This window comes from Phyllobates terribilis, unplaced genomic scaffold (assembly GCF_046119375.1).
Source record: "Phyllobates terribilis strain yellow unplaced genomic scaffold, ASM4611937v1 Scaffold_7__3_contigs__length_470593459, whole genome shotgun sequence".
NCBI classification, from domain to species: Eukaryota; Metazoa; Chordata; class Amphibia; order Anura; family Dendrobatidae; genus Phyllobates; species Phyllobates terribilis.
The window spans coordinates 384,678,871-384,823,049 of NW_027362767.1; the positions used below are offsets into that span (position 1 = coordinate 384,678,871).

At 45.5% G+C, this 144,179-nt stretch overlaps 1 protein-coding gene across 5 annotated transcripts; it reads right to left on the reverse strand.

Moving 5' to 3' along the window:
• Nucleotides 1–9,545: 9,545 nt before the first annotated feature.
• On the reverse strand, nucleotides 9,546–112,113 carry SIPA1L3 (signal induced proliferation associated 1 like 3). Of its 5 annotated transcripts, none has more exons than XM_073641462.1 (23): nucleotides 111,995–112,113; nucleotides 92,435–92,562; nucleotides 52,457–52,549; nucleotides 46,847–48,458; nucleotides 40,741–40,871; nucleotides 39,627–39,815; nucleotides 38,368–38,542; nucleotides 38,115–38,218; nucleotides 35,977–36,134; nucleotides 35,316–35,892; nucleotides 30,787–31,061; nucleotides 29,006–29,251; nucleotides 26,583–26,729; nucleotides 26,109–26,206; nucleotides 22,001–22,107; nucleotides 21,550–21,917; nucleotides 17,515–17,703; nucleotides 15,511–15,676; nucleotides 14,341–14,530; nucleotides 13,980–14,123; nucleotides 13,634–13,754; nucleotides 12,707–12,788; nucleotides 9,546–11,747 (listed from the first exon to the last, which is right to left on the reverse strand). In XM_073641462.1, the coding sequence occupies exons 4-23, from the start codon at nucleotides 48,279–48,281 to the stop codon at nucleotides 11,601–11,603; spliced, it is 5,049 nt and encodes a 1,682-aa protein (XP_073497563.1). In that variant the 5' UTR covers nucleotides 48,282–48,458; nucleotides 52,457–52,549; nucleotides 92,435–92,562; nucleotides 111,995–112,113; the 3' UTR covers nucleotides 9,546–11,600. The 5 variants fall into 5 exon arrangements, with proteins under 5 accessions (XP_073497563.1, XP_073497565.1, XP_073497564.1 ...); XM_073641464.1 differs by lacking the exon at nucleotides 111,995–112,113 and adding an exon at nucleotides 99,519–99,619; XM_073641463.1 differs by lacking the exon at nucleotides 111,995–112,113 and adding an exon at nucleotides 94,329–94,477.
• Between the last annotated feature and the right edge of the window lie 32,066 nt (nucleotides 112,114–144,179).

Sequence of the window (144,179 nt, forward strand, 5' to 3'; positions counted from 1 at the left end):
CAAGAGTTATGAGAACCATTTTGAAGAATTTGGCCCCAAATGAAGACATCAAAAAATTAAAAAAAACAACAACCCACAAACAAATGCGGGCCCCTTTTGCTATACACAGATGTGCACCAGGGTGACAAATGTTCTGTGTCAAAATAGATGAGGGTCCTCAATTATAGACCCCCTTCCTGCTACTGACTCCGAATTCCAATTGTATATTTAATCACATTTTTACTTTTTTTTAACCCAGACAACCCTTTTAAAATAGGAATATGGAGCGTCAGAACCGCTGCGGTCAGGATTAACGGGTCACATCATAATGTTTTGGGACCAGATTTCGCTGCATACTCAGAACCAAAGTGATGAAATCCATAATCAAAGTCAGAAACAGATTGATCAGGACTAAAGGGGGCCGACTTCTGTGCAACCACAGCGCCGGGGCGAGCGGAGGAACTAGAGCTAATTATGAATGTGCTTCTAGAAATAGATGAGAAGCAGCGATTGCTGGGAACAATGGAAATAGCATTCATTATTCTTCAAGATGTTGGCTTTTTTTTTCCTTAGGGAAATCTGCTCGCAGTGGACAGTGGAGGTGGAGGGGGGAGACACTTGGGCCTCTGTCCAGTCCAATTATAAACCTTAAAGACCCCCAGAATGCGGATAGTGTCAGGATTATCCACACCCATGGACAGGAGGGGGTTACCTATTATCCGGAGGTTGTACATTTCAATAATAAGGGCGCAGCTGAGACTATAGAAGTGTGAGCCATTCATCATAGGAACAGAGAAATACATTATGTATGTGGATAATAATGACCGCTTCGCCTCCCGCCATTACACAGCAAAAATAAATGGCATCAACGTTTTTTTTTTCTTTTTTTTTTTTTCCCATTGTTAGATTGTAAAATCTGGATTCTGAAATAGGAGATCATGCCTGTGTCTAATCCGCACCTTATCCACATTACAGGACTGGATACAAGTACATTATGCCCAGGAGACGTGCGGTCAAGAATTTTATTTCGCCAAGTCGTGGTTAGACGGCAACGTTTATTTCCTACATAATCCCCATTTGTGTATAGATTGCAGGCCGGGGATGTCCTATAGATAAAGATCGGAATATTAGTGCAGGCCAGGGTCACAAATAGAGAGGAATTTAAAGCTTCTACTCCACAACAATGGCCTCACTCCTAGCAGCCCAGGAGTTAAGGTCCTGCTGTTCAGATAAGACACAGATCCCTATAGGCAGAGAATGAATTGCAGGAGTCATTTAAGGTGAGGATTCCTAATGGAAAGCCTGCAAAGTCTGCCACCCTGTGGCTAACAGTATGAACTGCAGCTATTTAAATATAAGAAGTTGGGTTTCTGGAAAGGATGGATAGAGAAACCAATACAAATGTGTTAATTGTTGTCTATTGCATTAAATTATGAATTTGAAACCTAAAAAGAGGAATGTGATCTTATGAAGGTGTTTTTTTGGGTTCTGCCACGCAATATATATAGGACTCCAAAAAGTCAGCCCTGGATCTTTTACTGTACAATCGCTTACTAGGAAAGGCAGTCGGCTGTCCATTTTGGCTTTATATTTTTTGCATAAAAAAGTGCTTTTTTCATCTATTTCTGCCGCCTGGGTCCATTTTTATCATTATTACTTTCACTTTTCTCGTTTGTTGGAAAAAGAAAATTATTACATTTCCAAGCCATTTACAAAATGGTAAAAAAAAAGTCAGCATTCGCATAAAACATGGATAGCATCCCTATGACGTCTGTTTTTTTCTTCAGAGTTGTATCCATGCCTTGGATGAGAAAGACCTCTCTGGGTCGTTGTTTTTTTTTTGGGGGGTGAGGGGAGGTAGAGGGATGGACATGATCCGCAAAAAAACATGTGAACAGCCCCAAAGACGATAATAGGTACGAGTTCTATTTGTGGAAAAACAGAACTCGTACGTGAAAACCGGATGTGACTATTGTACATGTAAGATGTATCTAGATGCAACACAGTGTAAGGCTACATTCAGACAAGTGTGTTTTCGGGTCAGAGTGCTGTCTGCGACTGTACAGACGCGTGGATGAGCGCAGGGAGCTGCTCACGGACTCATGAGCACAATTGTGCAACTCCTTCACAACTGTTCTTATCATAGTGTTGACGTTGCTTTCTCATACACAGGAGCACTCCGCCAAACGAGGTCCATCTCAAGATTTTTTTTCTCTTTCGCCAGGAAATGAAAAATAATATCTAAAACTGATTTATTTTGATGTTTTATATCACATAGGCCTTGAATATGGGAGTTGCGAAAAGAACGTACAGAGATGGTGGGAAGAGGTTCATGGCAGCAGAGGTATCCACCAAGGGCCGGTGCATACGACCTTATGTTCTGCATCTGAGAAAAACGGTCCAATTCTGCGAATCACACCCTGATCAGGGCGAGATCCGATTTTCTCGGTTTTGGAGAGTAAAAAAAAAAAAAAGTTTCTCCATCTTTTCCATTCTGTCCGTGAATATCGGACCACACTTCGATGTCATCCAAGTGCGCTCCAATGTTTTCCACAAACCCATAGACCTGAAAGGGCAAGTGCCATCCGATTATTGGAGGCAAATAGCTGATGCTGTGATTTTTCTCCTTGGACCACTCGATCCGAGGAAAAGATCAGACATGTGCACGGCCCCCTAGAATAAAAGTGGTCAAAGTGCGACCCGATGTTTTGACGGATTGCACTCAGACCGAAACTACAGTCATCGGCACGATCCCTGACGGGAAGTATTTATGGGACACCCTGTGTTTAAAGGCCATGAACAATTTTGAAATGGAAAAATGTATTTTTTACATATGTTAATGCTTTCCTATAATAATTAATTTGCACCCAAGTTTCTGTCTACAATGTTTATAACTTCATACAGTTTCAGATCCCTGATCTGCAGTTTGGAGCCTAATCCATGATTCAAATTTTTCTCTTGTATGAGTGTCCCTCCCAGTAATATAGGCTGGATGTGACCTTTGTGTGTCTCCCAGCAATATACAAAAGAAAAAGCACGCTGTGTGAAGGACTGGGTGGACCAATTCAAATTGAGGACGGCCAAAAGGCCACTCACCTACTGGAGTTGTGCACCCCTGCACAACTCCGGTGACTGCCAAGTGGAGGTACGGTGGTTCTCACCGCAGGATGCGGGCCGGTATGCTCACCACGCGCTGCATGCTGCGGACCGCTGTCTGCGACTTATATTAATCTTCTGCTCAAATATCTTGGTTATTCATTATCTCCTTGTTAATTGTTGTACCGTTATTGTATAGAGCATCGGGGCCCATGGGACTAGTTAACCATTGATATCTCAACTTCACTTTATTAATGTCTATGGTCTGAATCTACATTGTATTTTCCGCAGTCTCGATTAATATGGAATTTTTTAATACAAATAGGGAATATCATAGGGACCTCCTTATATCAGAAATTTTGGGCCTCCCAAATAATAGCACATCATTGAACACTGACACCAATTCTCAGGCTATGTGCCCACGATGCAGAAATGCTCCAAATTTTTCCTGAGTGTTTCTTCATCTCCCTGGCAGAAAAAACGCACGCGGATTGTACATGCGGATTATACATGCGTTTTTCCTGCCAGGGACATGCGGATGTGAAGCGTTCTTCACATGCATTTCCGCATGCGGGTTGTCAAGTGAATGTAGCATCACTTGGAAAGTGCTTGACAACTTGGTCACACTATATAAATCCATGCAAAAGGCATGGACTTATATAGTGTGACTGAAAGAATGGTAAAAAATAAAATATATACTTACCTTCTGATGGCCCCCTGTGTCCTTGTCTCGGCTTGCCGGCAGCTCGCGGTAGATTTAAGGACCTGCCGACGTCAGCAGTCGCGTGACCCGTCACATGACTAAATGACGTCAGCGCAGGTCCTTCAGTCCATCACGAGTTGCCGGCTAGCAGAGACAAGGACTCTGGGGGCCATCAGAAGGTAAGTATAATATTTATTTTATTCTTTTTTTTACAGGTTCTATGGTACCCAGGTCCGGAGGAGAGTCTCCTGTCCTCCAGACCCGGGTATCATCCGCACATTGAAACGTTTGGATTCCGCATGTACAGATCCAGTGATGCGGATTCCATGCGTTCCAATGCAAGTCAATGGCGACGAAAACGCCGCGTTTACGCAAAATTAATGATAGTGCTGCGGATTTTTCTGCAATGATAATCCGCAGCGGAAATTTGCGCAGCATGTGCACAGCACATGCGGATTATCATTGGGGGACATGACAGGCCTTCTACCATTCGTGTTTTAAGCGTTTCTGCAGCGGAATTGCCACTGCGGAAATGCTTAAAAACCGCAAAGTGGGCACAGCCTCAACCTTTAAATGAAGTAGATAAGCAACAAATGTCCAGACTCTTTTTAGAGTATGAAAATAAGAGTAAGATACAGATTATAAGTCATGTTGATATCATGTTCCTAAGACGTTACATAGCTGAAAAGCTTGTACCGAAGAGTCTTAGATTACCACAAAAATCCTCCTTTCCACAAGACCCTTCATTCACCAGTGAATGGGATGACTATTCCCTCAATTGTTCTCTTGGTATGATGAATCTTATCACCAAAAGGAATTCCTTAGTACAACAAGCTTTGGAAGAACTGAAATTTCTTAGAAGGAATCTGGACTCATTTGTCTCCTCATTAGAATTCAGGGAATATGACCTCAATCTCAAATTTAAACTCATTAAGTTTGAAGAGGATATCATAAGAAAAAAAAGCAGCAAAACTATTACGTGATAGGAAGGGAATAATTGTGGTTGACGAAACCACTGGTTTCTGTTGTACCACGACAAGAACCAACTAGCATTATTAATAGATCCAATTTGGACTCCACTATGATTCCACTTACTACAATCGATTCACAAGATAAAGAAAAAAAAATTTGTCTCTTAAATTTCTCATATCTACTAAACAAAAAATTTTCTATGAACAACATAAAAAACCATTGTCAATTACCCCTATAAAACAAGATAATGCGAGATTTGTGAAAGTTCAAAATACGTCAGAGAACATCAAGAAGGATTTAAACAGCAGAGAAAATCCACATATTATACAAATAGTAAAGTCTAATTTAGATCAAAACCCTACACCCTCGGATACAGTCACGGTAGTCCAGTCAATCGACAAAGATCCAGTCCATCCTTCATTAGATATTGGAGTGAACTGCTCACCCAGGGTCACTTGCACACAAATAGAGGATTATATTGACCCCATGAATTCATCCTTCTTGACAGTATATAATCATACATCTTCACAGATTGAATGTATTGAATCTTCAACAATACTCACAATTGTCAATACAAATACATTTGTTCCGCCAAACCTTGTTAGGGAACAATTTCGACCCAATGATCACCATCCACTCAATGGGGATTCTTCCACTGAAATTGTTGCTTCGAATGGGGTTTTCAGTCCCCTGTCAATGAATCTGTCACTACCAATGTCATCCACTCATTGACTCCCTCACTTCCCCTTAAAAATGTTTCATCAATAATAAATTTGACTCCATCAGTACAGGAATCGATAAATAAGGTTCAATTCTCTATTCCCTTGAATGAGAAAAATGTTATAACAAATCAGAACCCTAATTTAAGGGATTCCAAAATTACACAGTTTTTTTGGGTGGCCCCAGGGCGTCACCCAAAGAGAAACCAGGGCTGCAGAGGAAGTGGCCGAATCTTCTATAGACCCGATATTAGCTTCACCAGATGCATCTCAGAAAAGGACAAAAGCCGATTAAATTAGGATAATACGAATAGCAATTTAGGAATTTTTAATTTGTCAGACGACAAATTAACCAATGATGAGGCCCTACTACTTGAATGGGGTCTGTCCTTTTGTCCTAATTCTCCAACCAATGTGTTTTCCTTTTATCTTGATCTTAATGATTTTTTTTTTTTAAATGCCTTCTCTTTTTCCCCCCAGATTGTTATCTGCTATTCTCCTTTTTCATTTTTAGAATTGTAATGCGTCACAATATATAACATTGTATTTTTATATCAATATTGTACCATTCAATACTTTTTATCAATATATATTCCACGACTTATCTAATGCGTTTCTGAATTTTGAAATCATGTGAGTGTTGTTCATGTGCGCACATCAGACGTACATGCACACTGGCACATGAAGGGTCCCTTGAACCCATGATTAACTAATTAGTATGTCAACCAATCATTGTGAAAGTAATTAGTATGTCAACCAATCATTGTGAAAGTAATTAGTATGTCAACCAATCATTGTGAAACTTTGCTTATAAAGGTCTACTTTTGCTTATACCCTTGTACCACCTGATGAAGATAGTTTAGCTATCGAAACGCGTTGTGGAAAAGGGCTCATTAAATGTTTTAGCCCTAATTCTGATCTCCAGTGATCAATTCAGCGCTCCATAGACCGCTTTTGTTCTCCTCATATATTCCCAGCAATATAGGCTGGATGTGAGCTTTGTGTATCCAGGGTGCAACTATCTCCACTCTTTTTCATGCATCAGTACGGTAACACTGTACTTTACTCTCGTCTATAACCTGCTTTTTCTTGTCTCTTGAGATACTCTCTCCGCGCGCCACTGAAGATCTGTGTACAAACCCTCCAATCTCTTAGACCAGATTCAGACTGCCATATTTCACAGTCCGTGTATGGATTGCAAGGCCCAAATGGTTGTCATTAAGAGTTAAAAAGAGAAAACGCAGTAGTTTGACAATAAATGGCTTCACCCAACCAATGACCATGAGTGGAGAAAAAGTTTTTTTGTTATCATTCATTTTCTCTGAAACAAGGCCAAGAAAAGAAAAATTCTGCCGCGGTGTGTAAACTTTTGAGCACAAGTGTACCTGTGATATAGGGATAATGTGTAGGTAAATGGAGTTTACTAGGAGAAAATCGGTGCGGAGAGAGCAGTCAAAGTGGCTGTGTGTGCCTACAGCCGGCGCCCACAGTATAGCGCGCACGCCCCCATGACTGACAGCCGGCACCTCCCAGGAGGATATAAGTTCATCATCTGTAGGTAAATAGCATTTTCCAAGCTGACAAGTTCACTTGAAATCAGGTATAACTTCAAGAAGACCACATTTGTAGCTTCATCATATACAATTGACTACTAGCCATCTACTCTGAGAGGACCAACCCTGCAATTTTGGGTAGTCATCTCAAGGAAGCCATAATGCAAATAGTTTAATGTCCCGTAGCATTAGTATGACAGCTTTGTCTTCAGTTCTACCTCCTCCCATTTAGACTCTGATGGGAAGAGCTATATATTAAGGCCATCTTCCCATGTGAGATTTGTGGTGAGGATTCAGCACTGCAAAAATTTACAGTACCATACAAGAGAATGGGAATTTCAAAACACCATCCATAGCAGCAGTGTGGAGTGCGCCAATGGCACTGGTAGCCTTAAAAAAAAAAATAGGATCTTAAAGAAGCCAAGTGAAGCTATAAGTCGGAGTGGCAATGTGATTGGCTAGATCAGAAAGCTCCCAGGTATGGGCACTGGTAAGAATTCCATGGCGAAGTGCTTAGATTAGGTAGAGACTACTATAAAGGTGAAGGTTGTGAGGGCTGGACATCAGTCACAGAGTAAAAAGACGCAGCATCCATGAGGTTAAAGGATTCAATGATCCATATTGAGAGGGGAAGTTCACTAGAGAGCAGGGTACAAGATATCCAAACATTGGGCTTCTTGAAGAGTCTGTGCCGTTCTTGTCGTTCTCTGGTCTGAACTACAACAAAACTCGGAAGAAGAGTCCGATTCACTCTCTTGAAGAAGACACCATCTAAAGATTAGAAGAGTCAGCGTCCTTCATCTACAAGATAACATGAATGACTTGAGTCAAGCGGTTGACCAATGAGTCTCATATATGGAAGAATGGTCCATGTCAAGATCAGAGTCCGAATCGTAGTTCTCCTTGGTCAGAATCTCAGGGGAGTAGAAGTGTGAGCTGGAGCAAGACTACCTGGTTCTCTTGGAGATTCACCAGGCTGAGGAGTCCCTATTGGAGGTTCAGAGACAACCTGGGAACTGGTAAAAAAAATATCACTTGGTTCACACATGCGGGATTTCTCCATGCTGAAGGGACTCTGGTGGGAAGTTTCACTCAGTCTGAGAAGAGGTCAAAGAACAACCAGATTAGATTGTGGGGTTCACCATGGTCAGAGGTCTTTTTTGGTGGGTCTTTCTCACCCTGGTAAGTGGTCAGCGTACCAGAGGTGGTAGTGGTAAGGGGCAAGCTCTCCACATCTGTATATCTGTAACCAAGAATTGAGGAATCCTTGTTATTCTAACAGTGACAGAAAAAGGAAAGTGCCCATTGGGCACCATTCAGAGAGGAGGGGAAGTGTTAAGCAGGCAGCAGCTGGCAAACGAGTAATAGCCGCTAAGGCTAGCTCCTTCGGTAAAGGTGTGCCTAACAAATTGGAGTTGCCTGTCACAGGTCCCAGATATGTGTTCCTTGATAGGGCATAGTGATGAACTGCGCCTGGATGGGCTCAGGCCAAGATGGCAGCATGATAGACTCATGTAGTGTTGGTTCCACAGTCAAAGAGAGGGTGGGGGCCTAAATAGTTCCAGGATAGACTGCATGCAGGGAACGCTGCAAAGGAGAAAAAATACTAACGTGTCTTGTAGTCTGATCCAACATCTTACTCATCTTCATTTGCTGCTATGTGCCACAGTCTGGCGGGCAGGAGTATAGCAAGAAACAACTGCCAGTGGAGCTGATGGCCTGTAGATACAGCTGACCTGGTCCTGCTTTCAGGGACAGAGGGGAACAGAGTGACTGGTTCAGAGTGGCCTTGGTTAAGCACATTCTACATAAAAATGAAGAAACGGGTGTGGAGAACCCAGACCAGTGTCTGCCTCCTACATGACACTAAACTAGTATAGCCCAGTGTAAGTGGATGTAGCCTCCAAATAAAGAACCGACTTTTGTTCTTAGCATCAGCCCCCTTCTAACAGCAGACAACACCCGTGGTTCCTGTGTCTCCCAATTAAGCAACCGAGAAAACCTAATAGCCCAACTTGACTGGAAACAAGCTGCCCTTTCCATTTTCTGCAGTCAGCAGTGTCAAACAAGCAACTCGTCTGCCGTAAAGGGGTTGTTCCCTTTCAGTAAATGAATGTCCATAGCTGCAAGCTATTAAAAAGAAACAAACCGTGCTGTACTCACCTTCCCCAGGTCCACCCAGCAGGTCTATACTGCTGCGGCGCTGACTTAAAGGAAAGAACCATTTTAAATTGCCGGGGTCTTCAGCTAAATATTAACCTGACCTTACAGAAGATCAAGACTCGAATGTGGGCTGCAAGGATATCATGCGGTCATCCATGCATTTACTATACGTGAACCCGGTTTTTATCTTCCTACATTCATGGCCATTCCTCATCACACGTGTGCTACCATGAGCCTTTAGCGGAGCTACCTGACATTATGTCCCAATGATGGAGTCCAATGTGACAATATTGTAACTGACAGTTACTCTTCAGAAAATTTCCCTCAACCACCCATACAGAAGTCAATGAAGACACCATAGAAAGTGTAGATCAGTTTATACAAATAAAACCGTATACAACTCTGTCTGGCAGCCCTCATTTAGAAAATTATTTGAGTCCGTTAAGTTGTTTCCAAACCATCATGCGTTTTACACGACATTACAGCATATCGTACAGTGTGCATGGCAAGAAGGCATGGAGGTCGGTGAGGTCCAGCAGCGAATGTCGTCCATCTTCTCTGTAGACAGTTAAGGTTCAAAGTGGCAGCTTCAAAAAAGGTTAAAAATGGCTGCTCGAGCTTGATGAAGAGTTCTTGCAAGACCTGATTGTTGGAGGATGGCTGGTGAGTGAGAAGACTATCTACAAGGTTTGGGTCTGTGATGAAGTCAAACACTTAAGGGAAGTCCAAGAAAGTGGAAGGAGAAAGTGCATCGTACTCCAGACTGATAGCTCAGATGTATGTGTGTAGTGTGTGTATATAATGCACGTGTGTATACATATGGCTCCAGGTGTGTAGAAGCATTGAATCCGTGGGACCACGTTACAACATATGAAGAAAAATGGAGGATCCAGCTTCATAAAGTTGCGTAGATCTTTATTAGAAAAATCTGTTAAATTCCATAGAATTTTTCCATTCGCGAGCTACGCGTTTCGAATGCCAACTGCGTTTTTTGTTAAAGCTTCTCAAAGAACACAGCTGGCGTTCAAAACGCGTAGCTCACAGGAATATGGAATTTAACAGATGATTTTTCTAATAAAGATCTATGCAATTTTATGAAGTTGGAACCGCTTTTTCTTTGTATACATATGGTGTGTGTATATCTGTAGTTCTCTATATACACGTGTCATATATATATATATATATATATATATATATATATATATATATATATATATATATATATATATATATATATATATATATATATATATATATATATACATATATACATATATACACATATATACATATATACACATATATACATATATATACATATATACACACACATACATACACATGTATATAGTCACTGCATAAAAATAGGATGTGTTTAGGCTTCCTGTGATCTCACGCATAGAAAAATCAATGGCTAAAGCAAATCCTAAAGTTCAAGTATATATATTCTCCTCTCCGCTTGCATTAAGCGTGTATATCATATAGAAGGTATCTGCATGTAAACTTGCAAATCTGCAGATTTCTGCAATTCTGGTGTACCAGTCATAAGCCAGGAGCACTGTCAATGTGGGCCATATTATCATGCCCAGAAAGAGCACCCACTATATAGCCACCTTCTAGTTTTAGGATACAGTGTGCTATACACTACTGTGCCAGCAGGGCGGCACTGTGCGAGGATACGCTTCTTTAGCTGGAACAGTCAAGATGCCCAACAAAGGATGGAGCTCCCTGAACACCTTGAATTGTACAGAGGCCCCCATTTTCGGTGCACCTCTACCAGGACAGGCTCGCTTTCAGATATTACTAGTAAATTATAATGATGTAACTCGGAATAGTCACTTGTTCCCGTTAACAAAAGAGATGATTTATATATACATCATATTAACAAAATATACATGGAAATATCCAGTCGGACTGGCGTCATATTAAAATAAATTTGTATGAAACTTTAACATTACTTAAGGGTTCATCCAAAGACCTATTCCCCATATAGAACTTTTTCTTCCTATACAATTTAAATATATTTATATATATATAACATTACTTTCCCGTATTTTGCGCTACGCTTGCCTGCGAGACTGTCCATTTTGCATAATTCCTGACGGAAATTTGTGCAGACAATATGGCCAAAAATACGTCCCCCCTCCTCAACTTTTTTTTTTTTTTTTTTTTAAATTTATACAAATCTACAAAAAAAAAAAAAGAGGAAAATGTTTCTGTACATTAAGAAAAAAAAATAATAATGCAGAAATAATAATAAAAAAAAAAAAAAAAAAAAAAGGAAACAAAACTCCAGTCCTGTACTGCAGGGTACCGAGGAGAGACCACCATGTGTGGCAAGATGTACCATATTGTGAGCTCTGTGTAACCCCCACCCACCCTCTCGAAGGTTCAGCTACCCCCTTTTTTAGGGTCTCAATGATCCTTTTTTTCCACAGTGTGAATAATCTCTGCGAATTTCCTCAGCTGCTCGCTGGCCGAGTGCGATTCTGCCTGAAGTCGCTGATTGTTGTGTCGGAGATTCGCCACTTCTACCTGCAGCGCCTCTTTGTCCAGTTTTTCCTGCGACAACACAAGATGGAAGGAGACCATATGAGGTGATCAAACAAAGACTGGATGAATGGGTACTGTTACTTAAAGGGGCTGTCCAGTGAAACAAGTTATCAACCATCGATGATTACTTACTGATCAGTGGGAGTCCGACCGCTGGGATCTGCACCAATCAGCATACATGGGGAGTTTTTTTTGCCCCCGAAGGGGAACTTTTATCCCCATTAGAAAACGGCCTGACCACCCCTCCATTCATCTTCTATGGGAGCACAGTAGCCCCATAAACAATTAATGGAGCGGTGGTTGGGCATGTGCACTGCTGCTCCTTCCTAACTGGGATAAAAGGTCCCCATTCTGCCGATCGGTGCAGGTCCCTGCGGTCGGACCCCCACTGATCAACAGGTTATCACTTATCCAGTGGTAAACCTGATGGGTCACAAGCTGCTCCTCTCTCTAACTCAATGTTTGAGGTAGAGGAAAGTGGGTAAAAACGTCACATTTTGGAACAAGTAGAGACTGAAAAAATATGCAACTTTTTTTTTTTTTACACCGGAAATCTGGAGCAGGATCCATGATAAACATCCCCCTAAAAAGTCTGCCTTGTGTGAAAACAGACATTCTGGGGTCCCCCAACCATTATATTAGGACAGGCTTGCTTCTGTTGCATCTTCTGCGCCCTCTGCTGGTTACTTTACAGACTCGCAAGGTAAGGAATGGTGGTTTTAGCTGTCGAAGAGAACTGGGCACCACAGACCTCAATTCTAAGTTAGGGTCTTAAGCACCTATTTGTTAGGGGCAGAGTCTTGTATTACTTCAGAGGAGTTACTAACGTAAAGTGTGACATGACTCCACCTAGGAGGAGCTGAAAAGTGAGGCTTTACAGCAGGAAATTACCAAACTAAAAACCATGACAGACATTAGTGCACGTCATCATTAAGGAAAGCAGCCGAGGGGTCCTGGCTCGTCGTTACCTTCTGAAGATCGGTGTGCAGCTGTTTCAACATGACCTCGAGCTGCAGAACCTTCCCGGTGAGGTCGGGAGACACTTCATCACTAGAAAAAACATCGAACAACATAGAATTAACTCAAACGCCGGACTGATCAGTGACCTACATATGGTGTACGGCAGAAATGGGTCAAGTTGTAAAATATCTCAGACTGGCTCATTAGTGACTGCTCTACGCTAAAGGGTTTATCAGCAATGAAGAAAAGTCCCTGACATGAACGTCCGCTCTATAAACCAGAACATAATCGCTACGATCGGATCCCATTCTGCGGGTCTCAATCTGTTCTCCTATTACAAGGACAGTCATCTAAATGGCCACCATGTAACACTACATTTCCTCCAATGATCGCTCCAGTGGTCGCATCTTGACGGCAGAGGTCTCTGATGAGACGATCCCGCTAATGGCTGATAAGACAGTTAGCTTATACTGGGCTAAAAAACAACAGTCCTCGAGCGGACCTATTCTGGGGGCATTCAAAACATATTCTGCCTATCCTTTGTTATATCAATTTTTTGGAAAAATAGGTGACAACCAATATGGCAGGTTTTTTTTGGGAAAGGCTCTATAAAATTGTAGACAACCCACATGGGTGTGACAAAAGAGGGTCCCCCCCATTTGGAGCCATAGTGGAAACCCACTCACAAAACAGCAGCATTGGCTCTGGGGGTCCCAGCTGTGTATCCATGAATTGGCTCATTTACAGCCGGGCACTCCTCCCCCTTGTACATCTGATTGTTCCGCCATTTCCTTCTTATCCGTGATTTGCGGACTTTTGATAATAACACATGAAAAGCGCCATGGAATAAATGGCACTATAATAATTAATAATAAGATTTCAGCCTATAGGTCTGAACAGGTCGCTGTACTGCGGTTTTTCTTTTATCGCCGTACCTTGAGGTGGGGGTGGTGCGTGGCGTGTGCTGCCTTTCCAGGCTGAGGTGTGCTGTGCCACCACTTTGCACAGGAGTCAAAGCGACTTCATTCAGAGAGAAGAGTGAGGCGGCTCTTTGCACTGCAAGAAACAACAACAACAAAATCGGGTTTATTTTACAAGATGACAGAAATTTACATGTGGAGCAAAAATATTAAAAATTCCCCAAAACTTGTAACAGACAAGGTCACCGTTACGATTCTGTATTTGGGGGGGGGGGGGGGAACGAAGATGAAAGTTTCCTACGAGTTCATGACTAATTGTAACTTCACAGTAGTCTTCCATGCAGAGCATCGCACACGTTACCTTCAAAGGCTTTGGCTGCACTGACCAGGCTGGACCACTCCAGGCCGGACGCGGTGTCCGGCAGAGGCATCATCCCCGGGTCTACGTGTCTGGAATTGGAATCCCGAATCTCCGTAAGTGACAGCTCAGAAGACGAGATGCCGGCTGCAGGGAGAAAAGAATAATAGTTACATGGGATGGATCAACATTTCATCGATCAATGTGAGACGACGACCAACGGAGCACCAAAGAGTTTACTGACCAGTACGCATTGTAATACCTCTGCTACATGTGACTGCTCCGCGCAGTAGAAGAGATCTGTCCCATCACTGACTCCATGTGTCAGTGTAAATATATAACACTTTCCCATTGTGCGTCTTACCGGATTTCTCGGGCATCCCAGGCTGGTGCTGGCGGCGAACAGGTAGAGTGCTGGAAGGGTACGGGTTGGCGTAGAAGATATCAGTGCCCCGAGAGGAGTCGATGGATGGGGAGCAGGCGAATCCTGCATCTCGGCGTCCGCTGCACAGGCTCTCATCGGAAAGCGTTCTTTGTAAGGTTTTCTGAGGTGACTGAGGGAGCGATATAAGAAAATGGGTAAAGGATTTGCGTATTCGGGGGGGGTGCTCACTTCCTAGTATTATCCTCTGCTCGCTCCGTGCATCCACACTTTGCCGACGTCCATTCCCCCCTATATCGACAATGACTGACAGATTTTGCAGTGACTTTCGGACTATCAGATTTTAGTTCCCTTTCTCCCCATTAATATATTAGCAGCTTTGCTTCCTCCATACTTGTTATGTTTAATGCTCATCACAGACCACCCACTTTTAGTTTGACCATTGCGTCTGGAGACCCTCGAGAAGGTAGCAAATTTTGCATTTCAACCTTGCTACTACCATCCATGGAGGGTTCTGACTCGCCAGGTCGGGGGGATTTTGCTGGTTAGCAGCTCTGCTTCATGAAAGGGGGACCCAAGCAGAGACGTAATATACCTGAAAAGTGTTTTGGAGCCGAGACCACTTCTGAAGTGACTTACTTTATTTTTGCAATAGTTACCAGGTCCAATCATTGGGTGTCCGTAATCCATACCTAGTGCATATCCTACATCAGCGGGTCAGTAACCTGTGGCTGTTGTGAAACTATGACTCCCAGCATGCCATGACAGCTTAGGCACTTGCTGGGAGTAGTAGTTTCAGCACAGCTGGATGGTCGCAGGTTGCTGACTGAGCTCCTACACAGAGGACAGGTTGGATATTATGGATCACTTATGTCTTAGGTCTGACTGGAGCAAAAAAGGCAAGAATATTGTTAAAAAAAAAAAAAAAAAAAAAAAGAAAGAAAAAGGCAATTACTAAAATATGTGACCCCAAGACATGGCACTAAAAGGTGGCGGAAGTGAAAAAGAGAAAACTTGTAATAAGGGTTTAGTAAAAAGTACAACTACAAAGGATCCAACAGACAGAAGCACATGGATAAAGGGCACTATAAATAGGGTCGAGCCGGCGGTGTCAGTGCCCCGATATTCAGTACAAGGACGTGGTTGTCTCACCATGCAGTCCTGCTCCTGCTCCGGTCCCAGGTTGTCCATAATAATCAGCCGCTTCAGATCATCCTCAATGGTGGACTTGTAATTCTTGCGAGGTGATCGGAGGTCTCGCAGGGAGGCCCGGAGCCGGGGCTGACCAAAGACGTTCTTTGTGTTCAGATCTACTTGTCTAAAGAAAGAAAGACAAGGAGTTATAAGCCGCAGACACCGGGTCACATACACGGCACAGACCCCTATATACTATATACTCCGGCCGCCTCTGCATACACACAACAGATGTTCACATAATCCTCTGTCTCCAGCAATTTTGTCTCTCACCGCTGACCTAAATACTTCAGACAATAGGGAGACCCCCGGGCTGCGGAGTGTCTCCTCACGTGACGGTGCGAGGGCTGCTGCACCAGCGCCAGGCAATATAACGTGACGACACCAGCCTTCTTCATTCATTGTAGCAGCGCAAATCATGACACTAATTGTATTTCTGATTTATTTGCCACCTTTTTTTGTTGTCCGCCTCCTTCATTCAGGTGGATCAGTTACAGGGGAAAAAAAAAATGTTGTTATAAATTGGAAACAGTCAGCAAGTGTGAAAGCCATCGTACTGTTCAGATCACTAAGCATCGTTGCTCTAGTTTTTCATTACTGGATCTAAATCAGTTTGCTTATGATTACAGTAAAGCTGACGTCCGTACACTCAGGACCTGACCCCAAAGCAGATAGACCACGCATTGCTCTAGGCAGGAAAAAAATAATGTTGGGGCCTGTGGCTCGTAAGGCTGAACATTTGTAAGGAAGTTGAGAATTTTTTAGCCTCCAAATTAAAAGGTTACAATTAAAAACATGATCACATTAATGAAAAAAATAAAAAAAACACTTCCCACTAGACTGTGGACTGATCGGTGGCAGCGTTAACCCTAGTCTGCGGACCGTCTGCGGATGGTGGTGTTTACCCTAAACTGTGGATTCACCGACAGCATTTACCCTAGACTGCGGACTGTTTGCCGACGGTGGTGTTTTCCCTATACTGTGTACTGACCAGCGGCGGCGTTTATGATACACCGCGGACTTACCAGCGGTGGCGTTTACCTCACACCGTGAAATGATTGGCAGCGGAGTTTACCTTACACCGCCGAATGACCGGCAGCAGCGTTTACCCTAGATTGTTGACTGAACAGTGACTGCGCTTACACGATTTACAAAACAGCCATCGTGGATCATGGGCTGATCGGCGGCAGTGTTTACACTAGACTATGGATTTACCGGTGACAGCGTTTTCACTGACCAGCAGCAGCGTTTACACTCGACTCAAGGTCTATTTAAAGAGGGTGCTCATGTTCCAGTTCTGCCAGTGATGCGGCCGCCCCAGGGCAGCGCTTGCAGGATGTGCACTAAGCCTGGCAATGAGCTGTAAACTATAGAATGAAAAATGCCATCAAGTCTTGAGAACGGAGAGGACGTGTGATGAGACGTAAATTGCACAGCTGCTCGTTTTTACAAGCACTTTGCAATTTCACGCACATCAATAATCCCCAAGGAACTTACTTGGGGTTATACATACAGGTAAAAAGGAGAAGACAGCGTCCATGCAGGGTGTTCTTTTGCAAATAGGGTGTTTATTCCGCCATTCCAAACAACGTTTCGACCCCTTATGGGTTGAAAACTTATACTTGACAATGACCCATAAGGGGTCGAAAAGTTGTTTGGAATGGCGGAATAAACACCCTATTTGCAAAAGAACACCCTGCATGGACGCTGTCTTCTCCTTTTTACCCGCCCCTTTAAGTTGTCCATCCTTTAGATGTGAAAAACAGCAATGCCTGCAAGGCAGCGCTCCCATCAAAAACAACAGATTCTGGAGGAGTCCTGCTCTGATGGGGGGATGGGGTAGGGACTATTAATAATAATAATTTTATTGGGAATGGAAGTGAAGGGTATGATGAATATTTGAAAACGGGGAGCCCCAAACGCGGGGAGCCCCAAAAGCAGCGAACGTTGGGGTGCACTTACTTTTTGGGGTCTGTAAATGTGGTTGGCCTTGGTGGAGTGTCCTCTGGCTTTTTCCAGCCAGCTGGGATCTTATTCCTCACGTTCTGACGAGAGAAAAAAGATTTGGGCACGGAGCTGGACAGCTGGAAGGAGCTGGACTGTGACATCTGCTGGTTCCTGGAACCCTCGGGGTTTTTATAGGCGTTGGATCTGCTTGCGCAAAGAACACATAGATTCCATTATTATTATTATTATTATTATCTTGGAGTCTAAGCTTCCTACATTCTGTGCTACCATTTTTGTCATTTTATTTTTTGCAAATTGATCAATTGAAAGTTAAATGCCCCCGACCTGGACGTACAGAGTGTGAAAGATTGGGCACATAATAATGATGGGACATGAGCACGATCGCTGCCATACACAGAGGTCCAATCTGCGACATCGCTCCCCGCACCGCGCAACCAGCGGGGTTATCTAATCCACAGGCGGCAATGGTAATGTACATGCAACCCATAACAATGGCCCAACATCAACACTGCTCCAACAAATAGTGAGAAATGTGCATTCAACCTCAGACACACACAAAGGGGAGCCGCTCTCCCCCCCCCCACACCGCACGATGAGGGAGCCGCTCTCCCCCCCACACCGCACGATGAGGGAGCCGCTCTCCCCCCAACACCGTACGATGCGGGATCCGATCTCCCCTCACACCGTACGATGCGGGATCCGATCTCCCCTCACACCGTACGATGCGGGATCCGCTCTCCCCTCACACCGTACGATGCGGGATCCGCTCTCCCCCCACACCGTACGATGCGGGATCCGCTCTCCCCCCACACCGTACGATGCGGGATCCGCTCTCCCCCCACACCGTACGATGCGGGATCCGATCTCCCCTCACACCGTACCATGCGGGATCCGATCTCCCCTCACACCGTACCATGCGGGATCCGATCTCCCCTCACACCGTACCATGCGGGATCCGATCTCCCCTCACACCGTACCATGCGGGATCCGATCTCCCCTCACACCGTACCATAGGGGATCCGATCTCCCCTCACACCGTACCATAGGGGATCCGATCTCCCCTCACACCGTACCATAGGGGATCCGATCTCCCCTCACACCGTACCATAGGGGATCCGATCTCCCCTCACACCGTACCATAGGGGATCCGATCTCCCCTCACACCGTACCATAGGGGATCCGATCTCCCCTCACACCGTACCATAGGGGATCCGATCTCCCCTCACACCGTACCATAGGGGATCCGATCTCCCCTCACACCGTACCATAGGGGATCCGATCTCCCCTCACACCGTACCATAGGGGATCCGATCTCCCCTCACACCGTACCATAGGGGATCCGATCTCCCCTCACACCGTACCATAGGGGATCCGATCTCCCCTCACACCGTACCATAGGGGATCCGATCTCCCCTCACACCGTACCATAGGGGATCCGATCTCCCCTCACACCGTACCATAGGGGATCCGATCTCCCCTCACACCGTACCATAGGGGATCCGATCTCCCCTCACACCGTACCATAGGGGATCCGATCTCCCCTCACACCGTACCATAGGGGATCCGATCTCCCCTCACACCGTACCATAGGGGATCCGATCTCCCCTCACACCGTACCATAGGGGATCCGATCTCCCCTCACACCGTACCATAGGGGATCCGATCTCCCCTCACACCGTACCATAGGGGATCCGATCTCCCCTCACACCGTACCATAGGGGATCCGATCTCCCCTCACACCGTACCATAGGGGATCCGATCTCCCCTCACACCGTACCATAGGGGATCCGATCTCCCCTCACACCGTACCATAGGGGATCCGATCTCCCCTCACACCGTACCATAGGGGATCCGATCTCCCCTCACACCGTACCATAGGGGATCCGATCTCCCCTCACACCGTACCATAGGGGATCCGATCTCCCCTCACACCGTACCATAGGGGATCCGATCTCCCCTCACACCGTACCATAGGGGATCCGATCTCCCCTCACACCGTACCATAGGGGATCCGATCTCCCCTCACACCGTACCATACGGGATCCGATCTCCCCTCACACCGTACCATACGGGATCCGATCTCCCCTCACACCGTACCATACGGGATCCGATCTCCCCTCACACCGTACCATACGGGATCCGATCTCCCCTCACACCGTACCATACGGGATCCGATCTCCCCTCACACCGTACCATACGGGATCCGATCTCCCCTCACACCGTACCATACGGGATCCGATCTCCCCTCACACCGTACCATACGGGATCCGATCTCCCCTCACACCGTACCATACGGGATCCGATCTCCCCTCACACCGTACCATACGGGATCCGATCTCCCCTCACACCGTACCATACGGGATCCGATCTCCCCTCACACCGTACCATACGGGATCCGATCTCCCCTCACACCGTACCATACGGGATCCGATCTCCCCTCACACCGTACCATACGGGATCCGATCTCCCCTCACACCGTACCATACGGGATCCGATCTCCCCTCACACCGTACCATACGGGATCCGATCTCCCCTCACACCGTACCATACGGGATCCGATCTCCCCTCACACCGTACCATACGGGATCCGATCTCCCCTCACACCGTACCATACGGGATCCGATCTCCCCTCACACCGTACCATACGGGATCCGATCTCCCCTCACACCGTACCATACGGGATCCGATCTCCCCTCACACCGTACCATACGGGATCCGATCTCCCCTCACACCGTACCATACGGGATCCGATCTCCCCTCACACCGTACCATACGGGATCCGATCTCCCCTCACACCGTACCATACGGGATCCGATCTCCCCTCACACCGTACCATACGGGATCCGATCTCCCCTCACACCGTACCATACGGGATCCGATCTCCCCTCACACCGTACCATACGGGATCCGATCTCCCCTCACACCGTACCATACGGGATCCGATCTCCCCTCACACCGTACCATACGGGATCCGATCTCCCCTCACACCGTACCATACGGGATCCGATCTCCCCTCACACCGTACCATACGGGATCCGATCTCCCCTCACACCGTACCATACGGGATCCGATCTCCCCTCACACCGTACCATACGGGATCCGATCTCCCCTCACACCGTACCATACGGGATCCGATCTCCCCTCACACCGTACCATACGGGATCCGATCTCCCCTCACACCGTACCATACGGGATCCGATCTCCCCTCACACCGTACCATACGGGATCCGATCTCCCCTCACACCGTACCATACGGGATCCGATGTCCCCTCACACCGTACCATACGGGATCCGATCTCCCCTCACACCGTACCATACGGGATCCGATCTCCCCTCACACCGTACCATACGGGATCCGATCTCCCCTCACACCGTACCATACGGGATCCGATCTCCCCTCACACCGTACCATACGGGATCCGATCTCCCCTCACACCGTACCATACGGGATCCGATCTCCCCTCACACCGTACCATACGGGATCCGATCTCCCCTCACACCGTACCATACGGGATCCGATCTCCCCTCACACCGTACCATACGGGATCCGATCTCCCCTCACACCGTACCATACGGGATCCGATCTCCCCTCACACCGTACCATACGGGATCCGATCTCCCCTCACACCGTACCATACGGGATCCGATCTCCCCTCACACGGTACAATACGGGATCCGATCTCCCCTCACACTGTACAATACGGGATCCGATCTCCCCTCACACCGTACAATACGGGATCCGATCTCCCCTCACACCGTACAATACGGGATCCGATCTCCCCTCACACCGTACAATACGGGATCCGATCTCCCCTCACACTGTACAATACGGGATCCGATCTCCCCTCACACTGTACAATACGGGATCCGATCTCCCCTCACATGGTACAATACGGGATCTGCTTTCCCCCACAGTTTGATGAGTAACTGGCACCTCTATTTTTGCTCTGCACCCACAGCTCAGCTGGTGATCACACAGAACTTGCTATGGAGCGTTATTCATGGTTATACTGCCACCCAGCTCTGTACCTGGAGTCACTGAAGGCTTCGGCGGTGCCGTTGCCCGGTGGGTACACTTTGGGTCTGTAGCCTTTTCCAGAGGACATCTGATCTTTCCTCTTATCCCGGGATCCGCTTTCGTGCATGCCAGGGTAGGTGGAGCACGCCATGGGTTTCTGCGCTTTCTCACGGCGAGGCGTTGGTCTGGCTGGATTCGAGTGTGCAAAATTGGGTAAGGAGGTGTCGATGCCGCTGTCGTTAGACGTCCCCTTAGAAATGGGCTCCAGGTCTACATCCGGCTGCTCTTGGGGATCAAACCAGCGCTCGTCACTCTGGTTACTGGATGCCGTACTGGACAACGTGTTACTGCTGGAGTGACTGGAGTACTGCGCCTCTCCCTGCAAACACATCGATAAGGTGACTGCCGCTCTGCCCGCGTGGCCTGTGTGTGTGAACAGCGATCACGTGGCTGGGCACTTACCCTGGAATGACGGTGAGGAGAGCTCTTGCCGGCCAGCTCCTGACGGTTAGGTCTCTTGTTCACACTGACTCCTACTCGGGGCTGCGATGGGATGTGCCACAGCGGTTCTGCAAAAGACAAATCACGTCGTCACAGGCACCTTGCAGGAATAACGTCAGCGAATAATTAGGAGCCGAGTGTTAATTAAAGAGGCTGGTGGTGGGGGCTGGGAGCGGGATCTCAGACTGTGATTTACACAGAGGTTCTGCGCTCGGGTAGCTCTGACATTCGCCTCCTCTATAGCGGAGTACAGCACAGCAAGCAGAGATCTTGAAAACAGTGAGAAACTGAAGCACAACGTATATAAACTTTTCATTTACAATGATAACAAGGGTAATACCACCAGGACAAGTGGCAGGATAGAGCTACAGATTAGTCCATCTGCTCACATGTCCATCCATCAGTATTCTTGTGATGGGTGGGTGCCCTGCGGTTAGACCCCCTAGCAATCAGGCACATCCTACCGAAATGCTAGGGCTTGACGTGACTGGATTGTCTCTTTAAAGAAGGATCTGTCACCAGATTTCACAATACTAATAGCATACATTAATAAACAGATCTCTTAGACTTGAGGCGCTAGTGTAATTACTTTGAAAATTTATTTCAGCATGGCTTTCGATTTTATATTAAAATGAGCATTTTAGGAGTTCAGCAATAGAATGGGAGAAGCTCTAGTCCACTGCATTCAGTCTCCGCCTGCACAGCCTGACTGACATCTGCAGCTTGTACTAAGTAGTGGGAGATCTCCACAGCAGCAACAGGGAGAAAGGAAGGACACAGAAGTTAATCTGGCTAGGTTGGCAGAGATGCAGCAGGGAAGAGAGGCACTGAGGAGCACACAATCAGGATAGGAGGGCAGAGATTCAGCATCAGCAGAGAGGAGGGGCACTGAGGAGCAAAGAATCAGGATAGGGGGGTGGAGATTCAGCAGCAGCAGGGAGGAGGGGCACTGAGGAGCAGGCAATGAGGATAGGAGGGCGGAGATTCAGCGAAAGCAGGGAGGAGAGGCACTGAGGAGGTATTAATCAGGATAGGAGGGCGGAGATTCAGCAGCAGCAGGGAGGTGGGGCACTGAGGAGGTATCAATCAGGCTAGGAGGGCGGAGAATCCGCAGCAGGGAGGTGGAGCACTGAGGAGGTATCAATCAGGCTAGGAGGGTGCAGACTGAGTTGAAATGTATTTGGTTTGGTATTATTATACAATCATTCTGACAGAATTTCACAGTCTATATCTCAGACTCACTAGGACTAAGCTCTAGTTATTAATGTATACTGTTTGTATTCACAGTGTCTATATTCAAGGGCTATGCCCGGATCAGAAAACTGACCCCGACGACTGGTACTTCTAATATGAGCTCACTGCCTCATTTCTACTGTATATGTCTATGAGGCAGTCAGGTCAGTTTAGGAGACCAGGCGGTCGGTCTGGGTATTACGATACGAGCCCATATGTGTGGAATTGGCCTTAAAAGAGTACTCCAATCCTATAAAGTGGTGGCGTATGTTAAGGATTTAACTTCATGATTGTTGGGGGACTGACCTTTAGGACCTCAACTATTCAGATTTTCCTTCCAACTCCCTGACACTTCTGACTACCTGACTGTGGAGGAAACTAGCTGCAGGTCAGACCCCTACCTATGACAAAGTGATGACATATCCCAGTGATTTTTAAATGGGGAATAGTCCTTTAAAGACATATACCGGCCAAGATGAGGTCTGGCATATTACTAGGATAAGCCATCACTTTACCTATGCAGCATCAAAACACACACAGATATACAAGCAGTCCCATAAATAGTCACAAAACACAGACACGACCAGGTACATGACAGGTGTATGTGCAGGACACGTAAAGATCACGTTCCTCCTTCCAGAAGTTCTGTTGTGGAATGACTGCATACATGATAGTCCAAAAATTTATCAAAAAACTCAGATCGCTACCTGCCTTATCACTGTTGTTATCCCATCATACATGATCCCCATCCATGTGTCTGCTCCGCACATGCAATACAGGGCAGGCGAGAGAAGTTTAGGGAATAAAGAACTGTTGCTGCAGCCGATGTCTGACCTCACCTACTGCTTCCGTTCTTGAAGGATCTTCTGTGACTTATGAGGACTATTCAGCCAAATCTACGCCCCGCGGTCCTCCTCGCCTACATATTCTAGAATTAATGGCTGTTTTCCAAATCCCATCTCACCTAATCTTCAATACTGATTCCTTACCTTTAGATTGTACGCCCTCCGCATAAGTCAATGCTTCCTTTACTAGTCTAAAAATGGCATGTATTACAAGAAGTAGCCAGACGGCACACAGAGCGTTCCTCACATGATCCGCCATGACATTCCATTAATTATACACCCACGTCCTCTGAAAGAAGCCTTTTCTCCATTACCGTCAAATCAGCAGAATGAAGATTCCCACAGATTCCCTGTTTTCTTTAAGCTATGTTCACACCTTGCTTTTTTGCTGCTTTTGTTTCCTGCAGCCAAAACCTCACCACTTGGCAGTAAAAAAAGCTGCAGACAAAACAAAGATTTTGCTGTGTTTTTCAGGATCCCAAAGTTCAGCTTTGCTTCCACCATACAAGCATGAACAATACAAGGTGTGAGGCCACCAATGCAAGAAGTATGTGACACCATAAACATTTTTGGAAAATGGAGCAATTTGATCAAATTATTTAGTGGAAAAAGTTTTTTATATCTGAAAAAAATAGTCACTATTCTGAAGAACAAAGCTCGATTCAAGTATGAAGCGCAGCCGTAAACTAAGGTCACCAAAGTGCATGAAAAAAATACACAACTGCAAATGTAAAAACAGCGGGGAAAGTTTAATTAGTTAGGCATCGTTTACTTATCACATTGGTAGGGCACTGAGATGGTAAGGCATTATTTACTTATCACATTGGTAGGGCACTGAGATGGTAAGGCATTATTTACGTATCACATTGGTAGGGCATTGGTTACATTAACACATTGGTAGGGAACGGAGTTATAAGGGTATTGTTTGCTTTCTCACATTTATGAGGCATTGAGTTGGTAGAGCATTGTTTACTTATCACATTGGTAGGGCACTGCGTTGGTATAGCATTGGTTACGTTAACACATTGGTAGGGAATAGAGTTAGGAGGGTATTATTTGCCTTCTCACATTTATGAGGCACTGAGTTGGTAGGGCATTGAGTTGGTAGGGAATTCTTTACTTTCACACATTGGTCAGGCATTCTTTACTTTCACACACTCACCGAGTTGGTCAGACCTTACTTACTTTAACACATATCACAAATTTAGTTAAACTGTACTAATACTAACATCCAGGCTCCTGTGAGGAGACCAAGACATTATGGTTTAAATTTGGGAAAAAATCACAAAAATAAATGCATGTCACATCCTATTGTGCCTGCTTTATTTCACCGATAACGCTGCAAAAACTGATGCCAACGTTTTGCCAGTTTCCAAAAATGCAGGAGTTTTCCAATTCAGTCAGCAAAAAATTCCAAAAACAAATGTGTGCATGACATTTTTGAAATCTCATAGCTTTTGTTGGTACAGTAAAAAAGCAGCTTTTAATTTGCATAAAACAAAAACACAAGAAAAATGCAAAGTGTGAACATAGTCTAAGTTAGCAAACATTTTGGACGCAGACTCCGGGCTTCTTTTGCTAGAATAGGGAATTAATGGCCCATAAATAAGCTAAAGTAGGATATCTATTATTGTACATGAAATATGTAAACCATTAAGAGGCTCTGCTGCTTTCTAATGAAGATGTGACGTTTAGAGGAATTAAACTAGTAACACAAAGGTTCTGCACAAATATTGGGGCCTTTCATCAATGTGTCACTAGATGGCGCTGCAGATAAAGAATTCTGCATGTAAAAAAGACCTCCAGGATGTGGACAGGTGCAGCACAAAATGCAGTAATAGGGCGCGACTTTAGTGAACGTCTGCATGGGTTTTATTAGAAATCCTAAAATCTGTCTATCTCTAGAAGCATCTTGCACCTGATAGAGCGCAGAGACACGGATTCTGCATCTCTCACATGAGGCACAGGAGCGGAGAGGATATTGCACTCACCGGGTTTATGTCTATCTACAGCCATCTCCTGACTGGCCATCCCGTCCTGAGCACCGTAGGTCTCCGCTTGTAGAATGGTGCGCTGGGGGGTGCCAAACCTGTAACACAGACATCACATTACTGGTATAGTACAACGGTCCCCGATCACGCCAAAAGTGTCAGGATCATAACGCAGAACTCATAGATTTCCCTATAAATTCACTCATTCCCTATTAAGAACACATGTATGCTCAACTAATCGGAGCATGCATGTGTATAGCAGTGACAACAAATAGCCACTGGCCAAAGCTCTCAGGTGCATAAAATAATGTAGTACCAATGGAAAGCACTGCAACGACACCCCTAACTCTGCTACATCTGCGGTGCATTGCGATGCACCGTGCTCCCCTGCAGTGAGGACCCTGCATTATAAAGCTGCAGAGGTGAATGGCAGGTAGAGGTCACAGCCATTGTGTATGGTGACACTGGTCTCACCTGTCCGGGGTGGGTTTATAGCGGTTGTATCCGGCCCCAGTAGACGTCGGCGTAGAGAAGCTCCCGGAGGGGTGTCTGTACGGCTGCATCTTGTCGATTGCTGTCGGGGACGTGGCGACATATGGCGTCTCTGGGTAACTCACTGGCCTGTGTATAGGAAATTACCATATATGAGAGATTGGCGACATGGGTGAAAGTCTCTGCGGGGCCCTGAGGGCCTCTCCTCCCTCCTCACACCTGCCCCATCTGACTGCCTGCCACTCGCGGCCCCAGGTTTTCTAGATTAGGTCATGGAGTGTAATTATTGTCTCCCTACATATTGTAACGTGATGAGATCGGGGCTGGCAGAGGCGAACTGCGCCAGCCAAAGTGATCTAATGTTTACCTGCCGGAAGGATCGGCGCCATCATCAGGCCGCCGTGTGTCACGGATCAAAGGCCCAGTCACGTGCGGGAACAACGTGCCGCAATCACTTTCCCGTAAAGCCAGGCTGCACTTTCTGACTATCTGGTATTACACAAAAGGGGCCACGAGCCACATGCAAGTATCCGCTTCTTACCAGACAATATAATGCTCATCATTCAGAAACATACAGGCTTTGTGCGCTTTATACCAAAATACCGCCATCCAATAGTGCACAATTTCCATTTAGTTCTGTAATAACATCGCCACGTAGCGCCTAAATACCTCCATACAATAGTATTGTGATTCAGTGCTCAAGCAACACCGCCACATAGTGCCCAAATACCTCCATAAAACACCAAATATTACCATTGAGTGCTACAATAACACCGTCACATAGTGCTCAAATACCTCCATAAAACACCAAATATTATCATTGAGTGCTACAATAACACCGTCACATAGTGCCCAAATACCTCCATAAAACACCAAATATTACCATTGAGTGCTACAATAACACCGTCACATAGTGCTCAAATACCTCCATAAAACACCAAATATTATCATTGAGTGCTACAATAACACCGTCACATAGTGCCCAAATACCTCCATAAAACACCAAATATTATCATTCAGTGCTACAATAACACCGTCACATAGTGCTCAAATACCTCCATAAAACACCAATTACCATTGAGTGCTACAATAACACCGTCACATAGTGCTCAAATACCTTCATAAAACACCAAATATTATCATTGAGTGCTACAATAACACCGCCACATAGTGCCCAAATACCTCCATAAAACACCAAATATTACCATTGAGTGCTACAATAACACCGTCACATAGTGCTCAAATACCTTCATAAAACACCAAATATTATCATTGAGTGCTACAATAACACCGCCACATAGTGCCCAAATACCTCCATAAAACACCAAATATTACCATTGAGTGCTACAATAACACCGCCACATAGTGCCCAAATACCTCCATAAAACACCAAATATTACCATTGAGTGCTACAATAACTCCGTCACATAGTGCTCAAATACCTCCATAAAACACCAAATATTACCATTGAGTGCTACAATAACACCGTCACATAGTGCTCAAATACCTCCATAAAACACCAGATATTACCATTGAGTGCTACAATAACACCGCCACATTGTGCTCAAATACCTTCATAAAACACCAAATATATTACCTTTCAGTGCTCCAATAACTCCACCACACAGTAATATCTCCACACAATATAGCAAATAAAACGTACACTTCATGTTCTAATAAAGCCACTATATAGTGCCTAAATAATACTTCCATATAAAATACTAAATAACACAAACATATAGTGTCTGCATAACACCGCCATATACACTTACAGCACAGCACTGACCAAACACCACAGTCAGTCCAAATACTACGTCCATACAATGTCCAACCAGGACAGTAAAGGATTGCATGTTCCACTCAGAGAGAGGGGCCCTATGCAACTGCCTAGTTTGGCACCCCAATCATCATCACTGAATTTTAAGATCAGAAAAGCATGGCTTTCTTCCGCAAACAGCTCCACGCCTGTCTACAGGCTGTGTGCGGTACTGCATCTCCGCTCTATAGCGCTAATGAGGCTGAGCTGCAATACCAGACACAACCTACGGACAGGTGTGGCGCTGTTTCTGGAAGAAAGCAGCCATATTTTCCTAATCCTGGACAATTTGATGACTATGGCACAAACATATAATGACTCTATTGCAAATGTACCACCAAGATGATGGGTTGTGACTGATCAACCAAAAAAAGGGCCAGCATGAGGAATTGTGACACGAGTGCATTAATGCAGCACATGTTATTTTATGTAATACTTTTGCACACAGCACCTCAGCATAATACATGTTTCTAACGGAGTCTATGCCCCAAATAAACCCTTAACATCAGGGAAAACAATGAAAGTCGTACATGCAATGCCCTAGAATACAAGCTGCAATCCTTCATTCAGCCACAAGGGGCTCACTCACCTCCTGCTGCTGTGCTGCGGCTGGGGCTCTCGCACAGGCACCCCCGGACCTGGTTTTGCTGGCCGGTTTAGCGAGAGTGCAAAGCTCGGGGTGACCCATTTCTGAGAAGGACTGGCCCCGTGATGGGTGGCAGAGCCGCTCCACTGCCAGGCGGTGTTGCTGCGGTACGGGGGCCGGGAACTAGACGTGGCATTCTCTGAGTCCTTGTGGTCCATAGAGCAGAGTTCATAGGACTCAGACCATCCTCTATGGAGGAAAAACAACAAAGAATGTTACATGCGGAGAGGTCTTTCCACAAGTACAGGCAGAAAGAAAGCACAACCCCCACGGCGGGCGGCTCGGGAACGTTACAGGGACTGCTCTGCTGCCATCTGTGTCAGGACTTGTCCTGCGAGACTACAAACGGGTGCGGTTTACTCAACAGCGCTCTAAGGACTTCCTTCCCCAAGAAACAAAAAGTGCAAAAGAGCTGGCAATCTACAAGCAAATACCAGCAGGCCGCCTCCTGTAACATGTATGGTCACAGGCAGCAAAATCTATATGCAAAATCTGCACAAACCTATGGAAAGCATGTGTGCACGTGTCACATACCGCACCCTGACGTGTCTGGTATTGCAGCATCATTTCTGCTACTGTATAGTAATGTGCATTTTAAAGGGAGTTTATGATTTTCTTGTCTGTAGTTTGTTAAACAACAACAACAACAACTATGCTTTACTCACCCTCCCCAGGTCCAGCACTGGGTCCCAGGTGTCATATTATGTGCAGTGCTTCTGCCATGTGGACCGCGGTGCAGCCAATAACTGAACTCAGCGGCTCTTCTCAAGCCTCTCATTGGCTGCAGCGCAATCAATAACACCGGGAGTAGTGGTGGAGACTCTGTGCCGGACCAGGGGAGGGCGAGTAAGGGATTTTATTTTGTTTTTCTTAACTATAGCTAGAAGACAGGGGGAAACCACTTTAATGCAGCATCAGCAATTCCTGATAGATGGCAGATTAACAAAATGTTCTGGATTATCAGATGGTAAATAAAGTCATCAGGGTAGAGACCTGCCATAAACACAGCTTCCTGCTGATGGCTGGGGCTTTCACAGGGTCATGCATCATTATAAATATGCTTCTTTTTTATTGGATAATGAAGGTAATATTCTAATTTGTTCTTTTTTTTTGCAATTTTTTCCCTCCGTAGTGGATCTGAACCTGAACTCTCCTATTAAGCCCCTTCCACTGAATAACCCCTTTAGGTCCTAAAAATCCCTCTTGCAGCAGTGCGGGGTGTCTTTTTATTTTTTTTATACAACTCTATATTGTAACTTTCTACTTATTCCTCCTGAATATGAATAAACTGACAACCGGATGTCACCGTTCCCTGGTCCAATCAGTGGGGACAGAGACAAGACTGTACATTGACCACCACCTCCTTTGACTGGCGGAATGGTAACTCCTCGTTGGCAAATTATGCCTTCATTTCCAGGAGGAATAACAGAGGGACGGCACAATGCACAGTCAGCAAAGATGCTCCAGAATTCTGAATATGGAAAATTAAAAACAGATGTCTGGAAAGTTGATAGCTTATTAACTCATACAGGTTTAAGGAGCAGCTAAGCTGATAACAGGGAACAACAGACTGCAATTTATTACACACCAAATGCAAAGGAGATCGGTAGTGTTCACACAATGCGTTCGTGATGTGCTATTTTTTTTTTATTTTTTTTAATGAAAATGCATTTTCAGAGCAGTCCATCTCTTTTTGCCATTTTCAGCATACAGGAAGCGCTTACCTTCGGGGGGCTCCATCCTCGTGTGGGGGTATGATCACCACCTTCACCGTGACGGAAGTGCGGAGCAGGTCGATCATCTGATCATGGCTCAGTGTCACCACGGCCACCTTGCATATTTCTACAAGTCGACTGCCTTGCCGCAGACCCGCCTGCCACGCGAATCCGTAGTCCTCGACTTCGGCTACCGTACCGTCGTACTTCACGTGGAAACCCAGCTGACCCAGTCCGTTCCGGCGTAAGGTCATGTCCACCGTCTCACATCCTTTGGTCATAATCTGATAAGGAGATAAGAGGAGTTACTCTCCGGACTACATCACACATTATACCCCGACCGATCCTTCAGGTGCTTAAATAATAAACTCCAGCATATACCCCAAATTGTCAAAATACCCCCCCTGTACACCCCCTCTCCCCTCTGTACACTAAAATGCTTTAAAAACTCATTCACCTTTCATGAAAGAAATCTACAAGAAATTCTGAGTAACTCCATATTAATCTCAATTTACAGCATTATCCTCCAGAGCTGCACTCACAATTCTGCACTCCTCACTGATTAAATCTGCCATCACTTCTTGGTCACCTAATGTCTGCACAAAGCTGAATTTTTACGTTTTACATTCCGAAAAATGCAGCAAATAACTAAAACGCTCCCGTGTATTATAGGACAACCAGCAGAATTGTGATTACAGCTCTGGGGTATAACAAAATGTATCTCAAAAATCAACGTATTAAGTTAATGTATTAATGTAGCAAATGGTAAAGTAAAGGGATTTTTGGTTTGTTTGTTTTTTTTACATGTAGTCCTGGCCATTAATAAAAGAATAAAATAAAAGTTTTTACAACCGCACTGAGCCAACAGAACACACCAAGTATAGAAAAAGCATCCATCTTTATTCAGCTTTTATTTATCTTTATTATCCGTTACTTTGAAAATATAAAATATGCAATATATAATAATGCAATAAAAGTCACAAGAATAAAATTCTGCATAAATTAAAAAGTCATCATGCACAAACGGAAAACTAAAAAAAATTAAAAATAAAAATGCCAATAAAAAAAAAAAAAAAATGTTACGACAGGCCGTTTGTAAGTAGACACATAAGCGAAAAATCTCTCTTTTGCCGATACAGCAGACATAGATAAATCATCCACGAGAACTAAGAAGACAAAGCAGAACGAAGAGAACTACACATAATACACATTATTAGTAAAGATCGATGAGGAAAGACAGTAGCGGGTATACAGAGACGGCACATCACCCCCGCGGGGGTCAGCGGCACACTTCACTCCAGCGGGACGTATGGCGGTGCTCTACAAAGAAGCCTCCTAACGTGTATGCAGACATGACGAGGTGGTTTCCATTTGTGCATATATATATATATATATATATATATATATATTTTTTTTTTTTTTTTTTTGCGAAATTAGAATTTTATTATTGCGGCTTATATCACATATATAAGTAATGGATGGATAATTAAAGGGGTAGAAGAGAATCAGGAAATAACATGTAGCATAAGAAGTGATGTAACAGGACAGAACAGCAGCGGATATTTTAGTTGTGTCTTGTGCAATTCAATGACAGCAAGCAGTTTTCCATGCACAGGTCCGGGCCGTGCAGAAGAGCTGCATTCACGTCTCGCATAGAGGCGGCATCAATGTAGAAGGAAAAACAGTATCGAGAAAGCAGCGCTGAACCGCTCCTTCATTCCCTGGATCAGTAGGTAGGGGGGTCTTAGTGGTCGGACCCCCACGATCCTGAGAAATACATAACTGCTCTCCACTTTGCTATTGCAATCATCAATCGGATCTTCAGGGGACGTCTTACACCTCGTTTTAACCCCTTGGAGACGCAGCTATTTTTTCACTTTCCTCCATGCCATCCAAGAACCATAATTTTTTTTATATTTTTCCATCGACGTATGAACATTTATCTTTTTTTTGCGGGACGAGTTGTAGTTTTTAGTGACACCGTTCACTTTACCGTATCATGTGCTGACAAACGGAAAATAAAATTCTAAGAATTGAGAAAAATGTTGTTTTTGCTTTACCGGTGACGGTTACGGCCATAACAAATTTAAGTCCGTTTTGTTGTTTCACAAAAGTTAATTAAATTTGCAAAAAAAAAAAATAATGAAAAATTAAAGAAAAATTTGGCTTCAGTTGTGGTATTCTGAAAGCCATAACTTTTTATTTTTTCGATTGACAGCATTTTTTTTTATCAGGGCTTGACTTTATTGGTACAATTTTGGGGTCTATAGGAATTTATGGGGTTTTTTTTGTTTGTTTTTTATCTTTTTTTGGAAGACAGGGATGAGAAAAAAAAAAAAGGATTCTGCCATTTAGATTTTTTTTTTTGCAGAATTTTACTATGGGTAAAATCTCTTAATATTTTATTAGCTCCGACAGTTATGCACGGTGATAGCAAATTTATTTTGTTCTTTACACTGTTTTGGGGGGAAAGGGGGATTATTTAAAAGAATGTAACAAATTATTTCATTTTCTTTTACAATTTCAATTAGTCCCATTAGGGAACTTGCATTTCCGCCTGCTTGTTCCCTTATATAATACAATGTGTAACTGTGGGGGTGGGCGTCCTGATGGGTGTCAGAAGAGACACCTCTCACGGTCCTAACCTTTAAAAGACAAGCTGACATTAGAAAAAGACCTATTATTTAGATCAGGTTATTGCTTTACATGTAGCTTTAAAAACATTTTTGCAATGATTTTTTTTCCATATCACGATTTTAATTCGAAACATAGTATAAAAAAAAAAAAAAAAAGGGGGGTAAAAAGGGGGGTGGAAAGGGGGGAAGAAGGGGGGGGGAGAAGGGAGGGAAAAAAAATGCTACACCTGAGCTGCCGACACCCATCACTTCAGTTAGCGCAAAACCAGCGAGAAAAGCAAAACAAATACCCCATTGAAGGCTAAAAGGAAGGGAGTACCAAAAATCCTTTTTTCTGGAGCACTTCATTGGAGGACACAAAAACTATGGGACATCCTAAAGCAGTCTCTGGGGTAGGATTACTAATAACAGTTCACTAGGTGTAGTACCCTGTTGGGGGAAGAGCTGACCTTTTTTCTAAGATGTATTCTTGGTGTCATCCTCCAGGTGGCAGCATATCACCCATGGTTTCAGTGTCCCCCAATGAAGTGACCAAGAAAACTAAATTAGTAATCTTGCAATTTTCACACTGGCCACTAGGACTTCTTAAAGATTTACTCTTTCTGTGCTTTCAGGGAGAGTTTTCAGCAGGCTCATTACTTTAAGAGGCTGGATTACAATGATCGATAACAACTCCATACACAGTCGATAACATAAGAACCATCATTGATCATAGATGTCACAGCACACCTCCTCCCCTCCCTTCACAATAAGATTTGCACACACTAATGAGACACAAGTACAAAAATATAAGGTCAGCGTTTGACCAGTGTGTGTAATGTGCATGTGTTGTTTCGTGAAACAACAGGAAGTTAGAGTCTAAAATTCTCTAGTGGCCAGTGTGAGAATTTCTATTTTTATTTTTAATACAGAATGTGATGTTAAAAAAGAAAAAAAAATTGCCAAAAATATTAAAATAATGCATTTAACACAAAAAATACCTATTTTAACAATGGGTCATTTTCTGATGATCGCTTCCTTTTAAATCCTGCTCTCACGATTCTCGGCGGTAGCTAAGACTTCGGCTGTAGCAATTGGAGGTAGATCCGACTGTAGCGGTGATTCTCGCTCCATATACGCCGTAAATGTACTGCGACGTCGCCAAGGGGTTAAAAGACTATTCCCAATTCGGAACAAATTGCACATTCCATGGATAAAAGTGGGGACATTTTTCTTTTTTTTGAGGGGGGGGGGGAGCAGTTGCTTTTTATTGAGAGTATCTGACAAATGACATTGGTTGACTTACATACAAGTTCTGTCTAGTTTCTCCTACTATTTACTCACAGGGTTCAAGGACTGCTGCGGTGGTGAGAATTACAATGAGCCTATGATTAGTGTGGGGGGGGGTCAATCATGGACCCCAATTGTTCCCAAAAATTAAGTCGATTGAACACTGCGGCCATTTCGTGTTCCAGTACACAGTGGCGCCTGAACACCAACTGTGCAGGGGGGACTGCAGTCAAGGTGTCAGGATCATCGAGGGCCCCTGAGGAAGGATGCCCATCAATCACCCTACCCTAGAAATATGCCGTCACTTTAGGAGATGGAAAAGCCAATTTTTATCCGTGATTTCTCCAAACATGTGGATTTGCACTGGCGGTGCGTGCTCTGTAGCTCCTCTATGCTTTGTGGTTGTGTTGCCGCAATATTGCGGTGCTAAACACTATTATGCAACAACCTCTATTTCACGTTCGGGTTATGGATTTCTTTTATTGATGCAAGTTACAGCCCTCAAACACCACTGATGGAGTTTGATTTACTGTACACGCTCAAACAGCATTTACATGATTAACTCAGCAATCGGTCAAATAAAGCAAACCCAGCATTTACGCAACACCGTTGCTTTATTGAAGGCTTACTGACCTTAAGTCTCTGCACAATTTCCCGGATATCTTCTGCATTCCCGTCAATTGCACGTATTAATATATGATCACCTCGGCCGTAAAAGATCTTCAGGGATAATGGCTCTGGAGTCCACCCAATGACATCGGCACAGTAACAGTTAAAGACCACCTCTTTAGTGGCGGTCTCAATCAGGACCATGAACTCATTTGAGATGCCCAATGCGCACTCTGTCTCGGCTGCCTGCGAAAAGTCTTGCGCCATCACCCTCCAACACAAGGCACCCGAACTCTGCAGCTCGGCCCCGGCCCGCGCCCTTGTCCTTTCCTTTTTCTTTGAAGTCAGAGAGATCAGATTAAATTTACCCGAGGTGTCAATAGGAGTATTGGTTACATAGTTCTCTGCCAGGTCCTTTAAGTATTCCTGTCGTGTACGAGTAGCCATAGTGTGAAACTTATCTGACTTGTGAGCCGCGTTCTCGGCATTGATCACTTTAGCCAGGAGAAAGTCACGAAACACGTCGGATTTACGGAACGTGACACCGCTAGGAATTGGAGGACCGAAGGGAGGGACGTCTTTGGATCTGGTCACTGCCACTCTATGAGGAAGAGGTCAAGCGGCATTAGTATCAGGAGGACAATATAAAAAAAGGATGAAAATAAATAAAAAGTCATATATATACCTGTAGCAGACAGTCTCAGTGCAAGGCTCATGTGCCCGGACAATTATAAAGACGTGCTGGAAGTGCGAGCGAATGTTCTGAGGAGTAAAAGGCAAAGCTCCAGGCTCCTGGAAGATGACCGTCACTATATCGTTTCCAATGTGTCTCTTCCGAAGGAGCTGAAAAGGATGAAGAACAGAAATCATGCACTTAATCTGTTGCTGGATGGTTAAAAGATAGTGTAAGTGCCTACACAGGGCAGAGCCGTTTCTGTACTATGGAGCATAGGTGACGGCATGTGTGCGGAGCTGTACTATGGAGATATTTTTCCCTACAGTGTTTCTCCGAAAATAAGACATATTATATTATTTCTTGCTCTAAAAGATTAAGTGCTTATTTTCAGGGGATGTCTTATTTCTTTCCATAATTAACAATCTACATTTATTCTTGAACAATAAAAATAAAAAAAATCAACATTTATTCAAATGTAATCATGTCACACACGCACACTGTATGTACATATGTATGTGTGTGTGTGTGTGTGTGTGTATGTGTGTGTGCGTGTGTGTGTATGTGTGTGTGTATGTGTGTGTGCATGTGTGTGTGTGTATGTGTGTGTGTGTGTATGTGTGTGTGTGTGTATGTGTGTGTGTGTGTATGTGTGTGTGTGTGTATGTGTGTATATGTGTGTGTGTGTGTATGTGTGTATATGTGTGTGTGTGTGTATGTGTGTGTGTGTGTGTATGTGTGTGTGTGTGTGTGTATGTGTGTGTGTATGTGTGTGTGTATGTGTGTGTGTGTGTGTGTGTGTGTGTGTGTGTGTGTGTGTGTGTATGTGTGTGTGTGTGTATGTGTGTGTGTGTGTGTATGTGTGTGTGTGTGTGCACACTGCACATAAGCACATACACACACTGCATATACCAGCCTATCTCCTCTTCAGTTCCTCTAAACTCCAGTAGTTAAAGGACCTTTGATGACATCATAGTCACAGGACCGTGATGTCATCAATGGTCTTTAAGCAGTATAACCCTCAGAATAGAAATGCTGGGGGCACCTAAAACAGTGAGGGCCCTGAGAAATTGCCCAGTTTCACCCCCTCCCAGCCCTTGACCTCAACGCCGGCCTGTTTCCTCTTTAATTCCTCTAGACTCCTGCAGTTAAAGGACCTTTGGTGATATCATGGTCACATGACTGTAATGTCACAAGTGGTCCTTAAGCAGTTTTAACCTCAGAATAGAAATATTGGGGGGCCACTAAGAAAGTGAGGGCCCTGGGCAATTGACCAATGTGCCCACCCCTTCAAACACCTGTCCTGACTAACTAGGGCTTCTTTGTGGAGTAGGGCTTATATTTCAAGCATACGCCAAAAATCTTGTAAAATCATGCTAGGGCTTATTTTTGGGAAACACGGTAGAATTAAGGGCATGTTTACATCACATTACCTCTGTATCGGCATAACAGCCTAACATTGTTACGCTTTCTAAAAAAAAAACAAAAAAAAACCCCCAACTATATACAACATACATTATTTTTACATGATGCCACTGCGTAGAAAAGCCATACCGATATATCCTGGCCCGATATCTGATGTGGCATACTACAACCTCGGTGTGTGTCTGATATTGGCAGAGGTACAATAGCGCCGCCATAGACGTCTCTGAGTTTGCATAACCAGATTTATTTCATAATGTCATACATCTAAGTAGAAGTATTATTTCGGAATAACAAGCTTCCCCCCGAGGCGATAACTCCACATGAATCATGAGTTGATTCATCTTGTAAATAGCAAGAGCCCCCGGAAAATATGAATCTTTATAAATGTCAATCTCTCACTTTTGCAAAAGAATAAAGCCCCTACGGGCACATCGGATAGCTCTCCAGCAAATGAAAGTTGGGCTGACCGCTTACTCACCCAGCTTCCCATACACCGGAAGGCTCGGCCAAGTGATAGAGCCGCTATCAGACTTTACTGACGGCAGCTGATCCCCCATAAGGATCGGCTGCTGAAATTCAACCAGCCGGACCCTTCACTCCAGACTTGGGGAAACCTCCATAGCAGTAGATAAAAGTCCGCTGATCACGCGGAAATTAGCAAGTCCGCCTGATTTTTCTCCAATGTATACTGGGGGCTCATTTCCCTCGGTGTATGTGGTCCTTACCTGTTGCCGGTTGTTGGGGGTGTACGGCAGCATGGTTGATACGTGAAACATGATCTCGTAGTCTTGGTAGTTGGTGTACAGAGAGTGTGTCCCGGTGGAGTCCGCTAAGAGAATGCAAGAGATCGGTCACTACAATGGGCACAGAAATGACATTACAGCCTAATGGAGACCTCCACATTACTGGAGTAGTAACAACCAGCGAGACCACCACCGTCACATCTAGTCCGGGCCAGCCAGTGAAGCGAATACTCACTCTTCGTGTCCAGCTGAGCCGCGTACTTGGTGAAGCCTCTAAGGCAGACCTTCTCCCCGAGCAAAGACAAGAATTCCTCAAAGGCCGGTCCGGCGCTCTCGTTGTTGTACATCTCCTCCTCGGAGCTCTGACCCGCTTTGCAGTACAGGATCCCCACCTTGTGTTTTCTACAGAGCTGGAAAAAGATGGGTCAATTAGTCATCTGTACAATCTGATCTCAATTAACAGGAAAAGTCGGGTTAAGACGGTCATATTTCATGGCCTGCTTCACGGACCGCAATGCCCGGACTGAACGTGGGTCTCCTGATCTGAAGGCATTTATGACCCATGGTCAGAGTCTCGTTATTCTTTTCAGTGCACGTCACTCTTCCTAGTACAATGTTGCACACATCCCTCCTATTCTTCAGTGCACGTCACTCTTCCTGGTACAATGTTGCACACATCCCCCCTATTCTTCAGTGCACGTCGCCCTTCCTGGTACAATGTTGCGCACATCCCCCCTATTCTTCAGTGCACGTCGCCCTTCCTGGTACAATGTTGCGCACATCCCTCCTATTCTTCAGTGCACGTCACCCTTCCTAGTACAATGTTGCGCACATCCCCCCTATTCTTCAGTGCACGTCACTCTTCCTGGTATAATGGTTGCGCACATCCCCCCTATTCTTCAGTGCACGTCACTCTTCCTGGTACAATGTTGCACACATCCCTCCTATTCTTCAGTGCACGTCACTCTTCCTGGTACAATGTTGCGCACATCCCTCCTATTCTTCAGTGCACGTCGCCCTTCCTGGTACAATGTTGCGCACATCCCTCCTATTCTTCAGTGCACGTCACCCTTCCTGGTACAATGTTGCACACATCCCCCCTATTCTTCAGTGCACGTCGCCCTTCCTGGTACAATGTTGCGCACATCCCCCCTATTCTTCAGTGCACGTCGCCCTTCCTGGTACAATGTTGCGCACATCCCCCCTATTCTTCAGTGCACGTCACCCTTCCTGGTACAATGTTGCGCACATCCCCCCTATTCTTCAGTGCACGTCACCCTTCCTGGTATAATGGTTGCGCACATCCCCCCTATTCTTCAGTGCACGTCACCCTTCCTGGTATAATGGTTGCGCACATCCCCCCTATTCTTCAGTGCACGTCACCCTTCCTGATACAATGTTGCACACATACCCCAAATATAACAAATCAATAAATTAGATCTTTCTGATTTCTAAATCTTTCACCTGTCACAAAAAATAATAAATCCCGCTCACCCCTTGCTCATCCAGCTTGAGTAGCTGCTCGGTGACTTTTGAGGAATTCATCGCCAGTCGCAGACAGTGAATATTGAGCTCAGGGATCACGGCCTCCAGGACATCTTTGAGAGGCAGTCCCCGCACTGTACCGTGCTTTGCTGTGGATGGCACGCTGTCCTCGTGGATCATACCTCTCAGGGTCACCAGCTGGTGTAGGAAGAAGAGAGATGGGTAAGTCTAACCCTAAGGACGAAACTTCAGAGACTGTGCACACAAGTGTCAAGTGCTGCCGGGTATTTGGTCCACAAATGCATGTAGGTGCTGTGAAAGCTCCCAAAATATATGCATGGGAACACAGATTAGCTGGACTTCCCAGCACGTGACACCTAGTCCTGTATTGATAATATCCTTCTGATAAAACACTAATTGTATTGAAACTACAGCAAGCTGCTGAGCAAGTGACACATCCCTAGGATCAGGGTCTCGGCCACTACATCCTACTCCTCTCGGAAAATAAATAGCAAAAACCTGATGACCAATTCCCTTTAAAGTGGATTTGTCATCAGATTAGGAAGTCAAAGCAATGCTGTATACAGTTTTTATTTTGCAATCTGTTAGTAGACCCGCTTTCAATCATTAAAGAAGCACTCTTCCTCCTCCACCTCCCATCAAAGTTTGTATCCTCCTAATATATTTCAATCATATTATATAGCATTGTGTATTTACAATTGCTCATTGTGCCTTTCTACCCAGCTAATTCTACTCTTTTCTCTGCCCTATGTAGAAACAGGAAGTCTCTTGTCCCTGCATGAATTATTTCCCTCTTCCACTCCTGACCCAGCTGCACTGCTCCTCTCCCTGTCAGGGACTTTTGCAGTGACTGATGACTCACACAGGGAAAAGACACTTCCTGTTTCTACATAGAGCAGAGAAAAGAGAAGAATTAGCTGGGTAGAAAGGCAAAAAGAGCAATTGTAAGTACACAGTGCTGTATAATATGATGATTGCAATATATTAAGAGGATAAACACTTTGATGGGAGGAGGAGTGCTTCTTTAATTGCACAAGTTGTATTAGTTACTGTAAACAGTAGCCTCATGATAGAAACACTTTATTCCCATTTTCCATCTCACCTCGCTGGTTCGGAGGATGATCCTGTACTGGTACTGTGGGCCATGGTCTTTGCTTTCATCCAGTTTGTCTCTTTTCAGACTGACGGCAACAGGTCCCAACTTCTCGTCTATTCCGAAATAGTTACAGTGTTCTGCAAAAGAAAGCGTAGGACAGGAAATGATCAATTTGTAAATGAGTAATAACACCCGGCCCATCTGACCACAAGGGAGATTCCACTATTGGATCACCGCTGCTTTCCATTTAGAGCACTGATCAACAAGTGCAATGTAAAACCACTGGTTCTGCCACAATACCTGAATATACAGAAATATTGGGATCGCAGCAACATCTCCAACTAGGAGACTTCCCGCCAATCCACTATGCGGAGTCACAGCACACGTCAGTGACCGCTCCAAAACGAGGTGGCTGGGCGAAACATTCCAGAAGTCTGCCATCCGCAATCCTCTGGTCACTTTAAAAGCTTTCCTGACGTCATTTATTTATTTATTTATTTTTAGTATACATTTACATTCTCCAAAAATTCCAATTCTATCGCTATTTTAGTGTGTGACACTCCTCTGGTACTACACATGGATATGTACGCATTGATTAGAATCTGGGGGTATCATTGGCTTTGCATAGTCTAATAACGTCAGCAGTGACTGGACTGTCAGACTGTGCGGGGAGGCGCTATTTTACAAGGGGGAAAAAAACACCCAATTGTCAAATCATTCATACATTCCCAGGAGGAGAAACAGAAGGGGCGCAAAGCAGGGCAAACAAGATTAATTGGGGAACGTACGTATGTAATAGCTGATGGAGTCTTGTTTAAGTGTCCAAGGAGAGGAAACTGTAGGACAAGGACACCACACTCACCATCGTCAGGGATGTTACACGAAGGCCAGCCACGGCAGCGTGGAGGTCAAGGCCAGCCACGGCAGCGTGGAGGTCAAGGCCAGCCACGGCAGCGTGGAGGTCAAGGCCAGCCACGGCAGCGTGGAGGTCAAGGCCAGCCACGGCAGCGTGGAGGTCAAGGCCAGCCACGGCAGCGTGGAGGTCAAGGCCAGCCACGGCAGCGTGGAGGTCAAGGCCAGCCACGGCAGCGTGGAGGTCAAGGCCAGCCACGGCAGCGTGGAGGTCAAGGCCAGCCACGGCAGCGTGGAGGTCAAGGCCAGCCACGGCAGCGTGGAGGTCAAGGCCAGCCACGGCAGCGTGGAGGTCAAGGCCAGCCACGGCAGCGTGGAGGTCAAGGCCAGCCACGGCAGCGTGGAGGTCAAGGCCAGCCACGGCAGCGTGGAGGTCAAGGCCAGCCACGGCAGCGTGGAGGTCAAGGCCAGCCACGGCAGCGTGGAGGTCAAGGCCAGCCACGGCAGCGTGGAGGTCAAGGCCAGCCACGGCAGCGTGGAGGTCAAGGCCAGCCACGGCAGCGTGGAGGTCAAGGCCAGCCACGGCAGCGTGGAGGTCAAGGCCAGCCACGGCAGCGTGGAGGTCAAGGCCAGCCACGGCAGCGTGGAGGTCAAGGCCAGCCACGGCAGCGTGGAGGTCAAGGCCAGCCACGGCAGCGTGGAGGTCAAGGCCAGCCACGGCAGCGTGGAGGTCAAGGCCAGCCACGGCAGCGTGGAGGTCAAGGCCAGCCACGGCAGCGTGGAGGTCAAGGCCAGCCACGGCAGCGTGGAGGTCAAGGCCAGCCACGGCAGCGTGGAGGTCAAGGCCAGCCACGGCAGCGTGGAGGTCAAGGCCAGCCACGGCAGCGTGGAGGTCAAGGCCAGCCACGGCAGCGTGGAGGTCAGGGCAGCAGCGACCTCACCAGCTGATCGCTGCAAAGTGTCCTGGACCATTTCTTGGTCGTTGCCCTCCCGCTGGTCAGCACACATCGCTGTGTGTGACCAGCGGGACCAGCGATCAGGCTGGTAACCATGATAAACATCGGGTTACTAGGGGCACACGTGCACTTAGTAACCCGCTGTTTATCATGGTTACGAGCCTGCTAAAGTGAGCGGTAACCTCCCGCTCACCGTAGCAGAGTGGTAACCATGATAAAAAGCGGGTTACTAGGTGCGCGTGTGCCCTTAGTAACCCGATGTTTATCATGGTTACCAGCCTGCTCCTGCTTCAGCAGTGGGCTGGTAACCAGGAGCAGGACATCGTGGAAAGATTCTTTCCACGATGTCGCTGCTCCCCTGATCGTTGGTGAGCCTGCCTGTTTGACAGCTCACCAGCAACCACATAGCGACGCAGCAACGATCCCTGACAGGTCGTATCGTTGTCGGGATCGTTGCAGCGTCGCTAAGTGTGACGGGGCCTTAACTCTTATTTCTGAACAGTCTTTAATAAAACCACTCTTCGGGCAAATGTGTAGAAGTGTGGCGGCTCATTACAAGTCGCCATGTATTCGGTGACTACACCCACCATTCTCCTGGCAAAAATGCCCGCAGAATAGTACTGACAATTGCCCAGGAGGAGTCTCTGGAGAGGAACCGCTCACAGCCTGCTATAAGCCTGCGGCTGCCTGTAGGGTATATAGAAAGGCGGCAGTCATCCCCAAAGACGGAGGATGTGTCACACCGTTCTCATGTCTTATTACATTGGTAAAGATTTAGGATGTTATTAGCCTGTTTTCTGGATCTCTGATAACTGCTGCCCCAAGACAAAGCATTAATCCCAAAGCTGCTCTGTTCACAGCCGTCGCCGGATCCCCTAGTAATATGCAATAGAATCTCAGCGAAAATGTGTGCGTTAAAAGGTGTTATCCTGCAAATAGCCCACCACTTATCCGCAAGATCGGTGATCGATATAGGACTACTGGGGTTCTGACCCCCGCCAGTCACGATTTCTGTGCCCCTTGTGTGATGGAGCAGTAGTGGGTATACGTGAGCAGCACTCATTCATTGTCTACAACAGTGCTCCCCAACTGGTGCGAAACTACAACTCCCATCATGCCATCACAGCCGCAAACCATCAATGGGAATTTTAATAGGTTGGGGAACACTAGCTGCCTGCGCTTACTACTGTATTGAGAAGTGGCCACCATAGGTGAGCAAAAAGATTTGCAGGACCTTGGTTCAGCAGCCACCTCGGTGGTCCACATGGCTATGAACCTATGATCTGTGTGCTCCCTACAACTCTTCTGATTAGTAGACCACCGCCATGTCATTAGGTTGGCATGAATGAGGTTGCGGCAGCCTGTATATCAGAAACATCGCATGTAGGAGGAGGTCCGCAGGGCTCTGACACAGCAGCTTTTGGACGAAGACCAGTTCCGGTAATCTTTAGGTTCTTCTCCTAGTGGTCACACATGGGGGGGGTCTCAACGATCATCTTGTGACTTGGGCCAGCATTATTCATGGCGGTGAGATCAGTAAGCGCCACTTTAGTGCACATTTACAAGATGTCCCTTGCAAGTGCAAAAAGTGTCACCGAGTAAGGCACAGTAATTTCCCAACATACTCCCCTCATGGAAGAACACTCTTATAGAGTAATCCCTTACCCCACAACGCGTGCAAACGTAATGTGAACACACCCCAAGAAGACTTTCCCTAATATAACCCTAAATTAACACCTGGTTCTGGCATTTATGATGTCTGACAGGTAGCGTTCTCCCCCATCCCCAAGAGCCATCATGTACAGAAATGGAAACAATCCCTGGTGTCTCTCCTGCTAATGGGAAGCAGGCTTGATATTAGGATGACATTATCTTAATTAGGCCATACAGACACATTATGCATCTTGGCTTTGCATTAATCTGAGGAGTCCTGAGCAGCCCCCGCCACGGAAAAGTAAAGAATTAGCTGCAAGGTACAGAGAGAGAGAGACTTTGTAATTAGATCTGGAGACCTCTGGGGTGCAAGGTAAAGCTTTCAAGGAGCAACTTGCAAATCTGTCATATCAAAGACGTTTTTGCAGTTTCATTAGCGGCAAGTATTGGTAAAGGCTTAACCCCACCGGAAAATAACAAATTTAAGAAGAACTCGGAACTTCAAATTGCAAAGCAGAAAGCCTATTTACTTTTAGCAACTCAATGTAACACATGTGTAACGTTTCGCTCTCTACAAGCAGACCTTCATCAGACAGGTTGCAAGTCATCATATGGACAGAAAAAGTAGTCATGACATCACCACTGCATCCATGTTAAAGGATATCTGTTTGCTGGTTTTGATATGTAATCTGAGAGAGGCATGATGTAGGGGCTGAGACACTGATTCCAGTGATGTGTCACTTGCTGAGCTGCTTGCTGTCATTTTGATAGAATCACAATTTTCTCTGCTGCAGCTCTCAGAAAGCTGAGCTGTGTCTAACCCCGCCCACACCACTGATTGGCCGCTTTCTGTGTCTAACCCCGCCCACACCACTGATTGGCCGCTTTCTGTGTCTAACCCCGCCCACACCACTGATTGGCCGCTTTCTGTGTCTAACCCCGCCCACACCACTGATTGGCCGCTTTCTGTGTCTAACCCCGCCCACACCACTGATTGGCCGCTTTCTGTGTCTAACCCCGCCCACACCACTGATTGGCAGCTTTCTATGTACACTGTATATTAACAAAGCTGTTAATCAGTGGTGGGGAGTGATTGGACCAGGAGGCACAAGACACCTAGTCCTGTAATGATAATCTCCTGCTGAAAAAACACTGATGAACTGAAACAGCAACACACAGCCTAGTAAGTGACACATCACTGGAATCAGGGTATCTGCACCTACATCATGCTGCTCTGAGGTCACATAGTAAAAACCTGCTGATTGATTTATTTTCAATGGGGTCAAGCCTTGCCTGGAAAATACCTTTAAAATGGAAGCGATCATCAGAAAATGATTCATCAGGTTTTTTTGTTACATGTTTGTTATTTTTTTTAAACATTTTATTTTCCCCCATTACAATCTTTATAAAAAAAAAAAAAAAAAAACACATTTGTATTCTTGCAATTTTCACATTTTTAGACTAACACTCTGTTATTTCAGGAAATTCACATGTACATTAGCCACAATGGTCACACTCCGACCTTGTCTTTTCTATTGAAGTATCTAATGAGCGTGTGCAAAGTTCTAGGTGAAGGAAGAAGATAGAGCAGGGTCAAATATGACATTACCTATGGTGTTTGGTGGATTCGGCGTTATCAGCAGTACATATTTGTCATTATCATCTGCCTCTGATGATAATGAGCCTGTTGAAAACTCTTCATGAAAGGAAGTGGCTGCAGATTCACAAAGACTGGTTTTGTGCACGCCAGTAGGCTATATTCACACATTGTGTTTTTTTCTCCAGCAAAACGCAAAACCTGATCTCTTGCCAGGAGGTTTGTTCAGGATTTTTCTTGGTGCCTTTTTTCACTGTCCTCTTGTCTCTTTATGCATTCACATAAAGTTCAATGAAAAAAAAAACAATTCATTCTGGTTTTGGCACAAAAACCGCTGTAAAAAAAAACGCTGAAAAACCCGACACCTGCATTTTTGGTGCGTTTTTCAACACCCATTACTTCCAATGGGTGAAAAAACGCTGAAAAACAAAAACATGCAAAGCACAAAATCATGATAAAAAAACAAAAATAAACAACTGTGCATGAGATTTCTGGGATCTGAGACTTTGCTGGTACTGTAAAACGCAGCTGAAAATTTGCATTAAAAAATGCAGCAAAAAACGCTGAAAAAAACAAGATGTGTGAACATAGCCTTAATGAACAGGTTCATTGGAGCATGATGCACCCAATTCACTAAAAGGCGCACGCAACTTAATGACTTAGGCGGTGTACTTAACTGGCCGGCGCCAGAAATATACTCCAGTTAGAGAGTGGAGTAACTTATCATGAATGGGCATAGCCGCACACCAGACCTGCCCACGCTGCACCTATATTGGCGTAGCCGGCGGGGATTGACATGGAAACGCCAAAAGTTGCATTATTTTTTTTGAGTGGAGCAAAAATATAGCGACTTATTAAGGTGTGTTATGCCAGAATTCTGGCATACCTTAATTAATTGGCTCCTATGAGTCTAAAAAGTCCCCCAGTGGCCAGTGTGAAAACTGCAAGATGACCAATTTATTTTTTTAATAAATATTGGGAAAAAAAATGACTTTCTGATCCTTCACAACACCATTAACAAAAATTAAAAAAAAGGAAAAAAAAAGTCACATACCTGTTCCTTTCCCATGAAAGTAGTCTTGAAAATAGCGGGCTCCCGAATCCACATGTTCTATGCTGTAGTGTTTTAATCTCCCTTGTGTTTTCTGCATTTCCTTGGAAACTTCCAAAACAGATATACTGGCATTGGTACAATATATAGAGAGAGAGGGCTCCAATACTCCCCCTTCAGTCCCGTTCGGAGAGCCAGAAGAAGCCCTGGAAAAGCTGACATTACGCTCAGACATCCCACCGGTCTCATTTCGGAAATGTGGACAACTGAGGAGAAGGTCATTGCTGTTATTGTCTCCCATGTCGTGCTCCAGGTTCTCCTTAAAGTTCAGGTCTTCAGTGCTGGTGAAGCTTGGGTCCATGTTGCCCAGGCTGAAGGCTTTAGAAACGGCTAAGGACACAGCGGATGCGGCAGAGGCTCCCGTTGTCGTGTTCCGCCTTTGGGCAACGTAATTTCGGTTGGCGGCTACTTCATTCAGGTCAAAGAGCATGCTCTGAACGTCATAATGGGCAAACGATTTGGGGCAGATCCAAGGTTTGGGAGTTTCATCCTGATCCAAGTAGGACTTACCCATTTCATTCTCACTTTTGTTGCTCCTTAGTTTGCGAAAGATGGAGGAGTCGTTGGACTCCCCCTTGGGGGCTCGCTTTCGTTGCTTATCCTTTATCGTACCGTCATCTCTCTGATATTGTCCATTACGCAGATCCGTCCTAGAGCTTGCTGCCAAGTGGAGATTCGAAGCAATGCTTGAATCCTCGTGAAGAAGGCCGCTTCCCCTCATGGGTGACTCACTTCCTTTGTCATGTTTCTCATTTCTTAAGTCTTTTAGCATATCATACAAGCTCTGTTCAGAAACACCTTGCACATTAATAGAAGAAGTGCTCCCATACTCTCTGAAGAGAGGCATCCCATTGCTTAGTTTAGACCCCCTGGGCTCCAAGGATACATCCACATCACATTCACTTAGCGTGGTCTCGCTATTACTTCTATTCCGAAGAGTGATAAATGTCCGGCCTGGAGACCTCGGCCAACCATCTAAGAACTCCACATCTTTGGACCTCTTCCTTGACAGTCTATGAAAACCTCGAAATCCAGGAGAGCCCCCATTGCTCTGAAAATGTTGCCCATTCGGGAAGCCCCTTTGCGGGTAGAACTCTTTCGGCACTTCCATCTCCCTTGAGGGGCTTGGGGTCATTGCCTCTTTTGGAGTCTCTTTTTTTGGAGGCCAGTCAGCAATTCTGGCACGCACACCCATTTTCGGCATTGCCGGGGTGATGGAACTAAATTTTGATGCTTCTGTAGAGTGTTGCATCCCATTGCTGTTCTGTCCCCACAGGCCTTGTGGATAATAATCCACCCCACGGACGACATCATTCGCTCTCATGGATGTCCCACTTGCCTCCACTCCATCGTTTTGGTAAGATCTGTAGCTTGTCATGCTCCAATACAGATATAAATATCCGTATCGAGCAAAATCGTATTAAAGTTCTTGGTAGAGCCAAAGTGCAGAACCATTATTGGGACCGTGTCTGTGCAAAGTTGCATAAAGTAATCGGTCTTAAAGCAATAGCGCTCATGTGCATGTCCGCAGAGGGCCGGGTCACTTTAGATGAATCTGCAAGAAAACAAAAAAGATAGTTACGTAATAGGCAGATGATGAAGCAAATCGTATCGCTACGTGCAAGTGGCACGCCAACAGTTTATTATTCACATCCAAAGAAAAATACGGAAAAGCAGCCAAAGAATAACCACAAAGGGCTTAAATGGGTGTAGAATGATAGGGCATAAAATATATAGTCACACTGATGAGAGGATAGCGTCGTGGCTAGAGATAAGCAATTTGATCAACGCTGACCTGATCCGGCGTCCAGTTTGGTCCTCCATGGCAGCAGGTTTTTACTTCTGTGCCCAACATCCTGGATTCCTCTGGCACTTACTAGTCAACTATGTCTAACATGACGTACACTGTGGGACCTAGTAAGAGTCAGATACCAAGGATGTCGGGTGCAGAAGTGAAAACTCATCGGACCCGACGATCGGACCCGTGAAATAAATTGCTCATCAATTGCGTCTAAGGGTTCTGGTATTTTGAGGGCAAGAACATTCTTGTGCCATTCTTGTAGACAAAAAATAACAAATACCAAAAGGCCTTTGGCACCCATGACTATAAACAGTGCCTAAGAAGTATATACATACCCTTTACATAGTTTTGGGGTTAAGCGTTCTCTTTCCTAGACCCAACAACCTCAGAAAAAGTATTTGAAGCAGAATGTCGAACACGTTGAGCGTCCCTGTTGATTTTTAGCTACTCGATCCCTTTTTTGGACTTATTTATATTCCTATTGTGGAACTATTTCTTATCATATTTTCGTACTGAAGGGATTTTCTCAGGTTTCATCTTCAGCAGCGCACACCTACCCTGCCTCCTGCTTGCCGGGAGGCCGGTGCCCGCCTGAAGAATGACAGCGCCAACTGGCCGTATGGTTAGTTAGTCTGAAAGGTTTGCTCTCCGATTTCTGTAAGTACAGGCAGATGTGTCTGTAGCATCGGATGAGGGCAAACCACGAAATCTGGAGGCCGGATCACACGCTCCCGCTATTAGACCAGCACTTATAAACTATTAAAAAAAGAGCACTGAGCATGCTCGGGCACCGCAGCAAGACCGCAGTGGTGGCTGATAACCTAGACTACAAGTATTAAAGAAGAAAAAAAAAAAAGCTCAAGAATGGAGAGGATTTTTAACAAGTAAATTGCAAAGTTTCTTGTTTTTACAAGCACATTGCAATTTTAACCATTAATTATCTTTAATACAATTAATTTTATGGGTTTTGGGTTCTGCATTGCTTTCTTATTTGTTTTTTGTGCATGCACGTCACATATATTGAACTCCTATACGCACGTAAATTATAGTAAGGTTATAGCTGTGGGTTTACAGCACTGGTTTTATGTAGAAATTACTATATAACTACCTATCTCAATGGGAGGGCAAATAGAGCAGTTATGATGGCTCAGCAGTCGGGTGTAGACAGGAGTCTATTACAGAAAAATGCCATATTATCAGACTACCCGTTTGAAACCATAAATTAGACTGGGACGGCACTGTAATTTCGCCTGGGATGGGACTCTTTAAAAGAATAAATGGCACTGGGCTGAGCCGACATGACTCATGAAGAAGAAGCGGACCGGGTGGTGCAAAGTTTACCTCTCTTTGGAGATAGAAAAGATATCTTCTTCAGCACCTCAGAAGTAGAGGTACAGTTTAGGTAACCAATATGGGCCATTATTCACAATCATGTCCCTGTTTCACTAGGCACAAAAATGGATTAGCAATCACTCAAAAGATTTAAAGGGGTTTCCAGGTGCATAAAACCTCCGTTTCTCGGCTGCAGGAGGCTTAAAAAAAAAACCAAAATGCTTCACTCACTTTTCCGGAGTCCAGCACAGAGTCTCCGCCGCTGCTCCTGGTGTCTATTATTGTCTGCAGTGCTGATGTCACACCGACAGTGCTGCAGCCAATCAGTGATCTCAGCGGCTGTCTCGTGCTGTCAATTTGGCCAGAACCGCTGAAACTCCGTTATTGGCTGCATTGCTGTCAAAGTGACTGCAGACAATACCAGGCAACAGGACAGTCCATTCTGGACCTGGGGAGGGAGAGTAAACCCGGGTTTTTTGGGGGGGGGGTTTTTTTTTGCATGACAGTGATTTCCAAAACCAGAAAACCAATTGAAAACGGTCTCCCATATACAGCACACAGATAAATGAGGGATTCCTGCTCCCCTGTCTCTCTGTAGCTCATGTTCAGAATCAGCAGCATGGAGGACATTGTACAAAATTACTGAGCGGTGTAGCTGTGAGTACAGCACTAAGGTGAGATAAGCATGGTCTGTACCTCTCTTTCTTTCATTTGATTCCTCCATAGACTACAATAGGCAGCTGTAATTTGATCTCTCAGGGAGATGCCAGCATGCCTTGTTTTGGCCAAAACAAAATTTGTCTGTTTTGCAGCGTTCAGGACACGGGGTGGTGGTGGTGGCGAAGTGGTTCATTAGTGGAGAAAAAAAAGCACATTTCTCTGATATGACATACTAAAGTTTTTTTGCTCATAGTTTTAATTTATGCAAGTTTGATGAAGCGGCAGTGACCATTTTAAGGGCCCATCCCGTAAGGTAATAAAAACAAGATAGAAATCTACAAGACCGGGACCACAACACTCCTTGTTGAACCACTTGCTTTCAGATCGTACCACTGTATTTGGACTCATCTTACAATTTTTTTTTGTCTATACTTATTTGCCACCAACTACACAATGTACAAATTTTATAAAAATCTTTTTGCCAACTACAGGCTAAATGGTGGAGGGTGGGCAATAAGGAAAAGGTGCTTGGCACTGGAATACCTTGGAGGTACTACAACCTTTGAGCGTTCGTACCTGAAGGTTGTGGAAAGACCTATTACAACTGCGAATAAGTAAGGCCACTTAGTATCCAACTTCATGACCAGATCGGTGGGAGTTCTGGCAGCTCGATCCCCCTCTAATGTGGAAAAGCCCTTTAATTTTCTGTGACTGTACATGTTCTGGTACTAGCACCCACAAAACACATTATTCTGCTTTCTCATCTACCTTTCCTAAATCTATAAATCTGATTTACAAAGGAATCAGCCATAACAGCATAATAAGCATAAATGTAAGCTGAATACATAACCTAACCCCTATTAAAATGCTTAATATACAGCCCGAAGCCATGAGAACAATGCTGTATGACCGATTGAAACCAAGCTATACCCTGCCAACCCATACAGGATTTATCAACGTTCAGAAATGAGGATAACAACTCACTATATTAGTCGCCTCAATCTTAAAAGGGTTTGTCCCATAAACAACGCATATGACCTACCCGTATAGGATAGATAAGTGTATGATCACTGAGGGTCAGACCGATGGGACCACCACCGATCAGGAGAAGATTGGGGATAGAGAGCGTGTGCAATCACAGTGATGGCCGCACATACTCGCTACTGATCCATCTACACAATCTACTTCTTAAAGTGAGAAGATCTACTTTGAGATCATAGTGGTCCCTGACCTTAGTTGTAATCTAACTGGTATATATAGGGCTTTAAAGAAACATTTTCCTTTATATGAAAAGCTAAACTTCTAGTTTTAATAACATTTATAACAATAATGATCAATAATAAGGGAAGGTAAACATGCAAGCTCAGATTGGCCGAGCAGGCATGTTTACCTTCAAATGGCAAAGGGGGGAAAAAAAGTCACTGCCATACACTTTTGGCATCTCAAGCCTAAACAGTGGTGTAATTTATCAGCTACTAGTGAAAAATCTGTATGGAAGCCCCCTACACTTGTGCCATAAATAATATAGGGACAAGGGGTGACTGCTACCTCTCTATCCCCTATAGAAACAGGAGGAAAGGATCCAACATACAGATCTTGATTGCCTCCTAAGCAGATGGGGAGCAGTCATACACGCGACGCTGGAGGGATTTTACAACAATTAGGTTATGTGTATGGTCAACTTAAGGACAAGAAGGTGAATTAGAAGAATAGTTCCAGAACTTCAAAAAGTTGAGACCTCGTGTGTATGAGCTGCCTACCTGCACGTCACCATCTTGCTTCTGTTCACTACTGGCACGTACAATGGGGCAGGGATGTCATAGGATCTTCGAGATGAGGAAAGCACTTGTATCCTGTAAAGGACAAATAATGGTTAGAGGAATGATCGATAAGTGTTGGAGAGAGAAGAAGCGACTGTCTTCCAAATTAAGTGCAAAAATATATACTGTACATATTTTTTTTATTCCTTCACCAATACAAAAAAACACACAACTTTTCAACCAACATTTAAGTTCTCAACCCTGATAAATCCTGTAATCTGGACGATAACGCAGAAGTTACAGCTCTGGTACCAGTATATGATTGGTGACTCCTTTAGGGAGTCCCTCTCTTTCTATAGTGTCCTCCTTTACGGGATGTTAAAAAAAAAAAATCAATTACCTACGGAAGCATCATTGGTGGTAAAATTCTGGAGAGTGCATCTTATTAGTAACAGATGATGACTTCCAAATCGAATACTCCAGTATTTACTACTAGCTTCAGAGCTGGAATCTCCCAGCATGTATTACTGGCTCAGAAGAATAATGGTTTACAGAAAGGGCATTTATCCATTTAAGAGTATCTGTTCCCGCTCCAGACAGGTCTGTTTCAGTAGATACTTTCATTCCCCTTAAAATAACAATTCTGGAGCACTTTCTTCAAACTCTAAGCTATTCCTCTGGGAAATGTGTGAATAAATTGACAATTTAGTGTTGCCATTCCCCTTGTTACATTCAGATGTTCGATTTTTGCGTACGAGTGCTATCTGTTTTTCTAAATTTCTCCACATACGGGAAAATCGGATGACACTGGTATCACACACTGATCAGAATAAATCGGGACAATTTTTTTTTTGCACGCAAAAAAAATCAGAGAAATGAATGAGGACTAACAGAAGGTGCACAACAAAGCAGTATGAGAGTGGAATATTTTATTTTCACGAAAACCTCAACGCCGAGGGACACCTACTCTTCTTATAGAAGTCACTACCTAAAATCTGCAGCTTTCGAGAGGTATTTGTGTATTCTAACCATAAAAAAAAATTACAAATTCATCTCTGCTACATTACACAGATGATCCGGTTAAAAAAAAAACAAAAAACATGTCCATCAAGTTCAACCAAGCGATGGAAAAGGGTACATTTTGATTATTTTGGGCAATGAAGGCTGGTGATTTAACTTCTTCCTGTCTGGGGGGTGCCAATGGCCATGGTCACCAAACTGCACTGACCTCATTGTGGCATCTAGAGGCCTCCAATTCTCCATCTGCCAACAGCATTCAGAGTGTGGACAAGAAAACTGAGGGCCATTCACTGACTAATGAACCTAAAAAGACAATTATGGACTGCAGAACGAGGGCATAATGGTGTGATGCAATATTAGAAGGCACTGTGCTCTTGTTAAGCCAGGATGATGAGCAAAATGGGCACAGAGAAGAGCGAAGCTCTGAAGGTCTGTGACCATAGATTGGGCACCGACCCTCCAGCTCTGACGTTCACCCGTTCATTATTGTAGAGCTATACCTTCAATTAGAAGAAATGATTTTTGGTAGGTTATGATCACACCAGCCACACCATCTGCTTGTACCCTGAAGGTACACGTACACCTAAGATGGCTGTTGGTTGAAGGTCATCTCTACTTACCCCCGATACACAAACACTCGGATCTGTATAGCATTCATGTTTTTCACTGATGAGAGTGGGGAAAGCCCCTACCACAAATCTCTGATGGTTGTATATCTCCTTCAGGAACAAAAGGATTGGTGGTAGTGGGGAGGTTAAATCTGAAAAATACGGGGGCCCTCGACAGCAGATGAGAGGGCCGCTCCGGTCAAAATAGTTGAGTACTGTGTATGGAGGCCTTTAGTGGATAATAAAAGACCATTTTTCATGGGGATTTTTTTTTTTTTTAAACTGAAACAAACTACTTTCTCTAGTTGGTGCCACTCCACTGATTAAGGATGTTTTTCTTTTTCTTCTGTGCCCCTCCGTTCCAAAGTTATGCCCCCCAGAAATAAAGTTGCAAGTTTTCCCTTCAACCACCTGGGCGTGTACCACAGAACTTCTCTAGGGGCGCTGTTTTTTTCTCCTGATGCCGGCCAATCAAATCAAGGCCACGCCCACATAGAAGTTCTATGGTACACGCCCAGTTGCTTGAAGAAAAAAAATGTACATCATTATTATCGGGGGGTATAACTGTGGAATAGAGAGGCCCAGAAGAAAAAGAAAAACTGTTCCAGAATCAGTGGAGAAAACCCAATTAGAGGAAGTGCTCAATTTAAATTAAAAAAATTCACTGAAACGTCGTCTTTAAGAGCTAGAGTTAGTATAGATACAGTAGTGGTGGCAACACTGGGCACAACCGCTCTATACAAAGTGGCTACATGGACTGTAAGAAACAACTATTAAGTAGTGAGCCCTCTACAAAAAAACTATGAAAAACTGAACTAACTTTTAACCCTATATAATCTGTAAGAGAAAAAAATATATAAAGTTACATGTAATTCTGCATGCAACGGAGGTGCTTCTCCCTAGAAGGGTTATGATAGAGACACCATGGAGAGCACTACATCACCCTCGGCCACTTAACACCATCATAAAAGATTTGCGCATGAGAGAGGCAAAACCTAAAAAAAAGCTGGTCTTAGGAATAGAACAAGGGATCACTTTGTGATCACTGGGGGTCTGACTGCTGGACCGCCAGTGATCCGGAGAATGGGGGCTTTGGGTCTTAAGAAGTGGTCAGAAAATGATACAAGACATGGTGCTCTGTTGGCACCATTATAATCTATGGCGCCGTCGGCGCATATGCCAAGATCCCATTTTGCGGGGGGTTCAGACATAAGCCTCGATGGGACCAACGACCAGGTGCCAGAACACAGTGTGAAAGGATAATGTAGGGGATAATGTACAACTTTAGGGACAGTTATTGGTATAAGTAGAGAAGAAATACAGCCTGGTGGTAGAGGGTTTCCACGGCCCGGCTCAGTGTTACTTTTCAGCAGAGGTGGATCAATAAGTTGGATAAACTTTAATTTTCCAAACCGGCGTGTTCTCTCCCATCTTCTATTTGACTGCGAGCTCTTCAGAACCAAGCATTAAACTACTACTACACCCAATGTCATAGTTATGTAATAGACGGCTCATATCGCTCCCTCCCTTCGCTGTGCTTGAAAGTTTAATAAGAGATCGATATCCACACAAGCATGAAAGCTGTGAAGTCAATAACCATGATAGATACAAAACGTTTCCTACTTTATTAGGTCTGGAGGTGTGAAAAGAGAGAATAGCGATCCGGCACCGCACCCATCATACCAGATAAGTATACATCACTCCTTATATAAAATGATGCTTCATCATGGCCGCTGCCACAGTCAGCTGCTTAGAAGAGGCTGCGTATCCTGGCTGTGGAGCCCAGGTAAAGCATCATTCACACATTTGTTTTTCATGACGAATGCTATTTATTTTTTTTTAAACGGTCATACCAAATTTTTCCCTTGGACTGAGTGGTCTGTGCAAAATTGCAGTGACATGTCTGATAGCGTCGAATCAAAATTGGCAATGCAAGTCTAGGAATGCGTGAAAAATATATGACAACATTTGGGGGCCTTCAGTGTGCTGTCAGTTTTTCACTGACTGATAGAAGGTGGAGACGACAAGCCGACAACACGCCATTTTTAAAAAAGGTTCACATAAGTATGGCATTCTGCTCCGTTCTTCTCCACTCCTTTGTGCTACCTTTTGATTAATATCCTATTATTGTGACTGCCCTTAGTACCCAACAATCCCGTGAACGAGAGTCCCATGAAAACCTATCCATCTGGTTCACAACGGTTGCTGAACATTCAATAGTAGCAATAACAACCAGCAGCTGAAAAAAAAATTGGCATGTCTCGATACTGTAATGACCGATTTTGCTTCTTTTGCTCTCCCGGCACATTAAAAGGAACATCGCAGTGACCCAATTTTCTGTGCTTTTTTTCCCACATGGTTTATCTAATGGAGTAATGATGGAGTATTTACACGGAAAATGTGAAGAGCACAGCAATCTGTTGCTGGCATGAAAGCAGAAAAGAGCAGGTGGAGTGCAGAAAAGCAATCATGGCTGCCGGGAGCTCATAAACGAACTGGTGCATAGGGCACAGAAACCAAGCTGAATGGTATTATAGGAAAGGAGAAAAATCAGTGATGTCATCGTCGTGTTATGTCATCATGACAGACAACATAAATGTGCAAACAAAAAGTGATGTCATCGACGTGTTATGCCATCATGACAAACACCAAATATGAAAACAAAAAGTGATGTCATCGATGTGTTATGCCATCATGGCAGGCAACAACATAAATAGGCAAAAAAAAGTGATGTCATCGACGTGCTATGCCATCATGGCAGACCATATAAATATGCAAACAATAAGTGATGTCACCGACATTTTAGGTAATCTTGACAGGAGCCAACATAAGCATGTATGGTAAACACAAGTGATGTCACTGACGTGATATTATCATAACACACGGGATATATACACGGGATATAAACAAGCAGCGATGTCACCTGGAGACACAGAAACATAAATATGTGATGTAAGCGTGCAGCCATCTCATAGTAAACAGTGTAGATTACTGTTCGTCCGAAGAAAGTTGTGGAGACATGTCAAATCAAAATCAGCAATGCAAGTTAATAGGTCCAGGAAAAAAATTTCAGGGATGGTCATAAGAGAAAAGATGGAGAATTTTTTTTCTTTTAAATTTCTCCATGTAGGAAAAAAAAACGGATGACAATAGGATCAAACTCTCAAAATAAATCTGTCTGTTTTTTTTTCTCATACACGTGAATGAGCCCTTATAGTGTAAATTAGACACGGAAGAAGGTCAACGTCCAAAAGGGCACCCTATTGTGTCTGGTAGGAATGACGCTTGTCTGTGACTAAGCCTTCTGTGCCAGGAAGGTGTGACGGTGCCCTCTGGACTCCAGATCCCAATATCATTATGGAATAAAAAAAATAAAATAAAAAAAACACAGTAAATATGACTTATTGACTCATTCTCTTTTGTTGAATTGTAAAAAGAAAAAAATACATTTATCTTTCTTCCTGGGAAAACTGCGTAATCGCCATAATGACTGTCATACAGGTAGTCACTCAGCGCTCCCACACTATCTGAAAAAGAAATCTTAAGTTATGAACTGCATAAAGGAGATCGCTTTATAAATGTCTTGGTTGGAAAGTTCCCTTTAAGTTTGGGGAACTTCACCCTACCAGTACCAACCTCCTCACCTTGTTGACATAACTCCCCGGTGTGATCATAGAGGTGACTATACAGGCAGAAATAGCGCAGCACACGTGACCCCACAGGACGGGCACAGTCCTGTTTGAGGCTTTCATACTGCAACACCCTGATTCGCTGATTAATACAGCTAATGACATGTTATCCTTTATTTCCATAGTAAAACGGATTTTCAATGTAAAAGGGCCAAAATTTGCAGCATTTCTGCCACAGAATGGACAGGTTGTGGATTAAAAAATACACTGCTTTTTGTTTGGGGGGGGGGGGGGATGCTGGAGTGATGGTGCAATCCACTGAAGATTGTACATGATCTACTCTGCAGGAAATCCAAACTTCATGGATTGAATCTTTCAAGGTAATGATGTCAGGACATAAAATATTGAAGACCTATCCTCAGGATAGGTCATCAGTATCAGATCGGTGAGACTCTGGCTCCCGGCATTTGAAGAGGAGCTGATCTGCAGTTCAGCTTTGTTTAAAGGGAAGCAATCAGAAAAAAAAAGAATTGTTTAAATCAGGTTTTGTATTAAAAAATGTTTTGCTTTAATTTTTGCCAATTTTTATTTTATTTTTTTAATTTTTTTTTACCCTACGACAATCTGCAATAAATATAAACAATAGAAATCTTGCAATTTTCACACTGGCCACTGAGCTTTTTTTTTTTTTTTTTTTTTTTTTATTATTACTATCTTCCTACTGTTTAAGGAAACAATACATGTACATTAGCCACAATGGTCATATCCCGGCCCTATCATTTGTGTTGAAGTGTCTAATGAGCGTGTGAGAAGGTCACTGTGAAGGCAGGAGGAGCAGGGTCAGCTGTAACATCGCCTATTGTGATTGGTGGATTCTTTAATAGCTGTGTATAGAAGGGTTACTTGTCATTGTAACCCAGCCTCTGATGATAATGAGCCTGCTGAAAACGCCTCCTAAAAGTACAGGAAGGGAGTCTAAAAAAAAGCCCCAGTGGCCGATGTTAGAAATGCAAGATTACTAATTTAATACAGAATGTAATAAGAATAAAATGCAAGTTTCAGTTAAAAATACATGGAACATAAAAACCTAAATTTAAACACTAGGTCATTTTCTGATGACAGCTTTCCCTTTAAAGTTTAGATCCAGCCACTGCAGCTGATCAGTCGGTGTGCCGGGTGTCAGAACCAATTTGACAATGATGGCCTATCTTATGGGTAAGTTACCAATCTCTCAGTCTCGGATAACCCCTTTAAGGGCAGTTTACGCAGGGAAATAATACACAAGTGTACATATAAATGTTCATTTCCAACTATTGCCTAGTGGAAGACGACCCTTAAAGCCCCCATACACAATAAAAAAGTTGGCAGAACCCTCCAATTTTGGAGGGAAAGACCCCCCATATAATATGCAGCGTTTTTTAATCCGTTTTCGGAAAATCTCAAGAAAAAGGCTTGTCTATGGCTTCCTAGTCTGGGTAGCATCCAGCTGAAAAGGACACTGGAAGGAACACCCCAACTATCAGCCAACTAGTATTACATAGCAAAAGCAGCAAATCCGAAAAATATAGGTTTTCAGTGCTCCACTGTATCAGCTGGATGACTGGTACAGTCTTAAAGGGGTTGTGTCAATTTCTTAAAGGGAATTTGTCAACAGGGTTTTCCTATTTCATCTGAGAACAGCCTGATGTAGGCAAATAGAAGCTGAATCCAATGATGTATCACTGGGGCAGCCGTTCTGACACAATCAGTTTTTAGATGTAGAATGAAGCAGAGCTGAGAAAGCTAATCCCGCCCACACCAGGCTCTGTATATACAATGTCTGTAGACCCCAAGCTGCTTATCACAGGAAGGCTTGTGTCTGACTAGCAGGCAGGCCATACCCTAGTCCAGTAATGATGAGCTCCTGGTGCTAAAACCATAATTGTAAGCAAACAAAACCAAGGAGCTTGATAAGAGGCATCGCTGAAATCTGTGTTTTTACCCCTACATCATGCTGTCTTCAGATTACATAGCAAAAAGCTGCTGACACAATCCCTTTAAGTGATTAAAAATTGCACAGTGCTTATACAAAGGAGTGACTTTGCAATTTTCTTCTTATTAAAGATCCTCTGTGTTCTCAAGAACAGAAGGCTTATTAATTGTATTGTGTTCAGCTCATTGTTTAGACTCCTGGCCGCGGCTGATGTCCTCAGAGCGGCCGATTACCTATGTAATGAGTGAGTGCGCCACCAGTGGGCGCTATGCTTTAGAGTACTGATTTAAAGCGGTCCGGATCGCCTTTACTAGCAGCATGGAAGAGTTCAGGCTGGCAGCCTGCCCATGCTGCTGGTCCAAACTTCAGGAACGCACAACCCCCTGATAACCAGGAGGCAGGAGAGCGGAGTGCCCAGAAGAAAGATGGTGACGAGAACACTTCCCTTTTGGGGATTGTCAAAAATATAACAGTACCACGTTGTATTTGGTATTAAAGCTCAGCACCATTCATTTCAATGGAGCTTAGCTGCAATGCAAGATGCAACCTGTAGACAGGAGGTGGCGCTGTTTTTGGAAGAAAACGCAGAAAAAAATTTAAGGCTTATGGTCCTATAGAAAAAATTATGTCTGTGGCTTTATATCACCAAGTGACCCATCCATGTAATATAAGACCCCCTCCCTCGGGTGCTTAGACCCCATCTGCACGATTGGTCCCTTATACTATAGAGCCCTAACTCCACCCTTTTTCCAGCTGGCCGCCAGCCCATACTGCCAGCTGCTCCCATTACATCAAAAGGGAAGTTTTATAAGCAGCTGTAATAAGGGAGGGGGGAGCTGTGTAATCCTAGACGTCGCTCTACCAGGGCTCCGGCATAGAGCGCTAACTCTTAAAGCGCCAGCTGTGCAGAACCCCCTCCCCGATGAATAAGATGTAGAGAAGACCTGGCTAGACAAGTTTATAGCAGCGCTGTGGGATGGGTTGGGTGCAATGAGCTAATAAGCTCCATCCAGGAAATAAGCGTGGGGACGGTTGGACTCTTCCACTTTAAAAGATGATTATCTGCGGTTCAAAGAGAAACAACATCCCATCCCGCAGAATTTCTGGATCATGCATCCACCTTCCCGGGATCATACGTGTCGTGTCACCTTACAGAAGCAAACAGTGCAGCTGCCAGGCTCTAGAAGACTGGTTCCTTTGTTGCACGGCTCATTTACTCGCCGTTCAGTTCTATTAGAGCCTCTGTTAGAGTAATCACGTCTGCCGCCATATTCCTTGTATCTGACCTCAGTCTCCTTCTCCAGATAGACTTCTGCTCCAGCCACCAGAGCAGATCTTCTTACTCCTGCCTTATCTCTAGTCTTCTCTAGGACTAGCGCCATGGTCTTCGGCAATATGGTTACACTGGGATCCATGGCTCGTATCTGCCCGGGGTAACACCGGCGTGCGTTGTGCAGATCTCTCCATGGGCTCATCCTGAGAATAAACCTTTCCAACCATATGACTCTACAGCAAGACTCCCAGTCTGTGTGTCAAAGAATATTGGGAGTTGCATCGTTGTATCAGATAAGAGCCACGGATTGGACACCAATTATGGATGCGCGGACCGGTGGAAGTCTGGGCTCTAGTACCCGACCCAAATTTTATTCCAAAATTCGATTTGGGTACAAGAACTGCACTCCAACTTGAACCCCATTGAAAACAATGAGGACCCAAACTTTTGAGCTGGAGAATTCGCTCTCTCTCGGAAATCCCTCGGAACTCTGAACAATTCTGGGAGAAGTCAGGGTTCGGCATATAGCATCGGACACTAACTGTCCACTACGAACCCCGAACTTTTAAATTGGAGTTCGCTCATCTTCAACACTAATCCAACAAAAAAGAAAAAGAAATTGTGATGTGATTGCATCCATTGTACAAGACTTCTGGGTTGGCCGCCAACCTTCTCCGGAATGGCATGTGATAATACTGGGCAGATTTAGGTTACCTGTACCCCGGGCGTATTAGCTGCGGATTCTCCTAGGGAATATCAGCAGCATAATGCAATAATGGAAAAATAGATGAGATTTTCTCTAATCTCACACAGGCTACGCAGAAATTGACATGTGGTGCGGATTCTGAATTCTGCAGCTGTCAATTCTTTCTGTGAATTAGAGCCGAGCAAAAAGATTCATAAGACCTAGGTCCGGTGGCCACTGAACCAGAGCACTGCGGACCTCCTTCCACCCGGATTAGTAGGCCCCTACGATGTCATGCATGCAGTGCAGCGCAATGTAATGAGATGGTGGGGAGTACTGAGAAAAAGAGGCGCCAAGGAGGCCACAGTTGGTAGGAAGCTCGCAGAGCTCTGGTTCGGCATCCACCGACTACCGACTAAAGTTCTACGAATCTTTTTGCTCAACTCTGTGGATATTACTGACATCTAAGCAAAGCGGAAGAACGGATACAACTAACATGGTTAGACTCCTAAATTTGTAGGGGAAAATGCATGCTATATACTGCTAAAGAACGCATCATTCAGGAGGGCTGCATACACGGGGTGGGCAACCTGTGCCACTGCACCGTGACTCAGTAGGTAAGTGCCACCCTAGAAGCAGCTTCCCCTGCTGTCATTTAGTTTGGAACTATGAGTTTACAATCTTATTTTGAAAAAGGGGTGCTGTATAATAAGCCACGAGAGAAAAAGGGGTGCATATAAGATTCTGATACAGCCGCCCCCCATGTGTGTCCCCTCAAGGCATTACGTAGCACATATTGTGACACATGCACCTCTCCTATGTATGCAACATGCCCCCCGGCCTGAATATTATTATTAGCTGATGGAAAACTCCTGTCAACACATATTAATAAGAAAAAAGCTGGAAAGCAAATGAGGTGTAATGTGCATGATGCGATCCCGGATGAGCACGGCCTTATTGAAAGATTCTCCTCGGAGAGTAAAACACAGATATGAATTATTTATCCGTCTACCCAATCACACAGAGTGTTTACTTTCCCTGGGGGCCAGACTTTAATCTACTTTTATCTAATGAAAGGGGCCCCCGACTCTGACTGTGGCATCTTGTAATGACAGACGCACGGAGCAGGGGGGCTATTCATTCACACCCGTGTGCAGTGACCCCGTTTAGCAGCAGTATGACATTCATTCATGCACCGCTCCTGAAGGAGCCCCATGAATTATTCTACTGCAGTTCAGAGGCGGTGCGGATCGCCCCGTCCATCCGGGTTAGCGATGAAGGGGGTGGACGAGACCCTCATAGAGGTAATTAGTTATGACATACTTCCAGCCACATCAGCTCACGCAGCTATGACCTATTTGTAAAGTCCGAGGCTTCTAAGTGGCCATGTCGGCTTCAATTTAGGATGGTCGATCAGAGGGTTAAAGACAAGACTATCATCCCCCTTCCTTCCATACAGGCTAAGCCAAGACAAAAGCTACAGTCACATACATCCAGTGCAAGTCTGAAGATGTTGCAGGCATCCAGCGCCAAACACCACATTCCCAAAGATCAGTCCAATCCTCGCTAGCCCAAAGGCAAAGTCTGACCCTTTAATGAGCCTTGGAGCATTGCAGATAAGACTCCATAATTAAAGGGAATCTGTCAGTAGGATCAACCCTCCTGACCAGTCTATATGGACATGTAGGTCATAGGAAGCTGAATAAAATGATACCTTGATATCTGCAATCTGATGTGTTATTCCAGAGAAACCCACATTTTTCTTAATATGTAAACGAGCTGTTAAGATCTATGGGCCGGACACTGACCTATCTGAAACTCCGCCTCCAGTGCACATCTTAAATGAAAGGAGGAGTTACCAGTGAGACATGTAGATCAGGAGAGCAGACTGTGGGTCATTACATGTCTCACACTGGTAACGCCTTTTTTCATGTAAAATAATCTCTGGAGGCAGATTTTCAGGGAGATCTATGTCCGGCCCATAGATCTTAACAGCTCATTTACATATTAAGGAAAACATGCAACGCTCTGGAATAAGACATCAGATCGTAGATATCAAGGTATCATTTTATTCAACTTCCTATGACCTACATGTCCATGTAAATGGCTTAGCATGGTTGATCCTACTGACATTCACTTTAAGTGGTCTCTTCAATGGAGAGCCAGAACCACCCCCCCAAAACCTTATTCAACCACTCAAACCCAGCCCTGTTACTATTAAGGGGCAAGTACCTAGAAACAGCTGTCTGGCTTGGCTACTATCCCTAATCGCATGGCAAGGCCCGTTAAAAGGGCCCGACATTGACTTAGAGGGTAGCTCCCTCCTAAAACGTCGCACTGGAAGAGAGCTAATTTACATTTTTTTTTTCCCATGGAGCATTGCCAATAAAACTTCATACACCAATGGACTCTAACAAAAGCCAACCACCCTTAAAGACATATTTAGGGAATAAAAGGCGAGACTTGTAGTAAGGGCAGGAGCTCCCAAGTAATAATAGGGCATACTTGTTAAAGGGGCATTCTATATGGAAATATCAGACATGATTGATAGACGCAGGGACCCTGTTGACGCTCTCCATTCATTCATATGGGAGGTCTAAAATGTACAGACCAAGTACAGCCATTTCATCTGACGCTGGGGTCCTGCATCCTACTCTATGGCATAAATGTAAAATATGGGAAAAAAACCTTTAAACACCTAAAGTAAAACCAATCCCTAGGAGATACGTGCAACACGTAGAATTTACTGAAAAACACAGGAAAGTGTGAAGCGAGGGGTCTCTCGGTAAATGGAACATGACACTTTATATATAAGATGCAGAATTCAGGCCGCTCTAATGTGTCACCGTCACGGACGTGTAGAAGAACACTGACTGCAAGGGACATGATGCGTTCCAGCCTAAGGACCCCGTCATATGTCATAAAGCCACGTACGCCTCCATGCCGCAGAAGAGATCACAAGGCAGCTGAAGGTGACAGTGCGCAGAACATTTTAGGAATGATTTTCCTTCTGTCCTCTAAGAGAAAATATATGTCCTCCATACTAAGGAACGAACGCACAAGTGACTAAAGATAATAATTTTCTCTCTCCGTGGAAACCAGTCATTATTTGAGGGAAATTCTACCAATTAGATATCAGATAGGACAAGCATCCACTACATTTATGGGGCAGTAAATAAAGATCGAGACATGTCTGATTTTGATCCGATTTGGGGATTGAAAAGAAATTGAACATGATTCAACTTCCTCAGGTTTTTTGCTGCGTTTTTGCACTTACTCATTGCTTTCTATGGGTGAAAAAACGCTGCAAAACACTGAAAGAAGTGACATGCTGTCAGGAAAAATAACCAGTGTGTATGCATGAGATTTCTGACATCTCAGACTTTGCTGGTACCATAAATGTAGCTTAAAATTTGCATTAAAAAAAACGCTGTAAAAACGCAACGTGTGAACATAGGCTTTTTAGGCTGACAGAAGTAGGATGGCATCCGTGATTTGCCCCTTTTATTTTTTTTTATTTTTTTGAGTGGGTGATTTTTCGATCTGCAAATGTATAAAAAGAAAAAAAAAAAAAAAAGAATGAAGCGTTAGTTTCTGAAGGATTTGGCACGTCCATCTATTACAGAGGAACATGGAGGGAAATGCAGCTTCCGCCAGTTATAACAGCTGATCATTGGGTTGTTTTTTTTAAGCAGCCGGACCCTTTGCAATAAGGTGAGACCTAAAGGGTCATCCATTTGATAAAACGTAAGTGCAGATTCACATGTAGTTTATTTCTCCATCGCTGGCGACAGTGAACAGTAGACATTTAGGGTCCCATTTATAGTGAATTTTGGAGGACAGAAAATCCCCTGCGTACTCTCATACCAGTATTGTGGATGAGATTTCATGACAATGAGCGGTACTGCAGATGTCACATCCACATCTTGCCAACTTATGTTGCAAATTTTTCACCGCAAAATTGACATATTGCAATGGCAAATGGTGAATTCAGCAGGGAATCCAACATTGGGTGCAGCACGGCTGTATTGTATGTAACTAGTCTCTTCACGGGTTCTCTCCTCTGCTGGATTGAGGATCAATCCTAAAATCAATTGTGAATTAGCTTGTGATAATCTCCCATTCGCTCATTAGTAGGCATAGGCGGATAACTCAGGAGGTGTGGGTGAGGGGCAGAAACCTGGAAGAGGAAAAATGTGACCATCAAATAGCCCAATGCCGAGGAGAACCTGAATCTTGGTAACCAGACAAGGCGGAAAGCTGTGGTTCCACAAAAGTGACCAGAATATCTGGCAGGTCTGTATTGGCTCACTAGTGATGTCAGAAAGCCTTTTGCTGGTTTTGCATGAGTTTGAATGAGACCACACTTCACAACGGGGACGCCTTCATTTGCACAGTGACGCTTTTGCAAATCATCCCAGAGGAGCAAATAATCCTAAAATGGTACGGTCTGTAATCCTACCCAGTCCACGGACCCTACAGAAATAAAAGGCTTCCGATAGGATACTCCTCTTTGATATCTTTCTTGGAGTTACCGACAATTCATTAAGTCATGGATGTTATCAGAGAACCGCCATCGCGTGATCATCTGATGACCGCAGCCCGGACTTACCGAACCGGCCTATAACTCCCTGGAGAAGTGGGATGGATCACAAAACCAGAGTGGAAACCCACCATCGTTACCCCATTATTCACAGGTCACCGATTTTTACCATCCACCAAAAAATGTACCGAATTGGTTACGTTTTTTGGCTCTGGTGTTATCCAGATAAGAAAAAAAATCTGATAGGAGTTTTTCCATTCTTTTCACATCAGTCAATGGAAAATGGGCAGCACTTGGATGCAACTTGATTGGTATCTGCGTGCTTGCCCTTATGCTTTTTTTGCAAATTTGGTCCTCAAATAAGACCAGAGTTGGACATGTCTATTTTTAATGCAAACTAATGATCGGTCCCAAAAAAAAAAAAAATGGACATGTGAATAATCCTATAGAATATAATGTGTGTGCCGGCAGGGAAAAACTACCAAAAGCACATGTCCAGCAAAAAGGGACGTGTGAATGAGGCCTTAGCGTGCCGGCTCAATGGGACTTTTAAAGCTGGCCATACACATTAAAAATGGTGAATATTGGATATAATTTCAAAAAACATCACAGTAAAAGATAATGCCTTACCAACACCAGGTCAGATTACCAATGCACTACAGGATGCAGCAAGCCTCCATGATAAAGGCGGGGGCAACACATGTGCAAAATACTGATGCCGACAGCCACTCACTAAGCTGCCAATTCATGGAGGGTTTAGCTGTGTAGTATTATACATACACACCAATGGAGTCTGCATAGGGCGCCAGTCACACAGATATGTGTGATGCACAGTGTCTGGCTTGCAGCCTATTGATGACGCCCATACTATTAGATCAGGTGGGCTGCCCATGCGGCCAGGCCTCTTTAGTGTTGGCTGGGTGAATTGGGGCGCACGTATATAGTGATTGGCAGCCAATCCGATCTAATAGTATGGGAGTCATTAATAGGCTGCAAGGCAGACACTGTGCATCACACATATCTGTGAGACTGGCGCCCTATGCAGACTCCATTGATGTGCATGTATAATACTTCACAGCCACCTCCTCCAAGAATTGGCAGGTTAGTGAGTGGCTGTCGGCATCAGTATTTTGCACATATGCTGCCCCCACCTTTATCATGAAGGCTTGCTGCATTCTGCAGTGCATTGGTAATCTGACCTGGTGTTGGCCATACACATTAGTCCAAAGTTGGACATGCCTGTTCGACATCTCCCTGACCATTATTTGGCCCCCATACACATTAGACCATCGGCTGAACCCGGAGATATCGGCAGGTTCGGCCAATATAGGTCTAATATGTATGGCCAGCTTCAGGATATGTTCACATGTGGTGTTTTTGCAGCGTTTTTCTCCTTCAGTGAAAAGCCTCCACTCTTGGCAGTAAAAATGAGCACATTTTTTCAGGCGTGATCACATGCGATTTATCCACAATATACAGTACATTAATAAAGTTAGTTTTATTTACCAAAAACGCTGCAAAAATAAAAATGCTGCAAAAACATACTGCAATTTTTTTTCAGCTTTTTTTGCGGTTTCTCATTTATTACAATGGGTAAAACACAAAGAATTGACACATTGCACATTTTCAAAAACACTGCAGTGCTCAAATATATAAAGAGGGGAAAAAAGAAAGCTGTGTGCATGAGATATGTGAGATTCCTGAGATCTCATAGCTTTTGCTGGTACTGAGAAGGGGTTTTGAGAATTATTTCAATCCTCTTGTATTGGCCACTTACTCAGTTCCACGTGACGAAAGCCTAAATTCACTGGTGTCGTGAAAAATACCCCGACCATGCCGCATAGGACTGCTGAACCCCCGGAGATTTTTGCACTTTTCCCACCAGCCGGTTAACATTGCTAAGGGCTTCTTTTCCATACCCAAAGCAATGCAGGACGCCCATTGAAATCAATGGTTCAATGCACAAAAAGTGGTTGCATTTGGCAGTGGCAGCAATTGATCCTTACTTATGCTGGGGGGTCCGGGGCATGCACCTCTTCTATCACATCGGTCCCTGACTGTAGCATTTCGAAAAGTTTGCAGAATTATTCCAAGTGTCTTCGATTCCAAACTCCGGCTTACTGCATCCTCACCGTATAATTTCCAAAATGGTTAAATTATATGCTTGAAGTGCAGGCGCTCTCTCCCGAACCTGTGATACTTCAGTGGGGGATCAGCACTTCCTGCCGATGTAACAAGTTTATCTTCCCCGGGGTCCGCAGGGAATGAGGAGACCCTTGTAGTGTGGAGCAATGCGTTACTCACTGCTGAGCAGCGACGTGACCGGACTTCAATGTGAATCAGATGAGAAGAGTGAATGATCACATCCTGCCGCATTAACCAATGCAGCCGGCAAGGAAGGAAAGTAACCGTAAGACTCAAATAAATAGGCGATCACATTACTGTAAGGTTCCACATTAAAGGGGTCTTCTAACTTCTTTGAAAACTAGCTGTATAAGGTTAAAAATGTCCAGTAGTTCCATACTCCCCATTCACAGGCACATTGCCCCAAAAACAATAGGAATGAAGCCACTGCTGTCAATCAGTGAAGAGGTGAGAGGTGCCGAGCGGCAAGATTAATTAAGGGAAGGCGCTCCGGACCGCCCACGGTGCACGGACCCACTGATCAGCAAACTGCTTCAGAGACCATTCTGTTGGAAAGGAGCCCGTGGATTTTGGAACTATATGAAGATGTGATCACTCTATAATGTAATTTTGCCCTGACCGACTCCCTTTAAAATCAACGTGACTTGATAACTGCTGGATTATCAAACCTTCCAGATTATCTGATAACTATAGAAGGAAAAATAACTGGATAGGGTAAGGAACCTTCAGGAAGAAAGCTTCGGAGAATAAATGGTCAAAGGCGGCTGCTCACATTAGACCAGGGATCAACCTTTAGCAGTTGTGCTACTACAACTCCAAGCATGGACAGAGAGCAGACTGATAGTCTGTGGCTGTCGTCAGTGCATGCTGGGAATTGTAGTTTTAAACATGGATATTGAAGGTTGTCGATCCCTGTATTAGACAAATATATGGTGAGCCCGCTGACCAAAGATGAACGCCGTGACTATTCCCTGATGGTCAGGCAGAGTTGAGCAAAAAGATTTGCAGGATCCTGGTCCAGGCCACATTGCCAGCCCATGACCGCCAGACTGGAGCACCTAGTTTCCGCCTCTTCTACTTAGTAGACGCGGGAGGTGCAACATCATTGATGTGGCATGGCGTTGTGCCAGAAGAGGCGCCAGGGATGCCGGGAGCTAGACGGAGGTTTGCAGGGCTCTGGTCCTGTGAATCTTTTCGTTTAACTCTGAACAGGCATATTACATTTCAACATGCCCCATCCTCAGCTAGCGGCTTGTGGGTGGAGTTGTCTGGTAGCGGCTTACTCCCCCTCCCCATTTAAGGCACGTGCATGCTCAGCTAAGATCAGCATGCTTGTTTATAAGGGGAATCAGAAAGAATGCGATCCATAGTGTATGGCCATTTTGACACAGACTCAGCACCTAAGAGACTAGTTTCCTAATCCGTTGTCGATGCTTGCAACGGGTCAGAATGGATTATTTGATGCCAGATTACTAAATATTTCCCTGCAATGAGATTGAAACGACCAAGCTCCGATATGGAGACGTAATCCATTGTAACGGACGGGATCCGCTTGGAATGTAAATTCTAGCTGGCGAATTATGATGAGAGGACGGACCGGACACCAAGAAACTATTAAGGCCAAGGATTGAAAAGAAAGGACTTGGCGGAAAGGAGAGCATGATAAATTTACCGCGGATGATTCCCATCTCTAGGATCAGGCTGGGAATGTAGTCATTACTGCCGGGCACGATCGGAGAAGAGCAGCGGCACCGGGCGGTGGAAGCTGTTTAGGATGCAGGTAGCTTCTCTCCAGTCTAATAACACAGGAGCTGTACAACAAAACGTCCATTAAATGAAGAGCGAGAGGAGATGATGAACGATCTGTATGGAGCTCTGTGTCTGAACGCCTGAGTCTTGTCAGGGCAGAAAACAAACTGCGGGCGTAAATAGATATGAAAGGAAATTGAGAGGCATATTCCTGAGTGCCGCACCGCTGCGGAGACTACTTAAGGGAATGAGGGGAATAAAATCCGCAGGTCCTTATGATCACATCCACTGAGCCACTTTATTACCTCTTCCCTTCCGTGCTACAAATAGCCTCTTGCAATAATTCCAGATTTGGTGTCACATGCCGACATCCTCATAATAACTACTATTAGGCTACACAATCAGGACCGTGACATGGAGCCGGCAATACTGGTTTCCAACCTTGTAACGGGGATGGCGGCTGCATTTATTAAAAGGTAGAAGAGCGCAGTGTTCACCCCCCTCCCCCACAATGACAAATTCGACTTTAGCAGTCATTGACCCCAGGGGCAAGTCTGCTATTATCTTATGTGCGACCAATCCGCACCAGAACATAGATCAGACCGCCAGCTCCGATGTCCAATATTTACTAAAAATTCAGCTGGAAATACAAATTATTAAAAAAAAAAAAAAGGACAATAAAACATCGCCTAAAATGCAAAACATGTCTGTGATCCAAATGCAGAAAAGCGAAAAAAAAAAAAGAAAAATGATGCAAGGAAATGAGCCCTTAAATTTTCAGTGAAAATTAGAAAATGAAAAATAATTAATGGGACGTAAAGTTTTTTTTTTTTTTCCTTTTAAAAAGTTAATGGAGCCAGCAGAAATTTTTCTGCAAGAGCCGGGCATATCCCCTTCAGACCCAGTAATCCAGAGCAATAATCATTACAATTCCTTTGTTTCCAAACAAAAATATAATTACATGATAAACTTGCTCCAAGTAAACAGTATGTTAATCTCATTAAAAATCCAGGTGGGAAGGCAAACACATTTCCCAAAATGCTAAATTAGCAGAACAGGTTCTGGAAGATTTCAGCTCTGAAGGCATTAGAATTGTTAATGAAGTACTGGATTTAGAATCAGTACAAGACTGCAGTTTTTATAGTGCGATGCCAGTTGAAAAGTGGACATTGCTTCAAGGGGGCACATTCCTCCACTCAATTGAGGATGCCTCATTTCTGGGGAGGGCATGGACGCGTTCTGCTGTCAGGCAGGCAACCATTACATTGAATAAGCCAATGCAGAATTGTATTATTCGGGAGGAACAGTAACAATCATAATCATTTCATCTCCATTTGATGGTGAATAATTACTCAGCAATGAGTGGGCGACAAATGACTTATCCAGTAATCCTCGCTTCTGCACAGTTCAAAAAGTAGGAAACACAATCATTTCATTCTTCTGCAGGAAGTGAAGCCGGGACAGGCTCTTAGGGAGGTCAAGAGGACAGGGAGTGGGAACCGGCAGATCCTAACGGTTACATTACTAAACAATGACGCCACAGTGACCTGATCCCCCAGGAGGAATGTAATATCCTCTGAGCACCTAGCGTTCAGCCGCTCCGGCGAGGTCCACACCTTGTTACTGACCACGGGGACAATACATAGGACTGCAGATCTGGCCATGTTTTCTTATTGACATTTCTACCAGATACTTGTAACAAAGCAGATGGTGCAACTACAGCACTGAGCGATACTTACAGAAGTCGGTGGCACGAAGACAAGAAGAAAAGAAAGCCGTCCATGCAAGCTTCTAAAATAATAATTACAGAATTGAGCAAAAAGACTGGCAGAACCCTAGTCCAGAGGTCAAGTGGGTCACCTATAGACAGCAGACCAGTGCCCTGCACACAGCCTGTTGCTAGCCAGCGTCTCTTTGGGTAGTAGACCTGGCGTATGTCATGCTGCAATGATGAGGTGTCGCTGTAATTACTAATCACTAGAGCAGGGGGTGGGAACCTCAGGCCCGCAATCACCTTTTCTCCGACACCCAGGCAGATATCGGGTGACCACAATGCTCGGGCCGGTGGCCCTTTAATTCCTTCTTGCACAGCGAGCATGCAGCGTTCACTACTGAATCCTGTGGTGCATGCAATGATGATGTACATGCTCCAGCGTCTCCGATGTGATTTATATGCTCCAGCATCCCTGCGATGTATATGCTCCAGCCTAAGCATCCCTGCGATGTATATGCTCCAGCCTAAGCATCCCTGCGATGTATATGCTCCAGCCTAAGCATCCCTGTGATGTATATGCTCCAGCCTAAGCATCCCTGTGATGTATATGCTCCAGCCTAAGCATCCCTGTGATGTATATGCTCCAGCCTAAGCATCCCTGTGATGTATATGCTCCAGCCAAACTGTCACCTATGTGATGTATATGTTCCAGCCCCAGTGACTCCTGTGTAATGTAGATGCTCCTGTCCGAGTGTCTCCTCTATGTGATGCATAAACAGCTGTCTGTCTCCTCCAGTCATGGCCAAAAGTGTTGGCACCCTTGAAATTGTTCCAGAAAATGAAGTATTTCTCCCAGAAAATTATTGCAATTACACGGGTTTCGTTATACACGTTTGGTTAATTCATTGGTGTGTATTGGAACAACACAAAAAGAGAGTAAAAAAGGCAAATCGGACATCATTTAACACAAAAACCCAAAAATGAGCTGGACAAAATTGTTGGCACAAAACTTTGTTTCAAGCATGTGATGCTCGTTCAAACTCACCTGTGGCAAGTAACAGGTGTGGGCAATATGAAAATTACACTTGAAACCAGATAAGAAGGGGAGAAGTTGATTCAATCTTTGCAGTGAATGTGTGCGTGTGCGTGTTTAAGCATTCAGAAAAGAAAGAGAACAGAACTATCTTATGATTGGAGAACCAACATTTTTTTAAAAAAATATTAACAATCTTAAGGTTACAAGTCCATCTCTAGAGACATTGATGTTCCTTTGCCCTCAGTGCGCCACATAATCAAGAAGTTTACAACCCATCGCACTGCAGCTGATCTCCCTGGACGGCAAAGAAAATTTGATGAAGGGTAACGCAGGATAGTCCGGATGGTGGATAAGCAGCCACAATCAAGTGCCAAAGAAATTCAAGCTGTCCTGCAGGCTCAGGGTGCATCAGTGTCAGCACAAACTATCTGTCCAATTTGAATGAAATGAAACGTTATTGCAGGAAATCAAGGAGGACCCCACTGCTGACACACACAGACATAAAAAACCTAGGCTGCAGTTTGCAAAAATGTATGTAGGCAAGCCAAAATCCTTCTGGGAAAGAGTCTTGTGGCAGATGAGACCAAGGTAGAGCTTTGGTAAAGCACATCATTCTACTGCTTACCGAAAACGGAATGAGGCCTACAAAGAAAAGAACACAGTGCCTACAGTCAAATATGGTGGAGGTTCAAAGATGTTTTGGGGTTGTTTTTCTGACTCTGGCATTGGGTGCCTTGACTGTGTGCAAGGCATCATGAAATCTGAAGATTACTAAAGGATTTTGGGTCGCAATGTAGTACCCAGTGTTAGGCTGTGTGCCCACGATGCGTTTAAGCGTTTCCGCAGCGGCAATTCCGCCGCAGAAACGCTTAAAAAAACGCTTGTTAGTAGGTCTGCAATGTTCCCCAATGATAATCCGCATGTTCTGTGCACATGCTGCGGAAATTTCCGCTGTGGATTATCATTGCGGAAAAATCCGCAGCACTACCATTAATTTTGCGTAATCGCTGCGTTTTCGCCGCCATGGACTTGCATTGAATCGTATAATATCTGCATGACTACATGTGCACATGCGGATATTAAGCGATTCAATGTGCGGATGGTACCCGGGTCTGGAGAAGAGGAGACTCTCCTCTAGACCCAGGTACCATAGTACCTGTAAAAGAAAAAAAAAGAATTTAAAATAAAAAATAAACAATATGAGAGACCTGGAGCAGTTTGCAAAAGAAGAGTGGTCTGAAACTCCAGATGAGAGGTGTAAAAGGCTTGTTGTTAGTTATAGGAAGCGATTGATTTCAGTCTATTCCAAAGGGTGTGCAACCAAATATTACAGTAAGTTGAGGGGGACAACAATTTTGTCCGACTCATTTTTTGGGCTGTGTGTGCAATTATGTCCAACTTGCTTTTTTTTTTTTTTACTCTGTTCTTTTGTGTTGCTCCAATACACACAAAGGAAATAAACATGTGTATAACAAAACATGTATAATTGCAATAATTTTCTGGGAGAAATACCTTTTCTGGAACAATTTCAAGAATGCCAACACTTTCAGCCATGACTGTATGTGCCGCATAAACAGCAGTCTGCGTCTCCTGCGTGCCGCATAAACAGCAGTCTGAGTCTCCTGCGTGCCGCATAAACAGCAGTCTGCGTCTCCTGCGTGCCGCATAAACAGCAGTCTGCGTCTCCTGCGTGCCGCATAAACAGCAGTCTGCGTCTCCTGCGTGCCGCATAAACAGCAGTCTGCGTCTCCTGCGTGCCGCATAAACAGCAGTCTGCGTCTCCTGCGTGCCGCATAAACAGCAGTCTGCGTCTCCTGCGTGCCGCATAAACAGCAGTCTGCGTCTCCTGCGTGCCGCATAAACAGCAGTCTGCGTCTCCTGCGTGCCGCATAAACAGCAGTCTGCGTCTCCTGCGTGCCGCATAAACAGCAGTCTGCGTCTCCTGCGTGCCGCATAAACAGCAGTCTGCGTCTCCTGCGTGCCGCATAAACAGCAGTCTGCGTCTCCTGCGTGCCGCATAAACAGCAGTCTGCGTCTCCTGCGTGCCGCATAAACAGCAGTCTGCGTCTCCTGCGTGCCGCATAAACAGCAGTCTGCGTCTCCTGCGTGCCGCATAAACAGCAGTCTGCGTCTCCTGCGTGCCGCATAAACAGCAGTCTGCGTCTCCTGCGTGCCGCATAAACAGCAGTCTGCGTCTCCTGCGTGCCGCATAAACAGCAGTCTGCGTCTCCTGCGTGCCGCATAAACAGCAGTCTGCGTCTCCTGCGTGCCGCATAAACAGCAGTCTGCGTCTCCTGCGTGCCGCATAAACAGCAGTCTGCGTCTCCTGCGTGCCGCATAAACAGCAGTCTGCGTCTCCTGCGTGCCGCATAAACAGCAGTCTGAGTCTCCTGCGTGCCGCATAAACAGCAGTCTGCGTCTCCTGCGTGCCGCATAAACAGCAGTCTGCGTCTCCTGCGTGCCGCATAAACAGCAGTCTGCGTCTCCTGCGTGCCGCATAAACAGCAGTCTGCGTCTCCTGCGTGCCGCATAAACAGCAGTCTGCGTCTCCTGCGTGCCGCATAAACAGCAGTCTGCGTCTCCTGCGTGCCGCATAAACAGCAGTCTGCGTCTCCTGCGTGCCACATAAACAGCAGTCTGCGTCTCCTGCGTGCCGTATAAACAGCAGTCTGCGTCTCCTGCGTGCTGTATAAAGCAGTCTCAGTGTCTCCTATGTAACATAGTAACGCAAGTTAAATAAAGACCTAGGTCCATCAAGTTCACCCTTCCTCCCCCAATTGTACATTTTGTCTAATTTAACTGTAACCCACAATGTTGTGTATATCGATAGTAACATAGTAATGTAGGTTGAATACAGACCTAGGATGTGTTGTATACAGCAGACCTCCCACTGCTTTAGTTCTATGATACGTGAGCAGTAATGAATTTCTCACAGTAAGGAGACCTGCAGTGTAATATTTGTTTTGAGAACTTACTGCTGCGGGTTCTTTACACAACTTATTGCAAAGAGTCAAGTGCTCTCCAGACCAACGCCAACCTAGAAAAGCAGCTTGAGTAGAAATATCATTACCACCTAACATCACAGCCGCACCAAAGAGAAGCAGCTCCAGCCATCACATTAGCGGTGAGTTCATTAAATGTTTGACCAAATATAGCAGGATCATTTTTTAAGTTGATAATTTTGTGTGCCCCCTGAATTATGTTATAAATATCCAAATGGCCCCTGGCAGAAAAAAAGGTTCCTCACCCCTGCACTAGAGGAACCGGAGATGTCGCCAGGTAGGAAGAGGATGACAGGACACCGGGTCTGGTGGCCATGGACTCCCACATGTCTTGTGAATTTTTTAGCAAAACTAACTGGTATGTCCACCATTGCTCCAATGCTTCTATTGTAACAAAAAAGGCAACTTTTCAAAACAGTCTAAAAAATCTCCGACCATGTTATGCCTCCATCTCCAATGCAGACCTCACCCATTTACTGTCTGTTACCTACTAATTACAGGTTTAGCAAAAAAAGAAAGAAAAAAAAAAAAAGAATCCCGCTAAGGAAGTAAGCAAGTGTCACGCAAGGTGTGGGAAAGACATGCAACACAGAGGGAAGAGGAAAAGGGGGGATTGGAGACCTTCTAGTCTGGTCTAGTGTCACCCTGTCTCAACTACCATCCCTATATTGGCTCTTCACCAATCGCCATACGCATGCCTTGCCCTGACTTTCCCTGGCGCACGGCAAAGGCTAGGGAAGGGAGGAGATGAGCACTAGTCGATCGCCAATAAACTCTATAGACAACAAGGGTACACAAACAGGAGGAGAATGCTTAGCTTTAGGTGACTCCAAACAAATGCGCACACGGCCTCAAGCTCCAGAGAGGATGAAGTACTGCTCTTGGTAAAGCCTTCACTAGTAGTAATGAATATTGCCAGCACCTCCCTCTCAGACACACCAGGTATTTATACACCCAGGCCAGGGGGCTAATTAGCCAGAGGGAGGTAGCCGCTGGGTTATAGAGACAGCCAGTCTATAAGAAGATGTCTGTAATGCCAAACGTAGAGATCTCCTGCAACCAACTGCAGGGCGACTGTCTAGTCACCCCTGACACACCCATGACAGCAAGACTGCAGCATCAGACTACACACAGGGTTTGTTTGTAGTCTGTAACTATGGACACACTGGAGACCGTAAACAAGCTGTAAACACGAAACGGTAGGGGTTTTTTATTTATCAATATTATTTGCAGATGCAAAAATGGTTGCAAAGGAGGAAATATCCTTGGACATAATCTTCAGGCAAAAACTAGCATACCTGTAGGCAAAAAAAACAGGACATAATAAAAAGGAGCGGACATCCAAAGGATGAAACTGCATTCACGATTACAGCTCTGCAGTTTCGGAAAGATGTCCCAATCTAATTACCTTTGAATCTATTATACGACTACGAGCTTCAGAGACATGGGAGATCTTCGATCTCAGCACATACATGTGGACTACATAGGATCACATGTGCTCCGTGAGAACACACTAAACAAAGGCAGTAATGGCTTCAGGGGGAATTTGCAGACTAACAACCAGATCCCAGCAGGGAAGAGACAAGGGATCGATTACTGAAACCTCTGCTTGCTTTAAGAGCTCCATCACACAGTGATAAATGGTCTCAACGGGCTATGGCTTCCTTGAATATGGGAAGGGGCGGACGCTAATGTAACAGGACAGGCTATTGAGTAGGTAAAGTCAGATTTGTAATTTAACACAATCCAAAAATGTGTTAAATTTATATATTTCGGGTGAGTGCTTGGGTAGAGCGCCCGCTTCCACTGTGCCCGTCACCACCTGGCACAACCTCGGCACAATATTAATGCTTCCATTATATTTTGTACTCAGATTCCTCAAATGTAAAAATGAAATGAAAGAAGGTGCCATGTCCCACGCTTTCCCACGAGTAGACATTTTTGTTTTTATAGCACAGTATAATGTATTTGTCCAGTTGTGTTGCACTTGTTTCAGCAGCGAATAGGTGGCTTTAGAGACCTTGCTGCATGCCTTTTCCCCAGGAAGCATTGCATGGCCTACAAGTCTCCTTACATCATAAAGGCGAACTCCACAAAAGAGAAGCTATCATCAGAAAATGGCCTGTGTTTAAACCATGTTTTTGTGCCATTTTTATTCTTGCAATGTTTTTTTTTATATCCCAATCTCTATTAAAAATAAACAAAAATCCTGCAATTTTCACACCACCTGTTATTTGTTGTTTTTTTTTGTTTTAGAATAACTTCCTGTTGTTATTTCAGGAAGTATCACATGTACATTAGCCACAATGAACAGACAGATTCTATCTTTTGTATTGCCCTATCTAATGACAGCGTGCAAAGTCATTGTACAGGAGGAGAAGGTGAGCTGTGACATCCCTATTGAGAATGGTGGATCCTGTGTTATCTACTGTATATAGAGGTGTTATCAGTCATTGTACAGGAGGAGGAGGTGAGCTGTGACATCACCTATTGTGAATGGTGGATCCTGTATTATCTACTATATATAGAGGTGTTATCAGTCATTGTACAGGAGGAGGAGGAGGTGAGCTGTGACATCACCTATTGTGAATGGTGGATCCTGTATTATCTACTGTATATAGAGGTGTTATCAGTCATTGTACAGGAGGAGGAGGAGGTGAGCTGTGACATCACCTATTGTGAATGGTGGATCCTGTGTTATCTACTGTATATAGAGGTGTTATCAGTCATTGTACAGGAGGAGGAGGAGGTGAGCTGTGACATCACCTATTGTGAATGGTGGATCCTGTATTATCTACTGTATATAGAGGTGTTATCAGTCATTGTACAGGAGGGGGAGGAGGTGAGTTTTTTATTCAAGTAATTTTTGCAAAAAACATGGAAAAATGCTGCGAGGGCAGCAAAATATAATATTTATTACAATAAATAAAATAAAAGTGGCAAAAAACAGAGTGAAACCTCTTCAGAAGATCACCCCCTTGTCCTGACCAGACTTCCATTGAATATTTTGCACACTTGCATTCTTTTTTTCTCTAGTAGACCACCCCTCAAAAAGACGACTTTTCAATGAAAACTATTAAAAGGAAAAAGAAAAGTGGGTCTGAATGATAAAAGTAAAAGAGGAAACAGAACTTTTCCACAAGTTTGAAACAAGGAGTACTCCAGAAAAAAGTATTTATCATTTACCGGTATATACTGGAAATGTGGGTGGCTTTACACATTGGGACAATCATAAATGACCAACCAAATTGGTTGTAAACTGCATGAAAGAGGATATAAGTCGCCATTCCCATAAACTTGTAACTTTCAATCTTCACCTGCTAAAAGATGGAATTTAGCAAATGTGGTGGTGTTTATTGCGGTGAGGGGGGAGGCTTCTGCTGCAGCCAGTTGTTTTACAGCCGAACACAGGCTTAAAAAAAGGGAAAAATGGCTACTGGGATACGTAGAACAATATTTTATACATTCATCTTGCAATGTAAACAGAATAGGATCAAAAGAGAGAAGAGATCAAGAGAGGGGAATTGCTGGTATTTTACTGTTGGCATTTTGCATTTTGAGTTTAACATTGTGTTAAAAGTTATTCAGGAAGTAAAGGACGCGGATTTTTATTTTTTTTTTAAAGAATCCACTTCGGATACAGGAAGCATAGCATATCAGCGCCTAAGCGTCACCTCAGGTGCACCTTCATTAAGCCCTCCCTTATTACACAACTGATAAAACTATCAATTCCTTAATGAAGAAAAACGGTGCAAACGAGTACCAATTATAATAATCATTTTAAGCCACAAATACATGCATTTAAGTTATATAAAAAAAAAACCTCAAAAAAGGTGGACAACCTTTAGAGGCTCTCTCTATTTAAATCTCAGGTGCACCTTTATTAAGCCCTCCCTTATTACACAACCTACATAAACTAGCAATTCCCTAAGGTATAGCGATCATCGGAAAAAGCGGATCTAGGGTGATCCACACGCATGCTCTTCTGGCCCGTGGATTCCACACATTTCAGGTCCTTCAGGGTCTACCAGACAGATGCTCGGCGCCCATCATCAGGACAAACAAGGTTCCAGCAGTATTTTGTTATAACCAGTCCTTTTCAATGGAGCCGTTCATTCTAAATATATAAGTGAAAGCTCAGCAAAAAAAAATTATTACACTTTATTAGCTGCCATAAGTTGTAAAACGTATGCAATGTTTCTTTCGCCGACGATATACATTGGAAACTTTGCTAAGTTCGTGTTCGGAAAGTATTTCTTAAGTAAACCGAAACGTGAAAGGTCCTCTTCAAATATCCTGCTGGCACCAAGACCCGACTCCCGCATCCTTTATTATTACATCCAATGAGACGGCTGGCCGCAGGATGGAAAACGGGGTTGGGCGAAACTATCCGGCGTTTAACCCCACCTGTGTAATCCATCAGTCCACTAATATAAGGAGTAAATAAAAAGGTCGCCGGCTTCCAAGGTTTCCTGCCTGTTCTCACACCTCCCAGTAATACACAGTCATCTGGCATTGACATTACAGCCCAAGTGCAGAAATCAGCCCCTGCTTCTCTTACCCAGAATATGATGGGTTAAGCCATATGATACACTATAAAAGGAGACAATACAACCCTGTAATACAAGAAGCCGCGACTAACGCTTCAGAGAAAAGCAAATACTAACGCAATACACACCGTGAGGGTACATAGACATCTGCTACAGCTACAGACCAAGTACTGTCTGTAGATGGTGGCCAAAATTAAAGGGGTTGTCCATTTGTGGATTTCTTTTTTTTACTTAAATGCATGTATTTGGGACTAAAAAAAATTTTTTGCAATTGGGTTTCATTAAAAATGTTGACTTTTACAGGCTCTTCCTTTCCCTACACATTCAACTATTAAGTGGTCTGTGGTGATAAAACAGCTGAGAGGAGTTTGGAAAAAAAAAAAAGACAGTTAAACTCTTCCATCAGACTATAAAAATGAGCTCACTGATGGATTCTCAGTTGACTCATTGAACAAATAATACACAGTGCAACACAGAGGCTATGGAAGAGAAAAGGAGCGAAATGTTTAACGAAAAACTGGTTCCTAAGTCGTGCTGGGGAGCTCACAATTAGTTGGGGTCCCAGTGGTCAGACCCTCACCTTGCTAACATTTACCACCTATGCAGTGGGTTGTAAAGGAATTCTCTAAGATTCGAAAACATGGCTGCTTTGTTTCAAAAACAGCGCCACACCAGGCTACAGGATACGTGTGGTATTGCAGTACAGCTCCATTCACTTCAATGGAGCTGTACTGCAAACACACATACAACCTCTAGACAGGAGTGATACTATTTTTTGAAGAATAGCGGGAATGTTTTTTTTTTTTTTTTTTGTACAATTCTTGAGAAAATATTTTAGATAACGCGATTTTAAAAGAAGGTTCAGTGATCATGTTACCCCCTTTTGGGACATTTTTATGAACCCAATAGGGTGTATTCATATAGAAGGTGTCCAGCGGGGACATATAGGTCCCTATATAATAGGAAACCCGTAGAAATTAGCAAAAAAAAAAAGGGTTAATTAAATGAGAGTAATGTATGATAATTTTATGGGGCTGCTCTATTGGGAATAGAGAGAGAGTCGATACTCCCGGAGCCGGTTCCTCATGAATGATAATCGTATAGGATGTTGTTGGCTCCGGTCCTTTAAACATAACCAGGTAGGCTTATTATCCAGAAGTCTAGGAAATCCGTCAAAATCGTGGCCAGCGCTCATATACCTTAGATACTGTCGGGTCGCTCAATCAACCGCTATCCCGACCACCTCCTGCACATCATGCACATTTCCAGAGAGTCACTTATTTAGTTGACAAACTGGACCCTTAGTAAAACAGGAGAGGAAGGGTTAAACTGCTAGAAATCCCAGGATTAATTTCAGTCTTTGGGCTCATTAACCCCTGAGTAGCCTGGGGTTGATTGCTAAGGAAGCATTAAACCAAGATGTAATTGCAGGTCTCTCATATTCCATAATTCACCCAAATGCGTGGCAAAAAAAATCAGTGCGACTGAAGGGGTTAATACCCAATAACCCGTAGCTGCGGTGTAAGGCTAGACTACAGGTACAAGAAGGGTTAAAGCCGCCACCATCCCTGGGATTGCCAGCTTCTGCTTACATATTAAACACAGGGAGGAAAAGAAGAGGAAAAACCAGCTGAACTTGCAGCGGGGCTGGGCGGCGCACACCAAAATATCAGATTTTCAGTCCCGGGTGCATGGAGTGTAAACAGTCGCCTGTAGGAGGAAAGTGGAGGTGAGGGGAAGGTTACAAAAATATATCCACACATAGAACTCCGGACTCCTCCTAGCACCGGTGAGCCGCCACCTCCTGTCCCAAGGTCACCTCCATAAGTCTGGCAAACCTGCCCCAGGAGACTAGCGGTAAAAAATCCATAGACCCCCTAAGAAAAATGCAAGAACTGCCCAACTTTTCCAATTCAGTTGTGCCCGGGAGAAGTTTGGCTGCATATTGTTGCAGTTTTGCCATTCAGGACTCTAGAAAAGTTGGATGACAACTAGTGCAGAAACTGTCATGGATTTGATCATGTTTTTTTTTCTTCCAAAAATGGCACCACTCTTGCCTACGGGCTGAGTCCAGTACTGCAGCTCCACTCACAAAAAGGTTAACTCCAACAATCCCTTTAAAGGGGAATTCCAATCTTATAAAGTGGTGGAATATAATTAGGATAATACTTTATGGCCATTGGCCATAGCGCCACCAATCCTGAGAACAAAGGAGCCATAGAGCCAAATCCGCTTTTAAGTTTTCCCTGCACAGTGCCGCCATGGGCCACTGGTCAGCGCTGGGTGTTGCAACCGGCCCCATTCATTTGAATGGGCTGTTATATAGATCCCTGCTCAGCCAGTGGCCGGGGCGCTACTGTGCATGGAAGGGGACGTATCAATACATTAGTACATTCAAATTCTGCCCTCTAATCAATGACAAAATGATGCTAGAACAATTAGGGGCAAAATTATAGCAGGTGCAGGGGTTGCAATCACATCTGTGACTTGGAGCCTGGGGGAGACAAACAGGTTTTTTGGCTGATATTAAAAGACCAATACTATTAAAGACTTGAAATAATTGGGGGGTGCAGTTGGAACTTTTGCTTTGGGGCCCATGAGATTTAACTTACACCGTTATTAACTATCTACAATCACTTTATCTAAAAGGGTCAGTACCATCTCGAAAAACTTTACTTTTGGATAACTTTTGCCCATGTTGTGGTGAAAAATGAAGACGATCATCAATAGGCTGGTGGTCGAGCCCCTGCATGATCACATCTGGTTATATTAAAAAAAAAAAACAACAACTTTGTGCTACAATATCACACTTCTAGCATGTAAAATTCCAAATCAAAAGGCATGGATTTTTAGATCCCTCCAACTATTCTGACTTTTTGGTATTACAACCATGTTCACACTTACTATGATGAGTACAAGTGCAGATTTGTGTTTAGCATGGTGGTTGTAATGACCGGGATTGGATGATGTATGGCCACCCCTTGGAGGTTCATTGTTGGCCCCGTTACATGTGTATCCATATAAATATAGTTGCACATTCCTTACACGATCTCCTCTACTCGTACTGGTGTCAACTAAACTGCGCAGAGCTCTCGGGGGGACGGAGTTTTTGCAGCGAGTCCCTAAAGGCAGAGATTTAACAAAAACACTCAAATACCTCAGATATTCTGGGTGTTACAGAGACATTCCACGCGCTCATTTCCATGCAGGTGGAAAGTTTGCAGAAATGTCTTTTTGGCCGGGGCAGCGAGCGAAGCTGACTCCACCTTATGGAGGAGCGGAGATCTGTAGAGGGATCTGGAGTCTGTTGTGACTGGGATCCGTCTGTTTGCCATACAGCAACGTCCTGGAGAAGAATGGCGGCTGTACTTTCACCTGTCCCGAGTCACGGGCGATGGGTCAAAAACAAAAAAATAAAAAAAGTCTGCCCACTTGCTAAAAATTGCACACTTCGACCCAACCTTTCCAGACTCCAGAATCGGAGATTGAGATTTGCAAAGCTCCTAATCTCTGCAGCTCCCGCCCTCATATCCTGAGCTCCATCGAGGCTCTCGTGTCAGAAGATGATCCCTGGTTTTGGCAGGAGGTTACCGCATCGGCTTTGGGCTCCCTGGATATGTCGGGTGCCCGGTTCAGAAATAAACATCTGCTGGCACTGAACGGGTTGCTGAAAAGCAGGAGGTTGAGGCACCGACGAATACACAACTTACAGCCTGCAGGAACCTAAGAGAACGAGCACACCAAAGTGCGGCCAGGTGTAGTCAGTACACGCTCCAATATACAGTAAGGACCCGGTGATGCCCATTACAGCACATTAAATAGGTTGACTATCTGTTTTTTTTACTTAAATACTTAATATTTGGGACGAAAATTCATTTTTGCAATTTGGTTTCAATAAAAATGTTGCACCGTTTGGTTTGGCCTTTACCACCTCTGTTTTCTGGCACATTCAACTTTGATGCAGTCTGCGGCCATAAATCAGCTGAGCTCAACTCAGAAAAAGACAGATAGAAGAGTTACAAATTTCCCATCATACAGTTAAAGCCAACTGACAGATTCTTAGTTGACTCATTCTGCAGCTAAGAAATAAGTAGTGCAGAACAGAGGCTACACAAGAATCGTGAGCCGTATGTTTGGCGAATACACTGGAAAAAAGTTCTAAAAAAAAAAAACTTGCATACATCAGGAGTATACGTGGAGACAATGCCCCCGACATCTGATGGAAGGCTCAGAAGTGATGTGAGCCGATCCTAAAGGCCCCTGTACACATTAGGCTGGTGGATAGCTCCAATTTCGAAGGATCATCTAATGTGTATGGGGGTTTCTTGAGTGATCCTGCACAGACGACACCGAGGGACAAAAGGATTCTCTTGCCCTATCCTTTTGCTCTGCAGGGAGATAAACCGCTGCTCTATGATTTTGGCAGCGGTTCGCTCATGGGGGACAATGTAAATTGGGGAAGATAGTGATTAATCGGCCGATCACTGTCTAATGTGTATTGGGAATTCTCAAATTTACCTAAATTGGGTATGTGGTCCCCAACTGGGACTACGAAGAAATCTGGCAAACAACCAGGGCTGGTACGGCTCCCCTGTAATTTTTCATCAAGATGATTTTTGAGCGCCCAATTTTTGTACCAATTTTGCCTTGATCCGAGTACCACTTTTGAGTTTGGCCCCCCTTCCATCGCACAAAATCCGATAGCCTCTACGTTCGACAGTAATCTCAACTCTCTCTAAATTTTGCTTTTTTAGTCTCCCCATCAGCATATGAATATAATCTCAATTCTAGGTCCCCGCCACCCAGTGAGCAGCCTTTCTGGACAGTCTGTAACGTTGTATATAATGAACAGAGCGGTGCACTATATAAATCAGTTCATGCGCAGCTGCCAGAGGGAGGAGCGCAGCAATAAAAACAAGCGCTTTGAAATACTGTCTTGAAAGAGAGACACAGGGATTAGGGGGACAAAGAGCTATTAATGTAGCATATGAAACCCTGTCACCGTGATATTCACTAGAATAGGACAAGGGGGGAAATAGTGCTGATCATAAAAAACAAAAAACGTGCGAGTCCTTTCAATCCTATCCATGTTATTTGAGGCCCTTCTTGGAAAGCACAGAGTCGGGAACGTCAAGACAAAGCTTCATTGTGAGGGGTTTGTGGGGGAAGGAAGTAGATCGGTGTCAAATAATTGACTGTTTGACAAACCCTTTTCTTGCAGTGGAAATGACTGTAGTCCTAAAGCAAACAGAAAAAAAAACCCCGCAAGTCCTAAAATTCAGAACTGGGCGACAATTTATTTATTTTTTTTAAGTTTGCAAGTAAAAAACTCCTTTTCTATGAAGTTTGCCGTAAACGGCGCTATTCCTCCATATGCATCTTTTCCCAATCACTTCTTACAAAATGAAACACCACCATGCAAAAAAGCAAAAAAATTAAAACCAAGATAAAAAAAAAAAAATCTTAATCTTTTTCTTAATCTTCTTTTGATCCTATTTTGTCTCAATCAAAACTAAGAAAATATAAAGAAATCTTCTCTGTCTTAGGAATCGAGGCATGTCCCCCTCCTCACTGTCGTGTGTCTGCCTGTACACAGGGACAGGTGGCTGCAGGCCCGCCCCGCCATCCCCCATCCCCCACCTGCTGCAGGCCCGGCCCGCCCCCCCATCCCCCACCTGCTGCAGGCCCGCCCCGCCCCCCATCCCCCACCTGCTGCAGGCCCCTCCCCCCATCCCCCACCTGCTGCAGGCCCCTCCCCCCCGATCCCCCACCTGCTGCAGGCCCCTCCCCCCCGATCTACCTGCTGCAGGCCCCTCCCCCCCGATCTACCTGCTGCAGGCCCCTCCCCCCCGATCTACCTGCTGCAGGCCCCTCCCCCCCGATCTACCTGCTGCAGGCCCCTCCCCCCGATCTACCTGCTGCAGGTCCCTCCCCCCCCGATCTACCTGCTGCAGGTCCCTCCCCCCCCGATCTACCTGCTGCAGGTCCCTCCCCCCCCGATCTACCTGCTGCAGGTCCCTCCCCCCCCGATCTACCTGCTGCAGGCCCCTCCCCCCCCGATCTACCTGCTGCAGGCCCCTCCCCCCCCGATCTACCTGCTGCAGGCCCCTCCCCCCCCGATCTACCTGCTGCAGGCCCCTCCCCCCCCGATCTACCTGCTGCAGGCCCCTCCCCCCCGATCTACCTGCTGCAGGCCCCTCCCCCCCGATCTACCTGCTGCAGGCCCCTCCCCCCCCGATCTACCTGCTGCAGGCCCCTCCCCCCCCGATCTACCTGCTGCAGGCCCCTCCCCCCCCCGATCTACCTGCTGCAGGCCCCTCCCCCCCCCGATCTACCTGCTGCAGGCCCCTCCCCCCCCCGATCTACCTGCTGCAGGCCCCTCCCCCCCCCGATCTACCTGCTGCAGGCCCCTCCCCCCCATCTACCTGCTGCAGGCCCCTCCCCCCCATCTACCTGCTGCAGGCCCCTCCCCCCCATCTACCTGCTGCAGGCCCCCCCCCCCCCATCTACCTGCTGCAGGCCCCCCCCCCCCCATCTACCTGCTGCAGGCCCCCCCCCCCCCATCTACCTGCTGCAGGCCCCTCCCCCCCCCATCTACCTGCTGCAGGCCCCTCCCCCCCCATCTACCTGCTGCAGGCCCCTCCCCCCCCCATCTACCTGCTGCAGGCCCCTCCCCCCCCATCTACCTGCTGCAGGCCCCTCCCCCCCCATCTACCTGCTGCAGGCCCCTCCCCCCCATCTACCTGCTGCAGGCCCCTCCCCCCCATCTACCTGCTGCAGGCCCCTCCCCCCCATCTACCTGCTGCAGGCCCCTCCCCCCCATCTACCTGCTGCAGGCCCCTCCCCCCCATCTACCTGCTGCAGGCCCCTCCCCCCCATCTACCTGCTGCAGGCCCCTCCCCCCCATCTACCTGCTGCAGGCCCCTCCCCCCCATCTACCTGCTGCAGGCCCCTCCCCCCCATCTACCTGCTGCAGGCCCCTCCCCCCCATCTACCTGCTGCAGGCCCCTCCCCCCTATCTACCTGCTGCAGGCCCCTCCCCCCTATCTACCTGCTGCAGGCCCCTTCACTAAGCCCCACCGCATCAACAATTCCTTATGCAATAATCGGACTGATTAGCGAGAGACTAATGGTGCATTTAGACGTGCTAATTCGGTCCGGTTAATGCACCATTAACGGCCGCCGGCTATACACAAGGTGTTTAGCGCTCACTTATGAACAATGTTGGGATAGTATTTGTTCCGTCACTATTACATAATCATGTTAGAGACCTCTCGTCTAGGTATTGCTTAAAGGTAATCTGTCACCAAGTTTTTGCCACCTAAACTGAGAGGAGCATATTATAGACACAGAGACCCTGATTTCAGCCATGTGTCACTTACTGGGCTGCTTGCTTTAGTTTGGTTAAACTAAAAGTTTTATCGGCAGGAGATTATCACTTCAGGACTAGTTGTCTCGTGCAATGTAGTCATCCATATTCATAAACCCGTCCCCACCACTGATTGGCAGCTTTCTTTGCACACTGCTCCAATCAGTGGTGGGGGCGGGGTTATACACAGCTCACCATTCAGAGCTCTGCATGATCTGCAGCAAAGAAAACAGGGATTTAATCAAAGCAGCAGCAAGCAGCCCAGTAAGTGATATATCGCTGGAATCAGGGTCTCTATCCCTACATCAAACTGTTCTCAGATGGGGAGAAAAAAACTTAAGATTTCGTTTAAACCTACCTTATACCACATCAGTATTAAACAATGCTATATCCATGGCTGCAGATCACTTTAAACAGGTTAAAAAATTGAATTTTAGTATGGCTAGCAGAGCATGCTGGGACTTGTAGTTAGTTAAAAAGGCAAAACTTGTGTTCCTTGAAATACAATGAACAGAAGGGGTACTCATAATTTTGGCTTATTTGCTGGAAGGTGATCTCTTCTGAGCTTTACACATGTCAATGGCGCATTGTGCATCTATTGCTCTTCAGGGGGCTCATGAAACAATATAATGAGCATTTCTCCCCCGATATCATCTTCCTGTATTCTTATGATGGGATGTTTATCTTCCTCTCAGTACAGCTCGGGGGAATACACCGGCACCGGGTAAATAAGGAATATTGCTCCTTGGGAGGTCATTGTAATAGCGCCCCAGGTGGCCAAATAAGAAAAGTTTTTAGCTCGTGCTCATAAACAGAGCCTGGAATTCACTAAAGGAGACACTTGTGACTTTCATATTCCACACTTCGAACCTACGGGAGCACTTAAAGGGGAGGTTCGCTTTTGTAAACTACATGTATCTGGATGATATATTTAACCCTACGGGTCTTGCACTGATGACAAGACGTATCCTAATCCTACCTAGTCTGATTTTTATGGCACCACTTAAGGCCGGCCTAACATACGTCACACTAAAGTCGGTTCACATTGATGGGTGTATGGGGGGTGCCGGAGACCCACCCCACCCCCGTCCGACAGATCATGTTGGAGAGAAGGATCCGACATGTTGGATCTCCGACATTACCGTTGTAGAGGAGTCTGGCATCGGCTTGGTCATAGAGAACCAAGGAGCGCTGGTCTGAGTATGGTGGAGTCGGGGGGACGTAGTGGTCAGCCGGACGCTCGTTCAGAATGTGAATGGGGGGGGGGGGGATAAAGAAATGGTCAGCAATCTGATGGCAGACACAGTCACGATAGATGGGCCAAGCAATCCATCACTAGGATAGATTAATGTGAATGTCCAAGGCTACGATATTGATTACCCATCCTTAGGCTAGGTCATCAATAACAGATCGATGGGGGTCCGACACCCGACACCCCCATTGATCAGCTGTTACCAGGTAACCAGAACAACATAGTATCTAGAGGTCATTCTTGTACTCCACAATTAACCTCAGCAGACCATGCTTCATCCAGACACTGACCCAGCAGGGGGTGTGAAACAGGAGACTACCAGAGGAACCTGGTCTAGTGGCCACATTGGTGGACCTTGACCTTATAAACCTCCAACTACCTGCCAACATCTCCGGCTGCCCTCCTGACAAGTCGGACAGATGTGACGCCATGCGTGTCTGCGTCACACCAGCTCTACTATTCAGAAAAGGTGGTGTCGGGGATGCCAGCAGGGCCAAGGACTACCAATGTGGCCACTGGACCAAGTCGTTTACCTCCGCTCTAGAGGATACTGAAGGCAGATCTGGATGAAAAATCATTATAAGAAGGGAGTTAAGACAAGATCGGGACAAAATAAGTAAAGTACATGAAAGAACACATTGTTGTAAACTATAGAATAATGTGGAATAATGAAGTCGCATTTAGACGACTTCTTGGGGTCGCATGCTTAAAAATGGAGGAGAAAAAAAAAAAGTTGTACAACTTCTTCCCCCATTCTTTCCATATGATCATTTCTCCTAAAGGTCTATTCACACTGTGCCAAAGACATATGTCAAGGGTATTTTCCGATATATGCCGCCAATGTATACCAGTGTATGCTGCATGAAAGAATATTATACCGACATACCAGCCTGACGTAGCCCAGACGGACAGTCTTTTGTCCTTCATCAGGTGTATGAGGGGGTCTATGGACACATCTGGAGTACGATCCAGTAGGTTTTTTTTGGAGTAAAGTGTAAATTTGTCCTAACTTCACCATAAACAAACAGTTTGTCACAGTTTCTGATCTGGCAACTTACATCAAAGGGTAATATAAAGGATGGGCATGCTGAAATCCAACATGCACAATCCTTCTTCCCAAGGCACATTGGGGTACAGTTGGGAATAGCCGTATTATGGCTGTGTACATCAGCTTTGGGTCAGTTCTTGGACAAGGATGACCTACTTATAAGTGACGATGAGATCTGTAGATTAGCAGATGATCTGGAAGTTGACCTAAGACATAGTTTGAGGGGTAGGAGTTACCGTAATATCGAGGGGTCCAACGTCTTCTCCTCCAGCAGCAGAATGTAAAATCTCCTCCGCTAATGGTTTTATACTCTCTTCGCCAAACAGCTACCCAATCTAACTAAAAAAAATCCTTTAATCTAAACTGTGGATTACCGAATCCATCTAAAGCCGGCCCGCCGGGTGTAATGCAGGCAGAATGATGCTTTATTTGTACTGATTTGCCCAAAAGAAATAAAACTGATTATTTTCTTTAGCATATTACAGAAATTGGCTCATCAGCCAAAGTAAAAAAAAAAAAAAAAGATTTAACAAGTGGAACTGGAAAATGTGACTGTTCTCCATCCCCCGTATTTATTAGGATTTTCTTCGACATGAGAGCTCAGCCTCCTCCAGTGGAAACTGTAATTACTGATTAAAAAACCTGCTGCACGGGCGTTTAATGCTCAATGAGAAAAAGCAGCGATTACCCAGGTCAGATAGCATGAGAATCGCCGGTCACTAGACGGCACACGCTACTGATCCAACGCCAATGAAAATACACAAAATGATATAAAGAAAAATAAATAAGTGCAGAACTGCATGTGGCTTAGGGGGATGTTCAGATTACGATCTCGACATCCATAGAGAAAATGCGTATCAAAACCACCAAAAAAAGGTCAAGGTCGCGTTCAGCGGGACCATAGACTGCAATGGTCAGACGGAGGACTACTGGGCTTATGTTTCACCACCTTAATAAAAGTGCAACATCCAAAAGACTAGTGCAACCAATCTCTGGCTTAAGGGGGTGATACTAGCACGTACGGTACATGACCACTTAGGCCAGTGATTGACTGCAGTGTTAACATGGATGTACAGCTCATGAACTCTGAAGCTAGTGATTGGCTGCAGTGCTCATGAGGATGCACGGCCTATGATCAGAGTCCAGTGATTGGCTGCAGAGGTCACAGAGGAAGGCACATGAGCACGGAAGTTAGTGATTGGCTGCAGTGGTCACATGGATGTATAAGCACTGAGGCCAGTGATTTGCTACAGTGGTCATATTGATTCACGGCACATGACTGCTGAGACCATTAATTGTCTGCAGTAGTTACATGGGTGTAGAGCGCTTGGCCAATGATTGGCTGCAATGGTAATGTGGATGTATGGCACAAGAGTACTAAAGCTAGTGATTGGATGCAGTGGTCACATGGATGTAGAACACATGACCACTAAAGCTAGTGATTGGCTGCAGTGGTCATGTTGATGAATGGCACATGACCACTTAGGCCATTTATTGACTGAAGTGGTCACGAGAATGTACAGCACTTGACCACTGAGGCTAGTGATTGGCTGCAGTGGACACGTGGATGTAAAGCATTTCACTGCTCCAAGGAAATGAAGAAAGACCGGGAGGGCACTACTGGAGCATCGGCGCTGGTGCCATGGGGGATTTGACAAGTACCAATTGTTTTTTTTTTGCATTTCAGAGTGTTTCCTGTACCGTGAATGCTCCGACATACGCCTCTGTATACCGCACCGATACGCACAATGTAAGCAGAGTATACAGTGTAAGCAATACCACGCCAAAAGAGACGCTTCCCATCCGTCGGGTCCATAACGGTCTCTCCATGTGGCTCACGTGCCTGAAGCATTTCCCGCTACACATGACTAATGCATATAACCGCCTACCATTAATGCTCTCAGTCGGAGCTTCCAGGGAACAATGGGGCCGTATAATCAGTGCACACAGCGGGTTTTGGGATTTAAAGTTGCAGAAATTCCTGCAGACAGCGGTGGTGGCGCAGCAGGGGCTGTAGGATACCACTCACTTCTGCACCGGGAGGCGAGTGGCGCTGATGACATCCTATCGGATTATACCTGCACGATTGGCAGGTATATAGCACACCTGTCTTATTATAGGACAGAATACCGGATGATTGCACACAATTCCCGTCAGAAGTAACGTCATCACGGCTGCCGACCTCCTGATGCGGAAGTGAGGGGCGCTGGACAGCCCCTTGTAAGCAGATGCAGCCCATGGGCCATTTTTCTATGAAACCGAACAACCCCTTTAAGTGCACACTTAGCAATACATTGATTAAATACATTTTATAAACTGATTTTAAGCCGTGTGATTACTGTGCGTTTCATCAGATACGATCAGACAGTGCGGCCGTACTCACATCGGGTTTCTTCCATTTGTCGTCAGCGGTCTCAAGCAGCCATCCACGTGTAATCCTCCATGTAATTATTCCCCAGCTCTGATCCAAGGTGCGGAGGTACGGAAAAGGCAACAAAGGGGCTTCTGTATCTATGGGAAGGAAACAGATATTCAGTAAGAAGTACGAGCAATTCTGCTGCAAAATCAGAGCACAAACACACAGAAACGCAATCTGCACCCGAGGAGGAAGGCAGCCGAGAGGGCGGCCCACCGCCTGATTTATCATCCAAACGCTCCGGCCTGACAACTGTGCCGCCCGCAGATGCCTTCAGCTTTAGACGAGGCGCACGTCGTGGTGCCCCAGTGCTCACATTATGGCGGCGTATGGTGGAAAGCGAGGACGGCAGAGCAGCGCGTCTGACCGAGAAAATTACCGTTTTGTCATAGTCCAGAACGACAAAAATACACAACCGGTGGTATAACCTTTATAAAATGTATAAATAAGGAATAGGAATAATTAGAAATTGCTCTGTATAAGACCCCCATGACAAAACTGAATGTCACGGGTGCCGCACCTGCAGATCGTCCCTCATCATTGGACAGACGATTTTGGAGCAACCTTACAACCATATAATGTGAACTTGGTAGACATTTATACGTCAAGGTTGGGCATACTGAATTTTAACATGCCCCATCCTTTTGTTCTCAGGGAAAATAAGCCATTGTCAGAGACGTCCATGAGGGGATTAAATCTGATCAATGCACTGAACGATCCCTTGATTGACAGCTCTCTCCCGACTCTGATACCCATGGACACTCGGAGGAGCGCTCTATGAGAGGGCCGCTGCCGGTCTACTCTAACAGCAGCTTATCTCCTCGCAGAAGGAAAACCTTTGGGTGACTAAATACCATCCACCTCATCCTTATATATTCAGTTGGGGGGCCCACATATGTATAAGAAGACATGTACCGTGCATGCATATCTATGCGGGAATCAGACAAAATTGCAGTCCCTGGGTGTATGGCCAAGTAAAGGATAGTCCGTCCATTATTACGGCCCCCTTTTGAGAGGTTTATTTATATCTGTGGTTCTCCCATCTGGCATGCTGGAGTAGTAGTTCTGCAACCGCCACACATCGATTAATATAATACAGTTTTAAGGACATTAATGCATCTTGTGTGGCACAATATAGTGTGCGACCATATTCTTCCCACGCCGGAGGTAAATGCCTTGCAAGCTGTGACCGGAAATTTAGAGGACTATCCTCCATGGATGTCAGGATAGGAATTATCGAATGACATATCCCGGGTCAAGACAATCATTCACCTCCATTGCCTCCCCCCGCTCTGACGTAGGCGCAGCACTGCTTTGCGTAACCCATAAAACACTTAGAGGGGGGTGTCGCTGTGCTACATCATTTTCGGCATGAGATCATTTTTATGGCGGGTGATGTCATTTCGTAGGCTCCACCCCAGCAGCATGCGGATAGACCGAGAAGAGCTGGCACAGCAGCACGCCGTCCCCAAAATGGCTATTAAATGCGGGTGCAATAGGCGAACGGAGAGCAGCCCCCAGGGAGCCGCGTCACCCGCCACTTAATATAGAGTGATGTGTGGTCCGTTATTAATCCATTCGCCCTAATGAGTCTCTAAATTATGGATTAAAATAGTAAAAAAAAACACCCAGTATATAAATACACCTAGAACTGGGGTAAGAAGTGTGACCCCCACCACGCTACTTCCTAGGTAGGATGGCAGGTTGCATTATGTGGCGGTATAAGATAAATCATTAATGCCGAAGCCCGTACACACCAATACACACAATTATAGCGGTCTGCTGCAGTATGGAGGAGTAATCCTGCAGCACCAGCCTTCCCACGGACAACAACCCTCACCGTGCACAATCACACAATCACCTGCTATCTGCAGTCCCCATTTCATAGGATCCGTCCTCTCCCCGGCCAGAGATATACAGTCTGGTGAATGAGAGGAGGAAGCAGAGCCGTGGGCTGCCTAGTAATACTACCATACTCGTCCACTGAATACTAAGTGGGATTACATCCCCCCCTCCCACACGCCAGCGCACGGCTCCCATCACCATCAAAGACAATGCTGGAGCAGTCCATGGCTCCGGAGAGTCACAGCTGGGCTTACACCGCACATGGACCCGGCGGCTGACGACAAGGGGTTAAAAGGACGAGGAGAGCGACGGCGGGAAGTTTAATATCCGGTGCGGGGATAAAGTGGGGTTTAAAGAGTTAAACGGTCCACACTGTGAGCACTGCTACATCTACGGACGACACTCACTTTCACGCCACTCTCAAAAGGGAAAAAAAATGCCGAACGCAACGCTGGTTTATCCATATCCCAAAAATTTCATTTTTAACTCTGTACTGACCACACCACTAGATAAGCCCCCTCTATTTCAAACTCGGACCCCTTTCATCACCGGCACGTAGAAGTACCTCCAAATATAAGCCAGCAAACCTCCGCACAAATCATGGAAGGTTTCCACTGCCCGTTGGCTGAATGCTATTCCTCCTGACCGCTCCGTATATATGCACGCTCTGCTGAGCCGAGCGTGCACGAGGGCTTAATGTGGAGAGGTAAGGAAGCTGCCGATAGGGGCTCATCTCCCAAAAAACGAGACATGTCCGATCCTTATAACATAGGAGAGTGTGGATCCCCTTACTCACGACAGTGCCAAAATCGTCCGGCTTGTCGGACACACATCTAATGTGTACAGCGCCCTGTGGCAGGATTACTGGAGGAGTTTAGATGCTATTTTGAGTGGATGCACAGGAGAGGAGACATAGACATCATTCATCTCCACTCCTGTAAGACTGCAAGTCTGAATCCAGCCCTGCAAAATGGGGATTTGGTAAGGAGGCATTCAAGTAGGAAATTTAAGGGGTATTCCAGAGAGAAGGCGTTATCGCTTATTCACCAGACTGGTGATAACTTCTAGATCAATGGAGGTCTGGTCGCAAAGTCAGACTGAGCGCTTTAATACATGTTGGATGGAGGGACAGAGCTGATGCTCGACTGCAGCTTCATCCAGAAAAGGGCTAAAGTTCCCCGTTCTGGCAATTGGTGGGGGGACTCCCATCGATATACAAGTTACCACCGATCCTGTAGATAGGTGATGACATCTAATTACTGGATTAGACCTTTTATGGGTGGGGGGTCATATTCCCTCCCGCTCATAAGGCTGGGGCTAGATGGCAACTTTGGCTGCAACACAGGTTGTGCAGCCAAAATAGTTTTTTACATCACAGCTTAATGCAAGTGAATGGGTCACACTGTGATCTCCAAGGCTCCAGGACAAGCAAGCTGTAAAAATCCAACTTTTTGTGCATTCACTTGCATTGCACTGTGGCACAAAACAACATATAGCCCCAGCCTAAATCTTATTTGCTGGAGCCCCATTGGTGTCCTCTAGGTCTACGACTTCGGCAGCACCACCCCCCGAGCGCAGCTCCTTGCAACTCCTGGTGGTCTGTTGCAGAAGAAAGTGACTTCTGGGCATAATAAAACCCCAACTAAGGGCATTTTTCTCCTTCTTAAAAGAGTAAAAGGGCACCTCTGTATGTCTTCAGATTTTATATGGAGGCACACAGCAACTTTTTTCTACCCGATTTCCTAAGTATCGGCGCTTGCTCCATCAGGTAGCCATTCGGGTCAATGGCAGTACAACAGATTGCAAACTTTGCGGAAAGGGAGATTCTTTCTACCTTTTTCTGGGTGATAGCCATGAAAACAGAGCAGCTGGTAGATCAGGATATCATAAACCAGCAGAGAAAGAGCTGAAGCCCACGCACAGGCGGGCACAGAACAATCCCACGCTGCCAGCAAGGTAGAAGCACAGTGCCATGGAAGCAGAGGGGCATGCCAAGGATCGGAGGCCCCTCGCTGTGCTCCCAATTCATGCAGGTTAACTATTAACTAACCCTTTCAATCACAACACCATCCATGGGATCACGGGAGCCATCAGGTCCTGATATTCGGCATCATATTAGGCTTTATCTCAGCCCTCAGTTATAGGACAGACAAGGGTCTCCTGCCCCTGTATGCATCATGGAGACATAACCGCTTTCCGGACGTGTCGGTCCTATTAACTAACTGCATTCCCACTGATTTAACAGCTGTGTAGCGTCCTTTCCCATAATTCTCCCTTGCAGTTCCTCTGTTGTTCCTGCTAGAAATTTAAGAAAAAATTGACGGCTCAGCGGCCAAAGTTGGGGGGAGTATCTCTATACGCTCCGACACTGACCAAGTGGTGCCGGTGTCAGCCTATATGGGGACACAACTCCTGTAACACCCATTTATACATAAATGTGCAGGAGGAATAACAGAGGAATAGTGCAACACAGGACCCATGAGAAAGATCACCCAGATTTGATAAAAGACATACTCATAGGGAATTCGGATTGAGAGTCCCAATGGGGACAGCGATGGTAATATCTGTAAAGCGCTGTGGGATACGATAACATCATATAAGCAAAGCATAATAAATCAAAATAAATAAATATTCACTTAGAGACCTGTCGGGAGAGCGGCAAGTGCTCGTTTAAATCCAATTTTAAATGCATAAGTTATGGGTTTCACAGAAAACAGGTCCTCAATAGTGAGTGGTTTAGACAAGCAAATGTTGCATGAGTTGCATGTGCGAGTACACGTTCTTAAATTTTTTTATAAATAATTCAAAATATACTGTCTAGCGAAAGAATGGGGCGGTATAAAGAGTACACTGCACACAAACATTATATGGTATAAAGCGTATTCTGCACTGCGGGACGGAGCGCGGGCACAAAACGGCCCACAGGCACGGGACGGCGCGCAGCGGACGCCGCACACCAGCGCGGGACGACGCGAAGCGGACGCCGCACACCAGCGCGGGACGGCGCGAAGCGGACGCCGCACACCAGCGCGGGACGGCGCGAAGCGGACGCCGCACACCAGCGCGGGACGGCGCGAAGCGGACGCCGCACACTAGCACAGGACGGCGTGAAGCGTACTTTGCATCTAGCTGTATTATTATTGATAGTGTCTCTTTAAAACCAACAGATGACATGGGGGTGGGCTTTAGCCCCTCCTCAGAAAGTGAGCGCCCTACACATCACACAAGAAGGTGGTCAGCAATGTGTGTAAGGCCACAGATAAATGACAAGCAGCTATCGATTGGCGCCATTAATCAGGCAGTCACCTGCCTTCCTCTCTGGATCCCACAATGGTGCAGTCCTGTATCACCTTCTACTACTATAAGCTGAACTTTATCACTTCTTCATGCTGCGTCCGAGTGCCGGACAGAGCGGTGAAAACCCCTGCCCATCTCGCTGCAAGACGAAGGATACAGATGATGGTTCTGGGATGAGCCGATTTGGGGGAAGAACGGCTGACCTCTGATTTATTTTTCTCCAGAAGTCAGAGTCCCCATTACATTTCCACTGCAGTGAGCTGGGTAATCAACACTGCAGGTTAATAAATAACTAGACTGAAACTGCTAACTAGAGATAATCAACCAAGCCCATGGTTAACCCGATCTGTACCAGAAACATCGTCCAAATGCAGAACACAGAACCCATAACCAATACACAGAGAAAACTGCAACTACTGGAGATGGTTACAGGGGGAGACAATGACCAACCCTTTAAACAGGTACCCGGCACTATAACTTCTGACGCTGCGTCCCCACATACCTGCCGGTACATGTGCACGATCGCCAGTTATTGTACAAGAGTCCTAGAATAGAGAGTCCTATGAATAGGACAAGTGCACGATACCCAACAATCAAGAAGGCATCCTGGGATGGGGCATCGGCGGTGCAAGCCAGTCAACCATGGAGCATTGCCAATAAAACTCCTTACTCCACTCGTCTCCTTAACGAAAGCCAGTATCACCTCAAAAGGTCAATCAATGGCACCCTATTCACCAAAATATTGTAAATTGTGGCCTTCAGAGAAACTATACTGGGGGGAGACCTGGGCGGCGAGTCCGGGGGAGACCTGGGCGGCTCCCTCCGGCTTCTCCTTACCGAGCTCAGGTTGATTGACAGTTCTTATTCTATACACAAATAGGGAGCAACCAATCAATCCAGCCCAGTTGGATAGCAATAAATCAAAGGAAACCGTCCAGAGGTAGCACGGTGATGTTGCAGAAGAAGTCAACATGCAACCCTAGCCTAAAGTCCCATTTAGATTTATTGGGTATATGGCACTCGTGGTGCCCAAGTAGGGGTCCTCTCCATATAGAAGGCAGTAATGAAGAACTCAGTACTCCGATATGAGAAGTAGATGAAAGTATGTATTCTCATGCAATCCAGAAAAAGAAGACTGACGTTTCGATCCACAATCCTGGATGTTCGTCTGACCAAACAGATTGAAAGAATAGTGAGGATGAGACGCGCTATGGATGGGGGTGACCTACGTCGCCATGTGATAATACTGGCAGGCAAGCACACAAAATGCTTGTTCGTCGGGTGCAATGATTTTATTTTTAAGCAGGCTTAAAAATCATTGTCTTTGGCAACATATACCCTCATATAAACTAGACATAAGAACAAGACTGTCTTCTAGATTCCAATTATAGGTGTCCATACATAATACATGAATGTCAATCATTTACTCTGTAAAGGGGTGTCCCAACCTGAACCCGATGGCAGAAAGAGCAAAGAAAAGTTGGTCGTATTGGATTTCAACTTCCTCAATGAGGCATAAGAGGTCCCCTTACCCAGTAGACTAACCCACCAGAAGGCTTGGCTGATAGTCCCCGACAGATGATCGTTGGGGTAGTTAAGGATCTGGTGTGTCTAATTCGGGACTAGACATGCCACCACTAGGAGAATCTCACATTAGTTCTGTTAGAGAACACCGGAGAGATCGGCAGAGCAAGTGCCAAGATCACTCCTTCCCAAATGATAGGCAGACATTTATCGTACGTGTTTGAGGGCTTTATGGCTCTCTATCCAGGGGTATGGTGGTGGGGGATTTTTTCAGATGACTGCTATCCCAGTGTACAGCCAGCTTTCATCAATCCACTTTATCCAGCCAGCAATCATCTATCCGTGAACTCTCCCACCTCACCGGCGCTGTGAATAGGATTCTCACCGATCCAAGGTCAGTCCGCTCTCCTTGGCCGGGAAGCAATCTGTCCTAGAAATGATGCAGTATGCAACGCTGAATGAAAACATTCAGCAATGAGCAAGAAAAATGAAATTATGAGTGGGTGGCATAGTAATCCGTCCAACGAGCGTTCCAGTTTCAGTTCCCCCCGGCCTATGTACTGGGCGTCTGGGCAGGTTACAGATCTCCTGGGAATGCGCTGATAACTAGTCACAACAGTGCAGGGAGATAAACCGGGGTCCAAAACACCAGGGTCAGGCCAATTCAGGAGAGCGGGAGGTCACCATAAAAACAACTTCAGCGGACTATTTTGTGAAGACAGGTTTTACTATTCTGTATTTGAAGCTCACACCGATCAACCACATTGCCTGATCTTGTGTATGGCTCCAACTTCTCAAGACCTGGACTCAACAAGACTTCTGAACGTGTCCTTCATAAACGGTTTCATTAACTTTGCTACAGATGGGCTTACTGGTGGCAGCAGGGAATCAAGGTTAGCCCTAACCATGACTCGCCGCAGCCACCAACAAGCCTAATGCACCTAAGACACTGTCATTGGGTCACTGGTTCTCCTTCATTGGGCCGTGCTTAGAAGGCCCTAACCTCTGCATACTGGGAACAATCTACAAGATCTTACACTTTTGGAGATGCTGTGAAACCAATCTTCACAATTTGGCGCTTTCCTATTTTTACAGCTTGAAACACATCAGAACTGATTGTTCACTTGTTGGGTAATATAGTCCACACCTTGAAAGGGCAACCATAGTCATCACAATATCAGTGAATTAAGTTGTGAGAAGACATCAGGAGCTGCCCATGCTACCACCAGTGACATATCGGAAGTTTTGTAACAGGAGGTACACTGCCAAAGATTTATTTCATATGAAATTCTGAAGTCATTCTTTACTGCAAGTAACCGAACATCTTGTTTTTATACTGAGCCGCACATAAATCTCCTCTATCTCAGACTACCACGCAACCTGTGCTCTGCATTCTTCTGAAGAATTAAGACCAATATCCTCCATTATCCAAACCATTATCCAAGAACCTTGTTCTTCATTCACCCTCCCCAGGTCCAGCTCTGAGTCTCCACTGCTGCTCCCGTTGATGTCAGAGCTGCAGCCAATCGGTGAGTTCATGCTGTCAACTCAGGCAGCGCTGCTGAGCTCATTTATTGGCTGTTGACAATGGGAGCAGTGACAGACTCAGTGCTGGACCTGGGGAGGGTAGTGAGTAAAGTGAAGGGTTTTTGTTTGTTTTTTAATAAACCTCACTGCTTTTTTGAAACTAGAAAACCCGCTTAAGCTCCTGAGAGCGGGGCCCTCACCCCCTTAAGCTCCTGAAAGCGGGGCCCTCACTCCTAGTGTTTAGCGGTTTACTCTGTCCAATTTTGCCCGGGGCGTGAACCCTCTGCAGCGGAAAATGTTGGCGCTATATAAAGATGAATATTTTATTATTTATACCACGTGTTCACTTCCTTTCTGTTGTTCCATATAAGCCATTGACATGCGAACAAGATTTCGCCCCTTCGCACTTCTGTGTGGCCCCAAATGGCAGCTAGGTCATTGTCATTATAGGGATGAGTGTCACCACCACAGCTCAGACATCAATGCAGACTTTGAAGACTTGTTGTGTTTGACAAGAGCTTGTTGGGACAAGATAAGGGCCGGGCTGTGACTAGAAGAACAAAGAAGACCTAATGGAACAAAGGCCTCACCCGTGACACTTCCTAATGCAAACATGGACACGCTCGGCTGCCCACCAAATGTGCTCGGCACCAGTGCACACACACCGCTCTGTACCAGGCTCCGGCAGACACAATATGGACCCAGGGACTACAGAAGGCTGAAGATATTCTACAAAACCAGGAGAAAAACAAATTTACACCAAGATCTCCTTGTGTTCTCAGTCCCATGATCAGAAGAACGAGGGGCACTTCTGCCATCTCAAAAATCCATAAGCACCACAAATCTTCTCATCTGCTCTACAATATTACATCCACCTTAATTCCCTGGGCTAATTAAAATCAAAATCAAGATTTGCTAGCCAAAAGCTTCCTCGAGTCCAGACAGGACTAATCAGCTTATATAGATTTCATGTCTGCAAACTTAAAAAAAACCAAAAAAAAACAGATACCCCACAAAAGATCCTCGAGGTTCAAGTTAAGGGGGATTACGTAGCAGATTTCTCTAAATCTTCCTTATAATGTTACCGACGTTGATGTTGGGTTTTGAGTTCACATGGTACAAAATATTTAGTAGCTGGTGCCATTTTTGGTTTCAAGTTACCGTTTTGTTTGGGTTTTTTTTTGGGGGGGGGGGGGTGAGAATCCATTATTAGGAAATTGGAAAGAGGAAGAAATATTTCAATAATCCTAATCAGCAATAATTTGCAATATTTTTTTTTGGGGGGGGGCAACTGTCCAGTCCTTTACTCTCTGACTGCTAAGTAGGGGGAAAGGTTTGGCTTTCAAGAGTAAGGGAAGGTCCCTGACGTTGGCCCATTTTCTACTTCCATTGATGTAACCACTAAATGACAACCAGGCTATGGGAACACAAGAGTTTTTTTTTTTTGGGGGGGAGGGGTATTTAGGAGTATTTTGAGCAGAAATGTTCCAAATCATTCTTCAAATCTCAAAAATTTTGCGTTTCCGCTCAATTTTTGCCCATGAAGAATTTGCTTAATTTCTTCAAGGCCCCTGAAGAAGGCATCTGATGTGCACCAATATATATGATCATTGATGGGATGTGACTCTTGACATTTTCATGTGAAAACGGCACCCAACAAGCTGAAAAAGAAATCCTTTCAGATCGACTCCTGCCTTTGCTTGGCATCTGTCACGAAAAGACGCCAACCATAGGTAGAAAAATATTCAAGATCTTTAGTACATGTCCCAGCTAAAAGTCTAACTGCATTGCTACAAAACTACAGTCATGTCGGAAATATTTATTGGTGGTCGTCGTAGTGCCGAGACCTCCAACAATGGCTAAAACAGAGTGCTGCTCCCCTTTTGGGCTGAAGTCAGACTCAATAGATTGTCTTCGGTCTCGGAGTAAAGTGGAGCTTAGCAAAGAGTTTTTGCTTTGGGAAAAAAAAAAAATTGGAGAGGGTCTTCATACCCAGACGCCCAACAATTGAAATTTCTGGCAAGTAAAAAGTTTTCAGAAATGACCGTTTTGGTCAGTGGAGATCCAGTAATGTGCAGGTAGGACAGGAGATTGGTTGATCCATGGCGGCACATGGTTTACGGCATGCACATCGAAGAATGCAAATAAAAGCAGAAATTCAGAAAATGCTGGCGAGACAGAAAGGTAACATTACATCCATATATTCGGAAGGGTCGGGAAAGGAGGTGGGGCTGATGGGGAGTATAAAATGCAGAGCAGCAGCACAGGCAGCGCTGACTGTAATAACAGGCTGGATGTCAGTCGCCGGGACCCCATGACCCATAATTTCCATATCTCCAGCTCCCGGGCTGCCCTCTAGAATCCCTCTCTATACAAACAGCAGCTGTTGCTCGAGCTCCCATTCCTCACCTTCAGGCCAAAAATGTTAATATCGTCCTGTCATCTGCCTTCACTCCGCACCAATGCACGTCTCTTGCAGAGCGCACGACGTTCACCCCTTCGTTGCCGCAACAAGGCAAACATCACAGGTCTCGTCTGTCCCAAGTTCACCGTCTACAAATTCCACATATACTTAGGGCAGAGGGGGCGCCCAGTTGGCCCTTGGACATATAACCTGCTTGAACCTTCCACATTTGCCGCAGCAGTTGTGATGCCTGGGACATGAGAAGGGGTTTCAGCTGTTAAACCAAGTTTAGGATATGCTTACACCAAAATGGGCTCCGACTATTAATTATTATATTTGGGGATTAGTTTAAAAATCCTGTTAATTAATGTATATCTGTATCATGTCAGTGTACTTCTTTTACGGCTTTTACAGGGGGGGGGGGGGGGTGCAGACTTCAGTGACACTTCATTACAAAAACCACGTGTGGCAATTTTCGGTGCTCCCATTAAAATTAATTAAGAAAGCCGCACAGATTGACACAGATGTCCTATCATTTAAGCCTTTTGAGCCCGTCCCAGTAAAAGAAAAAAAAAAAAAATGTTGCAGCTTCTACTGAGCGGTGTGAGATCTTCACATCAGCAGGGAGGAGGGGCAGTGAGAAGCAGCCTAGGTGGATTGAGATTAAGCAGCAGTGAGGAGGGAAACTAAAAATCCATCAATAAGGCTTGGTCAGTAAAGATTTGGTAGCTGCAATGAGGGGCATTGAGGAGCTGTCAACCAGGCTATGTGGACAGAGATTCTGTAGCAGTCAGGAGGGATAGTGAGGTGCTGTTAATTAGGCTAGGTGTGCAGAGAGGGGATGTGGGGGAACACTACAGAACCATCGATGAGTCTAGATATGTGGAAGATTCAGCAGCAGTGAGGAGACACATTGAGGAGCTGCCAATCAGGCTAGTTGGGTGAAGATTCAGCGGCAGGGAGGAGGGATAGTGAGGTTCTGTCAATCAGGCCAGGTGAGCAGACTACAGAGCCATCAATAAGTGTAGATGGGTGAGAGATTCAGCAGCAGGGTAGAGGGGCACTGAGAAGCTGTCAACAAAGCTAGGTGGATGAGGATTAAGTTTTCAAATTTTAGAAAGGATAATATGGTCATTGCAAGGTGGACTATCAAAGTAAGTGCACCAGCCTCATCAGAACAAGTTCTGAACAACAAATTAAAGCTTGCAAGTTAGCGAAGACTTTGGTTCCATAGTATAAACTAATAAATCAAACCTAGAAAACAACAACTATTTAGCAACTTATGAAGTGGAAAGACTCAGCCCCCAGCTACTGAAGGTGTATGGGTACATGTCATCTGTTTTTAACCTATGAGATCACCTTGGACTGAATGCAGTCAGGTAAGTGCCAGTTTCGTAGGAAAGTGTAGACTGAAGGATTTCTCCCTCCACCCACCGCAGAGAGAAAACACACATACCGAAGCTCTTAGACAATGAATAATAGAGTCCTTATTTGTGCCAGAAAGCAGAGCATTCACTGTCAATTATACTTGGGAACATCATTCCCAACGTGTAAGAACTGTCAGAGACGACCAAGGAAGCGATTACCTAGAAGACTGGAAGACCTGTCACTCACACTCAAGGATCTGCAACAGAGGCTTGGAGTCATGCAGATCTTAAACAAAACAAAAAGGATTGTCTACTTTTATGTAATACCTTGCAAGTTATTTGTACGAAATATAATAAGACCCCTTACGTCAGCTGAAAACAAGTGCTGCACTACGAGGTCCCCCAGTAAAAATGCATAAGCCCAAAAGAACATTGTGGTCAACTTCTTGCAAGACCTACAAGAACAACGGATAACTTTTTTAAACAAAGACAAGCAGTGATAGGACTTTGTTTTGCCCCTTTTATTTAGCTGATTTTCCAGAGGGTTCAGATTGGTTGGTGCTGCTATGTCAAGGTTATAAGCAGCGTAGAGCAGGCACCAATCATGCACAAGGGGGTTTGCACTAGGCAGATGAGAGAATCGGTAAACCTTTTGCAGCCTCATTGACACAAAGATGATTTTCTCAGTGGCGGTAGACGAACTTCGCCCCCACCGATCCCGAGAGCAGGGCTCTGCAGTGCCCTGTCTGAATGGAGTGAAGATAGAGCATTGCATTATGGCTCCATTCATTCTCAATAGGACTTTCAGAGATAGCCGAAACTTCACTCTGTTATCTCCAGCATTCTGCTAAAAGAATGAAGAACGCAAGTGCAAAAGCTTGAGATTGGTGGAGAGTACCTGTGGTCAGACAAACTATTTTGGGAAAAAAAGGATTGGGCATGTTAAAATCCAATATGTCCAATCAAAGTCTATACACATTAGATGGATGTCTGTTCTTGCTGAAATCAGCAAGTTTGGGCAACAATCATCTTTAGAGATGGATATACCGTAATCACCACTAGCTGCTAAAATGCAAAAAGCACAGTGTGCAGATGAGGGTCCTGTCCAAACACTACACCGTAGACATGTTGTCATTTACTGCCTGGAGAATTCCTTTAAGTACACAGACCTCTCTGCCTTCAGATATTTGCTTTGTACAGTTACCCACAAGCTTTGATATTGGTTCCTGTATAACAGTCTGTTTGGTTACTGTGTAAACTGGTATTTCAATCAAGCTGAAGACTGAGCATCTATATTCAGCCCTTAATCCTAAAGTCAACCGCGCATTCCTCCATTTTCATCGTAATTCGGCCTCTACAGAGCTGCACTGTTATAACGCTGAAACGACATAGGATCTCAGCTGTGTAAACAGGACGGCGGCGAACATTCATCCTAATAAGACAAATATACAGAGAAATAAGTGAACAATAGCGGAAGAAAACCAACAAAAAAACTCAAAATTAAATGCAAAGAAAAACAACAATCTTCCTTGTAGAGCTTTATACAAGGCAGCCATACATCGTCTGGACGCGGCTCATCACAAGGATGGGGCACGTGGTCAGTGGGAGCCATTAGCCTGATGGCACAATGCATCTTACTTGTAATACAGCCGTGTTTGCCATACTTTGGCCAGGAGCAAATTAAAGGGCTAGGACCTTCTCGGGCATTTATAGCATCCACAGGATGTACCATAAAGGTCTGACAGATACAGGTCGCACCTTTGGGATTCGCACCACTGTGAATCTGTGTAATCTCACTCTCTAATGACTTCTATAGGAGTTACAAAAGTAATGAAAGAAAAGGAGCTATTGGGCATTTATGGCACTATTGATATGTCCAGTAGTATAGAATAGGAAGTGGATATGGATGTGGAAGGCTAAAAAGCCGGCAGAAATCAAGAAAAAAAAAGTAGTACTGGCATCACTGGCAGGAAAGATCCAGAACAGCAAACTTATGCCCCAAGCCACAAATCTCCGGGGGATCGCCACTTTGAACTCCAAAACTAAAAGAAGTCAGTGCCAGGGCACATACTGTGCAACAACGTATCTACATTGTGCCGCCCTGTTTTGTGTACTGGTATTACAGTATACTCTTGTTTTTTTACCATAAATATGGCATTATTACTTTTTAAGTTGGCACACAAAAGTACATCATTACTTTTTTAATGGGACATTAAGGGTATGTTCACACTTAGGTGTTTTTGCAACGTTTTTCATGCCAATATTCTGGTTTTTGCTGCAGAAAAAAATTTAAATTTACACAATTTTGCCTTTGTATGCCCCCCCATCCCACCCCAAATGCACATCGAGAAGCTCCATGTGAACACAGCCTTAAAGACCCTTTGCAGTAGGTTTTGCTGGTTATTTTTTTGCAGTAGTTCTCCTTTAATACAGATCTGAATTTTCACTTTTATAATGCTTCAAAATAACGGAAAACTTTTCCATCAGTAAAAAAAAATAATAATTGAAGCACATACTGTGTAGTTGGGCGAGCAGGCATTTGAAAAGTGGGTGGTGAGTAGTTTGCAAAAGTGGGGGGGTTGGAATTAAAAGGGATATTTCCATTCTCAATGCAATACTTATGCAGTGAGAGCAAAAATGAAAGAAAAAAAAAAAGAATAAGAAAACTTAAAATTCTGATGTTCGCATACAGCTCTGTGTAATACATTCTGCCCCCTCTCTATAGAGGCACTCCGGCCTGGACACCGCTACAATTGCACCTTTGTGCTCATTCCTGTATCTGGCTGCAGGTGTTTAAGCAGGAAAAATGGGTTAAATGCTCATCCAGTGGGGCCTAGATCCTGTGGGGTACGTGGCAGCCTGAAGCCATCATGTTTATGCCCACGCTGCGGCAATGTGTGACAAAGACGAGTGTCTAAGATGTCAAGTACTTGTAGGTGCAAAGCGACAGCGAAACAGAAACACGACAGGCAGAGGGGTCAGAAGAGACTGAAGAGTGACAGAGAGGGGGCAGATACAGGAGGGCAGAAGAGAGACTGACAAGGCAAAGGCAAGCAGCTGACAACAGAGAATGTGAAACAGGATCAGGAGGAGAAATGTTGCATCAAAGTGTACCCCCCGCCATTCACACCAAGTCTGTAGAAAAACACTGCGCAGGTTCCTTCATCTTCCTCAACAAGGTAAAACTGCTTGTGGGGCACATACTCATCTAATTTGTCTGGGAACTGCTCATACTATGTAACCTTGTACTCTTTTTGAATAGGCTGTTCCTCTAAATCAGTATACTGCCAGCACTGTAGGTACTAGAAATTCCTTTACCTCAAATCTGAGCAGGCAATTGTTCATACAATTTGTCCAATAAGTTACCTGCCCTGAACTAAAAGCCCCGCTACTCCCGGTAGAGGCAAAGCCCCGCCCTGCCACTCCCGGTAGAGGCAAAGCCCCGACACTTAAGGTAGCAAGCCCTGCCACTCCCTCTAGTGAGACAAGGCCCTGCCCTGCCACTTCCTATAGCAAAGCAAAGCCTAGTCCTGCCACTTCCTGTACCAAGACAAAGCCCCGTCTTACAACTTCCTGTAGAGACAGACACGCCCTACCACTTCCTGTATAGACAGACACACCCTACCACTTCCTGTAGATACAAACCTCCACCCTACCACTTCCTGTAAAGAGAAAAACGCCTTGTCCTACCATTTCCTGTAGAGAGACAAAGCCCCGTCCTACTTCCTGTAGAGCAGGGAAGTCAAACTCAAATACACAGAGAGCCAAAATGAAAAACTTGGACAAAAGTTGCAGACTAACCAGTATACCGTATAACGGGCCCCACATAGTGCTCCGTACAGAATAAAGGGCCCCACATAGGGGTGGCAGTTCTGATGTTGAGGACCAAATATAACCATCCTGCGAGCCAGATTTGGCCCACGGGCCAGAGTTTGACATGTATGCTGTACAGAGACAATGCCCCGCCCTACCACTTCCTGTGGCGCGACAATGCCCCGCCCTACCACTTCCTGTGGCGCGACAATGCCCCGCCCTACCACTTCCTGTGGCGCGACAATGCCCCGCCCTACCACTTCCTGTGGCGCGACAATGCCCTGCCCTACCACTTCCTGTAGAGAGAAAAAGCCCTGTCCTACTACTTCCTTTAATCTACCGCAACATCTAGACTGATCGATTACACTTGACAAGACACAAATCATTGGTTGCAGTGGTCAGTTCACTAAAAGACAGGGCATCATCACTGGATTTAAGGGGCAAGTCCAGCTTATTTCTTTGTGTTTTATGACACCCACTCCCCATTTTCCCCAATGAAAAAAAAAAGAAAAAGTCTGGAGAATTCTTTAAACCAAAATCCTCATCTGTCACCTATACTATCAGGCCTGAAGCACATAGAGGTGTGTGCCACCATAGGGTGCCCCATACAACACAGATCACCTATTATACCGCCATACAGAGCTGTAAAATACAGGTACCTGAAAGTACTGCACCAGTGCAGGACAAAATACAAACTGACATTCAGGAAAGAAAGCAGTGTGCTGATAAATACCCATATAATCCGGTATCGGGCACCGCCACATACACAACTGAATCCAAACGGTGCAGAAGAACAGTGAGGAGAACAATAGGAAATGAAGTGGATTAGTGACAAGGACATCTGCTAGGGATAGATGATAGTGGGTAGGCAAGACTACAACTCCCACAATCCCCTCGAGAAAAGCCAATACCAGGACGAGCAGCTGTCTGCAAAGGATAAGGAAGGAAACAATTTAACCTGCAGACGGAGCTTGTCAGGATCAGCGCCACTCACCAGATAACTTTATAAAACCCAAAATCAATCATTAAGTGCTCGCTAATTAACCATCTGATTATCTGTCATGATGAGAGTCAGGACAGCTGTGACGTGGGAGACTTTCTGCATTACAGAGTGTGCTGGCCTTCTGTGTGAACTAACACACACAGAAAAAAAGCATTAAAATGTCATTTATTTCTGCACGGAGCCCCACACACAAAACCTACAATTAGTCAGATCCACGGACGTCACTGTGCAGATCCTCACCCACACAGACATGGCATTAGGAAGACAGGGAGCGGAGGAAGCTGTATGTGCACGCAATTGTATGCGGGATATATATATTTTATATCAATAGCGCCACATATAATAACTCTGCACAGTGAAATTTGCACCGCCAAAAACTGCTTCAGATCCAATTGTAGAAATTCTGCAAATTGGCAGCATATTTCCCCCGTTTACTATGCTAAACCAGGGTGAAAATCCATAGCAGAAATTTGAAGATTTCCAATCCGGAACGCAGATCAATTTACACTACAGGTTTATCTCCGCTTTGTATCCGTCCAAGTTGTATTTTTCTTTTCTGTCCAATTCATACACAGGTTCCAACAAGGAAAAAAAAAAAGAGGGCCATATTGTGAGTTGTTCCCATATAATAAGGCACCATACAGAGGCATCGAGACTCTAGATAATGTAGTAGTTTCACCTGCAGTCCTATGTAAAATACTATTTTCCTGTATACATTCACCCCATAGATACATCCCTAGAGTACAAAATAAAAAGCTTTCCACATCGATCCTAAACTTCTAGTTCTGCCAGCAGGTGACAAGTGGCGCACCGGTACATCGGGGATACGGTAGTAAACATCAGTGATATCTGCCGGCAGCTCGTATATTAGGTGATAAGCGTCACAGTGAGAGGCATCCGGCGCCGCAGCTGCTCCAGCCATTGTAAAGTCATTTCCCAATTTTCCACACATTCATTAGATTTCACGAGGAAGCACAAATAAGAAAAAAAAAAAGCCTGATGCATTAGCGGCCACCTAAACAACACCTGCCCAGTACGCGCCGCGGCCACCTAAACAACACCTGCCCAGTACGCGCCGCGGCCACCTAAACAACACCTGCCCAGTACGCGCCGCGGCCACCTAAACAACACCTGCCCCGTACATGCCGCAGCCACCTAAACAACACCTGCCCCGTACATGCCGCAGCCACCTAAACAACACCTGCCCCGTACATGCCATGCTCATGTAAACCATCATCTGGCCCTTACATGCCAAATTTCAAAACCAGGACCCTCCATTAACACTTTCATGACACCTGACCTGTACAAGCATGGACAGTGAGCGCCCCCTGATTTTACCTGCAGAGGACACCTGGCTCACCGGTCCTGCAGTGACTACACCGGTCCATGTGATAGCCACCTGAGAGATACCACTGCTTTATTATTGTCCACCTTCACTGACCAAATTACATGAATCCCTCTACTAGGAGTGATAACGTTACATCATCCTCCATCAGTAGGTGCTTGCTTCATGACTCGGACCCTGTCTTCTTCATTCCTGTGCATGACAATATCCCCATACTTGCAGTTGTGCTATATCGCCCCTTGCCCTGTACCAGTCACACATACTCGTCTTCACCCTGTCTGCTGCAAAGTGCCAACGCTAAGCTCCGGCCTCCTTAGCTGACCTACTGGTGGATCCTATTGTAAATGAGGCGATGAGTGGGGCAGGAGGTCGGACGGAGGAGGCTGTTATCGCTCTGATGTATGGGATTATCGCTACATATGGCAGTAAATATTCTGAGCGGGGGTCAGCACATGCTAACTGGTTGTATGTATGCAATCATTTACCAGTGACCACCATCCCATCCTCCAGACTACAGGACCACCAATATGACCTGCACCCAGCATCCTCTCCCATGTTTCCTGTATGGCAGCACCCCCATATAACCTGCTCCATCTGTATGCTATGCACACCTGTAACCTGCACCTGTGACTGTCCCAAACTAAAATGCATCAACCCCCCCTCCCCAACCGGGGCAGACATGACACTGGTGCAATGGTAAGGGGCCATTACCACGTCCAAAGCAGGACAAGTTCTGCATTATGATGAGAGATTGGACTGCAAAGGGCCTGTATATTGTTCTTGTACAGCAGCCTCTTCTGTATGTGTGTCCACCAGTGCACCTGGTAACATGCACCCCCAACTTAAAATACACCACTCCCCCTAAAATGCACCCACTGACGAGCACCCCAACTTAATGCATCTGACAAAATGCACCCCCAATTCAATGTATCTCACCATAAAATGCGCCCCAACATAATACATCTCCCATAAAATGCTTTCCCCTAACATGCACCCCTCCCCCCGCCTATGCAACCGTCCCTTTAAAACGCACCCAAACTGCTTGAACTCCCAGGTGTAAATTTTAAAGAGAGCCCCCATGCTCCCTGCAGCTCCTCCTCCCCCAGTGCCCCATCAGCTGTTCCCCTCTCCCCTGCAGCAGCGCCCCCTGGTGACATCTGCCCCCTGCTCTCCCCATGCCCCGGTGTGCGGCTCATCATCCCCAGCAGCTGCCGCCTCACACCTTACATTGCCTATACACTTTGCCCCCACAGGAGCAGCCCTGTCCCTGCCCCCAGCTCCTGCCCTCCGCACCGCCGGCCGGGCACTTTCTCCCCGGTGCGTCCCTCCTAGTCACCCCCGGCAGCTGTGAGCCCGCGCCCCGTCACACTTCCCCCGAGTTTCCCGTGTTTCCAGCACTTACCAGCTGCGGCTTCCCCGAAACCCGACTCCTGCCCGTGTCCTCCTGCTCCGATCCCACAGCGCTACTACAGGACACGCCCACCACAGCGCCACTCCTCCCGCCTCTGCACTGACCGCCACAGCCCCGCCCACAAACCAATATGGCCGCCGCTTTCTGCCATCCAACCTCTCACGCCAACCAACTATTGTTTTTCTTTTTAGAACAGCTTTATTATTACTTTCAATTTGCACATAATGACAGTGAGCGTTATAGTAGCCAGAAGGCGAATTTGATGGTCACAATTTAAAGAATGTGAATGTGGGGCATTTATTTATAGGCAGCATGAAAATAAAGCTACCAAGACTAATGCTGCATGTGCAGTTACTGACAAAGACCCCAGAACGCAACAAAAAGTAAAAAAACACTGCAAAAAATGACATTACATGAGAATACCAGATGCTGAGAGCAGCAATGGAGACATTGGATGCTGGACCAGGGGAGGGTGAGCGAAGATCAGTTGTTTTTGTGTTTTTGAAGACACTGCAGTAAAGGGGACAAGGTTTTTCGAAAGCTGAAAACCCCTTCAAATGAATAGCAGCTGATATTTAGTACCAAGGAGTGGCCATCTATGGTGTGACTGACAGCGCGCAGGTGCAGAGGGCGCGACCACGACCGGGTGTAACCAGCTGGATGTGTGTTCAAGGGTTCCTGCACCGCAATACACACCGCCGGCCAATCAGAAGCCGCTAGCTGATGTTGGCGTGCCCATCATGAGCGGCTCATGGCAGCGACGTCATGCACTGTCCATGGCTGGCACACTGAAGTCAGCTGCAGGCTATAGAAGAGAACCCCGCATGTCGTTGAAGTGATGGATGGTAAGAAGAATAGTTGTTGTTTTTTTAATGTGTTGGAAAAGAACGAACAATATACCAGGATTGGGGTCATTATACCAGGAAGTGGCCCAGGATTGGGGTCATTATACCAGGAAGGGGCACAGGATTGGGGTCATTATACCAGGAAGGGGCCCAGGATTGGGGATATTATACAAGGAAGGGGCCCGGGATGGGGGGCATTATACCAGGATCGGGAGAATTATTCCAGGACGGGGGACATTATACAAGGAAGAGACAAAGGATGGAAGATATTATGTCAGGAAATGGCCCAGGATGTGGGGCATTATATCAGGAAGATGCCCAGAATGGGAAACATTATACCTGGAAGGGGCCCAGGATCTGACTTATGTAAGAGGGTCCCAGGCACGGGACCTCCCTTGTGATGTATACATACCAAAAGGGGATATTAGAACAAGACAACCTCTTCAAGGGGTTAAAATACTCAAGAACTGAATCAGCTTTAAAAAAAAAAAAACATTTCCTTTTTTGTTTATTCCAAATATATCTCAAGTGCGAATACTATGTTAGTAATGAATGGAATTAGTTACAGAGAGGATGATTTACAAGAATTCCGGCACTAGGGCAGCGGCTCACGTGGCCGTCATGGCACATTCCAATTATTTTACAAATTCACTTGGGTTTTAAAAAAAAAAGAAAACTAGGACTTTGCATCTGGTCGGAAAACCTCAAAGATAATTATGGCTGCAAAGTTCCTTGGTAAAGTTTGTGCACATAATGTACCGCCATTATACAGCACTGGACGTAACACATAAAGAACAGCCATGGACATCTTAGGCACTCCAATTAGAAAGAATGGAATAGTAGTGCGCATGATCGACCGGGCTCTTCAGAGCCACAGTTTTCAGGATCAGTAGGGGCCCCAACAGACAGACACTCAGAAATCCGGACATTATCTCCTATCCCAAGAAAAGGGGGCAGAGAATATACCTTTAACTAAAGAGATCATACATTTACACCATAGAGAAGTTTCCCCCGCGTTAACTGCCGCTGAGCTCACTGGCTGCAACACTGTTAAAGCGACATCAGCGCTGCAGTCAATAACAGACACCAGGAGCAATAAAGAAGCTTCATTGCTGGACCTGGGGAGAGTGAGAAAAGTTCAGTTTTTTTGTTGTAGCTTTTTTTAAACAAATTGCAGTCACAGTATAGAAGTTTTCCGAAACTGGAAAACCCCATTAAGATTGAACATCAAAATGAATCATAAACTCATTCATAAGAGATTAATAACAGTAAGTTCAGCCAAAGACTCGAACTCCTAGAACGTTCAACAATTAACTCCTAAAAGAAAATTTATCCTTGGTCTAATAAAGAGGTTGTAAAATTACTGCACAGATAAGGTAGGGAGACTGCGGCACTCCCCAGGACTCTCCCCAGCTCCATGTCACCCCGTTATCCATTGACCAGCTGGCACGGAAAAACCTGCATTCAATGACCTGTCCATTACTGGGGCCCAAGGGAAGAAATCCCCTCAGCCTAAGGCTGAACGTTATGATCCAAGGTCAGAATTCTGCCCAGACATGGTCGCAATTTTTGGGAGCTGGAATTCTGCCTCCAAAAACACTTAAAGGATCCATATATTGGATGACAATAATGCCATGTGGATTCCTCCTTATAGTCTAGTATCCCACCTCTTCTTTGGTTTGTGGAGTTTTTGTGAAGTTTCCAGGCTCTGTATTTTGAGGGTGATCATGTTATTTTTTGGCCATGCTTCAGGCAATGTGACTTCCCCGGTCCATGATTTGGAGACGTCCTGCTGGTCTCGGAAGGTGGCAAAGAGTGGTCATATCAGGATTGCAAAGAATAGGTATTTGGGACTACTAGGGAGGCTTTTTCTTGGTGTTGGAAACCTCCTTAAAGTGCATCAGATTCCCTTCTGTTTCTTTTGGTGTCCATAGATGGCACGTTATTGTTATTGTGGTAGGCTACAAATGTCTGCTGCGGCCTCAGTGTAAGGTGTGGTGGGCTTCCCTGGTTAGATGGGTTCCTCACCTACTGGTGGGGAACCATACTGGCGCATTTCAGCTCCAGGCACTATGTAGTGAAGAGGATGACATCTGATTGGCCCAGGGGTGATGTGAGGTTACGACCATGCCCAGGTGCAACGTCAATAGGATGACCTCATTTGGACCCGATAAATGGGGCTTTTTTTTTCCTCCACGTTTCCTCTCGTAGGTAAGCTATCATCAGCACTGGCGGACTCAGACAGAAATGGGCCCATATGCAAGAACAATATATGGGCCCTTTGCAACCCAAGAGCTCCTAAAAATGCAAAATTGCACCTACTAAGGAGGTTGAAATGGGCCCCCTTACGCCTTGGGCCCATGTGCGGCCCCACAGGTTGCACCAATGATATGTTCGCCCCTGATCATCAGGTTTTTGACACCTAATCTGAGACCAGCATAATGTACAGACAGAGATCCTGACTCCGGTGATGTGTCACTTACTGAGCTGCTTGCTGTAGTTTTGATAAAATCATTTTATCAGCAAGAGATTATCACTAAGAGACTAGTAAACTTGCTGCCAAGTAGTCCAACCATGCCCCCCACCACTGATTGGCAGCTTTTTGCCTATGCAGAGTGTACACAGAGAGCAGCCAATCAGTGGTATGGGCACAGTTCAGCATTCAGAGAACTCCTAGATCTGCAGCAAAGAAAATTGTGATTTTATCAAAACTCCAGCAAGCAGGTTAGTAAGTGATACATCGCTGGAATCAGGGTCTCTGCTACTACATTATGCTGCTCTCAAATGGAGTAGCAAAAACCTGGTGACAGATTCCCTTTAAGCAGAGCTCGTACTACCAAGGATGGGAAAAACTTCAGTTACAGAGAATTTTGCATTTGTCCTTTTCTGACCAGGGATTAAATAATTAAAAATCTCAATAATCTTATTAGTGACGGGGGATTATATGTCTGTGGCAGAGACGATCTTCTGTCCATGTTGCAAAATATTAGAAGATATTACGCTGACTTCAGAGCTTAGCAATACTCCCCAGACTGACAGTTCTTCATGCCTGGAAATAATACTTGCTCTTTTACCAGACTCGTCATACAGAAAAAAAGAATAAATGTCAGCCATCGCCATTTGAGCAGGGTCACAACATGTGCTTTCCAAGGGAGCATCAAAAGACAGACATGGACGCCCTGCACAGAGGCTGTAATAACACAGACAGATGATCAGGGGGATCCTGGACAGCAGAAAGACACCACCTGCCATGTCAGATGACACAGGGCTGAAGACAATGAAGGCGTCCATCAGCTCTCAGCACCATTATAATTGAAAATACGTCTCTGCTTCTTTGGATTGATAGAAAAACACAACAAGCACAAATCTTATCAGCACTTAAAGGGAAGAAGTCAGGAGGATTTTCCTACTGAAACTAGTATCATGGCTGTATAGATCCTAGTTCAGAGATAAAAATGATACCAGTTTTAATTTAATCCGATGTGCCAGGGCTGAGAAATCGAGCTTTGAAACCACATGCAGATTAGACTGGAAGGGAAATGGGGGAGGGCACTGAGAGTACACTGACACGCCCCCAATGCATTTTTAGGCTAATTTGCATGTGACTTCAAAGCTCGATTTCTCATTGCTGGCTTGTGATATTCCTACAAGACAGGTATCTTTATTATTTGTACTAGGACCAATGCAGCCATACTAATTTCAGTAATAATAATAAAGAAAATCCTGACTGTTTTAATGTTACATCAATAATAATGATTGTTCATTTATAGATTTCTTTCTAATTTAATTTTTTAAAGGGAACCTGTCATGTAAAAAAATGTTATCAACCTGCAGGTTAATAGCTTTCTGAAGCTGTGTGGCTGCTGCACTGAATGGTCGACTGCCAGGAGGAAATTAACTTCATTCCCTCCGGCTGCCGCCTTCAGTCACCGCTCAGTACATAGTGAGTGGCGGCTGTAATCGCGGCCCTGGCACTGACTGACAGCCAGTTCTGTACTGATGCACTGCTCAGCAGGCTGTCAGTCAATGCCAGGGTGTGGTTAATTTCCTCCCGGCTGCTGCCTTCAGTCACCGCTCAGTACATAGTGAGCGGCGGCTGTAACCGCGACCTCGGTACTGACTGACAGCCGACTCTGTACAGATCTGTACACTGCTGAGCCGGCTGTCAGTCAATGCCAAGACGTGGATAATTTCCTACCGGCTGCCGCCTTCTGTCACCGCTCAGTACATAGTCAGCAGCAGCTGTAACCGCGGCCCCTGCACTGACTGACCGCCAGCTCTGTACGATGCACTGCTGAGCCGGCTGTCAGTCAATGCCAGGGTGTGGTTCATTTCCTCCCGGCTGCCGTCTTCAGTCAGCGCTCAGTACTTAGTGAGTGGTAGAAGTAACCGCGGCCCCAGTACTGACGGTCACGGGTGTATCAAGTGTGACAGACAGTCGCTCTGGATCCGGTTGTAGAAGGTCACTGCGCTTGGCATTGCAGATGCCTTCTTGATCCACTCATCTCTGTAGTGTAGTGCCATCCTTATTCCTTTAGGACCCAGCAGCGACCTCCACCTTCTGCTGCTAATTAACACACCCTTGCTTGGTAGTTAAAAACTCTCAGTGTCTCCAGAGAGTTGCCGGTTATAGTTCTATATTCCTCTGTCCATGCCTGGAGTACTAGTAGTTGGCTAATTTCTTCTTGGACTTCCCTTGGAGGACAGTTGGCGTTATCTCTCTGGTGTCTTCTCAAGCTAAGTGTATCCCCTTTGTTTGTTTACCTTGTTGTCTTTAGTTACAGTGGGGCCTGACTAGTGTTCACCCCGTCCCCTCCCTACCTAGGTCCTAGCTCTAGGGACATTCAGGGATTAGGTTTCCTGCTCGGCGATAGGTGTGGAACCTATATAGGGACGATAGGGTAGTTAGGGTGATATTAGATCTGCCTAGGGGTCTCCACTCCTGCTTTCCCTAGTTGTTGGGCTCCCTTCTCCCACTTCCTGTCATTGTACACTTGTTCCTTCCCTCACCTTGCGTGACACTGACTGACAGCCAGCTCTGCACTGATGCACTGGTGAGCTGTCTGTCAGTCAATGCCAGGGCGTGGTTCATTTCCTCCTGGCTGCTGCCTTCAGTCACCGCTCAGTACATAGTGAGCGGCGGCTGTAACCGTGGCCCCGGTACTGACTATCAGCTGGCTCTGTACAGATCTGTACACTGCTGAGCCGGCTGTCAGTCAATGCCAGGGCATGGTTCATTTCCTCCTGGCTGCCGCCTTCAGTCACCGGTCAGTACATAGTGAGCGGCGGCTGTAACCGTGGCCCCGGTACTGACAGCTGGCTCTGTACAGATCTGTACACTGCTGAGCTGGCTGTCAGTTAATGCCAGGGCGTGGTTCATTTCCTCCCGGCAGCTGGGTTTATAGTCGCGGCTTCAGAATGCTATTAACCTGCAGATTAACCCCATATCTGCAGGTTAACAGAGTTTCTTCAAGTGACAGGTTCCCTCTAAATGAATTTTCTCAACCCAAGAAACATTGCAATTTTCCACTTATTATAGAGAGCATATTTAATTGCATAGTTTATTGCTCATTACCCAGGTTACCAGTCACCTTTGTCACCGACCCGAACTGTTAATCTTCAGGAACGCACCGTCCTGCGGCAAACAGGAAACCTGGAGGCAAGGGAGCGCTCCTGGAGACTGAACAAGAGAATCACCCTGCAAGGCTAAATTCACTTTTCCATTTGCACCTACCAATTGTGGGCATTTAACCCTTTAAATTAAAGAAATATTTGCAAAAAAAAGTCGGCCTTGTTGACTATTGCAACCATCTCATGTCACTGTGACTGTTTGCCTCAAGGTCAGTTTTGATCTATTGGGTTCAAGATGCAGCATGGATGTACTGTACCTCACTTTTGGAGGTGGCACACATCTGTGTTTTTTTTTTTTTTTTTCATTCTATTGACGGCTATGTGGCAAAAAGTTTTGCCTTCTAAGGCCACATTCACACGTTCAGTATTTGGTCAGAAATTTACATCAGTATTTGTAAACCAAAACCAGGAGTGGGTGATAAATACAGAAGTGGTGACGTGTTTCTATTATACTTTTCCTCTGATTGTTTGACTCCTGGTTTTGGCTTATAAATACTGATGTAAAATACTGACCAAATACTGAACGTGGCCTAAGGTTCCCTTTACAGGTCAGTATAAAACACGTACGTGAAAAACTGATACGGATGTCATCAGTGTTTTCCATCAGTGTGACATCAGTGTGACATCGTATGTCCGTATTTACCATCAGTGTTTTTCCGGTATGGTTAAAGAGAGAATTTAATTATAAAGTTTCTCCTATACTTTTCACATACAGCCCAGGTACCGCACACGGATGTCACACGGATCCTATTCATGTACTGTACGTGTTTTTCATGGACACATAGACTTGTACTGGCCCTTGTCATCCGTGCAGCCAGAAAGAACGGACATGTGCATAGCACCATAGATTATAGTGGGTACGTGTGGAATCCGTGAAAAAAACGGATGCCAGACGAACTGCAAACTTGGACATGTGAAAGAGACTTAGGCCACGTTCAGTATTTGGTCAGTAATTTTTATCAGTATTTAGAAGCCAAAACCAGGAGTGGAACAATCAGAGGAAAAGTATAATAGAAACAAGTCACCACTTCTGTATCTATCACCCACTCCTGGTTTTGGCTTACAAATTCCTATTTTCTTTCCTTTCCCTTTAGGATAAATGTTTTTATATATACAAGTTCCTTTGTGTGAATTGTACCCTTTCCCTTATAAAAATTTCAATAAATAATTGAAAAACAAATACTGATGTAAAATACTGACCAAATACTGAACGTGGCCTTTAAGGTAAGTGCACTAATAGCAAACAGGGGGTGGGAAATTGGTTCAAGTGACATGGAAAGGATGTGAAGGGGAAGAAGCCTTTCTGTCGTTTATTAAAAATCCATGCACCCTATGGCCTCATTCAGACAATTATTTTTCAAGTACATGTTCTACCCGTGATTTTCACAGATTGAACATGTCCCTATTATACTCTATGGGGCTGTTCACATGCCCGTGTATTTTTTTGGACCATGTGGCTGTGCTAAAAGTACGGAGACATTTTTTTTTACCAGCATCACGGATGAAAAGTGCCAATGCAAGTCTATGGGGCAGAGAAAATGCCGTACGGAGGGTATCAGTGTGGACACTGGTCATTGTGATAGCAGCTGCTATAGGGATCGCTGGCTCTGACGCCCAGGTGTCACAGATTGGGCTGAATGTCGCCATATTGGTCATCGAGGTCTGAGTTGTTTCTTGAGATGTTAAGGCCACGTTCACACGTTCAGTATTTGTTCAGTATTTTACATCAGGAGAGGAACAATCAGAGGAAAAGTAAAATAGAAACACGTCACCACTTCTGTATTTATCACCCACTCCTGGTTTTCTTTTACAAATACTGATGTAAAATACTGACCAAATACTGAACGTGTGAACGTGGCCTTATAGGAAAGATAAATTTTTGCTAGATATATGTGTATTTATGCGCACACATGAGGGTGAGTCAGAAATAAAGGAGACCCCTGTGTCAGATGCACGGGGGGCACCCCGGCTGGTCATTTACAGTGGGCATATGGGAGCAGCTAGGAGGGGGGCACCAGTGCCAGACCCTGACGGTGGCACCATGGGGGGCATCTTACTGGCACACACAATGCAGCCATCTTGGCGCCCTATAATGTATAACTCGAGCACCAGGTAACATTGGTCCTTTATTTTGAGGATCAAAATGTCAATTTATGTTAGACCGGTACAGACTTGATGTTACTGGAGGCTGCATGTCACCACATCATCAGTGCTGGTCACTAGTGACTGATATGCAGTCACAGAGTTAATTCCACAGTCACTGGGTGGCAGAGATTACTTCTGCCCAGATACATGGCGTCTGTGTGTTGCCATAGTTACAGCCTGAGCAATGCGCTACTAAAGTGTCTCAGCGTCGCCATGACAACTAGGACACCCACGCAACGTACGTAAGTCACACAACTGCTGCAGATAGGCTGACCACGCCCACTGATTCTACTCACTTGACACCGCCCCCTTTTTTTCTTCTTCCAGTGCGTCTCCTTGACCCCGCCCACTCATGTGTCAGTGAGTTCTAACATGTTTTTTTAAATAAACTTTATTGAACGCAATCACATGTTGACATCGGTGTGCAGCGCCACCTGGTGGCAGCTTTTATAACAAGAGATGAGATTGCTGATAAGTGAGGGTCTTTCAGGAGCTCTATGGAGAGTGGGGGCTTCTGCCTTTCTATGGCGGCTGCAAAACTTCTTTTGGGGATTTTTTTGACATATAAAAAGACATTCTGGTACCTGTAGTACCACATCATATGGAATTTGCAGATTAAACTCGTTAATTTGAGTGAATGGGTCTATCAATATAAAAAAAAACGGATAGCGCGCGTCATGGGTGTGTCACCCGGGTGCCGTCTATTTTTTACTGTTTATCCCCTACTCACCGCGGCCAACTTTCCCTCTACCAGTTTTGTTTTTCTCCCCTTTCAAGAGCCAGAACTTTTTGATTTCTCCGTCCCCACAGGCGTCTAAGGCTTGTATTTTGGGGAACGAGTGTTGCTTTGAATACTTTACTATATAATCTGCTGAAAAATTGGGAGAAACAAAAATACAAGTACAAAAAAAGTAAAAAAAATCTGAAAAAAAGTTTTTTTTCACCTTTTTCTGAGAAGATATAAATGTTATTATTTTTCATTGTTAGGGCTCGCCGATCTCCGAGCTGACGATTTTAATAATACCGATTTGTGGTACCTATGATATATGATATTTTGCTCTCTTTTTATTGCATTTTTTTTTTTAATGTGCGGTAACCGAAAAAAAACATTTTTTTATTTTCTTTTTGCACCCTGTACTTTATGGGTTAATTATACATTTTTAATGGATTTGATTTTTACAGACGCGGTGACACCAAATATGTTTATTTTTTATTTTCAAAATATCGCAGTCTGTGGAGATCATGTTTTACGGTGAGGCCACATGTTGGACTTTGCAGGAGGTCTAAGATGGTGGTGACAGGGACCTTCGCAGGCCCTTTGGCTGTCATGATAAATCGTTGGCATACAATAGCGTAACTTGAAGCTCGTGGGCCCGAATGCAAAAGCTCCATCGGGGCCCCCCAATTATTGCAAGTCTTTAATAGTATTGGTCTTTTTTATATGGACCTTTGGGGCCCTTTAGGCTCCAGGGACCAGGTGCGATTGTGTGGCGCCCCTGAGGGTTCAGTCGCCACAGAGGTACTGCACCTCACCCAGAGGTGTGGTATCCCCTTCTCTCAGGTAAGGAGGGAGTGCTGCCCGGAACCCCAGCACCTGCATCCAACACTACACTACTCCAGGCCAGCTGGAGGGGCAACATGCATGAGCGCAGCTGCTGAGCCCTGACCCTGGCTGGAGTGGGGGGAACCCAGAGGTAGGGGGAACCAGTAGTGGGTGTGGGTGGAGGAAGTAGTTTAAGGGAACACTATAGTAGTAGGTATATAAAGGGGAGCCATTTTAGGGTGGCAAGAGAGTTCGGTAAAGAAGTCAGTGGAGAACAGTCTGGGAGCAGAGGCTCCTTAGGAGCTCTGCTCCACAAGTAGGGCCCAGTCCTAGAGGCCCAGGTGGGGAGCAGAGGAGTAGGCTCCGTTCTAAGAAGGGATCCTAGGGGGTACGGCGAGTGCAGGACCGCACCCGTACGCCCCGCATCTGTCAGAAGACAGAGGGATCGTAGGCCGCAAGAAGGGGACCGGCCCCTGGGCCAGCCGTGTTACTCTACGTCTCAGCTGGGAAAACCGGAGGCTTCTGGCTTATATAGTCAGTTGCCGATGCCTCATTCTAATCCCCGTGAGGGTCAAGCAGGTCCGGGAACTCCAATGTACAGGAGGGACTTCAGAGCACCCGAGCGGGATTGAGAGTGGGAAGCGTAGGGCAGGAGGGAGAAAGACCCAGCGTGAAGACGGTCTAGAGAGAGGAACACAAGAAAGTGGGGTTTTGTCAGGTGCTCCTAATCTACCTGAGGAAGTGCTGAACCCCTGCCTGGTGAACGCAGCGCGACGTGGGAGGCCGACAGCTGTACAGTGCACCAGTGGAACTGTCATAAGAACTGTGAGTAAAGACTCGGATGACTGCACCGCACTGCCTCCGTCCATTCTTTATCTGCGCCATCTTTCCCTCCCTGCACTACAATGCCCAGCGCAACCTTCACCCCCTTATACTGCCCTGGAGCAAGCTCTGCCTGTGGAGAGCCACACCATCCCGGCTGCCGTAACATCAGCTCCAGAGGACTGCTCCGCAGCGGCGGCTCCCTTTGGCCGCATTCCACAGGTGGCGTCACCAACACTTTCCCCAAATCCCCCAATATCTTCCCCTTTTTACTGACCGCCCTGGGTCACGAGCCGGGCCAGCTACCGTGATATCCCCTAACAACCAGAGGCCCGGCTGCCGAGTACCCCACTGCCCAGGGGGCGCCTCAGCTCTGGCGTCACTAAAAGGATACGTGACCAACCCGTTATCGGCGGGTGAAGTGTACCTAAAGAACTGTGTAATGATACTAAATGCGGCGCCCGCCCCAGAAGAACGGGCGCCATTATGTGCGTGATCAAAGACAACAATATGGAACCTCCCATCGTGGGCCGGGTCCCAGAATGGCGCCAAAAGCATACCCTGCCCCTTGCAACTGTGACTGTCCGCATAGATGTGTCCGTCAAGGCAGGGAGGCCGTCACAAGGAGTGACCGACAACAAACAGCCATGGGACCGCCCCCGAAAGAGGAGAGGAGGAGGAGAGAAGGAATGGAGACAGGGTGTAGTCTTAACCAGTCTAGACAGACCGCACCCGGCAGGCAGCATGGACGGACGCCAAGACCAAGCCTCCGCCTCTGGCCTGCTACAGTGGCAAGCGACCCCCCTCACCCAGGAGGGAGCAGCCAGAAAATTGTCCCCGGATGCAGAGTTCGTCCAGAGTGAAATCCTGGAGCTGAGCCAGCAAGTTGAGAAGGCTCAGCAGGCAGCGGTCACCAGATGGAGGAGCGAGCTGTTGGAGAAGATGGCAGCACGTCGGAGAGCAGCACCGGAAGCCAGCAGCGGCACCCCAGCCCCAGCGGAGCCAGAAGAGCACCAGGAGTCCGTATACAGCACAGGAGCAGGTAGGAAGAGTTCCCCTATCCCGGGCGCTGCAAGCTCCGACCTGCTCCTGGGCCTCCTTCATCAACACTCCCCATATTCCGCCATGCCCTCTCTGGAGCAGCTGCTCTGCCTGGAATTTCCACTCCCGGGCGCTGACCCTAAGGACATTTCACTTAGTGCCCCCCCGGAACCTCCACTCCCGGGCGCCGAAGCCAGGGGCCTTCTACTTCACGCCCTCCCGGTGCCTCCACCTCTGGCACCCAAGTGGGTGTACGGCACGCCGGCCTTCGACTGGTCCGCCCGGATCGAGGAACAGCAGCCGTACCTGCTACTCCCGACACCAGCGCCCCCGGTTGCCTACACCAGCATAGTGGAGTTTTGCTGGGACAATCAGGGGGGGGGCATGATGGGGTTCCCGCGGGAGACCCAGGCCGAAGCCCTGCAGAGGAAGGAATTCTGCAGGCGGGAGCTCCAGCAGTTGGAGAAGGAGCGGCGCACTCGGCGGGCGCGGTGTGAACGTCTGGAGGCCCGGAACAAGGCCGAAAAGGCTCAAGCCCGTCAGGTGGTGTCAGCCCACCCCAGCCCCCGCGAGGAGGGACTCGTGGTCAAGTTCGACCTGAAGGCTGGGTGGGGCTTTATCAGAGATCCCAACTTTTCAAGAGACATTTTTGTAAACTGGCGGGATGTTGAGCCCAAGCTGGAACAGGGCCATCCCGATCGGAATCTATACCCTGGTGACCGAGTCACCTATACACGTCACCATGGGGAGCGCGGGTGGTACGCCCTGCAAGTGTACTGCGTCATCGAGGACACCCCCCGCAGGACATACCGTATGACCCGGCTGGGTCCGGTAAGAACGAGAAGTACCCCAGGCGGGGACCCCACTACTAGGCCAGTAGTTGGGACTAACTGTAAATAGTCACCCATAAGGGTACCACCAGTTGTTTTATGTGTGCCTAATTACCCGTCAGGGTATATAGACTTCAGGCTGGGGACTGTGAAAGAGCCAGAGACTGACCTTGTAATAGTTTTGCACTTCTTAAGGTGCTTCCTATTGGTTTTATATTGGCAACCATGACCTCAGAAGAAAAACCCGTTTGGCATGGTGGAAGACGTGGTCCAACTCCAGGATCACCTATGCCCTGCAGCCACGCCCAGGGCCTACGTTGAGGGTTTGCGGACGGGTCCCTCATGCTGTTACTGTTATACCCTGTTACAGAAATGTTATTAAAAAGTGTCCTTATAATGTTATGAAACCTGTAATGTTAAAGTGATGTGCCTCCCATAGAGGGAAGATAGTTTTATGATCTTATATGCGAATGCATTCTTAAAAATTTGCATGTCAATAATTTACCGTGTTTTACTCTGTTCCAGCCCGCGGACGTGCTGTGTTTTACCAGGGGGGAGTGTGGCGCCCCTGAGGGTTCAGTCGCCACAGAGGTACTGCGCCTCACCCAGAGGTGTGGTATCCCCTTCTCTCAGGTAAGGAGGGAGTGCTGCCCGGAACCCCAAACACCTGCATCCAACACTACACGGCTCCATGCCGGCTGGAGGGGCAACATGCATGAGCGCAGCTGCTGAGCCCTGACCCTGGCTGGAGTGAGGGGAATCCCGAGGTAGGGGGAACCAGTAGTGGGTGTGGGTGGAGGAAGTAGTTTAAGGGAACACTATAGTAGTAGGTATATAAAGGGGAGCCATTTTAGGGTGGCAGGAGAGTTCGGTAGAGAAGTCAGTGGAGAACAGTCAGAGCTCTGCTTCACAAGTAGGGCCCAGTCCTAGAGGCCCAGGTGGGGAGCAGAGGAGTAGGCTCCGTTCTAAGAAGGGATCCTAGGGGGTACGGCGAGTGCAGGACCGCACCCGTACGCCCCGCATCTGTCAGAAGACAGAGGGATCGTAGGTCGCAAGAAGGGGACCGGCCCCTGGGCCAGCCGTGTTACTCTACGTCTCAGCTGGGAAAACCGGAGGCTTCTGGCTTATATAGTCAGTTGCCGAAGCCTCATTCTAATCCCCGTGAGGGTCAAGCAGGTCCTGAAACTCCAACGTACAGGAGGGACTTCAGAGCACCCGAGCGGGATTGAGAGTGGAAAGCGCAGGGCAGGAGGGAGAAAGACCCAGCGTGAAGACGGTCTAGAGAGAGGAACACAAGAAAGTGGGGTTTTGTCAGGTGCTCCTAATCTACCTGAGGAAGTGCTGAACCCCTGCCTGGTGAACGCAGCGCGACGAGGGAGGCCGACAACTGTAGAGTGCACCAGTGGAACTGTCATAAGAACTGTGAGTAAAGACTCGGATGACTGCACCGCACTGCCTCCGTCCATTCTGCCGTAACATCAGCTCCAGAGGACTGCTCCGCAGCGGCGACTCCCTTTATCCACATTCCACAGGTGGCGTCACGAACACTTTCCCCAAATCCCCCAATATCTTCCCCTTTTTACTGACCGCCCTGGGTCACGAGCCGGACCAGCTACCGTGATATCCCCCAACAACCAGAGGCCCGGCTGCCGAGTACCCCACTGCCCAGGGGGCGCGTCAATTGCATCTCCTGCACCTATTGTTATGCCGCTGTTGGCACCCCATGATCGTGTTTCATGGTGGGGGGGGTGACTGAAGGCAGACGGTGCACACAGATGGTGATTTTTTTTACGAACCCTCTGAGTTTAATCCTTTTAATAAATCTGACTAGTGCACGTTGCCATTTTTACACTTTGACTCTTGGTCATCGTGTATAGTTTCTCTCATGCACTACACCACTGACTTGCACTGATCCATCTACTGTCAGCTTTTCCTCCAGTTATCATCTCCCATCCTTCAGTTAACTTCATGGACTTGTGTCTTTTTTTCAGCCGTACTAAAGCTGTGTGCACACTGAGTCTTTTTGCTGAGTTTTTGGAGCAGAAATTGACCAGAAAGTGAAAAGGCCCAGTTCATCAAAGCTTTCACCACAGAATTCTGGGTTTGAAAAGTTGCAAAACTTAGGCGCGACTCGAAGTTTCATGCAAGTTTCTCCCAGCTCCAACAGAATAGGCAAGACGGGTGCGTGCGGGGGCAGGAGAGATGCCTCTGCTTGTCTAATTCATGCCGAGCTGTGGCATTCCCTACACAAAAAAACCCACTCTAGTACCTGACTGGAGTAAGATTTCAGGTGTAGCACAGAGGTGCCCACCACTCGTCAGATGCTCCAGAATCATTAAGGAGTGAGCACTCATTCATGAATCAGAAGCGTCTGACCACCTCATCAATACCGTCCTTGATGAATTGAGCCAAAGATTTTTGAGGAGTTTTGAGATTTGGAGAGTTTCCATTCACTTTCTGCTCCAAAAAAACTGCTACCAAAAACTCTGTGGGCACATAGCCAGTTTCTGCTCTGAAAACACAACAGACAGTTGGGGACTTATAAGGCTAAGTTCCCACAATGAGTTTTTGGTGAGTTTTTACCCTGCGTACACTGTGTGCAGAATTATTAGGCAAGTTGTATTTTAGAGGATTATTTTTATTATTGATCAACAACTATGTTCTCAATCAACCCAAAAGACTCATAAATATCCAAGCTTAATATTTTTGGAAGTTGGAGTGTTTTTTTTTTTAGATTTGGCTATCTTAGGAGGATATCTGTTTGTGCAGGTAACTATTACTGTGCAGAATTATTAGGCAACTTAATAAAAACCAAATATAATCCCATCTCACTTGTTTATTTTCACCAGGTAAACCAATATCAGTGCACACAATTTAGAAATAAACATTTCTGACATGCAAAAACAAAAAAAATAGTGATGAATATAGCCACCTTTCTTTATGATGACACTCAACAGCCTCCATCTATAGATTCTGTCAGTTGCTTGATCTGTTTTCGATCAACATTGCGTGCAGCAGCCACCACAGCCTCCCAGACACTGTTCCGAGAGGTGTACTGTTTTCCCTCCCTGTAGATCTCACATTTTATGATGGACCACAGGTTCTCTATGGGGTTCAGATCAGGTGAACAAGGGGGCCATGTCATTATTTTTTCTTCTTTTAGACCTTTACTGGCCAGCCACGCTGTGGAGTAGTTGGATGCATGTGATGGAGCATTGTCCTGCATGAAAATCATGTTTTTCTTGAACGATACCGACTTCTTCCTGTACCACTGCTTGAAGAAGTTGTCTTCCAGAAACTGGCAGTAGGTCTGGGAGTTGAGCTTCACTCCATCCTCAACCCGAAAAGGTCCCACAAGTTCATCTTTGATGATACCAGCCCATACCAGTACCCCACCTCCACCTTGCTGGCATCTGAGTCGGAGTGGAGCTCTCTGCCCTTTACTGATGCAGCCTCTGGCCCATCCATCTGGCCCATCAAGAGTCACTCTAATTTCATCAGTCCATAAAACCTTTGAAAAATCAGTCTTAAGATATTTCTTGGCCCATTCTTGACATTTTATCCTATGTTTCTTGTTCAAAGGTGGTCGTTTTTCAGCCTTCCTTACCTTGGCCATGTCTCTGAGTATCGCACACCTTGTGCTTTTTTGATACTCCAGTAACGTTGCAGCTCTGAAATATGGCAAAACTGGTGGCGAATGGCATCTTGGCAGCTTCACGCTTGATTTTCCTCAATTCATGGGCAGTTATTTTGCGCCTTTTTTGGCCAACACGCTTCTTGCGACCCTGTTGGCTATTTGCCATGAAACGCTTGATTGTTCGGTGATCACGCTTCAAAAGTTTGGAAATTTCAAGACTGCTGCATCCCTCTGCAAGACATCTCACAATTTTGGACTTTTCAGAGCCCGTCAAATCTCTCTTCTGACCCATTTTGCCAAAGGAAAGGAAGTTGCCTAATAATTAAGCACACCTTATATAGGGTGTTGATGTCATTAGACAACACCCCTCCTCATTACAGAGATGCACATCACCAGATTTACTTAATTGGTAGTTGGCTCTCAAGCCTATGCAGCTTGGAGTAGGACAACATGTATAAAAAGTATCATGTGATCAAAATACGCATTTGCCTAATAATTCTGCACGCAGTGTATTTTCGAAAAAATGCAAGTAACTTATTTTTCTTAATGGATGCCGAAAATCTACAACATCAAAAACTCACCAAAAGCTCATGATGGGAACATAGCCTAATACTATCATCTTAAACTCTAAAAGGAGAAGTTTGGAATACGTTTTTCTTGCATACGAGAAAAAAAAGATTTTTCCTAACACGTGTGATCCGTTTACAGTCCGCGCACTAGGAGCAAAATTCCGCTCAATTTAATTATTTGTATAGACCCGTTCAGACAAGCGTGACGGACATCTGCTTACAATCGGACAGCACACTGACCAATGTTATTCAATGGGGCTGTTCAGATTACAGTTTTTTCACGTGGACCGAGTGTCTCAGCATGCACTTTTCTTTTCCATATTTCGGGAGACCCGACCTTTTAAATCTATGGGTGTGCAAAAAAAACCCCCAAAAACGGACCCCATCGTCCATTTTTTTACAGATACATTGCAATTATTAACTTAGGAAATTGCATGTTGACGTATAAAAACAGATGCCACACGGATGTAAAGAACGGACACACGGATGGAATGCCGGTTAAAAATTTCCACTTTTTCTGGATGAAATTGTATAATTTTTTCATATGCTCATTTGAACCTGGCCTAAAGATGATAGAGTGAATGGTTTATGTAACAGATTTGTCTTCATGAAACAATGCCTTGATTTGTACTGCGAAAACTTCAACTGCAACTTATATTTTAATTTATCATCATTAAAAAAAAAAGTAAACTTTTGGTCAGTAAATAGTCACATTCTTTTTTAAAAAAAAGTTGAAAGCCTTCGTCCCTTCAGATTTTCAGAAACATTTCAGCTAAAAGCAGGGTGATAATGGTCGCGAGGTATTGCTGCACAGTTTTACTATTTCACCACTAAGGCCACAGCCCCACGATCAGTATTCGGTCAGTATTTTTTCTCAGGAGTGGGAGACAAAACCAGGAGTGGTGATAAATGCAGAATTGGTGTCTTGTTTCTATTATACCTTTTCTATGATTGTTCCTCTCCTGGTTTAGCTCCCACTCTTGAGAAAAAATACTGACCGAATACAGACCGAATACTGATAATGGGGCTGTGGCCTAACAGGAAAAATGCTTTTAGCTGCAATGAATTTGAAAACAAATAACAATCTCAGCCGCATCATGAAAACCCAGTCTAAATGATTGATTATGCTGCTTCCCTGTAAGTGTGGCTGTGTCAGGTACTGCAGGACTCAAGGGTCCTCACCAATCATTAGGGACAGCTGCTCATCTGTATAGGTTGCAGAGTCTGGTATTGCAGGGCAGCCTCATCTAAAAGCCTGGGTCACATGGCCGTCGATTCTCTCATGTGGTCCAATGTTTCACACGCACCCATAGACTTGTATACCGAATTACAGGAAATTCAGTACAATCTCATGCTGTCAGAACGCTATGTGCTCCACGTACCTCCAACTAACTGTCACTTGAACTTCCACTTGACACGAACCTCACACACTAAGGGCTCTTTCACACGTCAGTATCTCCGGTATGTGTGGTGACGGTTTCCACACGTACTGGAGACACTGACACACGTAGACCGATTTAAATCTATGGGTCTGTGCACACCTCAGTGTGTTTTCACGGACCGTGTGTCTGTGTGCTCCACACGCTGACATGTCATATTTTTTGTGGATGCACAGTCCCAAAAGTGTCTCACGCTGAACACACAAAGATGACATCCGTGTGTCATCAGTGTGACACGGACCGCAGGGACACTGCTGGAGCAGACTACTATTACCCTCATCATTGTCCCTGCTGGTGCTGATCTCAGCGCCAGCAGGGAACCATGACGAGGGCAGGGTTCAGCACCCGGCTCTTGGGAACAGTGCTAACTGTACACTGACTCCCAGGCGCCGGTCCGTGTGATCCTGGTGCAGCACATGGGCGGCACACGATTGCCACACGTGTGACATACAGGACACGGATACATACGGACATGTGAAACCGGTCTAACACTGTCTGACTAAAACCATGAAATGAGTCCCCTTCTTGCTTGACCTTTCCCCTCCCATGCTGGGCTGGTCCCAAATATTTAACTGTATTTGTTCATGCAGTCTGTTGCTGGGATGATCTAACCTTTCACCTACATTCCAACACACAGGTTGCATTACTTTCCTACATTAACACTATACTAACAATATTCATGCTAACACACTAATAGGCCCACCTATTAGAACCCTCCTGTTAGTTTTTTCTATCTTGTGTTTTGCGGTCACGTGACCATCTGTCTTTATATTCCAGCTCCGCCCTTATGGCTGTGCTGGACTTCAGTGTTGTTTGACTGTTTTGCTAGCTGGGTGCTTCGGTGCCTATCTCTGTCAGTTCGCTTGGTCCTCTGGGACCTCTAGTACATATTTGTTAGTTTGTCTTTTGTGTTCTACAACAACTTCTGTTCCGGAGGTGTCCCATTTTTGTCCCAGTCCTTAGTTCTTTTAGGGACCCCTCCCTTAATTCTATAGGTCTTCGTTCAGACTAGCCGAGGACTAAGGCGGGTCTGTTCACTAGGAACAGGCAGCCCGCTACATCATAGGGATTCTGCTTAGTCTTACTGTAGGGACAGCCTTCCCCTATCTTTCCTTAGTTCATGTTGCAGATCATAACAGTAAGTCCAGCCCAAAAAACTTAAAGGAAAGAAATTCGGGGATCAGTATGGTTTCCGTCCAGGATTTGGCTCAACGCTTGCAGGGATTGTCTCTGGAGGTGGCCGAGCTCCAGCAACACGTGAGTAGCTGTCCTGGAGCGCATTTTGTCGAACCCAAGGTAGGACTGCCTGATGTTTTTTATGGTAAACAGCAAGATTTTTTTTCCTTTAAAAATGCTTGTTTGTTATATTTTTGTTCTAGACCAAGATCCTCTGGGAATGAATCACAGCACATTGGTTTTATTATGTCACTTTTGCGCAAAGAACCACAGGAGTGGGCCTTTTCTCTCCAACCTAATGATCCGTGTTTAAGGTCTGTTGAAGAAGTTTTTTCTGCTATGAGGCTATTATATGACGATCCTGATCGAATCTCATCTGCTGAATCAGAACTTAGACGTTTGAATCAGGGGTCAGATGATGTTGAAAATTATTGCACACACTTCAGGAGATGGGCCTCAGAAGTTAAATGGAATGATCCTGTGCTGAGATGTTTATTTCTTGCTGGTCTGAGTGAAAGGGTTAAGGATTTGCTAATTGCATTCCCTGCACCTGAGACTCTGCAGTAAGCTATGCAGTTAGCTGTTCATGTGGACAGGAGACTAAGGTCCAGAGTGAATGATGTAAAAACTCCTGTAACGTCAGGTCCTAGTTCCCAGAAAATCTGCTCTGACAGCGGAGAACCAATGGAGGTGGGGGCAATGTCACTCCGCTCTCAGGTAAGAGACCAGAGATTCGATTAGGGTTTGTGTCTTTATTCTGGTAAAGGTGACCATTTGATTAAGTATTGTGAGCGTCGCTTAAGTAAAGAAAAAAAAGGTCAGTTACGCCCGTATAGCTTGTTTACGCTCTGCAGGAGTATTTATTTCTGGGAGTACTACTCTGCAGGGAGATTTGATTGAATTTCAGGTATTTGTGGATTGTGGTTCAACAATTAATGTGATTGATAAAGGGTTTTTGGAAAACCTTAAATTGAAATCCAAACCTTTGTCATCACCTATTTCTGTGGTTGCAATTGATAACACTCCTTTGAAATGTATTACTCACAAAACTGCTGCATTTCCCCTCACTATCAATGGAGTTCACCAAGAAATTTTGGACTTGGTTGTTTTGGATAATTTGCCCTCTCCAGTTGTTCTAGGATTGCCTTGGTTAAAACTGCACAATCCTTTATTGGACTGGTCTACTAATGTGATTAAGTCTTGGAGTCCGAAGTGCTGTGATAAATGTTGTAATGGTCGCATTGCGGCTGTGGAAAAAGGGGAATTACCTGTACCTATTCAAGATTTTTGGAGGGTTTTTTCGGAGGAGGAGTCGCAAGTTTTACCTCCTCATAGGGATTATGATTGCGCCATTGAGTTTGTTCCGGGTGCTACTCTTCCCAAAAGTCGCTTGTTTAATCTGACTATCCCTGAAAGAAAGGCTTTGGAGGAATACATACAGACTAGCCTGGCTGCTGGTCACATTAGACCTTCTAAGTTGCCTGTGGCAGTTGGATTCTTCTTTGTTAAAAAAAAGGACGGCGGTTTACGTCCATTTCTGGATTTTCGTGAAATTAATAAGATTACCGTACTCAATTCCTACCCAATGCCGTTAATTCCTGACTTGTTTAACCAGTTAGTGGGGGCCAAGTGGTTCTCCAAAATTGATCTCTGGGGGGCATACAATTTGTTACGAGTGAAGGAGAGTGATGAATGGAAAACTGCTTTTAATACTCCGGTAGGTCATTTTGAGAATCTGGTGATGCCTTTTGGTCTTACCAATGCACCTGCATTTTTTCAGAACCTTATTAACGACGTCCTGACACCTTTGATTAGTAAGAATGTGGTTGTGTATTTGGATGACATTTTGATTTATTCACCAGATCTGGAGTCCCTTTGGCAGAGTGTACGTGAAGTTTTGCAGTTATTGAGTGATAATTCACTTTTTGCTAAGCTGGAGAAATCTGAGTTCACTGTGCAGAAAATTAGTTTTTTGGGCTACATTGTCTCCAGCGAGGGCTTTGAGATGCACCCGGTGAAGGTTCAGGCTATGCAGGAATGGCCTAGGCCTATTGGTTTGAAATCGATACAGAGATTTTGGGGTTTTGCCAATTATTACAGGAAATTCATTAAGAACTTTTCTGTAATTGTTAAGCCTCTAACCGATCTCACCAGGAAAGGTGCGAATACGGCCCAGTGGACTACTGAGGCCATTGAAGCGTTTGAGTATCTCAAAGAGAGGTTCAGTTCTGCCCCTATCCTTATGCAGCCTGATGAGACCAAGCCTTTTTTGGTCGAGGTCAATGCTTCATCGGTGGGGGTCGGAGCAGTTTTGTCTCAGGAGAACAGGGATGGAGTACATCCTTGTGCCTTCTTTTCGAGGAAATTTTCGGAAACTGAACTGAATTATGATGTTGGAAATCGGGAGTTGCTGGCTATTAAACTAACATTTGAACATTGGCGTCATTTTTTGGAAGGCGCTAGATTTCCTATTCAGGTTTTCACAGATCATAAGAATTTGATCTATCTGGATGCTGCCAAGCGCTTGAATGCCCATCAAGCTAGGTGGGCACTTTTTTTTTCTCGGTTTCATTTTTCTGTTACCTATATCCCTGGTACTAAGAATGTTAAAGCCGATGCTTTATCTCACAGCTTCTCTCCAGCGGTCGGTGTCGAGGAGGAGGAGAGCATTTTACAGAAAGGAGTTGTGGTGGCGGCATTGGACTCCGTTTTGGAGAATGGGATTCTGAAAGCTCAAGATGATGCTCCATCTAACACTCCCCATGGGAGGTTGTTCGTGCCTAGAGCCTTTAGGAGAGATTTATTTGTGGAGTGTCATGACTCTCGGTTGGCAGGTCATCCAGGAATTTCAGAGACTAAGAGACTTATCAGTCGCAGTTTTTCGTGCCCTGGATGACAGAAGGAAGTCATCAAGTGGGTGCGTCAGTGTACTGTGTGTGCTAGGTCAAAGGCTTCACATACTCCTGCTGCGGAGTTGCTTTGCCCTCTGGAGGTTCCTAGTGCTCCTTGGATGCATCTCACAATGGATTTTATTACTGACCTTCCTGTGTCCGAGGGTTTCACTGTCATCTGGGTGGTCATGGACCGTTTTAGCAAGATGTGTCATTTGGTTCCATTCATTAAGCTACCCTGCGCTAAGACATTTGCTAAGGCGTTTGTTAAGGAATTTGTCAGGCTCCATGGCGTTCCCACCGACATTGTTTCTGATAGGGGACCTCAGTTTGTGGCTCGCTTTTGGTGTGCTTTTTGTGACAGGTTGGGAGTCCATTTGTCATTTTCGTCTGGTCATCATCCTGAGTCTAATGGACAGACTGAAAGAAAGAACCAGGATATAGAACAGTTTTTGTGTTGTTTTGTGGCAGACAATCAAGAGGTGTGGTCTGAGTTTCCGCCTCTCACAGAATTTGCTCTTAACAACCATACATCCTCTTCTGCTGGGTGTTCTCCTTTTTTTTGTTGTACTGGGAGACATCTGTCTTTTGGTTCGTTCTCCAAATTGGAGTCAGCGGTGCCGGAGGAGGAGAATTTTTCTGGTGATTTGGAGAGAGTTTAAACTAATGTACAGTACACACCAAAAGTTTGGACACACCTTCTCATTTAAAGATTTTTCTGTATTTTCATGACTATGAAAATTGTACATTCACACTGAAGGCATCAAAACTATGAATTAACACATGTGGAATTAAATACTTAACAAAAAAGTGTGAAACAACTGAAAATATGTTTTATGTTCTAGGTTCTTCAAAGTAGCCACCTTTTGCTTTGATGACTGCTTTGCACACCTCTTGGCATTCTCTTGATGAGCTTCAAGAGGTAGTCACCGGAAATGGTTTTCACTTCACAAGTATGCCCTGTCAGTTTTAATAAGTGGGATTTCTTGCCTTATTAATGGGGTTGGGACCATCAGTTGTGTTGTGCAGAAGTCTGGTGGATACACAGCTGATAGTCCTACTGAATAGACTGTTAGAATTTGTATTATAGCAAGAAAAAAGCAGCTAAGTAAAGAAAAATGAGTGGCCATCATTCATTACTTTAAGAAATGAAGGTCAGTCAGTCCGAAAAATTGGGCAAACTTTGAATGTGTCCCTAAGTGCAGTTGCAAAAACCATCAAGCGCTACAAAGAAACTGGCTCACATGAGGACCGCCCCAGGAAAGGAAGACCAAGAGTCACCTCTGCTTCTGAGGATAAGTTTATCCTAGTCACCAGCCTCAGAAATCACAGGTTAACAGCAGCTCAGATTAGAGACCAGGTCAATGCCACACAGAGTTCTAGCAGCAGACACATCTCTTCAACAACTGTTTAGAGGAGACTTTGTGCAGCAGGCCTTCATGGTAAAATAGCTGCTAGGAAACCACTGCTAAGGACAGGCAACAAGCAGAAGAGACTTGTTTGGGCTAATGAACACAAGGAATGGAAATTAGACAAGTGGAAATCTGTGCTTTGGTCTAATGAGTGCAAATTTGAGATCTTTGGTTCCAACCACCGTGTCTTTGTGCGACGCAGAAAAGGTGAACGGATGGACTCTACATGCCTGGTTCCCACCGTGAAGCATGGAGGAGGAGGTGTGATGGTGTGGGGGTGCTTTGCTGGTGACACTGTTGGGGATTTATTCAAAATTGAAGGCATACTGAACCAGCATGGCTACCACAGCATCTTGCAGCGGCATGCTATTCCATGCGGTTTGCGATTAGTTGGACCATCATTTATTTTTCAACAGGACAATGACCCCAAACACACCTCCAGGCTGTGTAAGGGCTATTTGACCAAGAAGGAGAGTGATGGGGTGCTACACCAGATGACCTGGCCTCCACAGTCACCAGACCTGAACCCAATCTGGATGGTTTGGGGTGAGCTGGACCGCAGAGTGAAGGCAAAAGGGCCAACAAGTGCTAAGCATCTCTGGGAACTCCTTCAAGATTGTTGGAAGACCATTTCCGGTGACTACCTCTTGAAGCTCATCAAGAGAATGCCAAGAGTGTGCAAAGCAGTCATCAAAGCAAAAGGTGGCTACTTTGAAGAACCTAGAATATAAGACATATTTTCAGTTGTTTCACACTTTTTTGTTAAGTATATAATTCCACATGTGTTAATTCATAGTTTTGATGCCTCCAGTGTGAACGTACAATTTTCATAGTCATGAAAATACAGAAAAATCTTTAAATGAGAAGGTGTGTCCAAACTTTTGGTCTGTACTGTACGTTACAACCTTCAAGAGGCTAACAAGAAGTCCAAGAAGTATTTTGACAGGAAACGTAAAGAGGTTTTGTTTACTGTGGGTGACATGGTTTGGTTGTCCTCGAAGAACCTGCGGTTGAGGATTCCCTCTAAAAAACTGGGTCCTAAGTTTGTGGGTCCATTTAAAGTGCTTCAGGTTGTTAACCCATCTGCTGTCAGGTTGGATGTCCCTACTTCCTGGAAGATTAATCCTGTGTTTCATGTTTCCTTGTTGAAAAAGGCTGACGTATCTGATAGGGATGCCACTGTCACAGTTCCTCCTGTGGTGGAAGACGGCGAATATGAAATTTCGCGTATCTTGAATTCTAGATGGTATAGAGGGAGATTACAGTATCTTGTCTCCTGGAAGGGTTTCAGTCCCGAAGACAACTCCTTGGTAAGGACGGATAATGTCTCTGCTCCTAGGCTTGTTAAAGCTTTCCACAGGAGGTTTCCGGATAGGCCTGGGCCTGGAGGATCCGGAGGATCCTCATAAAAGAGGGGGTACTGTTAGAACCCTCCTGTTTGTTTTTGTTTCTATCTTGTGTTTAGCGGTCACGTGACCATCTGCCTTTATGTTCCAGCTCCGCCCTTCTGGCTGTGTTGGACTTCAGTGTTTTCTAGACTCTCTATCTAGCCAGGCGCTTCTGTGCCTTTCTCTGTCAGTTCGCTTGGTCCTCTGGGACCTCTAGTACATTTTTGTTAGTTTGTCTTTTGTGTTCTACAACAACTTCTGTTTAGGAGGTGTCCCATTTTTGTCCCAGTCCTTAGTTCTTTTAGGGACCCCTGCCTTAATTCTATAGGTCTTCGGTCAGACTAGCCGAGGACTAAGGCGGGTCTGTTCACTAGGAACAGGCAGCCCGCTACATCGTAGGGATTCAGCTTAGTCTTACTGTAGGGACAGCCTTCCCCTATCTTTCCTTAGTTCATGTTGCAGATCATAACACCACCACTGTCTATCTAAATCTATTTGTAACTACTCTGGGTCCTAAAGTTCCTATCTATCACTACCTAAATACTAACTTGTATGCTATTCTTTCCCTAAACCTGAGCTGAGTATACAGAGTTACCTTAGGCATTACCAATACAGTACCCACACAGCAGCATCAGTACTTATAACATTCTATGTTTGATGAATGCACTTTTATCCAGCAGCGTCGTATATCCTAATCTGGTAGGGACTAGTCCGGTGGGGCATCTCATCCCCGGACTAGTCCTGACTCGGATCTTCTAATAACTCCTCCCTAGGCTTGATTGACAGCCTGCATTATTGTGCTGTCATAAGGAGTATTGCATGCAGACTGTCAATCACGCCCAGGGATGTCTGCCCCAATATCACTATAGTGGCAGCTGGAGAAAATCAGGGGACCTCACAGGTTCCCTTTAAATGAGACTGCCCTGCAATAGATATTACAGCATGTACAGATAAGCAGCTGTCCCTAATGTTAACTGAAATTTTGTAGAGATAAGACCCCCACAATCTATCTAAGGATACAATGTTTCAGCCAGGAAATAAAACCTTTAAAGGGGTCTTGCCATGAATGACATTTATCACTTGTCCACAGGATAGGTGATAAATGACTTATTATGGGGGGCGCCACTGCTGAGAACCCTACAAATCACTAGATTGTGGGACCCTACTTCCTCCTTCCGGCTGGGAGGAATGGTGACTCTGGAACCCACTCATCCATGCAATCCTGACCATAGCGAGGAGAATTGGGGGTCCGTGTTCTAGTGCACGTCCATGCAGCTCCATCCAATCCCAACCACAGCCATGAGAAATATGGTCTCGGGACCCCCGTCATAGTCCATAACTATGCCTCTCCATTCAGTTCCAATCACAGTGAGGAGGAACAAGGTCTTCAAACTCCTGTTGTAGTGCAGAATCGTGCCATTTTAATCAATCATGACCGCTGCAAGCAGAAACAAAAGCATAAGACCCCTATTTTAATGATCTTTGGGGTCGCAGCTGTAGGGCACCCAGGAATTAAGCATGTATTAATTCTCCCTTGAATCTTTTATAAATGTAAATCTAATTTGTTTCCCAGCTGAGAATTTGTGTTCCAAATCCACCTGGAGCACAAAGCCTTCTCCTGTCCCGACCTTTGTGCTGCTGTTCTCAGTGAGGTCCCTTAAGGGACATTGTTTCTCCATACTGTAGCATTCGCTATCTTGACACGTGACCCATTTCTCATGAATAAAATACATTGGGCTCCATTTTCCCTTTTGTATCTCTCCAGTAACATAAGAAAGCAGAAGAGATCAAGTCTCAGTGGGAAGAGTCTCTGTTGTATCAGCGAAATAAATTCAGACTCTGTTATTAGGTCCGGGGCCAAGGGTCTCCCTCCTGTAATGTGATTTACAATAGGGTCTATCCATATCCAAATCAGGAGCTTAGCTATAAATGGTGACACGGGTCGCACAGTCAAAGAATCACAGTGCCACCTGCAAAGTATCAGGACCACCAAGTGCAAAAAGTTGGAACCAGATGGATTTTTTGCAAATAGTTCCAACCTTTGTAATTTTTTTGTTGCAGTATCTTGCAAGTCACTTTGTAACTCCATTCTCTTGCATTATGCTGCAATGTAACGGTGGCATAGAGCGATCTTTGGCTGCATGGCCAGCCCAAGTCGCCATATAGTCCCTGCTCTGTAATGCTGTCTATGGCTCAGAAATGACTGACGAGCTCCCTTTAAAGATTTTTTCCACCATAAGCATTGATGGCACTTTGATTAGATATGTCAACAATGTTTCATGATTAAATCCAAACACTAGGACCCCCCAGGCTGAAACGCTCTCCGATGTATAGTATTCTTAGCCACCACCTGCCCCCTTTCTATTTCTCCGCAGATGGTTTGCAGTCTTCCAGTGCCAGGCAGCTTTTCCGACTGTCTCCAGCCTGCACATGTAATGTACTATGTGATTAGACAGAAGCCTAACACTATAATTTTCTGTAGAATATAGCGCGTTGCAGTGTCAGATTGGTAAGATAGCTGCATGATAAGACAAGTCTGTGGAGCTGCGATCACTCACTGTACAGGCGGGAGGCAGGGGATAGAAGAGGGGTGTAAATTCTGCCGGATCAGAATAACCCATGGCTTATTGAGTCTAGGAAAAGAGGAGGTTATTTGAGACTATAATAAGACCATTTCAGTTTTCATCCATCTAGGAGTCCATTCACACTTTGTTTTCTTTTCTGTAAAGCAACAGTATATCATTCATATGCATCTCTTTTTGAAGCATATCCTGTTCTGGATACGAAAAAGAAAAGTTTTTTTTTTCACTTTTTTAATGACAACCCTTTGTATGACCTATTATGATATAGCCTTCATAAAAGAGGGGTAACTCATGAGCCGCTCATTATTCAGAGCGGAGCAACACTAAAAAATTCCGGTCTCTAGTTCTACCAAATCCATTCTGTCCCTGTATTTCATGGCTGCCAATAATTTGTATAGATGCCATGTAATACTACAGTAGACCCCAGAGAAGGAATGTATTCCCAGCTTCCACTATCCTGATCATATTATAAGAGGGGCTGGCCGGACGTCCCTGGTCCTCTGTAGGGTGCACCGAGCATAAACTGAGTCCGACAATAAAAAAGCAAATGATAGGAACAGTTCAATGTTAGGCTACGTTCCCACGATGAGTTTTCGGTGAGTTTTATACGCTGCATATTTTCAAAATAATGCAAGTAACCTATTTTACTTAATGGGTATGGAAATGGTGCAGAAAATGTGCAACATCAAAAATTCACCATGTAACATCCCTGGCGACGTGTTGGCATGGCTTACCACCTCCCACCATGCAAGACGGCCATCTTACCTATCAGTCCAGGCTGCACACTTTGCTCCAGTACCTGCTGTGTGCATGTCTCTTGTCTGATTGCTTAGGGTGGCGGCGCGGTTACTGCCTGTAACTTATAGTTACTGTGTGCACAGTCCTAATGCGTCCCCAGCCTATTGCTGTGAGTCACTGGATACTTAAATCCCCTCCACCCAGTAGGAGGTGCCTGAGCAACACTTTCTTTCAGTGTGTTCTGTGCAACTGAGTTACCAGGTCCTGTCCTGTATCTTGTCTGTTTCCACCACCCTGGGGGCTGTATACCCAGGCCCATTACCTGTATCTGTGACTTCTAGTCTGTTTCCGCCACCCTGGGGGCTGAGTTCCCAGGCTCGTTCCTGTATCTTGTTCCTGGTTCAGTTCCTATCTGAACAGTGTCCTAGCACGTTACTTGTTTGTCTCTATGTCCGTATCTTCCCTTTTCCTGCAGTGTTTGAACCTGCACCTAACTCCAACTCATTGTCTCTGTACTTCTGTTTGTGAGTTTTGTGTTCACTCGCTACTTCATTCTAAGTACCTTGTGTATATTTGCTCTGCTCCGCTTGTCTACCACACCTGCGGGTTTTGCTCTGCTCTGCTTGTTTACCGCACCTGCGGGTTTTGCTCTGCTCTGCTTGTCTACCGCACCTGCGGGTTTTGCTCTACTCTGCTTGTGTACCGCACCTGCGCTTTTGCTCTGCTCTGCTTGTCTACCACACCTGCGGGTTTTGCTCTGCTCTGCTTGTCTACCGCACCTGCGGGTTTTGCTCTGCTCTGCTTGTCTACCGCTCCTGCGGGTTTTGCTCTACTCTGCTTGTCTACCGCACCTGCGCTTTTGCTCTGCTCTGCTTGTCTACCACACCTGCAGGTTTTACTCTGCTCTGCTTGTCTACCGCACCTGCTGGTTTTGCTCTGCTCTGCTTGTGTACCGCACCTGCACTTTTGCTCTGCTCTGCTTGTCTACCGCACCTGCAGGTTTTGCTCTGTTCTGCTTGTCTACCGCACCTGCGGGTTTTGCTCTGCTCTGCTTGTCTACCGCACCTGCGGGTTTTGCTCTGCTCTGCTTGTCTACTTCACCTGCGGGTTTTGCTCTGCTCTGCTTGTCTACCGCACCTGCGGGTTTTGCTCTGCTCTGCTTGTCTACTTCACCTGCGGGTTTTGCTCTGCTCTGCTTGTCTACCGCACCTGCGAGTTTTGCTCTGCTCTGCTTGTCTACAACACCTGCGGGTTTTACTCTGCTCTGCTTGTCTACCGCACCTGCGGGTTTTCTCTCCTCTGCTTGTCTACCGCACCTGCAGCTCTGTTCCTGTATCCCAGTCTGTACTGGTCCCTATCCTGCCTGCGTTCCTACCTGCCAGTACTCACCTGTCTGCATACCAGCTGTGCCTACCAGTACCCACCTGTCTGCATACCAGCCGTGCCTGCCAGTACCCACCTGTCTGTATGCCAGCCTAACCTGCCTGTTCCTGCATTCCCCGGTGTGGGTCAACAGCTGTGACCGGAGTCTAACCTGGAGTAGCACCTGGTCCCTCTGCTCAGTTCCTCCCTGGTTCACGGAGTCGACTGAGCCGCCGTGCGACCTTGGTCGGACCGAGTTGATACTTAGTCACGCCCCTCCAGGCACTCCTCGGTTTATGGTCTAGTGGGATCACTAACCACGCTCACGCCAGTCAGTCCGGGCGTGTGCGTAACACACCAAAAGCTCATCGTAGGAACTTAGCCTTACAGTCATCCAAATATGGAGGAAATTCTACTTTTAATGTTGCACAACAGCAGAAATTTTCCAAAAATATACAGTGGCTTGCAAAAGAATTCACCCCCTTGGATTTTTACCTATTTTGTTACATTACAACCTGTGTGTAAATATTTTTGTAACCAATCTTTGTGTGATGCATCAGCACTGAATAAGTGAGAAAAATATAGGCATAAATTAAATTTATGGGATGAAATAACTAAATTTGGCATGTGCATATGTACTCACCCCTTTTGCATGAAGCCCCTAAAAATTTCTGGTGCAATCAATTCCCTTCATAAGTCCCATGCTTAGTGACAGAACATCCACCTGTGTGCAATCTAAGTGTCACATGGTCTGTCAGTATATACACTTTACCTTTTCTGAAAGGCCACAGAGGCTGCAACACCATTAAACAAGAGGCATCACTAACCAAACACCATGAAGACCAAGGAGATCTCCAAACAAGTCAGGGACTAAGTTGGTGGGAAGTACAAGTCAGGGTTGGGTTATAAAAAAAATATCCCAATCTCTGATGATCCCCCGGAACATCAGCAAATCCATTATCATCAAATGGACAGAACATGATTCCACAAAAAACCTGCCAAGAGAAGGCCGCCCACCAAAACTCTCAGCCCGGGCAAGGAGGGGATTAATCAGAGAGACAGCACAGAGACCAAAGGTAACCCTGAAGGAGCTGCGGAGTGCCCAAGCAGAGACTGAAGTATCTGTCCATATGACCACAATAAGCCGCATACTCCATAGATGTGGCCTTTATGGAAGAGTGGGCAGAAAAAAGCCTTTACTTACACACAAAAATTGTAAGGCTTGTTATGAGTTTGCCAAAAGACATGTTGGAGACTTCCCAAATGTATGGACGAAGGTGCTTTAGTCAGATGAGACCAAAATGTAACTTTTTGGCCACCAAGGTAAATGCTATGTCTGGTGCTAAACCAACACAGCTCATCACCCCAAGAACACCATCCCCACAGTGAAACATGGTGGCAGCGTCATGCTGTGGGGATGTTTTTTTGCAGCAGAGACAGGGAAAATGGTCCGAGTTGAGGGGAAGATGGATGTTGCGAAATACAGGGATATTCTGGAGCAAAACCTGTTTCAGTCTGTCAGTGATTTTAGACTGGGACGGAGATTCATCTTCCAACAAGACAATGACCCAAAGCATACTGCTAAAGCAACACTCGAGTGGTTTAAGGGGAAACATGTAAATGTTTTGGAGTGGCCTAGTCAAAGCCCAGACCTTAATCCAATTGAGAATCTGTGGTCAGACTTGAAGATTGCTATTCACCAGAAGAAACCATCTAACTTGAAGGAGCTGGAGCAGTATTGCCTTGAGGAATGGAAAAAAATCCCAGTGGCAAGATGTGGAAAGCTCATAGAGACTTATCCAAAGCGACTTGCTGCTTTAATTGCCACAAATGGAGGCTCTACAAAGTACTGACTTCAGGGGGGGTGAATAGTTATGCACACTGAAGTTTTCAGTTATTTTGTCCTATTTGTTGTTTGCTTCACTAAAAAAAAGAAAACCAAATGTTCACAGTTGTCGGCATGTTCTTTACATGAACTGATACAAATCCTCCAAAAAAAACAAACAGTGAAATTCCAGGTTGTGAGGTAACAAAAATTAAAAAATGCCTAAGGGGGTAGGGGGGATGTGGGGTTGAGTACTTTCAGAAGCCACTGTATAGGGGTCGAAAAAAACTTTGAAAAGTT

What these genes read in the sequence shown, in the direction of transcription:
- SIPA1L3 (XM_073641462.1), bottom strand. Translation starts at nt 48,281, where the DNA reads ATGACAAGCTACAGATCTTACCAAAACGATGGAGTGGAGGCAAGTGGG. An exon ending in CCGCAGCACAGCAGCAGGAG is followed by an intron (nt 26,730 to 29,005) that starts GTGAGTGAGCCC and finishes TCCTATACACAG; the next exon opens with GCCAGTGAGTTACCCAGAGA. An exon ending in CTCCTCACCGTCATTCCAGG is followed by an intron (nt 21,918 to 22,000) that starts GTAAGTGCCCAG and finishes ATGTGTTTGCAG; the next exon opens with GGAGAGGCGCAGTACTCCAG.